At 42.6% G+C, this 144179-nt stretch overlaps 1 protein-coding gene across 1 annotated transcript; it reads right to left on the reverse strand.

Moving 5' to 3' along the window:
• Positions 1 to 7283: 7283 nt before the first annotated feature.
• LOC137536212 (protein NDNF-like) lies at positions 7284 to 68992 on the reverse strand. Its single transcript, XM_068258323.1, has 4 exons — positions 68556 to 68992; positions 49146 to 49326; positions 16203 to 16327; positions 7284 to 14058 (listed from the first exon to the last, which is right to left on the reverse strand). The coding sequence occupies exons 1-4, from the start codon at positions 68563 to 68565 to the stop codon at positions 12707 to 12709; spliced, it is 1668 nt and encodes a 555-aa protein (XP_068114424.1). The 5' UTR covers positions 68566 to 68992; the 3' UTR covers positions 7284 to 12706.
• Positions 68993 to 144179: the final 75187 nt, after the last annotated feature.

A 144179-nucleotide genomic window follows, 5' to 3' on the forward strand; every position in this document is an offset into this window, starting at 1 on the left:
CCGCCGGGCAATTATCAAAATAATTATCAAAATAAATCATATTTAGCATGACTAGTGATAAAATCCCCACCGCGCAGGGCATGGAAGGTACTCTTAAATATAATGCTCAAGTTAGGTGAAATGGACAAATTGGAAAGATGTCTACTTAAGGTAAAAAAAAACAGTCAATCAGAATGGAGGAGAATCTTGTAACCATGTCAAACTATGCTGCAGCCAGGGCCAGTTCTAGACTTACTGCTGCTGCTGCATAAAGCAAACTTTGGAGGATGCAAAGCCAGCCTGCAGATTATATGGAAGCTGTAGCTGCTTGCTAGCCTACCGTATTGTAAGGAAAGGTGAAGTGTCACACTGTACCATAATGCTGCTTACAGTTTAGAAGCCAACACATACCTGTATATCGTACAGTAATTCAATAGTTACCATTTTCTCTAGAATATTATGGGATTTTTGTTCCTATCACAGCTCCAGTATGTTATTGTCCTTGGGAAAAGAAGAACCAGCTGACACAGCGTTTCCTTGGAAACTGTCAAATATTCTCTGTTAGCATCTGACTACTCTAGTGGACTGAGGCTTTACTCCATTTAACATAATGCTATTTTAAATTACCCCTTACCTGGTTTCCCCCTCCCCTTAAACTTTTAATAGTATTTTACTATTAGTGCTGTGACTAAGTCACAGCACCATCCTTCCCTCTCCAGTACCCCTGTGGACCCCGTTCTGCTCAGCCATCCTCTTCGACTGAAGCAGAACGTCGATTATGAGTGGGGAAGAAGTGAACATTCTTTCTCCCCGCTGTGCGTCCTTAAAGAGAAACTCCAACCTAGAATTGAACTTTATCCCAATCAGTAGCTGATGCCCCCTTTTACATGAGAAATATAATGATTTTCACAAACAGACCATCAGGGGGCGCTGTATGACTGATTTTGTGCTGAAACCCCTCCCACAAGAAGCTCTGAATACCGCGGTACTCTGAGCAAACTGCCACAATGTAACAATGTTCACAGACAGGAAATAGCTGTTTACAGCTGTCTGTAACAGCCAGAACAGCTAGAAACAGCTACATAACCTCCGGATATGTTTTACTGCACACACCGCGCAGGGGAGCTGCGCTGTGTGCGGGCTTGTGGTAATTGAGGTCGGAATGATATCCGATCTCAATTACCACAAGCCCGCACACAGCGCAGCTCCCCTGCACGCTGTGTGCAGTAAAACATATACGGATCTAAACCGGCAGGTGAAGGGGGCAGAGTTAAGGACGCACAGTGAGGAGAAAGAACGGCACTTCCTCCCCGCTCATAATAGTTGCTAGAACTGGGCCACAGGGGGCGTTGGAGGGGGGATGAACATGCTGTGTGCTGTGACGAAGTCACAGCACCAGCAATAAAACGATTTTAAAAGACTTTAACCACTTGAGGACCACAGTCTTTTCGCCCCTTAAGGACCAGAGCCTTTTTCTCCATTCAGACCACTGCAGCTTTCACGGTTTATTGCTCGGTCATACAACGTACTCTAAATGAATTTTACCTCCTTTTCTTGTCACTAATACAGCTTTCTTTTGATGCTATTTGATTGCTGCTGCAAGTTTTAGTTTTTATTATATTCATCAAAAAAGACATGAATTTTGTCAAAAAAATGATTTTTTTTACTTTCTGTGCAGACATTTTTCAAATAAAGTAAACTTTCTATATACATTTTTGTCCAAATTTATTGTGCTACATGTCTTTGATAAAATAAAAAAAAATATTCAGTGTATATTTATTGGTTGGGTAAAAGTTATAGCGTTTACAAACTATGGTGCCAAAAGTTGAAGCATCTCTGACTTTTCTGAGCACCTGTAAGGTTTTATGAGGTGCTAGAATTCCAGGATAGTAAAATTCCAGGATAGTATAAATACCCCCCAAATGACCCTCATGGTTTAGGGCCCCTAAAATGCCAGAGCAGTATAGGAAGGAACCCCACAAGTGACCCCATTTTAGAAAGAAGACACCCCAAGGTATTCTGTTAGGAGTATGGTGAGTTCATAGAAAAAAAAAATTTTTGTCACAAGTTAGCGGAAATTGACACTTTGTGAAAAAAAAACCAATAAAAATCAATTTCCGCTAACTTGTGACAAAAAATAAAATCTTCTATGAACTCGTCATACACCTAACGGAATACCTTGGGGTGCCTTCTTTCTAAAATGGGGTCACTTGTGGGGTTCCTAAACTGCCCTGGCATTTTAGGAGCCCTAAACCATGAGGAGTAGTCTTGAACCCAAATGTCTCAAAATGACCTGTGAAATCCTAAAGGTACTCATTGGACTTTGGGACCCTTAGCGCAGTTAGGCTGCAAAAAAGTGCCACACATGTGGTACTGACGTACTCAGAAGAAGTAGTATAATATGTTTTGTGGTGTATTTTTACATATACCCATGCTGCGTGGGAGAAATATCTCTGTAAATGACAATTTTTTTTATTTTTTTTTACACACAATCGCCCATTTACAGAGAGATTTCTTCCACCCAGCATGGGTATGTGTAAAAATACACACCAAAACACATTATACTACTCTCCTGAGTACGGCGATACCACATGTGTGACACTTTTTTGCAGCCTAGGTGTGCTAAGGGGCCCAACGTCCTATTCACAGGTCATTTTGAGGCATTTGTTTTCTAGACTATTCCTCACGGTTTAGGGGCCCTAAAATGCCAGTGCAGTATAGGAACCCCACAAGTGACCTCATTTTAGAGAGAAGACACCCCAAGGTATTCCGTTAGGTGTATGGTGAGTTCATAGAAGATTTTATTTTTTGTCACAAGTTAGTGAAAAATGACACTTTGTGAAAAAAACAATAAAAATCAATTTCCGCTAACTATTGACAAAAAATAAAAACTTCTATGAACTCGTCATACACCCAACGGAATACCTTGGGGTGTCTTTTTTCTAAAATGGGGTCACTTGTGGGGTTCCTATACTGCCCTGGCATTTTACGGGCCCAAAACGGTGAGTAGTCTGGAAACCAAATGTCTTAAAATGACTGTTCAGGGGTATAAGCATCTTCAAATTTTGATGACAGGTGGTCTATGAGGGGGCGAATTTTGTGGAACCGGTCATAAGCAGGGTGGCCTCTTAGATGACAGGTTGAATTGGGCCTGATCTGATGGATAGGAGTGCTAGGGGGTGACAGGAGGTGATTGATGGGTGTCTCAGGGGGTGGTTAGAGGTGAAAATAGATGCAATAAATGCACTGGGGAGGTGATCGGAAGGGGGTCGGAGGGGGATCTGAGGGTTTGGCCGAGTGATCAGGAGCCCACACGGAGCAAATTAGGGCCTGATCTGATGGGTAGGTGTGCTAGGGGGTGACAGGTGGTGACAGGAGGTGATTGATTGGTGTCTCAAGGTGTGATTAGAAGGGGGAATATATGCAAGCAATGCACTGGCGAGGTGATCAGGGCTGGGGTCTGAGAGCATTCTGAGGGTGTGGGCAGGTGATTGGGTGCCCTAGGGGCAGATAGGGGTCTAATCTGATGGGTAGCAGTGACAGGTGGTGACAGGGGGTGATTGATGGGTGATCAGTGGGTGATTAGATGGCAGAACAGATGTAAACAATGCACTTTGGAGGTGATCTGAGGGTAGGTCTGCGGGCGATCTGATGGTGTGGGAGGGTGATCAGATGCCCGTAAGAGGCAGGTTAGGGTCTGATCTGATGGGAGGCAGTGACAGGTGATTGACGGGGTGATTGACAGGTGACTGACAGGTGATTACAGGGGAGAATAGATGTATACAGTACACAGGGGGGGGGGGGAGGTCTGGGGGGTCTGAGGTCGTTCTGAGGGTGTGGGTGGGTGATTGGGTGCCCTAGGGGCAGATAGGGGTCTGATCTGATTGGTAGCGGTGATAGGGAGGGGGTGATTGATGGGTGATTGATGAATGATCAGTGTGTGATTAGATGGCAGAACAGATGTAACCAATGCACTTTGGAGGTGATCTGAGGGTAGGTCTGCGGGCGATCTGATGGTGTGGGAGGGTGATCAGATGCCCGTAAGAGGCAGGTTAGGGTCTTATCTGATTGGAGGCAGTGACAGGTGGTGACGGGGTGATTGACGGGTGATTACAGGGGAGAATAGACGTGACGCGATTGGCGCATAACCACGCCCACCGCCGCCACCGATGGGCGTATTGCGGTCGTTTGGGCCCAGCCCTTGCTGCCGCCCATCAGCTGCGGGCGGTCGGCAAGTGGTTAACACCAGGTCAGAGGTACTTTAAGCAGCCATACTGCCAGCCATCTTAGCATTTCCTGAAGGAGTATCAGATGCTTTGTCACTGCACAGTAGATGGCCATTTAGCTCATGCTAGTACGCCATGGTAATAGTAGGTGTGATGAACACAGAGGAACTCCAGCAGCAGAAACATCTAACCTAGGGTCACTAAATTTCATTTCTTAAAGGCTATCTATTCCTTCCATCCCATCACATCAATCATCACTATTGTGCACACCTTTTCCTCTCAACACCCCCATTTTACTCCTTTAAATGAGTGAAATTCTAGCGATAACATCATACTGGAACCTTCATTGGGGGTCCCTTATCTACTGAAGAAGATTCCCACATCAGTACAGTGGCCTGGCCTCCTGATATCTCAGGTGGAAAGGTGAATAGTGCTTGCACCACTCATCCTCTTTCTTTGCTGCTGGCAGGAGGGAAGGTATGGCTTTTACAGCCAAATATCTCCATCCGCTATATTCAGCGTATGGTTTTGGTGAGGTGTCTGGTGAGGGCATGAGCATCTGGCAAAAATGTGGGGGTTCTTCAAATTTGTAACATAAAAAGTTATCTCTGCTATAAGAGGTTTTTATATTTCATATGGAGCTTAAAGCGGAATATAACCCTGCATTTCAACTTTGCTCTAAAACATTATTTACAGCATATTATATGCAACCAGCTTTTTTTTTTTTACTAGACCATTATTTACAGCATATTATATGCAACCAGCTTTTTTTTTTTTACTAGACCAGCATTAGAAGGGTTACACACAGAGCTTTAAAGTTCCATGGAGAGAACTGCTCCCCGCAGCCGAAGTTTAGATAGATACATTTAAGTAAACAGAATGTAACACGTGTGGAATGTGACTCACTGTCTCTGACTGTGCAGGAGCTGGAGGACAGCCAGAGAGTATGTAACATTTCTCACTTGTTACATTCTGTTTACTTAAATGTATCTATCTAAACTTCGGCTGCGGGGAGCAGTTCTCTCCACGGAACTTTAAAGCTCTGTGTGTAACCCTTCCAATGCTGGCCTAGTAAAAAAAAATGCTGGTTGCATATAATATGCTGTAAATAATGTTTTAGAGCACAGTTGAAATGCAGGGTTATATTCCGCTTTAAAGGGAACCTGAAGTAATAGGTAGGATACCATCTTCATTCTCTTATAAACAATTCCAAAGCATCTGATCTTCATGCTCATTCTGTGTGACAAAGTATTAGAGGTAGAGCATCAGCACAGAAGTTGGGCGACTGGTATTTTTTATAGGGGAATGAAGGTGGAAGCCCCATACACCTCTCAATTCAGGTTCCCTTTAAGACCACCAGTAAATTCCATTGCGTAATCGTTGATTAGAGGAGATACTCAATGTGTGATCGCTATTTCCAGTTATTATTAATGATGCATTTAAACCTGTTTGGAAGGTGTGTTAGTCTCCACAAGCGGTGGTGTGAAGTTGACGGCACATCAAGGTAGAACTACCCTGGAAATAACATGACGAGACTGTGATGCTTGAATTGATGATCTGTTCCTTTACATTTCATGCCAGCCATGGGTGGAGAGCAGCGTATAGCCCTTTTATAGAAGACTTTCTTTTAGTGGGGCGCAAGTTTATTTAGAGAAGAGAGGATAAAGAGCATTCTCCAATGGTGTAAACCAAATGTGTTGCTTCTCTAAAAAGGTTAACATTGTACTGTACTTTCAAAATAAAACCTTGTACCAAGTACATAGTAAAAAGAAGGAGAGATCAGCTGTGAAACCTCTGGCCGCTGCCTGTGCTTGGCCACAAATCTTGGTTAGATCTTGTACCGGGGCAAGCTGACACCAATAGGAAACAGAGCCTATCTCTTGTTGCCAGTCCGTCACTCATTATATGTTTCATCTGCACATCCGCCTTCATCAGATGACATTCAGGGTTCTGACAACCATATTTGTTTTTGGAGAACGACATCTAACAACAGCTTTACAGAGACTCTGTAACAAAATGTTCAGCCTTATTTCTTCTATCCTATAAGTTCCTATACATGTTCAAATGTGGTCTGGCTTACTGCAGCCTTTTCTAGTTGCACAGTGGCTGTGTTATCTCTCTTATATAATCTAATCTTCTCTCTTCTGTCGGCTCTGTCGGGCTCAGGCAGGAATGTGATGCCTGCTGTTATTGGCAGAAGCTATACACTCCCTCTCCACAGCCTATCACAAGCTGGTAACAGCCACGTCTTTTGTTTGTAAACACTGTCTAAAACTGGCAATTACAAGCCAGGATTGCAGCAGGGAGTGGTAGAAACAGCACAGAGGGGCCCAGGAGAACATAATGAAGAGAATGGTATGCTTTTTATCGTAAGAATTTTAGAGTACAGATTCTCTTTAGTAAATAGTAAAAGGCAGAAGAACAGATTGCAAAGTCAAAATAATCACTATGCCTTTTTGTGCTTTTTAATAAATAGTTCCCTGAGGATCAAAACTGAAAACAGATTTTGCATAGGAGTCTGGTACAGCCACTATGCTGTACCTCCAACCAGGAAATAAGAAGCATTTCGAGTGGCTGCTTGTGCTCGTGTGTGACCATATGTACAGATGTCTGCACTATTTGTGTGGGTAACCCTGCCAAACCAAATCCCAAAACCAAATACCAAATTAGCCTTTTACAAGATGGATTGAACCTGATATTTAACTGATTTCCCGGAGTTGCAGAATTTTGTGCATCCTGATTGCTCTTTACTCTTTACCAGGATAAATATCCTTCAGCGCTGCTATTTCAGTGTATATCGATTTCATATTACTTGTGCTGCAGGTTCTGAAATACTATCTTCCCAAGTGCTGTTCTGCAGACTGCTCTGAAACCAAATATTTATTTATGATTGCATAGAAACTCGCTACTTTCTGCATCGTTATAAAGTAATTGCACTCGTGATGGCCGTAACCGTGTGTAGCCCCAGTCAGTCTTCCCTCCAACAAATTAAAATAGTTCTCCTGTGATGTAAAGTCCCAAATGGAAGCTTGTCAGTTTGATCTCCGTACCAACAAAGTTTGTACTTCAACAGCCCACTCAATGGTGCTCACAATGGGATTATGAAATTTTAATACAAAACATTCACATTCGGAGACATACAGCATACAGCATTGTGGAGATATAGACAGACAAATCCCATAAAGAATGGCGACTCAGACATAAATATATTTTTATCCTATAAGATGCGGTGCAGAATATAACACAGAACACTACAGCAAAGCAGGAAATATTTAAATACACACATAAAAAAATGACAGATTTCTAACGCTTGCTACAACGGAAATTCTCCATTGGTAACAGTATAATACATACATCTTTAAATACCTTAGAAAATCTCTTAGGAACTATGCGACATGGCAATGTACTATGCAGCTACGATGCAGCTTACGTGACTATAGCAGCTACATGATTCATTTGACTTCAACATCTTTGGTAGAATGCTTTAGTGCTGGCTCTGTTGATGAGGAATTTCACATTATCACAAGAGAAAATTGTAGTGTCAGGTAAATGTGTCATTTCATTCTATTATGGTCATTTGTTAATGTAATGTTAAGCTTATGCCACTCAGGTGAGATGACAAGTAAAGCAAGTAAATGGTATTGAAAAAAAAAAGTGTTAAATTCACTGATATGTTGAACCTGGTAAATGAAGGTCTCTTTCACACGGATGGCTGAACTGCATGCTGGGCTCGGATATATGTGCTCCTTCTGGTTGCAATTTAATGCTGCAGCACTTGTAACCCCACACATGTCATTGTTGGACATGTGGTGCAGTCGAAGCAGTAAATTTGGCTGCAGGAGGCACTGAGTAAAATTGGGAGAGACAATAGACACCCATGTAGAAAGTTGGTAATAGCAACTACAACAGTAAATTTGGGTGATGCCATACATGCCAATGTAAAAAGCTAGTAATAGTTGCTAAAACAGTACATTTGGGCACCAAGAATTTCTATAGTGGTTGGTGCCAAATTTACAGTTATAGCTGCTATTACCAGCATTTTACATGGATGCTTATGCTAGTGCCCATTAGTGCTAGGTATTGATAGGGGAGTGTTAGTAGTAGGTGGGGTTTGGCAGTTAGTTTTAGGCATAGATGGGGTGGGTTAGTGTTAGGAGTAGGTGGGGAGAGGTTAGTGCTAGGCATAGGCAGGGGAGTGTTGCTGTTAGGAGTAGGTTAAGGTGGGATGTTAGTGCTAGGTATAGATAGGGACGGGTTATTGTTAGGAGTAGGTGGGGGTGGTGGTTTTAGAAATAGATACTGGAGGGTTAGTTGGTATGCGTTAGTGTGCGTTGGTACGTATTTTTTCCATAGCAATGCATTGTGAAAGAGATTTCAGTTAAAACACATTAGGTGTGAAATGTGCCATAGGAAAACATGGGCATTACTTTAAAATTCAGTTTTCTTTCAGTTATAACTGAGAGCAACTAATTAAGCGTAAAAGGGGGCTAGTGTTAGGTGTAGGTGGGGGGTTAGTTTTAGACATAGAAGGGGAGGGTTAGTGAATTAGCCAAGGTTTACCTTTTTGTTTGCTTTTTACTAGTTATTCTGGTTTTGTATAGCACAGAGAATAGTTTAAATCTGCCTCTTTGTCTACTCTGGGATGATGCTGTGTATTGTGGTGAAATTTGACACCAAGACAGAAAATTAGATGTTACATTTGTCATCAGAACAAGAATACTGGACTAGTCTAACCAGTAGGCCAAGCGAAGCCAGCAACAGTTGTCAAAGATAGATTTTCCTCTTCTTCTAGGACAGGGGTGTCAAACTCAAATACAAAGTGGGCCGACATTGAACACTGGGACCCAGCTGCGGCCCAACCTCAATGTCTACTGGCCACTTTATAAAGTTCCCTGGTGTCTAATTATTCCCCTCGAACTCTTATACAGTTCCCTTGTGTCTAGTAGTACTCCTCTCTCCCCTATACAGTTATCTGGTGTCTAGTGGTCCTCCCTCCCATACACAGATCCTTGGTGTCTAGTGGCTCCCACCCTCCCCTATACAGTTCCCTAGTGTTTAGTGCTTTCCTCCTACCTCCCCCATATGGCTTTCCTGGTGTTCTAGGGCTCCACCTCCAATATAGCTTCCCTGGTGGTCTACAGTGGGCCAAACAAATGCAAACTTGAAGGCCAAATTTAATGGCTCTGAGGGCCAGATTTTGCCCTCGGGCCGGAGTTTGACATGCATGTTTTAGGAGGATCTTCTCTAAAGTGCTGTTGTGTTTGGGAAACTAGAAGTGGTGTCTGTAGTCCGCTACATAAAGCTAATACTGTTACTTGGCTAAATCTGCGTTATAACCATTGTGGAATTATACAACAGTTAAACCCCGGTACCAACTGTCACCCCCAACGTAGCTTATCTGGAGTTCGGCTGTATAATAGCAAAGCCCTGTTGACAATTGTCACCCCCACCCGACAATAGATAGAGTTTGGCTATAAAATACCTAAACTCAGGTGGCGCTGGCATCCAATGAAACACTCAGTGTTCCATAGCTGCAAATGTACATTGCAGTCTATAGCGGTGCCTAATGAGCTAGTCGGGGGCCAACGCCCAGTTTACCTGCCTCGCTGGTAACTCCCTGTAATGCCAGCCCATTAATGACTAAACATCTAACAGTGCATAAAGGATCTTGTGACAGGATAGCTTAGCAAAGATTTAAGGTCGGTGGAATGATCCTTGACTGGAAAAAAAATCATTCTATTCCTACATTTACCACAGAGGTTAATTGGGTATAAGGATACATGTTTTTAAGCCGTTCGAGTTAACTTGAAACTGGTGTCTTGTTTTTGGGTGGGTTTTTTTGCTTATCATAACTATTTCCATATATTAGGTGAGATTCTCTTTTTTTGTATTAAACATACATAAGGAAACCTAAATGATAAACAACATTACATTATAGAAAACAATGACAGGAAGGTTTCGACAAAGATCTGGTCATTTCATTTTCCATGTAATGATTAATCATCATCAGCTTGATAAGATGAAAATAATTATATAGCATTAGCAAAAGAAGTCTCCCAACAGGCTGCAATTTTATACTGAATGGAAACCCATGGTTTTTGAAATTCTGCTTGCAAAGGATAGTCAATCAAGATGCTGAAATGAACATGTAATAGGCAAAACACAGTAAAAAGATGGCATTTTGAATCTGTGTAATAAAGAGTGGAAATGAAATATTGTGCAAAGTGGCAGGAATGCATATTTGTTTGCCTATGGTGCTCAGGTAAGGTCAGAGAGAAACTTAAAGAAAACCTGTACTGAAAATAAAAGTCAAAATAGGCATACACAAGGCATACTTACCTTCCATGTAGTCTACTCCTTAGTGTCTTTCTCCTGTCCCGCGTCCTGTTTGTTCACTGTGATCAAGGGAATTTTCCGTCCTCCATTTTGAAAATAGCCATTACCCATAACAGCTTTCTGGTCAGCACACAGTTAAACTGTAACATCGCCCACTTGAGCCATAGGGAAACATGGACATTGCCTGGTACATCCGTTTTCCTCTCAGCTATAACTGACAGCAACTGATATTTTACTGACAGCAACTGATATATTTTAGATCTGACAAAATATTGTCAGAACTGGATGGGATTATTGTCAGAAGAAAATGGTGAGCTTCTGAGTGGAACTAATGGCAAGGTAACTATGTAATTTTCATTTGAAGTTACCTCATGTGTTTATTTTAAATATTTTTACTCAGTACAGGTTCTCTTTAAAGAGATCTGACTTTTTTAACTGTTTGAATCCAACATGTCTGTCAGTCTAAAGACAAATCAAGTTTTGAATATTATACAGATTTCAAAAAATTCTGGACAAAATACAGCTAGTATGAAACCCAGTTTTGTTCGAAGTAGGTAATTTGGGTCCCGGGGGCACTGTCTCAAAATCGGCTCCCCATGGACAGAATGTGAAATGGGGCTATTCCAGCGCCCGATAAATACTGAGATTAGGCAGCTAGCGCCCAATACATTTATGAGTTGAAGAGGTACGTTTATCGGTGGAAATGTTATTGGGGGATCGGTTAGGGTTAGGCATCATTAGAGGGAGGCTTCGTGTGGGAGTAGAATAGGTGTAAATATTGCTGATTTTGGAGGTCGGGGAATTGGTTAGATTTAGATTGAAGAGCTCATGTGAGAACAGGGTTAGGCATAAATATCTGCAATTTTTGTGGCGGGGAGATCAGGGAGGGTTTGACATCAGTAGAGGGTTGGCTCATATGAGAGTAGGTTAGGCGTAAAGATTGGTGAATTTTGGGGTGTGGGGGATTGGATAGGGTTTGGCATCGGCAGACAAAGAGATCATGTGAGGATAGGTTTAGGTGTAAATATGTGTAATTTGTGTGGCAGGGAATCAGGTAGGGTTAGGCATCGGTAGAGGAGGGGCTCATGTGAGAGTAGGTTGGACATAAATATCAGCAATATTTGTGTCGGGGGGAGTAATTAGGGTTAGGCATCAGTAGAGGGAGTGCTCGTGTGAGAGTAGGCTAGGGTTAAGCATAAATATCAGCAAATTTTGTGGTGGGGGGTGTCAGTCAGGGTTAGGCATTGGTAGAAGGAAGGCTTGTGTGAGAATAGGTTAGGGTTAGGCATGAATATCAGCAAATTTTGCAGTGGTGGGATCGAATAGGTTTAGGTATTGGTAGAGGAGGGTTCATGTGAGAACAGGGTTAGGTTTGGTGTTAGTAAGATATCAGCAAGAATTAACAATATTTTACTATCAAAATTAAGCAGTGTAATATCTGTAGTTTTAACCATTTTCCACTAGCGGCTTTCTCAGGCACCCAAATTACTGTGGCACCCATTTGAATCTACACGTTCTGTCTCCATATCAGCATCGTGTAAACCTGTGCTCACACCCTAGGAAGGGGTATGAAGCACTGTGAACCAATTAGACTATTGTCTTGTGTTGCCACAGTGCCATGAAACAGCAAAAGAGCTTGTATCCTAGCTTATGGCCTGCACTGTCCAATCAGTACTGAGAGAATGACTTTACTCCTAGTCACTGCTCACCTGCAAAATAAATAAAGTTGATGGTAACTGAACTACTTTTACTTCCTCTTCTGTGTTGCTGTGCTGTAAGGACCGGTTGGACAGATTAAAAATGATTAAAAAAAACTGAGCATTTATATGTCTGCCTAATGGTGCCCATACATGGTACCATTTTTTTCATCCAATCTTACCATTTCTATGTAGTATAAGGGTAAATTAAGTGAATTTATTGAAAGGATAACTTAGGCAGTTCCCTTATATACATAGAAATGGTAAGATTGGATGAAAAAATTGTACCGTGTATGGCCACCATAAGGTTTAGCTTTCAATGCCTTTATTGTCTGACCTGAGTTTACTTTATTGATATGTACAGAACAAACCTCAATAGAAAGTAAAAGGGAACCTCCTATTTTGGGAAATTCTTATCTATCATTTTTTGTTATCGTATAGAAAACTAAGCAATTCAAATATCTATCTTCAACAGTTTTTCCTAGTCCTAACAGCTTTACTATGATATCTAACAAGAACTCCCGAAGAGCCAACAAGATACACATCAAACAGATATAATGCGCCCCTCTCTAGACCACCAATGGTTTCTGCAGTTACTGCCCTCTGTACATTGATATCATGGAAGTATTTGCAAAGAACTTTCTCAGATCTTGGCCGAGATTCAGGTCCCAAGCACTGGTCAGCACTGCCCATTTCTCTCCACATTTGATGCTCTTGTATCTTCTTCTTGTAGACACAATACATGTTCCTTTCCTGTGTGCCAAGCCAGGCAATTGTTATTGAGTCACAGGTTCTCAGTTTGTTGAAGGATTTAATTTTCAAGCTTGCTGGGAAAAATGGAAACAGGGACTTGTGGACATGAGATGAAGCCTGGATCATTGCAGAGGTATTTGAGGTTGCATCCGATGTTTTGAACGTTGCAAAGTATTTGTCCATTACTTTCCCTTTCAGAGTTATGTGTCTTAAACCTTGAATAGTTTCTGAGACAAGCAATTTGCCATTTCTTGAAATCTGTGCTCGGATTTGGCCTCTACATGTCTGAAATGTGAACTGCACCTTCTTATGCAAAGCCTGATACTGGAAGCTGTAAAGTTTTTGTTTTTTGCCATCAAAAGTAATCTGAACTATTTTACCATCTTTCATTGGCATAACTTTGGGTTTTGGCTCTACCCAAGTCTTGGCAAAAGTACCCGTGTAAGCAGCGCTAGCATTTGTTAAGAGATTAACAACAAACACATCAAAGTAATACTGAGTGTTAGCACTCAAGTTGGAAACAGTATATGTATTTTTGTTGCCGATACACATCTGTCTTACATCTACATTGTTGGATTTCTGAATAACACTTATATCACTGTTTGAAAGGAGAATAACCCGATGGTCATCCAGATACTGTGAAATGGGATAACTTGCTAACTTTGGCCACTTTCTGCTTGCAGATCGTATAGCAGTGTCAGCAGCACACAGGCTTTTGTAGTTATGCTTTTCATTGACAAGAACGCAATACTGAATGCTCTCCTTCTGCTTTGTGACAGATGGACTTGGTTTCCAGACCAAGGAAACAGAGTTGTGGCTGACTGAACTGATGTCAATGCGAGGGTCTCCTGGAAGCTCAGGAAATAGGTTACCACGAGCCAAATCGGTTGTAAGATACACTGAGATATGAGTGTCTCTTTCAGTTGAAAGAAATTCTAGGACGAAGAGTGAAGAATGCAAGGAAGTGCCAACGTAGTTCTCGACTGAGTTCCCTTTGTAATGAAAAAGTGTAGAAACGGTCTTGTAGTAAGACAGAGCCTTTAAATCGTCAAAGGGTCTGTATTTTTCTATGACAAAAGAACACAACATGTCATTAAGCCAATTTATTTTAGAACTGTCCAAAATTGTTGCAATTTTGCAATTTTAAAGTAAAGGTCAGAGATAGATAATGTACAATGTTTTGGTTTTTTTCAATTAAAACAAAAAATCTGTACTCACCATGTTAGACCTAAGTTCTGCTTGTGGTACTTCACTATGCCATATTGGTTTCAATATGGATATATGACCTTTATGCAATTTAAAGCCCAATAATAGGCACAAATATTTTCTTAGTAAAGTAGTGGGATGGAGGTGCATGATGTATAGAGGAATTATATATCTAATGATATTCAATATTATAAAGAGAAGCAATCACTTACCTCTCCAAAAGATAAGGACATCTGTTCAAATGGAAATTTTTGTTCAAAACACAATTAGACAACGCATTTCATGGGTCTTGGTCTGCTTCCTCGGGTCAATATACAGTGCCTTAAAAGCAACATGGGTAGAGTATAGGTGCCTTCAGAGGCGTCTGCTGCAGTGCTCCTATTCATACAAACTTAAGACCTCTCGAGATTATATACTGTTATTAGAGTTGAGGTCTTAAAATTGTCACATCTACTTCCTGTGACCTACAATGTGCAACCTCCTCATGTAGATACATGTAATATAGTGAATGTGATAATCCACCTTGCTTCTATTTTCTACTTATATTAATTTGTTATTCTGATTGCTTTTGCATTTAGTTGATCTTTAAAGAAGCATAGATCATATACCTGTATAACATCTTTGTTTGAATAATTCCATAAATCCTCCTTAAAGTGCTCAAAACCAATACATGATGGCGTCACCAAAGATGGCCACTCTCCTCTATATTGTAAACTCAAAAGGTTCCCCCAAGGACCATCACCACCTACGACATGTTTCTGAAACGCTGTCCTATCTTCACTCAGCTGCTTTTTCAAACTTTATATAAATCCACAAACCACAGCCTGTCAACTCTAACTAAAAAATATCTTCCATGTTCGCCTTATTTTTTACACAGGACACAACTAAAATGGTAGTGCATGCCCTTATTATATTCTATTTCATATAATATAATGCCCATCAGTGTGGACTACCTTGGAACCAACTGCAAAATTCCACTGATCCAGAAGGTGGGGTTTTGTAGTACAAGCACATTATTCCCCTCCTTACCATGTCTGCCAGACGGATTTATAGAGTGCCCCACTGTGGTCCCTCTTCCCCTCTCCATAGCAACAAAATGGGAAGCTTAGCTGTAGCTTAATGATGCATCTGTACAGCACTCAGGCTCTAAAATGTTCTCCAAGTAATTGAGTCTTAACCCCTATGGGTGAATGATATTATGCGTGAGTATGCACCTTAACTGATTAATTTCTAGTGGCTTTTATTTGTTTCATGAATTCCAATTTCTGAATGAGATTATCTTTCACTATCACTTTTAGATGGTATATACAGGACAATAACATTTTTGTGTGACATTAAATAACCTAAAGGAACACTATCAAACCAAGTGCTATAAAATGACAGTGTACAAAGAATGTCTAAGTAGCTGTGTAAACATTTCCCTACTTTTTATGTTAAAAATCAGAGGCAAAAGGTGTCATTCACTGTGTGTAGATTTTAGCTACATTTGGAATGTCTGATTTGCATAGGTTAATCTCTGCAAACTGACATGCTAAGAACAGTGTAATATTGAAGCAGAGTTGTATGAAATGCATCTGGTACCAGGTTTCACACACTATTACAAATGTTTATGTTGCACATAAGATACATTTCCCCTGCTTTCTGCAGACAGCTCAGCCAGAGACAGACAGCTGCCGAGAGCTTTCTCACACACACAGGATTAACAGATGCAGTGTGAGGGTTTCCCCCCCCCCCCCCCACCTTCATGATGTAGTCCATCAGATTTTGTCATCACTAAAGTGTGAAAGGATATTGATAGCAGTAAACAAAGAGATAAGCAGTCAAATGTATACACCCGTACTTAACAGCACTTCCCAAATAATTCCTATCTCAACTGAAAAAAATATGTTAATTGATAGTGTTCCTTTAACTTTATATGTATATATAACATGGACATGGACAGGATACAGGGACACATGTAAATTATTACATAGGATAGCTATCAGTTTGCCTCATGTAGTCATACCTGCGGCCCTTCCATGAAAGGCATGTGATACTCTGTACTGCAGAATACTCCATTCAATAGGTACATCACAAGGAGTCACGGTGATTGAGAAATGGGAACTCTTTTCTTCCAATGTAAAATGATATCTATTGAAGATATAACATTGATAACATTTTGTTAGCTTCAGGGTTTAATTTACAAATAAATTGCTGTGTCAAAAATGTTCCTTTAAAATCCCCTATGGATTTAGTAGTTTCAAAAAACCTGTCAAGGATTTGTATAGGAGCCCGTTTTCCCTAGAGCCCAAATCTGCAGAATGTCCCTGCAGGTGAGTTGGGTGGGCAAACGATGCCTTTTTCTTTTATGGCTTGCCAACCAAATTGCACTGCGGTGTGATTCTGGATGGCAATGGCCAGAATGTTTTATGTCTCCCGGGGCCCGTGCAGTTATACTTCACCTGTCGCGCCATCTGCGCTGAGCATCCGTGCCCTATTTCCGCATTCGGGGCCAAAGTGCACCAGGACCCTCAACGTGGACGGCGGCAGGAAGTATAGCTGCACTGGCACTGGGGGGAGGAAATAAAATATTAGCAGGACAGCGGTCAGGGGCGGCGAGGCGCCGTGGTAGCGTCACAAGGCTGATTCCCGCAAGATTTCATGTTGAAATCCATTGGGAATCAGCCTGCAGTTTATGGCGGCTAACAGATCTCTCTCTGATTAGATTTGATCAGAGAGAGATCTATCTCTTGGTCGATCGGCGGCCCAAATCGCTAGCTGTATGTGCACCTTTAATATTGCAGCTTGTCAGTCAGCCATCTTGAACTTCCACCCCTCAGCCAGTTGGCCGCAGACTACTGATTATAGCTGGATACGAGTTATTTACTGAGTGGTATAAAGACAGTTCTATTACAAAAGGCAGACATTACAGTAATCAGCACATAAATAAATATAGCCTGAATAGCTTGACTAATTAATTACCTTATAGTAACATAAAATGGGGATTGAAGAAACTGCAAAAAAATCCAAAGTAGTCTTGATAGCATACATTGCTTGCTTATAGATGTAGCACTAGGGAAAGTAGCTTAATTACACTGATAAGCTTACAGCATCTCAGACAGAATCAGTCCTTCTAATGTGATTGATACCCTGTATAGCAGACTTTCTTATATAAGCTCAAGTGTCGGGAAAGTTTATTGCTCAAAGCAAGACTGCAGACTTATTGGAGAGAAATTTACACGCGTAGATGTTTTCCAGAGGTGCAGATGGGCAAAGTGGAAACAGTGTTTGAGGGTAATCCTAGACCACAGTTTATGTGAACATGGCTGAAATCAAATCCCTTCAACACGCAGCTGAGTTCTGCTTTTATGGAAAGAAAAGAGAAAAATAATAGTGCAAATGGAAGGATAGATCTGAATTTCATTACACATTATTAACAGGTAATTGTAAGAAAGACATATGGCAATATTTATATGCAACTATAACTTCAGCTTCCATGGTGAAGTGGGATTTTACCTTGATGTCTACTATTAGAATATTTTTTGGTTTCCATTCTATATAATATAACATGGGTGTGACTATTTCTGTGAAATATGATGAATTACTGTATATTTTCATCATAATCTTACAGAAGAACATGCCCTTTACTTATGGATCAGAGCAACGCCTCATATCTCAGGCTTATTAAAACACGTAGCACTTTATAAAAGCCTTTGTTTACAGCATAACTTCTAGTGTGGCTCACCATGCCTACCCTTTGATGTGCATTACCAATACTGTGCGTAAGAGCCCTTCCTCATTTTACCACATGGGCCACTGTGCATTGCCATGCATCACTGAGCATTGCTCTGCAGTCCCCTTCACAGTGATGTAATACTGAGGGAACATGAAAACTCTCAAACACTGAGGGCAGGACTATTGGCAGGGAAACTGGTACAAAGAATACAGTAAAAGGCAGTGCATTTTATGCCACTGAGGCCTACACTGTGTTCTTTAAATATATGAACTAAGATCTTTGTTATATGATGTATTATTTCATAACATGTTATGCAATTTTATACATCTAAAGCTATAGATGTAAAATAATTTTGTTCACCAGAAGATTCTACTGCCCTGCCCATTAATAATGGCCTACGTATAATGTTTGGCTCAGGTCTTTCATTAATACCTTACTTCATCACTCTAACCATCTCTTTCATGCCCACTTAAGGGACAACTGAGGTGAGGGGGATATGAGGGCTGACATATTTATTTCCTGTTAAGCAATATCAGTTACCTGGCGATCCTGCTGATCCTCTGCCTATAATACTTTTAGCTATAGACCCTGAACAAGCATGCAACAGATCAGGTGTTTCTGACACTATTGTCAGATCTGAGGAGATTAGCTGCTTGCTTGTTTCTGGTGTGATTCAGACACTACTTCAGCTAATTAGATCAACAGGGCCGCCAGGCAACTGGTATTGTTTAGAAAGAAATAAATATGTCAGTCTCCATATTCTTCTCACTTCAAGTTGTCCTTTAAAAAACATTCCATATGTTCGTTCTTTCTTTACGCAAGGCATGTCTAAACTGTGTATTTCCTCATGCTTTCCCAACTCCTGCAATATTATGTATCTGCTTTTATATACAGATTCCATCTTACATGCAACATCTGCTCTGATAATGTTAATCTCCTCTCATCTAGTGACCCCTTCTCATTCTCACATACAGGACTTTCTTGAATTTCTTTCTCTCCTTTGCAACTCCTTTCCTCAACCTGTTTTGCTCTTAGCTACTGTTACCATCTTTAAGTGCATCCTAGAAACCAGTCCTCCAGGCAAGTATACATTCTTAAAGTGCATATACACATCCCGTTTTGGCTGTCTAAAGATTGGCCAATTTTACCAATTCCATGTAGTTTGAGGACCAACAGTTTTAATACTACAGGGAGGTAGTCAAATTTTGTCAGTCATCGTCCAATCAAAATTGGATGTGTGTATGGTATGCACCCTTACTTGGGAATCTCTAGGTTGTGGATATCAATTTCAACTTTCCGTGGCTCACGAGAGCTTCAAATATGCATGACTGTACGTACCAAAAGAAAGAAGTAAATGGAGATCAACAACCTGTGCTGTATACATGCTCACTGCAAACTGTAACTTACAATATAGTAGGACACCAAGTAATTGTCCAGTGGTGACTGGTGTTTCCATGGAGACGTCAGGTCATAGCATGTGCACATGATTTTTTGCCCTGTGCCTTTACGTGCATTCACTCTTCCCATCCACCATTGTGATTGCTCTCATACAGGTAGAGGACAGGTCTGCAATATGCATGCATACGTGGCATGCATTTAAAAGCACAGCTTAATTTCGCTTCCCTTCCATACTTCCAAAAGCTGCAAGCAAGCATTCATTTTATGTGAAACAGATGTGAGTTGTTGGGAGCTGATAACTATAGTACCCACTTTAGCATCTATACTATAAATGTAATTTCCCATTTGCTGTGAGCATCATCATGGCATAAAGTATACATCACAGATTGATGCTCCTCATCTTCTCTATTCTCTTGCTGAAGATGACAGTATGCTACATTCCCGTCCAGAAGACCACACCAGTGACATTGGCCTCAATTCACTAAGCTTCAGGCCCGGTTCACATTAGCGTTCCCTGTCCGGATTCGCCGGGCCGGATCCGGACCGTATACTGTACAAACGGAACGTACGTTCCGCATAGCAATGCAAAGGCTATGCGGACGTTCACACGTGTCCGTTCCGTACAGTACGGAGCCGGACCGGATCCGGACTCCGGACACTTTTCCAACATGCGCTATGTTTTGGGTCCGGATCTCCGGCCCACGCACCCGGACCGGAGCCGGACCTGAGCCTGACAGCACCATCCGGAACACAGAAACCAATGGGAAATGGAAGGCACAGAACACACTGCCTACAAACACCTGACGTTCTACCCCACTTCCTATGCGTATCCAAGTGGCCATTTCGGATGGGGACACATGGGCCAAGCATGTCTGGAGTGGAGCAGCAGTGACAGACGTGCTGGAGCTGTTTGGCAGAATGTCGGAGGTGGAGATGAGGCCTACAGCGGAGGAACCTGATTCTACAGGTGCACCTTCTGCTGACCCCAACATTTTTTTATTTAAATTTTGCTATTTTTTGCCCACGGATCCGGATGGCAGCCTGATGCATGCCTGATGCAAACGGACCGGATCCGGATCGGAACCGTACGGTTCCTATCCAGATTAGGTCCTGATCCGATCAGGATCCGATCAGGATCCGGTCCGTTTGCATGGCAAAACGCAAGTGTGAACGGGGCCTAACTCCTGTCTTTAATAACTCTTCTGAGATGTTTTACAGTTATCACCATGGTGATATAATTGTGATAACTGTAAAACAGCTCAGAAGAGTTATTAAAGACAGGAGTTAAGCTTAGTGAATTGAGGTCATTGTTTCTAGTTTAAACATTGTCACTCTTAGCATGCTCAATAAATGTAATATATTAATAAATAATTTAAATAGACTACGTTTTAGATTTTGCCCCCTTATGTGATTGAGTATGACACCCTGTTCTGGTCAATGATTGAATTTGCCACAGTATTACCCTTTACGCACCTCCTTTGCCTATTGTTTCTATACTGCAAATCCTTGTAAACATCTGTTTGTCATGGATGGGTCCCAAGTGCAATGGTCTGCTCCTTCTAGACCTGCTATAATTTTCTGTGCTCCTGCTATCTGTTTCAGAACTTTCTTATAGCAGCAGCTGACCCTGTGATATATCCAACTTTTTTCTCGTCCTGATGCTTACTTTCCTGCAGATTTTATCCTCAAGTTCTCAATAGAAGCAAGCCAGCACCACCTCCTGTTCAAAATAAGAAATACAGTCTGGAAACCTCCCCAATTGAACATATAATGTCTTGCATATAAGGAAGTGTTTGGGAACAGGAACCTTTCAAAACAAACCGGCTTTTGGCATTCCTGAACTTATGCTGTAATTTCAGCACATTGTGTGCCTTGCTGCATTATCTTACTTTTTTACCAGTCCCTGTTACCCGAACTCTTTACCTAACTTCTCTGGGTTATGATTTGGTCTTGTTAATAAAGATGGCCTGAACAGTTTGCCGGCGGACAGTTCCCGGTGAATTTCCACTTATGCCTATGACAGCCGATCGCTGTCATTGGCTAGCGGGAGGAGGGAGGGCGCGGTGAATATAGAATATGGTATATAAAAAATAGTAAAATGTATTTTAAAAAAATATAAATAAAAAATAAACAAACATCTCTGTTGGTGGGCAGAAAAGGGCAGATGACTTGTGTGCTGAGTTGTATAGCCTGCAGTGAGCCCTTAAAGCTGCAGTGGCCTAAATAGTAAAAAATAGCCTGGTCACTAGGGGGGGTGCAAGCCTATGGTCCTGAAGAGGTTAAATACCAACACATCTAAGTTATACAGGTTCTGGGGCTACTCACACATAATCAGTGCTTAAAGGGAACCTGAAGCGAGTAAAATTATTTAAAATAAACACATGACGTAGCTGCAAATGAAAATTACATACTAACCTCACCATCAGTTTCTCTCAGAAGCTCACCATTTTATCTTAAGGTGATCCTTTCCAGTTCTGACAATATTTTGTCAGAACTGAAATATAACAGTTGCTGTCAGTTGTATATCAGCAGCTGTCAGTTACAACTGAATGTGTAAGGTAATGTCCATGCTTCCCGATGGCTCAAGTGGGTGATATTACAGTTTAACAGTGAGCTGGCCAGGAAGCAGTTATGGGGTAATGGCCATTTTTAAAATGGAAGATGGAGAATTCCATTGATCACAGTGGACAAATGGGACGCAGGAGAGGAGAAAGAGATTGAGCAGTAGACTATATGGGAGGTAAGTATGACCTGTGTATGGTTATTTTGACTTTTATTTTCAGTTCAGGTTCTCTTTAAATTGCATATATCTAACTAGCCCCAAGGCATGTATAATTCATATGTGCTGGTATTTAAAGGGATGAGGTGACAACCTTGGTTCTAACACATTTAAACACTGTCCAAAATTAAAGCTCAATATTGCATACAATTAAGGTTTAATGTTTAAAATATAGTACATAAAATATATATTAAAAACACAATTGATGTTTTCAAACATACAGGTAGCCCAGTAATGTTAGAGTCATCTGAGATATTTTTGCCTGACACCTTTAACAATGTAAAACTACAACTTTCAACTTCTTCAGTGAGCAGATTATCAATGTATCATCCTACAGTTATCAGAATCTAACATTCCTTCAGACTTCAGACATTTAGTAGGCGGGATTTACTCAAGAAAGATTTGCAGTGAGAGGCAGTGAAATGAAGCTTTGCTTACATCGCACATCCAATCATGTACCGAAGATATGAAAAAACAATGTTACTGTATACAGTTAGGTCACTGCTCCTCACTTAGCAATTACTTTCATAGATTCTCAGAAATAAAAATGTCATTATGACCCTGACTCTGCATAGAGAGAATACATGTTGTAAAGAGACATACACCTGCCGAGAAATAAAACTGTTAATATTTTTGTCATTCTGATGTAATTTGCTCACAAGTTTTTGAGCCACTGGCTGTCACTCAAAACATATTTCCATCCTGACAAGCAGAGTACATTGGCCATCTCAATTTCTTAATTAAAGCAGACATAAGGAGGGCAGTAGAGGAAAGAAAAAGAACAAATGTAATTATAGAAACTATTACTTTCTACTACTAACGCGGTGGTTAATGTGCCCTTTTATTCATGTTCTTGTCTTAAATGTATAGCACATACCATTCCACCACTCCCATTCCATAGAAAACCATTGTATATCTTCCACTTAAACACCTGCATTTTTGCACTTTGCATTGTGTTTTTAAAAGTTCTATGCTGCTTTTTATTACAAAAAGTGATGTGTTTTAATAATAGGGGGCAGGGAAAAAAACTAACGCACACAGAGGTGAACCAATGGTGTAGAGAAAATGCACTCCGCTTCTGCAAATGAGAATATGGATTGCAAGTGTGGAGGAGTCAGTGTCCAATGAATACTTTCAACATCAGTTACAATCAGATTATTCTGCTGGAGAAAATTGTGGTTACAGATGTGGTGCTTTGAGTTGTACTTTACAAAGTAGATAGGTTCAGGTTTGCCTGATGGCCATTTCGCTCATGTAAGCTTCTTCTGAAGACAGGGTGGAACTTGCCTTTGCAGAAGCTCTTATGCGCGAAACGGCTGTCAGCCAGGCATACCACCAGTGCCCTGCACCCACTACTTCACCATCCAACGGGTTTGTGGACCCTTGCTCACTGTTATATGTACAAAGCCGAGGTGTCAGCACCAAAACAAATTGAAAGCCACAGCAGTGCCAGACATTCGTCTTCTTGGTTCGCAAATTGTCCAGAGCCTCCCACTTTATAATTGAGCTGTACTTTAGATGTTTTTTTTTTTTAAACAATTGTGTACATTTTAAGAAAATACAACTGCATTAATTCATGAGAGGTAATTAAGGGTAAATGACAACTTAAGTACCCAAATGTAGCTCATCATATTATCTTTTAGTTCATTGTTACCATTTGGTATTCAATTTAATAAAGTATATCTCTCTCAGGGTCATAAATACATATTGACCCCCCCCCCCCAGCAAAACTTTGAGGCACCCCAACATTCACATGTCATCTCTGTAATGGTGAACCTCACTGCACGGGTTCATATAAGAAGTGTGGCCATCATGATCTCTCCTCATACATGACACAACAGCATCTGTTATGGAGGGAAGGGCCTGTATTGGAGGATGAACGATGGAGGATGGACAATTGCCAACCCTGACCCTTCACAGCACTGGTCTTCATTGCAGATGCAGAGGCTTCTCCCCAAGTTATGTAATGTTATATTTTTTTCAACTTGTTCATGAAAAAGGAAATGTGGGTGCCCAATATCGACTTGTAGAATATCGTTAAAATTTACCGATATTCTACATTTCTAAAGTGTAAATTATTGAAGTAAAATATATTGGAAAATTCCAATATCTTACTATAACCTAACCTAACAATGCTCTGACACAGAATTCTCCTTACTGATGCCCAACCTAAACCTCCCCCACGCCTAACCTTATCCATCCCCCCACGCCTAAACCTTAAAAACACCCCTCATGCCTAGCCCTTAACACCCCCACACCTAACCTTAACTGCCCCACCCCACACGCCTAACCCTTAAAAATACCCCCCTCTATGCCTCACCTTAACCAACCCCTGCCGCCAATCTGCCGCTATTACGATAATGTTGGGTTGCCACCATAAATAGCAGCTGTAGTATGAAATTTGTTATTTATTGTGTTCCATTAGTGTGAAATTTGCTATTTTTTGGGGGCAGCCAAATTCCAGCTGCTATTTATAATGGCATCTATGGCTGCGCCCAAGTTTCTTATCATAGCGGGCACCCAAATTTCCCGCTTTGCACGACAACATCTCTTATAGAGGAGAGGGTCTATCATGAAAGGAAGATGGGACACCATTGTGGCTGCAGAGTCTTCTCCCCTAGCAATGTGATTTGTCTTTAGATATACTGTATGTGTTTATCACATCAAGCTTGATAAAGTTATATTTTAGGCGGTTTTATTTATTAAAGTTTTTAATTTGGGTTATTATCGTCATTTTCTTTGGATTTTATAAAAATTATTAAATAAAATATATTGGCCCATATGCAATTAACTTTTTCACCTGAGTTATCACCTAGGAGATAATTTTCATCTTTATTTTGCAATTGAAAGCGTACCCAAAAGTTTGGGAAAAGTCCTTTAGCGCTTATTTTGAGTATTGTCTTGCTTGCTAGTGGCATGACAAATTGTGAAAATTTCACCTAGGAGTAAACTCAGGAGAAAATGTGAGTTGCGTATGGGCTATTTTGCTTTAGCTATACAATATGTACTTATTAGTGCAACATAAAATATATCTTTGCAACAAACTCTGTATAGCCCAGATACAGCCGTTCCCTTACTTACAAACAGGTTACATTCTGGGAGGTTGTTTGTAAGTCTAATGAGTTTGTATATTGAGTTACGTATTACACTTATTGTTGTGATTTTCTTTCACTCTGGATTTAGACAGAATACAATGGTTTTTGATTGTTTTCAATTGGCTTTGATGCAATTTCGACAATTTACAACTACTATAACAAATTATACAGTACAGTACACTTTGTACATGAGAACAACTTAATGTGTACATATGAGACACTTGTAATTCAAGTGTATGTAAGTAGGGGGCTATCTTTAGTTGCAGAAGATCTTGGCGCAGAACATTTAACTCTGTAAATCACAGCAACAGTGAATAGCACCAACTAACACCAATATATAATGAATTTCATACCCTCTAAGCCGCCGCAAAGGAGATCTCAGCCCCTGGTGGGGCGATTTGCCTCATTTAAAGTGCTGTACGTGCAGCTAGCACTTTGCTAGCCGCGCGTCCAGCTTGATCGCCGCCGCTCTGCGGCAATCGTCCGCACGCGGCGGCGGAAGAGGGCCCCCCACCAGAGCCCTGCGCTGCCTGGACCAATGACTTCCAGGCAGCGCTATGGGCTGAATCAGGACGTCGGCTGACGTCCATGACCTCATTCCGATCGTCGCCATGGCGACAGGAAAAGCCAAACAGGGGAACGCGTTATATACGCATTCCCCTGTTTGCTATTGATGCCGGTGACGATTGCACTAGAGGGACACATGCGCCCTCTAGTGTTGTTTCATGTAGCTACCACTCTGGTAGCTTTACATGAAACAAAAATTTTTTTTTTTAAATGTATTTCTGCCTATTTGGCAGAATTAAAGAACCGCCAAGAGGGTTAAAAAGACAATACTGTAAGTATCTTTTTGATACTGATGTTGCAGCTTACTATCACATGATCTTCATATGTGAGGCATCAAACTGTAATGAGGAATCCTCTGATTGATCGGGAAAGAAAACACTTACTTGGCTGCATATACAGCAGGGAATATTTTCTTAGCTGATCATGCTCATGTTGTACACACAGACAAGCTTGCCATATGAGATTCATCATGTGGGAGAATGCTGACAATCTTATTTTGACACAGGTTAAGAATGTGAAAGGTTTAATTAGATAATTTGAAAAGTCTGTATCATAGGAGATCCCTTGATGAAGAGCCATGGACAGCATCATCCAATACTTGTTTGGATACCCAGTGGGTTACATTTTAATATATTATATAGCTTGTATGAATTGGTTCCATATTTACTGGATGGCTTTGTTCTTTCACCGCAGTGTGACTTGTCAATATAATGCTTTTTAAGCCACCAGGAAGCAAGAACATACTCAAAATAATATTGATAGTATTTTTTCACTTACTTTTTGGTACTTTTTTTGTTGAAAATTGCTGAAAAGTTATTTTAAATCAAAGATGAAAAATTATCTCCTAGGAGAAAACTCAGGTGAAAAAGTGAATTGCATATGGCCCATAATGCATTATATCACATTGTGGTATGCTACCGTGCCACTCCAACTATGAAAATCACCCTGTCTGTCACAGGTGGGTGCGGTGCGATTGTCCTACCTCGGGCTCTCATGCCGCAGAACAATCACATTGCACCATGGGTCGATTAATGATCACTAACACGCTGACACAGTGCGAGTAATCTCCTATTACACGTGCTAGTAAATTAGCACGACTTAATGATCCCCCGGCGCGTTACGAGCGCTAGTGGCAGCATAGTGTGTGTTCCTAAGCAACAGACGATACTTTCAATAGCCGCATGGTAGCGATATATCTCACTACTGTATCACTATATCACTACTGTGCGGCTATTGAAAGTATCAGCCATTGCTTAGGAATTCACGCTACGCTGCCATGTGAGCGTGTAGCATGCCGGGGAATCATTAAGCTGCACTAATTTATTAGTACGCAGAGGAGGAGATCGCTCACGCGTTACTAATCATGAATCGACCCTCATATGTGAAACTAGCATAAATAAGTGTATTCAAAATCAGGTAATTTAATACAAAACAGGCGTAACCCTTGTAGACAGATTTCTATCCTTCTCGGAATTCCATTTAGTACAGTGTGGATGACCAGGAATGAATCATGGAGTGAGTGTAGTGTTAGGAGCTATTCCTACCTGTGTTTTGCCCTCTTAAAGAGAACCAGAGACGAAGCACCCTCATGTATGTTACCATATATATCAATGGGAACATGACAGTAAACACCTACCCTGATCTCTGTTTCATTCTTCTCTGCTAAATCTGCCTGTTATTTAGTACAGTGTGGATGACCAGGAATGAACCATGGAGTGAGTGTAGTGTTAGGAGCTATTCCTACCTGTGTTTTGCCCTCTTAAAGAGAACCAGAGACGAAGCACCCTCATGTATGTTACCATATATATCAATGGGAACATGACAGTAAACACCTACCCTGATCTCTGTTTCATTCTTCTCTGCTAAATCTGCCTGTTATCAGCCCTGATAGGAATCCCCGACTGAGCATTCAGTCTAGTACTAGTAATACATTTCAGAATGTAAATAAAGGAGAGGAAATATTTTACTTTGGGCAACCACTGACTAATCTAAGTGAATACTCAATCTATAATCTATAAGTGAATACTCAAAGTGGCTCAAAGATATTGGAGGTCAGGAGGAAACTGTGATGGTTGGCCACTCCAGCACCTTCATTGTTTCTGCTGTAGGTACTGAACAACTTGGTCTGGTGCTTTGGGTCATTGTCATGGTTGAAGATCCAAATGCTTTGAGAAAGGAAGGCGGACCTTCTAAAAACGCGTCAGGGATTGGCTAACCCATAGAGACGTCACACACCAATGGGGAAGGAGGCGTGGACCTGCAGCGCTATGCCGCTACACAGATGATAGGGATAGCCTCTACAACCATCTCGCTGGAGCCAGGCAGGTCTGCCCGACGCTGCTGTGACCATCCAGCAGTAAGTCAAGTCTCTCCTGCGTAGCTGCCGTCTGGAGCTAACAGGATTGAGCGGCTCCAGCAATTCGCCGTTATATCCTCCTTAGGAACTGTGAGTATTGGCCAATCAATATTACAGACAACAGTTTATCTACAAGTTTGCCGCTTATTGGTCGCATCATCTTACAAGCATATCATCTATTGGAAAGACTTAGTTCATCAGATGACAGCTTGATCTGCATTCTCGCTGGATCAGTAGCCTCTATGTCCAGTAGTAGAACCTACTTTAGCTTTTCTGTATGCTTATTATGAAGTATGGCAGAGAAATGAAAAAGCGGAGGGAACCGGCACTGCAAAATAGCTGATGGTTTATTTCTCAGACGTGGATAAAACACATACAAAAAGTACAAAACGTTGCTGGCTGGCACAATGGATGAATTCAAACAAAGGTGGGGTACCTGGTGGTGCGGTGGGTGCTGGTGGTTTAAGCCTGACGGCCGTTTCGCGCACGTCTGCGCATCTACGGAGGCTGCATGGCGGGGGGCTCAGGCTGCTGGCATTTGTAGCCTGTTACGTGCGGCGGAAGTATTCCGTCTGCCTGTTCCGCCCCTCTGCGAACTTCCTCACTGTAACAGACGGCTGACACGCATAGCGTGTCAGCTACGTCTGACGTCATGGCGGCACAACGCGCTGATCCCATTGGTCAGCGTAGCGTAACATACGCTTTTGTGCACACTAGTTCCTCAGATTGGGCCGGATTAGCGCCATCTTGTGTTACGTTAGGAGAAAGCATCCTCAGATTAGCATCAGGGAAGAAAAGTGATGAAAAAATATAGTACAAAGTGAAAGGGAGTGTGAAAGTGAAAATGAGTAGAGGAAAAAAGGACAGGGGAAGTTAGGATGAAGATAAAGTACTAAAGTGCCTGTTGCAAATCTGTGAAATGCTGTCTCTGCAGCAAAAATCACTGAGGACGAAAACTCACAGTGAACATCACTATGTGGGTAAATAAATTATACACTAGTGGTGAGTAGGGAAGTGTAGCATAATAAAATCAACATATGCTCGGTCATCTCATAGGCCGACCTCCGTGGGGTAAATAACCGCACACGGGGTCGGTCAAGCGGAGCGACCAAGCCTACTAGTCGGGCCTAAGCGAGTAAGGAGGGCAAAATGGACTAAAAAGATATCGTGCATTACAAATAACGTTATTCATAAACCACAGATGAACTGCGTTGGGAAGGAGAGTTAAGGAGGATCAAACATAGTCTATATACTTATTGCAACACGCAAGATTCCAAATTAAGGATCTAGGAAACAGGAGAGATCAGTATAGTCATTGAGACCCAAAGGACCCATGGCATTGGTCCTTAGGATCAGTAGGACCTCTTCTCGCTTCAATTTCTTTTCTCGGTCCCCTCCTCTGGTGGGAGGCAGGATCTGAAGTATACCAGCAAAGGTGAGTTTCTTGGGGTCCCCCCTATGGTTACTCCTCATGTGTTCAATGACTCTGGGGGAGCCCTTTCCAGAACCTATAGAGTTATAGTGTTCCCTGAATCTTTCTCCCAATGTTCTGGTGGTCTCACCAATATAGAATCTACCGCACGGGCACCACAGGGCATACACCACAAACCTGGTCTTGCAAGTAATGAACGCGGATACATTTCGTCGGACCGGGCCAATTTGAATACTGGAACCCACGGCCATTTGCCTGCATGACTTGCATCGACCACATCTGTGGTTGCCCTGTGGTTGGTAACCCCGCAGCCAATTACTTCCTTCAGGGGAGCGAAATTCGCTCCTACTCACGGAAGACCCTATAGTTGGAGATCTCTTAAATGAGAATAGTGGTCCTTCTTCCACTAAAGGTTTCAAACTTGCATCCTTCGTTAAGATGTCCCAATGTCTGGTTATAGATCTTTTAATGGCATCTGACATTATGTTAAATTCAAACGTGAAAGGGGTTCTTCCATAGTTAGTGTTCTTAGTATTTTTAGTTGTCTTCCTTTGGAGGAGAGTTTTTCTATCCTGGGAGAGAGCCTTCTTAAAGGCTTCTTGAATAAGCTGCTTCTCGTAGCCTCTTGCAACCAGCCTACACCCCAGCTCCTCAGACTGACGGCGAAATTCCGTGTCGCTAGCGTTGTTTCTGCGAAGTCTGAGGAACTGGCCATAGGGCAGCGCCTTGGCCACATGCTCGGGGTGAAAACTCTGCTTATGGAGTAGGGAATTTGATGCTGTAGATTTCCTATATCCCTTGGATATCAATTTGTTGTTTCTAATTTCCAATTCCAAGTCTAGGAAAGCAACCTTGTCATCGCTAGATATGGCTGTAAAGGCCATATTGCAGTTGTTTTGGTTGATGTACTCCAAAAATAAGCTAAAAGATCCACAAGTTCCGGACCAGAAGACAAGGATGTCGTCCACATACCTGGACCACATCCTCAGTTGTCCCCTAAAGGGATTACTGGTGGAGTGAACATACAATTCTTCCCACCACGCCAAGAAGAGATTAGCGTAAGTACAGGACACAGCAGTGCCCATGGCAGTTCCAGATACTTGCCAGTACCATTTTTTGTCAAAAACAAAGGCATTGTGTGTGAGCACAAACATAAGACACTCACAGATAAAGGACTTGTAAATTTCACTCCTGTCTGTCCTGTCCAAAAAGAGTTTGACGGCCTGCACCCCCAAATCATGGGGTATGCGGCTGTACAGACTCTCGACGTCAATCGTCGCCAGGAGGTCACCTCCATGCCATTCCAGGTCCTCAAGACCCCTCAATACATCCACTGTATCAGCAAGATGTGAAGGGATTCCCTCCAAAAGAGGTCTAAGGATGTGGTCCAAGTACCTGGACAACCGCTCCGTTGTCGACCCAATGCCAGAGACAATGGGCCGACCCGGAGGGCTGGTCCGGGACTTGTGGATCTTTGGGATGTGGTACCATATTGGTTTGGTTGGACATGTGGGCAACAGTCCACTGGCCATTGTGGGAGTCAACACTCCCTCTTCCACTCCCTTTTTCAAGAGAGATCTTAGTAAATTTTGATAGCGAATGGTGGGGTCTCCTGTTAGGGGTTGGTAAATGTCCCTATCTTGTAACTGCCTAAGGGCCTCATTTTTATATTGTTCCATTATTATTTTGGACAGCCACCACCTTGCAGCAATACAAGGAGGATAAATTGTTCCATTATTATTTTGGACAGCCACCACCTTGCAGCAATACAAGGAGGATAAATTGGTGGCGCGTGGCTTTAGACGATATGTTGAGCCAACCGAATATCAAGACGACGAGAAATTCGTCATGAAATGGAAAAATGCATATCTACTACATGCCGCCAACTTACAAGATATCATTTTGGAACGAACGAAGGAGGAACACGTTAAAGCTTTAAAGGAAATTGATATTATTAAGGATCAATACCAGAACATGGTGGAAAAGAAGCAATATTCTAAAACCCTTAAAAAGATCGACCAAAAACTTACAGCTGTGCAAGACGCAATTAAGGAAAGGAAATTGAAAAAATTCCAGAGAGATAAGGAAGACTACCTCTTAAAAAGATACTTCTCTTGGCAAAGGGGAGGGAAAGCTAAACCTCAAAGAAAAAAGAAAGGCTACTGGACCACAGATAGTGAATCCAGTGAGGACGAGGCACAAGGGGATGTGAAAAATCCGGCCCCACAAGGACAGCAGAGTGGCAGTAATCCCAAAACCCCAGCACGCCCTTTAGGAGGAGCACACGGAGGGGGAGAGGAAAAAGCAAAACAAAAAAAGAAAAACAAGCGACTGTCATGGGAGGACAAGAAGGACTACAAGCGGAGGAGGAATTGACCCTTGAGGGAGAAACACCTCAACCCCTGGAGATTCTTAATTTGTCGGACCAGGATCTACCAGAGGGAACTGAATCACTACACCAAAAGGGTCTGAATTTTTCCCTGACCACGGACTTTGACTACGCTAAATTCAAAATAGAGATGTACAAGAACATTAGACGTTTGAACATTAGATGGCACTTTTCCAAAAAAGAAGGATATATGGAGAAACCTAACGAAATATGGGGAAATGCAAGGGTAGGCCCTCTAGGCTTCAGCCCTAGCATACACTGGAATGACCAGGATCTTATCAATCTGGATCTTCTCAGAGAATTAGATGCTGTAGAGAGCAACACCCAGCATGGCCCGGAATGTGCAGCAGTACTAAAGTGTGGTAAAACTTCCACCTTTAGACCATGTAAATCTACTTCCCCATTCCCTGTTCAACCAGGAACATGCCTAGACGTATTCCAGAAAATGGTCGAGAGAGACCTAAAGGCTGAAGTTTATCCACAGGCCATAAAAAATCTATCCAATAAGGAAGAGCGAGCGTTGAAGTGGCTACGCAAAAGACCTGACCTGTTAATTAAAAGAGCAGATAAGGGAGGGACAATCGTAGTCATGTCCGCGGAACAATATAAAAATGAGGCCCTTAGGCAGTTACAAGATAGGGACATTTACCAACCCCTAACAGGAGACCCCACCATTCGCTATCAAAATTTACTAAGATCTCTCTTGAAAAAGGGAGTGGAAGAGGGAGTGTTGACTCCCACAATGGCCAGTGGACTGTTGCCCACATGTCCAACCAAACCAATATGGTACCACATCCCAAAGATCCACAAGTCCCGGACCAGCCCTCCGGGTCGGCCCATTGTCTCTGGCATTGGGTCGACAACGGAGCGGTTGTCCAGGTACTTGGACCACATCCTTAGACCTCTTTTGGAGGGAATCCCTTCACATCTTGCTGATACAGTGGATGTATTGAGGGGTCTTGAGGACCTGGAATGGCATGGAGGTGACCTCCTGGCGACGATTGACGTCGAGAGTCTGTACAGCCGCATACCCCATGATTTGGGGGTGCAGGCCGTCAAACTCTTTTTGGACAGGACAGACAGGAGTGAAATTTACAAGTCCTTTATCTGTGAGTGTCTTATGTTTGTGCTCACACACAATGCCTTTGTTTTTGACAAAAAATGGTACTGGCAAGTATCTGGAACTGCCATGGGCACTGCTGTGTCCTGTACTTACGCTAATCTCTTCTTGGCGTGGTGGGAAGAATTGTATGTTCACTCCACCAGTAATCCCTTTAGGGGACAACTGAGGATGTGGTCCAGGTATGTGGACGACATCCTTGTCTTCTGGTCCGGAACTTGTGGATCTTTTAGCTTATTTTTGGAGTACATCAACCAAAACAACTGCAATATGGCCTTTACAGCCATATCTAGCGATGACAAGGTTGCTTTCCTAGACTTGGAATTGGAAATTAGAAACAACAAATTGATATCCAAGGGATATAGGAAATCTACAGCATCAAATTCCCTACTCCATAAGCAGAGTTTTCACCCCGAGCATGTGGCCAAGGCGCTGCCCTATGGCCAGTTCCTCAGACTTCGCAGAAACAACGCTAGCGACACGGAATTTCGCCGTCAGTCTGAGGAGCTGGGGTGTAGGCTGGTTGCAAGAGGCTACGAGAAGCAGCTTATTCAAGAAGCCTTTAAGAAGGCTCTCTCCCAGGATAGAAAAACTCTCCTCCAAAGGAAGACAACTAAAAATACTAAGAACACTAACTATGGAAGAACCCCTTTCACGTTTGAATTTAACATAATGTCAGATGCCATTAAAAGATCTATAACCAGACATTGGGACATCTTAACGAAGGATGCAAGTTTGAAACCTTTAGTGGAAGAAGGACCACTATTCTCATTTAAGAGATCTCCAACTATAGGGTCTTCCGTGAGTAGGAGCGAATTTCGCTCCCCTGAAGGAAGTAATTGGCTGCGGGGTTACCAACCACAGGGCAACCACAGATGTGGTCGATGCAAGTCATGCAGGCAAATGGCCGTGGGTTCCAGTATTCAAATTGGCCCGGTCCGACGAAATGTATCCGCGTTCATTACTTGCAAGACCAGGTTTGTGGTGTATGCCCTGTGGTGCCCGTGCGGTAGATTCTATATTGGTGAGACCACCAGAACATTGGGAGAAAGATTCAGGGAACACTATAACTCTATAGGTTCTGGAAAGGGCTCCCCCAGAGTCATTGAACACATGAGGAGTAACCATAGGGGGGACCCCAAGAAACTCACCTTTGCTGGTATACGTCAGATCCCGCCTCCCACCAGAGGAGGGGACCGAGAAAAGAAATTGAAGCGAGAAGAGGTCCTACTGATCCTGAGGACCAATGCCATGGGTCCTTTGGGTCTCAATGACTATACTGATCTCTCCTGTTTCCTAGATCCTTAATTTGGAATCTTGCGTGTTGCAATAAGTATATAGACTATGTTTGATCCTCCTTAACTCTCCTTCCCAACGCAGTTCATCTGTGGTTTATGAATAACGTTATTTGTAATGCACGATATCTTTTTAGTCCATTTTGCCCTCCTTACTCGCTTAGGCCCGACTAGTAGGCTTGGTCGCTCCGCTTGACCGACCCCGTGTGCGGTTATTTACCCCACGGAGGTCGGCCTATGAGATGACCGAGCATATGTTGATTTTATTATGCTACACTTCCCTACTCACCACTAGTGTATAATTTATTTACCCACATAGTGATGTTCACTGTGAGTTTTCGTCCTCAGTGATTTTTGCTGCAGAGACAGCATTTCACAGATTTGCAACAGGCACTTTAGTACTTTATCTTCATCCTAACTTCCCCTGTCCTTTTTTCCTCTACTCATTTTCACTTTCACACTCCCTTTCACTTTGTACTATATTTTTTCATCACTTTTCTTCCCTGATGCTAATCTGAGGATGCTTTCTCCTAACGTAACACAAGATGGCGCTAATCCGGCCCAATCTGAGGAACTAGCGTGCACAAAAGCGTATGTTACGCTACGCTGACCAATGGGATCAGCGCGTTGTGCCGCCATGACGTCAGACGTAGCTGACACGCTATGCGTGTCAGCCGTCTGTTACAGTGAGGAAGTTCGCAGAGGGGCGGAACAGGCAGACGGAATACTTCCGCCGCACGTAACAGGCTACAAATGCCAGCAGCCTGAGCCCCCCGCCATGCAGCCTCCGTAGATGCGCAGACGTGCGCGAAACGGCCGTCAGGCTTAAACCACCAGCACCCACCGCACCACCAGGTACCCCACCTTTGTTTGAATTCATCCATTGTGCCAGCCAGCAACGTTTTGTACTTTTTGTATGTGTTTTATACACGTCTGAGAAATAAACCATCAGCTATTTTGCAGTGCCGGTTCCCTCCGCTTTTTCATTTCTCTGCCACTCTGCCAAACCTGTGTATACCAGAGCACGCATCTTTAAGCTGACATAGGGGCACCTGTATGACTACCTAAGCACTCTTGCTATCTCCATAGTGCCAACCCGCTTTTCCTCCATCTCCTTTATTATGAAGTATATTAATACAATTTTTGAATTTTTGTGCACATTTTTATCCTAACTTTTATTTTCATTTTTTACCTACTGCAGTAGGAAGGTGGATGTAACAGGTGCGTGTGTGTGATTGCATTATTATGCTCTAGACACTACTGATCACACTGTAGTATACAGTATTATAGAATTATTCTGAGCAATTCAACTTATATACTGATATTGTTGCAATTTTTTATACTGAATAAATTAGACTTTAATTATCTACTGAGCACTGCCAGAATAATTATTGAAGATCCAAATGTGTTCTATGCGCTGCTTTTAGACTGATTAATGTAGGTTTTCCTCCAATATCTTCTGGTAACATAATGCATTCATCTTGCCATTAAAGAGAACCCGAGGTGGTTTTGAAGAATATTATCTGCATACAGAGGCTGGATCTGCCTATACAGCCCAGCCTCTGTTGCTATCCCAAACCCCCCTAAGGTCCCCCTGCACTCTGCAATCCCTCATAAATCACAGCCACGCTGCTGACAAACAGCTTGTCAGAGCTGGCTGTGTTTATCTCTATAGTGTCAGTCTGCTGCTCACCCCGCCTCCTGCAGAACTCCGGTCCCCGCCTGCATCCCTTCCCTCCCTGCTGATTGGAGGGAAGGGACGGGGCAGGAACCGGAGCTATGCAGGAGGCAGGGGAGCAGCTGAGACTGACACTACAGATGTAAACACAGCCTCACAGCATGGCTGTGATTTATGAGGGATTGCAGAGTGCAGGGGGACCTTAGTGGGGTTTGGGATAGCAACAGAGGCTGGGCTGTATAGGCAGATCCAGCCTCTGTATGCAGATAACATTTTTTAAACACACCTTGGGTTCTCTTTAAGTCCTACTGAGTTACCACTGTAGCTCACACACCACTGAGACATCAGGCATCCACCCCCATGCTTTATAGTGCAGATGTTATATTTTTGTTTTGGGCCTTGCTGCATCCTCTAGAAACAAATAATTTATGGTTGTGACCATAGGGTTCAATTTTGGGCTCATCACTCCAATGGAGTTTGTTTAAAAAATGTTGAGCCTTGTCTGAGTACTGTTTGACATTTTGTAAACAGAGTGTTTGATGGTGTTGGCTTAGTAAAGGCTTCTTAAAGTGAACCTCTGGACTAAAAATCTACTCAGCAGAAATGAAAAGGCTTGGTGTTTCTTTAACAGTTTCACAGCATCAGAACTTTGTTTTTCTTACCAAAGAATCATTTTAGCTGTATTTTTAGCTAAGCTCCACTCATCAAAGAAAACTGCCTGGGCTTTTTTTTCCCTGATGCTGTGCAAAGCATGATGGGATTTCCTATGTTGTTATTCAGGTTGCCTAGCAACTGGGAGGGGTGATCAGCACACAGGACAGTTGGAATTGTGTCTCATGCTCCCTGTCACCTCCTTTCAACCAAAAAGATGGCTGCCCTCATGAAATGAAACATTTGCCTGTTCTTTTAAAACAGGGTGGGTAAGAGATTATATTACCTATCTATTTTAATTAACATAATTAATGTAACTTAATGACAGTATGTTTGTTTAGGCTGAAGTTCCCTTTTTGACTGCATCTTAGCCATGCATCCCATGTTTGTTCTTTGTGCATGTTGAAACAGCAACATCATTTTTAAACACAGAAGCCTGCTAGTGAAGTGGTTTGTACATTTATCCAAGCATTGGAGTTGTAGCTGAAATCTTGATTGATTAACTGACCATGGCTGGGTATCATATATTATTATGATTGATTTATAAAGCCCTAGTGTATTCCATGGCACTCTACAAAGTAAGAAACAAACATGGGGTACAAAATAATACAGACAATGGTATACACCAATATATGTAATGCAGAGTTGGTCCAAAATACAAAATCAGTAAAAAAATACAGCCTTGGTAATTACAGTGTATGAATACATGTGTAACGCATTCCAAGACACAAAAGGTTGAGAGAGCCCTGCCCCTGTGAGTTACCAACAGAACCCCTTAGGCCCGGTTCACACTTGCGGTGGCCCTCCGGAATCGCCGTGCCGGAGCCGCACCGCCTGCAGAACGGACGGAACGGACGCACGGCATAGCAATTAAAGCCTATGCGTCCGTTCACATGGGTCCGTTCTGCAGAACCGGAGCCGGACCGGATCCGGGCCGGATCCGGACTCCGGCCTCCGTTCCAACATGCGCCATTTTTTCATCCGGCCCCTCCGGCAGCCGTATCCGGGGCGGAGCCGGACTGCACCATCCGGCCAATACAAACAAATGGGAACCGGAGGCCGCACAACACACTGGCTGAGAAATCCGGATGTTCTACCCCACTTCCTATGCGGATTGTTGCGGCGATATTGGCTGGGGACACATGGGCAAGCATTTCGGAGTGGAGCAGCACAGCTGGATCCGGATCCGGAGATGTTGGCAGCATGTCGGAGGTGGAGGTGAGTGCTAAACAGCAGAGGGCCTGATTCCACAGGTCCCCCTTCTGCTGACCTCCCAGACCCCAACTTTTTTTTTGTTTTTAACGAACTTTTGCCAAACGGATCCGGATCGCATCCTGATGGACACCTGATGCAACCTGACCGGATCCGGATCGGATCCGGATCAGAACCGTATGGTTCCGATCCGGATCCGGTCCGGATCCGGTCAGGTCATCCGGTCCGTTTGGCAAACAACCGCTAATGTGAACCGGGCCTAAGGGTCTGTTTCTGCTAGACCCATAGATGCAATTTCTGAAGTGCTTGTGTTTTGCTGATCACAAGAACACTTTTTTTGTAAATCCTGGGGCTACTAATGCAATGCAATTCTTGTGGAATTGCAAATGCACTACACATGAATTTTTGGTGCAATTGTGTTTGTCTCATTCAACACAACTGAATGGGATTGAAATTGCACAGCCATTTGCCTTAGCATGTTGTGAATTTTTTATATCCTTGTCCTGAGTTAAATGATTCAACAACCTTTTCTCAAAGGTCCTTTGACAGTTTATTGTGTTTTCCTGATAGCTCATTATAACTCAATAAGTCAATGCAGCTCTGAATAAATTTAAACTCACTATTCACACACAGAGATTGCAGTTATAGAAATTACAGTTGTGAGCCATTAATTTGCACCTATGGGTGTTCACTTGTGCATATATTGCCAACTCCAACAGTCAAGGGTATATAAACTTTTGATGAAGCCCAATTGGGCAATTTCAGCTATCAATATGATTTAAATAAGGGAGTAGAACACACACAACTATGTAATAATTAGATGCTTCAACTGAGCACACTGTCTAATTAAAAAAAAAGCTTTTTGTCAATATTTCACAAATCCGGCCAGGGATTGAACACGTATGTGCATAACGGTACAAACTCTACACTTACAGTATATTTAATATTCATGGTTAAAAGGAAATTCCATTCTTGTTAACAAAGAATGTTTGTAGTTCAGCTCTATTTACAGCATAGCAAGGATAAATGGGTAACATTGTTATTTTGGATACTTTGTTTCTGTGTGTATATAAAACAGCACTCCCACTATAGTGCTTCTACCCGATACTGGCAGGTAGGAATGTTGAAGTTTATTGCCATTCAATAGAGGAGTTTGGAAGCTGAAAGAAGTAACAACGTCCCTGCACTATTCACATCATTACTCCTGAAGCACAGTGAGAGATTCAGTCTCATGGTAGCAGTACTCCAGAGTACACAGAGTACGGTTACTGATGATGAGTTCAAAGTGCAATTTGAGCATACTGTCAGTTTTTGTGATTATTAACTTGCTACAAAATTGAATGGAAAGGGAATTTTTAATAGCATCAAATTACAAAAAGATGTGTACATTACGTATTGATATGTGTTGCAGTTTTTCAACAAAAGTGAAATTAACCCTCAAATCTTTGCTTTAAAATTAATTTTATTGATTTTTTTGTTTAAAAAAACATCCAAACCAACGTACCATATTTATTTAAAAAAGTGATAAAATTTCCACCATAGCCAATAGATAATTATTGGGAAAAAAATGACATTTAATTTTTTCCATACAGCCAATCTTTGTTTTATATATAAAAAAATACTGAGAAATTCAAATGGTTTGGTGGAATAGTGTATGGCTGCTTTTGCCGTTGGTTGAGAGACTACTGCTTATTGCAAAACTATTAAGTGCCTCATGTCTAGTCTCAGACCACCCCTTGCATGCTTCAGGAGCTAAGCAGATGTGTTGAGGTCCATATTGACCCCCTTCCAGATTCATGGTGCAATTAAATTCCTTATTCAAATTAATTATTGGGAAAAAATGTTCAAACTGGATTGTTACTATGTTTGACAATCTTCAGTTATATTTCAAGGAAGGATATTAACATCTGATGCTTCAAGCATTTAATTTTCATATGTTGTATATAAATGCTATCTACACAATTAAGTGGCATCATTACTCTTTCGAATTACCATTCTGTTTAGTATCTGCTTTTAATTAAACAGACCTGTAATGAGGTATGATATACTCGAGGGATCACAAGGTTGCAAGCTAGAGTATTTAAATCACGTCATTGTAAATTTCACCTGATATCTACCAACCAGGTTTTATCACCACAAAGTGCCGTAGATTTTATGTGAAGCATAAGTGTAAACCTTTTACCTTTTTTTTTATAGGGTGTGAGCTCAATGTAGAAAGCTCAGTGCAATCTCTGACAGGCTGACCTGCACAACAGAGATATGTACTAAGCATTCCCATAAATTGGTGTGTACAGACAAAACACCAATAGGTTAGGTTATTGTGCAATAACAAGGCAGACCATATTGATTTCAACTGGCTACCTGTTGTTAGTAAACAATATACTGTAGTTTGCATTTTTCTACTTGTAATATATATGCTGAAAAGACTCGTACTAGAAATCTTGCAATTCTGCTATTAGCTGGAGAGGCTAAAGCACCCAGATAATTTCCAGCCGGTGAGGGCCACCTCTGCCGAGTACATAGCATGTGTATGGTAAACCCTCCCTGATTGCTTAGTTAAGGATATTGTTCTCCTCCTTACCTTTATTAGTTACCATATTTTCCAGCGTGTAAGACGACAGGGCGTATAAGACGACCTCCCAACTTTTCCAGTTAAAATATAGGGTTTTTACATAGTTACATAGTTACATAGTTATTTTGGTTGAAAAAAAGACATACGTCCATCAAGTTCAACCAGTACAAAGTACAACTCCAGCCTGCTCCCTCACATATCCCTGTTGATCCAGAGGAAGGCGAAAAAACCCTTACAAGGCATGGTCCAATTGGCCCCAAAAGGGAAAAATTCCTTACCGACTCCAGATGGCAATCAGATAAAATCCCTGAATCAACATCATTAGGCCTTACCTAGTAATTGTAGCCATGGATGTCATTCAACCCAAGGAAAGCATCTAAGCGCCCTTTAAATGCAGGTATAGAGTTTGCCATAACGACTTCCTGTGGCAATGCATTCCACATCTTAATCACTCTTACTGTAAAGAACCCTTTCCTAAATAAGTGGCTAAAACGTTTTTCCACCATGCACAGATCCTGTCCTCTAGTCCTTTGAGAAGGCCTAGGGACAAAAAGCTCATCCACCAAGCTATTATATTGCCCTCTGATGTATTTATACATGTTAATTAGATCTCCTCTAAGGCGTCTTTTCTCTAGACTAAATAAACCCAGTTTATCTAACCTTTCTTGGTAAGTGAGACCTTCCATCCCACGTATCAATTTTGTTGCTCGTCTCTGCACCTGCTCTAAAACTGCAATATCTTTTTTGTAATGTGGTGCCCAGAACTGAATTCCATATTCCAGATGTGGCCTTACTAGAGAGTTAAACAGGGGCAATATTATGCTCGCATCTCGAGTTTTTATTTCCCTTTTAATGCATCCCAAAATTTTGTTAGGGTTTTGGGATATACTCGTCGTATAAGACTACCCCTCTTCCAATGCACACCAAATAAAAATGTAAAAAACATCATATACTGGTGCTATGCTTGAACAGATACTAGTGCTGTATTGTATGGTACCCAGTATATGACAGTATACAGGTGATTGACTGGTCGGATTGGCCAACTCTCTCTCTCTCTCCCTAAGCCGATTGGTCAGCTCTCCCTGTCTCCCTGTTTATCAGAGCAGTATGGAAGAATAGATTGTGCTGTGCCCATGAAACGCAACACTTTCACCCATCTGGCCTGCCCTTGTGTCCTATTTACCACCTTCTCTGCCTCTCAGATCTCGCACATGCGGTAGCAAGATAGGGCGGGCCAGACGGGTGGAAGAGGCGTGTTTTATGGGCACAGCGCAATCTCTTTCTTCCATACCCTGGGTGTCCCAGACCTTGCAGCATGAGCAATTAGCTCCCCCCCGCATATGTGGCGACCACCGAATCTCCAGCACCTGGTAATTAAACATCAGCTTGTTGCGTACACGCATCGGGTATCAGCATCGTTTATCACCTGGCAACAATGACACCCGGCGTATAAGATGACCCCCAACTTTTCAGAAGATTTTCAAGGGTTAAAAAGTAGTCTTTTACGCCAGAATACACAGAACATAATTAGTTGGGTTAAAAAAAGACATACATTCATAGAGTTACACCAGAAAATATGGTACAACACTAGCCTGCACCCTCAAATAACTCAGTTGATCCAGAGGAAGGCGAAAAACAAGATTTGGACCAAATAGGCCTAAAAGGAAAATAAAAATCTGACTCCAGATGGCAATCAGATGAAATCCCTGGATCAACACTATCGGTAATTACCTAGTAATTATTGTCATGGAGGTCTAACAATACAAGGAAAGCATCCAAGCCCCTTTAAATGCAGATATAGAATTTGCCATAACTACTTCCTGCGCTATTAGAGTCCACATTTGAATCACTCGTACTGTAAAAAAACGTTTTCCTAATAGGTGGCAAAAACATTTTACTCCATGTGTGGATTCTAGTCCATTGCACAATCCTAAAGAAAAAAAGCCCATCTGCCAAGCTTTTATATTGTCTTATGATGTATTTATACATGTTGATTAGATCTCCTCTAAGGAGTCTTTTCTCCTAGAAAATAAGCCCAGTTTATCCAACCTTTCCTGGTAAGTGAGACCTTCCATCCCTCAGATCTATTTTGCTTCTTGTCTCTGCTGTAATGCGATGTACAGAAATGTATTCCAAATGTATCACATGTCATCCTAGGTGTAATCCTTCCATCACGCTCTATGGCAACAGTAGGCCTTGCTAGCTAATAGGCTATGAATATGTCTGTACAGCCCTCAGACATGAAGTGTTTACCAAGGGAGTGAGTCCCGAGACTTGCTTGCAAAAGTACTCATGTGTACAGACCTTACGTTGTTGCTGTAAAATATTTGTGCATAGTTATGAGTTCCCAAGGGCTGTTCAATAAAATACAAAAATCACTAACAACTACTTAATGAACCATTTATGCCGCGCGGACGTGAGCCTCATGTCCGCAGCGGCAGTTGCTACAGCCGCAGGAACGCGGCTGTTTGGGGGGGGTTTACACGCGATCGTGTGGGCAAATGCCCGCAATCGCTATGTTGCTGGTAGCAGGAGGGATTGGCTGTAGGAGACAAAAGTCCTCTGTGCCAATCCATACATGTCCACCGAGAATAAACACTGTTTTTGTTCAAAAACAGTGTTCATTCTTAAATAAAGCTGCCGCGCTTCCGTCCGCCGCCGGTTGCCGCCGCTTTCCATCGCCATTCGTTAGATTTATGAATGCAATTCATTTATCTCCTCGCAGGCCACCCGTGATGCAGGCTTCCATTGAAGCCTGCGTCACTTCCCTAGTTACAATGTAGCAATACATTGTTTTCTATGTAGCGTACTTGTAGGGTAGGGATTTGCTCAGCGGGGACATCTTGTGACCACATAGTAAAATTACACCTACTGACATTAGGGATTAAAAAAAATGAATATGTATGTCAAGAGGGCACATCATTATACATTTATGGGCTAAACATTAGTGATGGATGTAAAACTTAAAAAATGTACCTTTATTTCCAAATAAAATATTGTCACCATTCATTATACTAGGGATATCATTTTAATGTTGCAATAACCGGGACAAATGGGCAAATACAATGTGTGGATTTTAATTACGGTAGCATGTGGTATTTTAAAACAATGATGGCCGAAAACGGCAAAATAATGATTTTTTTTTCAATTTTTTTATGAATTATTCCCATTAAAATGCATTTAGAATACAATAATTCTTAACATAATGTACCACTCAAAGAAAGTCTAATTGGTGGCATAAAAAACAAGGTATAGATCATTTATCTGTGTTAAGTACTGATAAAGTTATTGGGGAATGAAAGGGAGGAGCACTGAAATGGGAAAATTCCTCTCATCCATAGGGTGAAACATACCTGCGGGCTGAAATGGTTAACATACCCAGTGGAACCAATGATAAGCACAGTTACTTAAAGTACAGCCGTGTAAAAAAGTACAGCAAGTACCACCATGGATATTTTTTATTTGCAATATCTTTCCGCATACAGATATTTGAGCCTCATTCTTCAGCATGAATAACAACTATGCACCATTTACATTTTGTAGCCCATTGTGTGATTTAAATAAACATATAGGTAGATGTCAGATAGTAGCTACACCCCTACATCCATCAATGCCTTAAACACCCTTATTAGAGTAAGACCTTTGAAGAAGAGGATTTTTGAGGAACCTCTCATTTAATCCTCAGCCTTTTTTTTTCATATTTGCTTGTTTTCACCATAGTAGTGTTTTGTGTCACCATGGCTAACCCGAAAGAGCTTGCTGAGACCTTCAGAAAAACAGGTTGTAGATTCCTATGAGTCTGGGAAGTAATTTAAAAATGTTGCCAAGCATTTCCACTCTTGAGAAGATTATCTGCAAGTGGAGAAAATATAAAACTGCCAAATTGCTCAGACAACAGCTGCCCCAGCCAGTTCTGCTTGGAATACTGCACAAGATGCTAAGAGGACATTCTTGGAACTTCAGAGCCCTTATAATTTAAGGGGACCCCCAACATTCCTGTCCCCTTCCAGATAAATATGTTAGGTAAAGGGGGAAATTTCTTATTTCCTACCTAGTTTTTAGTTGAAATAAAAAGCAATAGAACATTTGACTAAATATATGGTGTTTGGCAATATCCAAGCAAGCAGAGACGAGCAGAAGGAAAGCAAAATATAACAACCTGAAAAGTAGAAGGACATATCAAGGAAGAAGGAAGCAGTAGAAAGATAAAAATGGTGGGGGAAAAAAGAAGTATAAAGGAGATAAATATATTATTATAATTCTTAATTTTAAAAATTAAAGTTTCAAAAATGAGCCTCTTTACCTGAAGGATATCTGGGGTCTCTATATTATTAAAGAGACCTAAAATCTACCATACGCTGCCCCATTTTTGCAGATTTACCCCCAGTTTAATGCACAATTGGTGATGGACAGTGATGTATAGGGCAATTCAGATGAGCTATGTACTGCTGTGGTAGCAACCAGCCACGGCTACAAACATGCAAAGACTGTCTGCTGCCACTTGCCTGATGTTAAGTCCAGTGTGGCAGCACTAAGGCAGGGGATAGCAATATGCAGTCCCTTGCCTTAGTAAATGAGCTCCTTTGCTTGTTTGTGACTGCAGGAACTGAAAATCTGGGGCAGGAGGCCTACTACGGTCATACATGAGGTTCAAAGAATGAACAGTTGTAGAAAAAGTAGTTTATTTACAGTATCTGTTCAGCCAGTGAGTAAATGTACAACTGCAGAGAAATAGGATACAATGTAAATTAAGTTGTCTACTTTAAGTGCTTGGTGAGAATCCCCTTCTATTAACTAGTTACAATTTGTACATCAGTACCCATAACTACTCCACTTTCAAGTCATTCACGGTTTTCCCTCAGGAATCACAAGCTCTGAAACAGCCAAAGGTCAAGAACCATTGGGACCTTTTTTGCTGAGGTTCACCAGCTGGTTTGTTAGAAAGAAAGATTCTAGTGACAGCTACTTGTTTTCTGGAAAAGGAATCTTACTGTTTTGCTGTCAGATTGAGGTCTACATTAGTACAATTATTTATGTAACACAACCAGTCTAATAAATACCTTATAGTTTATGTGTTTCTATATTAACTCAGACATACATATATGACACAAAGTCAAAAGGAATATTTCCGAAACAGGTATGATAAACTGGTGTGTTAATGTAACGATTGTAGAATTCTCTCCGTGGTCAGTGCACAGGACGCGCGCTGACACTGCGGAAATCCTCCACAAGCGTACAATTTGAGAGAACCCAGCAAAAGGTGCACGCACCTGTAGAGGGAAATTCCTGTCGGCAGATGGAGCTGTGGAGTGCAGATGAACAGCTCCTCTGCCCTGCCACAGACGCCAGACAGGAATTGTACGAAGGGAAGAACGCAGGGCAAGATAGCCCTTAAAGAGAGAGAGTAAAGCGACAGAGTGTATGTGTGTCCACCAATCTAGTCGCCATCCAGCGACGATGAACACACAACCATGAAGATCAGGTGAGAAGGCAATCGCAAGGGATGGCGATTGCTAACAGCGACACAAGACCGAATAAGCACAGAGGAGGAATGTATGTATGTCCACCAATCTAGTCGCCAACCTGCGACGGTGGACACACAACAGAGGAAACCAAGTGAGAACGCAATCGCAAGAGAAGCGATTGCGAATGAGAACGAGCACAGGGACAGAATGTATGTGTGTGCACCAATCTAGTCGCCAACCCGCGACGGTGCACACACAACAGCAGAAACGAAGTAGGAATGCAATCGCGAGAGAGGCGATTGCCAGAGGTGACACAAGGCTAAAGCAAGACAGGGCACGAGAGTAGCAAAGGCACAGCAAAACATACAATGAGAAGATAAGGAAAATAACAAACTCTAACTAAACGCGAACACCGCACTCATTCGCAACAGCGAACGCGTTTACAGCGCGATCTCCGCACGTTAAGCGCAACAGAAACAAGCACGCCTAACTAACCCCCGCCAACCAAACATGAAACAGGGAACGCGAGCGCTTGCTTAACGGTTACCTCACCGAGCCTACAGCAAGCGTTTGCATCAGACAAGACAGACAGACGGACGGGAAACAGGATAGGAAAGATCCACTGCTCTTTCTACCAGAGCGAGTGCGATCCGGGTACAGGGACAGAATCACAGATCAGAAGGATCCACAGCCACTACCGCTAGGGGCTAGTGCGATCCAAGCAAGACAGGCAGATGAGATAGCCGATGGCAACCGCTGCTCCAGCTATACTCCAAGAAAGCAGATCAGAAGGATCCACAGCCGCTACCGCTAGAGGCTGATGCGATCCAAGTAAGGGCCTTTTTCCACTAGCCTGCGATTTGCGATTTGCTTCTGATCGCAAATCGCAAGGTACATTAAACTAATGGAAACTGCAGCAGCAATTTCCATTAGTGCGATCCGATTGCGATGCGATTTTGGTCAAAGCACAATCGTCGTCCTGCCGCGTTTTGTATGCGATTGAGCTAGACTATAATGAGTATAGTAGCTCAATCGCAATCGCATGGTGGAAATTGAAACGCGATTGTGATCGCGATCGGAATCGTGATCGCAATCGCGATCGCATTTCATAGTGGTAAAGAGCCCTAAGACAGATGAAACAGAAGGGGCTACCAGTAGCAACCGCTGCACTGGTTAGCACCCACAGACAGACAGGGCGATTTCCTATCGACCACCGTTGGCGACAGGACAATCACAGCAGAGAGGCAACATAGACAAAACAGATAAACAGGCTAACTGCAATAGAGAAGCTGCCTAGTGCAGTTCCCAGGATTACTGTAAGATAACTATAACAATCCAACAGGGAAGGCTGACACTCCAGGAGTGTGTTAACAAACCATCATGACCAGCAAAGCCTTCTGGTCAGCAGAAGGCTTTTATACTGCCAGCCCTCAAACGAGACAGCTGGGCAATTTGCATGTATGCAAATCCCTCAGCAAAGCAACTCTGAAAGTTGCAAGATGAAGCCAGGTCTCTTTTCCAGAGACCTGCCTCTCTCAGACATAAGGAATGGTCAAACAGCTGTCTGCCTGAGCAGCCAGCTTAGCGGATCATTACAGTTAATAGATGCAATTAGTGGTAAGTAGCGGTCATTTGGCCATTGGGGCCACCCGCTAAGCAAACTGTGCCTACAAATAGTGGGTGCTATTTGTAGCCATAGTTTGAATAGGGGACATTCCAGTGCCTGCTATTTTATTGTGTGCCCCTGGTGCCAAAATTAGCGATAATAGCTGCTAATCACAGCTATTAACATAGCCGCCAATGGCGGTGCCCAAAATATCGGCGGATAAGGTTAGCCGGGGATTGTCTTTAGGGTTAGGCATTGCCAGGGGTCTTTAGTGTTAGGTACCAGCGGAGGGTCCTTAGGGTTAGGCATTTTTATTGGGGTCTCACAGTTAGGCATCGCCAGGAGGTCTTAAGGTTGGGTTCCTCAGGGTTAGGCATTGCTAGGGGGATTGGTTAAGGTTAGGCATCGAGAAGGAGGGCTCCTGTGAGGGTAAGGTTAGGTCACAGTAAAATATCAGTTAAAATTATCGATATTTTTACTGTTGGAATTAACTAGTAGAATACTGGTAATTTTACTAATATTCAACTAACGGCACCCTTTTTACCATGGCGGCCTTTGTACATGTATGCCTTAAAATGCTTTAAAGAGGAACTCCAGTGAAAATAATGTAGTAAAAAAAGTGCTTAATTTTTACAATAATTATGTATAAATGATTTAGTCAGTGTTTGCTAATTGTAAAATCTTTCCTCTCCTTGATTTACATTCTGATATTTATCACATGGTGACATTTTTACTGCTGGTAGGTGATGTCAGTGGAAGGAGATGCTGCTTGCTTTTTTGGCAGTTGGAAACAGCTGTTATTTCCCACAATGCAATAAGGCTCACACAGTGTGATGTCAGAACCATGGTCCTTACATCACACTGTGGGAGGGGTTTCCCCACAATATCAGCCATACAGAGCCCCCTGATGAACGGTTAGTGAAAAAGAAAAGAGTTCTCAAGGTAAAAGGGGTATCAGCTACTGATTGGGATGAAGTTCAATTTTTGGTTACGGTTTCTCTTTAAGAGACAAAATAAGCAAACAAAAAAACTATAGTAAAAAATTGTAATAATTGAAATACAAACATATAATGTATGTTTGTCTTAGAGTAAAATGCACTATAAATTCCCTTTTTTAATTTGACAGATCTATCAGGTCTTGGACAAGTCCATATCCTCAAGTGGGATTCTCAGGGTTTGTAGGATAGCTGAAGTAAAACTGCCTATACAACAGCCTTAATAATCATTCATTTTTGTAAATATCTGTTGTAGCAACTCAGTAGAAAAAAAAAATATATATATATATATATATACTGTATATATATGTCTATCCCTTGGTACAAGAAAAATTCAGTGATGTGATTTAATTTCAAAACAAACTCCGTAACTAACGTGTGACTGTCTAGCTTATGAAAGTTTATAAACTGAATCTATATTTTGAAATTCATTTTCCAAAAGGTAAAAATTCAAATTCTAAACTGCAGAGAAACGTCATCTGAGGACAGAAAGGTTGAATCCCCGCAGCTGCTGTGTTTATTTCTTTATTTCTTTATTAACAAAGAGACTTTAATCAATGAAGAGCAGTGTTTTTATAGCTTACACTTATTTATTTTTTTATTTGGGTATGAATTCCTCTTACCTTTTAGCAATATCCTTGAGTAAATAGACTGTGGTTTCCCTGCCATCTGGTAGAATAAGTGACTGATATGGGCTGAAAAAGTCTCTCCGATAGTTGTCAGATGTTCGAATATTGGAATGACACGTGCACCCAGCCAGTAAAGTGAGGAAAACACTCCAATGAATTCCATGTGTTTTTATACCTATTTAAAAATATAAAAGAAAAATGAAGTGAGTTCTGGCAATGATGGTCCTGTTGCAATGTGGAAACATTGATGGTGATTTATAAAAAATGAAGAAAAGTATTATTGGTCTGAGTAGCAAACATTTACAGTATGTTTAAGATATAAAGCTTATCTGCAAGTTACACAGAGTACATTCAACAACATTCTTAATTGCCACTACTTTTTAATAATTCCTTTTTTTTTTTTAAAGATTTTGCTGCCTTCACTTTATTTTAAATTCAAGAAGAATTAACAAGCACGATTGCATGTTAATTTAACACCTAATTATGTGCATGAATGAACGTGCACAGCAGGCATTTATTGCTAACTAGTGACCATAGCCTGTTTAAAAATGGGCTTTAGCTCTGTCACTGGTGCATGCGCCTGCTGTGTGCACGCCCGTTGTGCACGCACACGTCCACCTCGTGCACACACGGTCACCACGAGCGTGTGCTGGCCCGCCCCTCACGCGCACACACCTGCCGCATGCGCACACACGCCCGCTCCTCCTGGCCCCGTCCGCGCGTCATTCCCCCAGCTCAGTGTCTCTGCATTCCTGCACATGCGCACAAAAAAAAAAACACACACACACAGGGACATGGGATGCAGAGACACTTGCCTATTGTTAGGTAGGATACTCTGTGAAGCTGTGATTTTGTTGTTTTTTTAATGTAAAATAAACCTCTCCACAGCTTCGACCTGTGCATTTTTTTTTCTTTACTACGAAATAAAATAACCTAAAAACATGTAAAACAGTGTGGAGTCCTCTGAAATCCAGCCTTGCTTTTCAGCTATAGAACCTAGTAATGAGCAGATGGAAACCTCCGAATCTTCGGGGATCTCACCAATTAGTATACCAGCTTGCTGTAGCTGCCAGCAATGGGAGGTGTGGCCCTGAAATGCAGGGATGATATAGCTGCCCCTTCCATTTTAGAGCCCCGTGCACATTTCTGGTGGTTATATGAGTTCTTCAGGCAAACCCCATACCATGCTAAAAGCAGTGAAATTTTATGGCTGTATTTAAATACCCCGATAATAAGTGCACAAGTGTCCTGAGATCCCATACATATTGACACAAATTGTGTATACAGTAATTTATAATAAATGAAAATGTGATTTGCAGTAGTATTTTATTTCAAGAGGTCTTTGAGGTTCTTCACCAGATCCTCATCTTTATCAGCAGATTTGACTGCAGTCTGGCTCCTTTCTTGTTGATAGAAAGTTCATGCTTGTGATACTTACAGTGTTCTATATTGCTTGAACAACTTCTGGAGATGGTCCCTCCTCTTTCAGCTCTTACAGTCAACTAATTTCCTACTACTGACTTGCCTCTCTTTATTGATTTGCTCAGGGCTTGTGACAGGTAAAGAGGGCCAAGAAGAAGCCTTCAATCAACAAGAAAGGAGCCAGACTGTAATCAACATGAGGAGAAGTATTCTTCATACAAGTAAGGAACCAGGGTACAATCAAAGCTGCTGATGAAGATGGGGGTTCTGGAGAAGATTATAAAAGACTCAAAGTAAGATACTACCTCCTCCTCCTCATTTGTTTAGTCAACTCTGACTCTTCGTGACCATATGTACTTCTGTACACCAGATGTGTCTGTCAATCACAGTGTCTTTCAGTTGTTGCATAGGCATGTTCATAGCTTCACATATACTGTCTATACATCTTAGCATCACCGTCCTCTTCTTCTTTTGCCCTCAATTTTTCCAAGCATCAAGGAAATCAAAATGCTACCACAAACTATTGTTTTATTGACTCTAATGTTTACACACATTGTACCAATGTATAAAGGGCCTCAGGAGACCCCTATACTTGTTAGTTGGAGCAGGGTTGATCCCTTTGATTTTGGAAGGGAACGGCAATACACACAGGTATCAGTAGGTACGGTTCTGATGCATGTAGGTAGAGAGGTAGAGGTTATGATGCCCCTCCATGTCAGAACAAAATAATAATAAAAAAAATAATGTTTTAAAAAAAGTGATTCATTTTTACAATAATTATGTATAAATGATTTAGTCAGTGTTTGCCCATTGTAAAATATTTCCAATCCCTGATTTACATTCTGACATTTATTACATGCAGGCATTTTACTGTTGGCAGGTGATGTAACTGCTGCATGCTTTTTTTGGCAGTTGGAAACAGCTGTAAACAGCTATTTCCCACAATGCAACAAGGTTCACAGACGGGAAACTGCCAAGAGAACGTACTTTTCTTGTTTCTTGTGGGAGGGGTTTCACCACAATATCAGCCATACAGTGCCCCCGAATGGTCTGTTTGTGAAAAGGAATAGATTTCTCATGTAAAAGGGGGTATTAGCTACTGATTGGGATAAAGTTAAATTCTTGGTCTGAGTTTATCTTTAAGTCAGAATGCACCAGATTGCAAGCAAGGTAAACCTCATTCTGTGTGTTCTTATGTGGCATGCAGCAAACTTTGGTACTCACTGGTAATATAGGTACAGTGTACTACAGCAATCCAGGATGAGAAAACATATTTCAGTGCTATGAGCAAGTTTTGATTCCTCTATATTTTGTCGTAGGAATAACAATAATAACGTTTCACATACATTATTTGTATATTTATTATTTATTATGTATTTAGTGTATAAGAAATACATTAAATAACATTTCTATAGTTCCATTTGAATTTGGCTGGTAAAGTTTGGTAAGAAGAAAATTGTTACAACTGTATCACTCAACAAATCTCTAACATTACAAACGTGAAGTATCTTGACTTGATGAGTGATGTGGTTTCCTATTGAGCTGCCTTACTTTATTGTACAGCAGAAAACCAAGACCCTTAAAGGGAACCAGAGAGGATGAACTATACATACCTGGGGCTTCCTCCAGCCCCATACGCACGGATCGCTCCCACACCGCCGTCCTCCGCTGCCTGGATCCGCCGCCACCGGGTCCCGTCATTGCCGCGAGTCGGCAAGTCGGCCGGCGGACGCGCCCAATTCTCCGCATCACAGGGTGCTCTCCCCATACAGATACGCATGTGGCTGTTTACTGCGCAGCCGCATGCGTACATGTATGGAGGGAGCCCCTGTGATGCGGACAATTGGCCGCGTCCGCCGGAAGTGACGGGCCCGGTACCGGCGAATCCAGGAAGCTGAGGACGGCGGCGTGGGAGCGATTCAGGCTTATGGGGCTGGAAGAAGCCCCAGGTATGTATAAAAGCTTTGCCTTTTTTCACCCCTCGTTCCTCTCTGGTTCCCTTTAACAAACCAGAAGGCGAAGTTCCCAAAAATGTGCAATAATTATAGTTAATGGATAAACTATTCAAAAACTGTTGTTAGTATGACTACCTCATAAAAGAAAATTATTTATAAAATAAATAGTGATTTATTGATTATTTACATTTTTTTAAATCAAATCAGTTCCGTGTTCAGTTGTGTCACTGAATAGAGCTGGGAAAGGCTTGAAAATATGGCAGTTTTCTATTACTGTGTCACTGACCTGAACTGGTAGTTACTGGGGCAGGACAACAAAACCAATGTAAGACTGTCAGAGGTTTGATTTCATTTCCACTACAACAAAAATAAATGTAATTTATGACATTGTGGGAGCAGATGACTCCAACAATCATTGGTGGCATATCTGATCCAATGATGTCATGTTTCATATCCCTATAGTTACAAAAGGGGCAATAAGTTTAAATCATTTTCAGCTTCATAAGGTCTCTCTTCCATGGGCAGCTGAAGGCAATGAATTCACTGAAGGCAATTAAATCAGCTACTCCATTAAACAGTAGGGCACTTGCAGGCACCACAAGCCCACCATCCCACCCCACCTTGGAGTTGCATCTTAGCCTGGAGGACTCTGTCCTCCATGTCCACGTGATGAGAAATGTATTTTTCTGCCAAGTAATGCCACTACATTTCAAACAATGTTACTAAATGCTGCAGTTCTGCTACATGTACTTGCAGCCAAATAGTATTTGATGCCAGCAGTCGGGAAGCTAAGCTGCCTGTCAAATGAGTGGTTAAGCCACCTGTGGAAAAGAAGCTTTATAGGTATCACCACATAACTTTGATTAACATACCAACAAAGCAAATTAACCCAGGACAATGGTGTAGGCCTAGGAAGTTAATAGTTGACCGCCTAGCTGAAAAAATGTCACCAGATTTCTGACAGGCTGTTGCAAGCTCCACCCACTTTCTTGAATATTATTCCCAGTCACCCAGTGACCAACTGCACCAAGTTTGAGAACCCTTCGATTAATAGTCTAAAGGTTGCCACACACCATACAAATAAAAGATCCAATTTTTCAAAAATTTTATAATTTTGATCAGTTGTCCTGAAAAATCGAAAGCTTTTCTTCGATTTTGATCGATAAATCTGATCAAATTTCCCGTTTTTTTTCCATTTTTGGAGATTGGACATGTTGGAAATTTCAGACCAACTTTATTAAGAATTGTATGGTGTGTGATGGATTGTCAATTACTTGATGTACAGTTCCAATCAATTTTTTCTGAGCTTTCAATTAATTTATTTATGATCATTGGGGAAACATTGAACATAGTTGTGTGGTACATTAGCCAGAATTCTGAATTGTTACAATTAGTCAGAAAGATGGATTGCTATTTTTGAATTGAACAGATATTTAAAAAAATTGTATGGTGTGTGGCCACCTTAAGAATGGCTGCAGCTTACATTTTCTATTAAAATGAATGTCTGAAATTTCACTGCATGTTTTATGCTCCACCCACTTTCCATGAATTTGGTCACCAAGTGACCAGCTGTGCCAAGTTTGGGGACTCTGGCTTTATTAGATGTAAGAATGGCAGCCTTTTACAAATTCCCATTGACGTGAATGGCTGAAAATTGATTGGCTGTTTGTGGTTAAGCGCAGGTGTGCAGGGGGGATGCGAGACCCCCAGAACATATCTTCCAAGGTGGTAAGGGATCTGTATACCAAGTTTTGTTGAAATCAATGATAGACATTTTTGAATGATACTTAGAATTGTATGTGCTGTATGTATGGTAACAAATTAATATTCCATGTATCACTTATAATTTGCTCTATAAATGACTTCTCATTTCAGTTGTAATAATTTCTAGCAGAATTTAATTGTGAATGGGATACCTAACAAATCAGTAATGACCAAAATACTCCAAACATATCTTTTTTTTTTTTTTTTTTAATGGTGATTGGTGGAGAGATAATTAATTACAGCACCTCGTCCACTGCATATTTAGTGCACAGACCATGCTGTTTGATATTTGTTGGTGTATTTTGCCTGTAGTTTAAACATAATTTGTCACTAGTGTTTGCTAGAAGTTGTTAGAACTAAGTAAAGCATCACACATTGCTGATTAACAAAGATGAATTAGTGGTCTTTTAAGTATGTTACAATCTTGTTTGGCAAATTAAAATGTGAAGGGATGATGAATGAGATGAAATGCTTGAGGAAGACACGTCCATCAATCTGTCAGTTTCTATCATACAACGCTTACACTGCAAAGCACTTATTGTAGATGGAAAGCCGGGCATTGATCATTAGGCTGTAGGTACTAAATATACTATACATTTGTTGGGACTGAGAACATAATCTGATTGCTGCTCTAGATTAGTATTGAATATGTGACCACCAGTAGTAGTAATATGAAATTTTAATCAAGGTTTCAATTTAATCAGGATTAGTTAGGGTTATTTAAAATACATTGAAATGTGTTCCAGTATAATTGAGTAAGATTCTTAAGTGTTCACGTATTAATGATGTCTGAAGCCACAGGGGGTGAGCTCTCATTTCCACCATTCCCTGTTTACTACTGCAGCAAGTGGCAGGAAGCCAATACTTTGTTATAGTCTTTAATTTCCCCTAGAAAATGCAAGATAACAAATCGCCTGAGAAGAAAGGGAGAAAAAAAAAACTTGAATAATGCTCTTTTATTCCTTAACTTCCCCAGTGTTTAACCACTTCAGCCTGTGGAGAAGCAATTTTCTCCTGTAGTGCTCCTCCCATTCATTCGCAATAACTTTATCACTATTCATCACACCGAAATGATCTATATCTTGTTTTTTTTCGCCATGACTTAGGCTTTTTGGAGGTGATACTTGATTTTAGTAATTACTTTACTTTCTATGCATTTTAAAGGGAAAGACAAAGAAAGAATGAAAAAATCACTATTTCTCCACTTCCATCCCCTAGAGTTTTAAGATGAACAATGTTACTGCAAATAAGCCACACATTTTATTTGCACATTAGTCCCAGCTATCACAACATTTAAATTATGTTCATAGTACAATCTATGACGTCAATATATTATTTGGAAATAATGTTGCATTTTTTCTGTTTCTACCCTATCAATAATCACAAGCCCCTTATTACTAAACTAATAGTAATACTGTATACCCTCATTATGTACATATAAAAAATGTTCAGACCCTAAGGTAACTATTTAGGTTTTTTTTTTAAAACTGTCATTTTTTTTAACTGTAACTTTTTTTGTAGCTACAATGTATTTATTTTAAATGTTTTTTACTTTAATTGTACTTTTTGGCCACTAGGTGGTAGTTACCAGGAAGTGTGTAAAGCTGGCTGTGATGCAGGATATGAAGTATACACTGAATATACGATAATCAAGGTCAGATCGTCAACTGAGGTCATACACGAAGTCAGAGATATGCGGTACACAGGGACTGTGGCAGAGCAAGGTCAATAACAGACTAGGATCATACACTGGTAATCAGATGGCTAAAGTACAGTAGGCTAAGACAGGTGCGAAAACGTTATACAGGCCGAAGTCATACACATAGGTCAGATGTCAGTCGCATTGGAAGGATCAAACAGGAGCGAAGTCAGGGACAGGCCAAGTCATACACAGATATCAGATGGCAGTAATACAGAGGGGCTAGGCAGATTCGAGGTCAAGAGTCAGGCAAAGGTTGATACACAGAACAATATGCAATATTACAATAATACAATACTGACTGACTAGAGTACATATATATCGCGCTGATGCGCAATATATGAAATGTAGCTCTTCGGAACTTTAACTAGACTAAGTAGTAAAGCAAAGTCCAGCGCTCAGCGAACTGAAAGCTATAACGGACAGCGAGTAACTGAATGCCCAGGGTTTATATAGCAGGAATAGAGCACAGACCAAGCCCCCAGAAAAATCAGACCAATCAGCAACATTCCTGCAGGAAGTGTCAGCTGACCGCAGGAATCAGCTGACACACTTCAGACACACCTCCTTAACCAATAAAGGCAGGTCTGAGCTGTGCGCGTCCTCCTAGAGAGACTGCCAGAAACAACACGTTGACCCACATCTACAGGGGAGCCGGGGATGCAAACATGCTGACTCATTTCTACAGGGGAGCCGGGGATGCGACCAACCAAAGAGGAAGAGGAATACACATCCAGATAGACTTCAGTGGCTCCTATCTAGATGACTATAGTCATCCAGATAGAATGAACTGGTTAACTGACACATGATTTTTGTAACAAAAGAGGTACAATTTTTTTAAGTCTGTCTTTATATATTAAACATGTTTGCAGGCTGCTTGCAACTTGCGGTTTTGCAAGCTGTCCGCAAGCATGCAATATAAAGAAAGCACTTTTTTAATTACACTTAGAATTTTTCATATTGGATCCAATACAGATGTTTATAGTGCATCCTGTACAAAAAAAATTGTTGCGTTATGTCATGATGCTGCGTATGTCTAACACCACGCGGCATCGTCATCACATGGACACGCCGGGGGAAATATGATAGCTGAGGGACAGGAAGTGAAAAAGGAGGAAGAATGGGGATCGCCGCCGGGGATCGCAGCGATGACGGGAATGCGCTTACAGAGAGGCCGTGAGAAATCCCACAGGCCTGCGATGCCATAGGTGAGTAAAGGTAATTGCTGGGCAAGCCTGACTCGTCCATACCGTTTCTAGCTAGTTTTTTTTATGGACAAGTCAGGCTCGTTTAATGCTATGGAGGTTAATTAGGCAATGTGAACTAAATTTGTTACAAGACTTGTATTATTCTAATATTCTGATGTTATCTTGAATAAGTTGTTTAGAAGATTTTATGTAAGTTGTCCAGCACATTTATCTACAGCGCCTTTTATTAAAAGCTATTTTAATGTATTAAAAAAGATTTGCACTCAGAAAAAAAACTGTTTTTATTTAGTTTTATAGTTAGCATTGCACTGAAATGATTCATTTTAAGTTATTTCTCATAAGCGCTACCTCTCCTGGAATTTCTCCGATCTGTGGAGGCACTCTGCCCTGATGCAGTTATATTGTGATACTTCTATTTTGACCTGAAGAAGCATATTTATCCCAAATAAACCCAATGTTATTAGGAATGACAAGTAGGCTAAATGTTCAAAGTAAAATGTGTGGCAAATCTGGCTGATTCGCTTAAAGAGTAACTGTTGGGCATAAAATCTAAATTAAATTATTTATTTTTATCTGGTAAACAAGTAATAAGGATGCTAACCAGGCAATCCAAACGTTAAAAATCACTATTATTTTTCTTTTCTTTTTTTAAACACATTTTATTTGCAGGTTTTTTGTTTTCACCACAACATGGAACAATATTTTCAAACAGCAAGTAAGGACAGTAATTATAGCCAGCAGGCTACAGATACAAGTTTGATTAACATTGATCCAATAATTCTACCCTCCCTCTTCCCTGCCCTCCCATACCCTCCCCCCAAAATGAACAAAACCCAATCTCTCAGCAAACATTCTCTGCATATAAGGCAACCAGATATTATAGATCATTTAAAAAAAATGTTCTGTGTGTGTCAATTTCCTTCGTTCGGGGGATGTTATTTGAGTGCCCCTAGTGAGCCACTTATATCCTCAAGACAGTACCAGGTAGTCAGTACAAAGTCTCCCATAAATTTGTTGATTTCAGACGGAGTGAAGGTATCCAGGATGTAGTTCTTCCAAACTTTGAAGAATTTTGCAGATCTTTTTTCTAGGCTCTCAGAAATCTGTAATTTCTCAACAGTGAAAAGGGAGAGCAATTCTTTGCGAATCATTTTCAATGTGAGAGCATCTTGTACTATTATTTTTCCTCTCCATAAAACATAATCCCCCATTTTCCCTGGCTCTTATTTGGTACATCTGCCGCACAAAGGAAGTTGCAGAGCATGCTGGGCTTTCTTCTTTATTTTCCCCTCAGACTTAACTAATGCAGCCTTATTGGCTGAAGCCTCTTTCCCTCCTGTTTTCCCCTCCTACACCTCTGTTCCTCTCTGATTGGCCAATATTTCTCAATGCACGTTCTACAGCAGAGCTGGATGGGAGTGTCTAAAGACTGCGGGCAATGATACACAGACAGAGTAAGGGAGGAAATTATGTCAGGATTGACTTCAAGATAGACACAGACAAAATAGTACAAAATAGTAAATCCCAAGAAGGATTTTCTCTTACTACAGAAAAATCACTGAAATCAAAATGTGGACAGTGTGATACATATGTTAATTAGAGATGGCGTGAACAGTTCCCAGCGAACGTCCGTGGTTCGCGTTCGCGGAGAACCGCAAACTTTTCCGGAAGTTCAATTCGCCCCCATAGTGCATCATTTGGGTCAACTTTGACCCTCTACATGACAGTCAGCAGGCACATTGTAGCCAATCAGGCTACACTCCCTCCTGAAACAACTCCACCCCTTAAAAAGGCAGGCAGCGTCAGGCATTGGACTCACTCGAGTGGACTCACTCGTGTGCCTGCAGTAATTAGAGAAGGGCGAGCTGCTGTGCAGAGACCTTTAGGGAAAGCTTAGTTAGGCTCTTGTAAGCTTCTTAGCTTGCTCCTTGCTGTTTGTTATTGCTAGAAAAGCACCCCTCAACAGCTCTTTTGAGAGCTAATCTTGTTCTTGTGATCTTTTTTTTGTGTGTGGGTGTGTGTCACAGATACTTGTGTTGCATAGACAGCCTTGCTAATTCTACTGTGTGTGCCACTGCCAGGCCCAGCACATTCAGTGACTACCTGTGTGTGTGACAGGTGCACATTGTAATACCCATCACTGCATATACCTACCTGTTGTTCACAGTGCACCCATCTACCTACATGAGCGCACGCAGTGTCACTGTGCCAGTCCGGTACCTGTCTGTGTGTGACAGGTGCACATTGTAAAACCCATCACTGCATATACCTACCTGTTGTTCACTTCAGTGCACCCACCTACCTACGTGAGCGCACGCAGTGTGATATTCAGTACCACCAGTCACTGTACCTGTTCACGGTACGTGTGTGTGACAGGTGCACATTTGTAATACCCATCACTGCATATACCTACCTGTTGTGTTCAGTGCACCCACCTACGTACGTGAGTGCACGCAGTGTGATATACCACTCCGTGCATACCTGTTAACTGCACCTGTGTGACTGCACATTGTATTAGTCAAGTCAGTGCGTACCTTTCACTTCATCCCCCCCAATATGGACAAAACAAAAGGCAGAGGCAGGCCACCTGGCAGGTCTGTTCGAGGTTGCGCTGTTTCGTGCGGCCCTCGACTAAAGTTCAGTGTTCAGAAGAAGGCACGTGCCATCAACTCCCAATATTGTCAGGATGTAGTTGACTGTTTAACACAGAACACCTCATCTTTCTCAGCTTCTGCACGGAAGCTTGACATATCTTCCTCCTCCTGCTCTGATTCTGGCACCCCACTTAACACTCAGTCGGCCGCCACCACCAAAGTGCCCCCAGGGCTGTGGAAATTTTTTTGTGTGTCTGCCTCAGATGAGAGCAATGCCATCTGTACTTTTTGCCACCAAAAATTGAGCCGTGGAAAGACCAAGACCTGCGAAGGGACAACTACCTTACAAAGGCACATGATTACAAAGCACAAACTGCAATGGGATGACCACCTGAGGAAAAGCAGCACACAAAAGAAAAGCCACACACCACAGTGGAAGATACCAGGCCGCAATTTTTTCTCAAAAAAGCGATCCCTAAACCGTACCATGATGTTGAAAGGCAAGTGGTGACATCTCTGGCACACAGCGTTGGGTCAAGGGTCCATCTGACCACGGATGCCTGGTCTGCAAAGCACGCTCAGGCCTACCCGTAGACTAAGTCAGTCCCCACACACAGCATCTCTGCCTGCCCCAAGACTAAGTCGCTCCCCACACAGCATCTCTGCCTGCAGGCCGGTTGACTGCCCTCTCTGCCACCACCAACACTGTCCAGGACAGCAGGTGGATTCCTGAATTTTTAAGGCCGCGTGAGTGAGTTTGGTGTGTCAGTGTGAAGCAGTACTTACACTCCCTGATTAATGTATACACATACAAGATGTTTTAAAGCACTTTAGGCCTGCAATTTAGCATTCAATGTGATTTCTGCCCTTAAAACGCTGCTTTGCGTCAAATCCAGATTTTTCCCCGGGACTTTTGGCGTGTATCCCACTCATCCATGCAAAAACTCAGATGTTAGACCCCTTGAAACACCTTTTCCATCACTTTTCTGGCCAGTATAAGTGTTTCTAGTTTGCAAAGTTCGCCTCCCCAATGAAGTCTATTGCGGTTCGCGGAAGTTTGCGCGAACCGAACTTTTGTGGAAGTTCGCAAACCAAAATCGGAGGTTCGGGCCATCTCTAATGTTAATTAAGTAGAGCAAGTATTTATCTACTTATATATTAGTTTGTTTTGTTTTTTTCTGAGATAGTATGGCTGACAGCTCCACTTTAATGTCACTTCTTTTGCAAATCTAAGTTCAAAGTATATCATAATGCAATTTTGCATTGAAGTCTATGGTGCCAACTTTAGCGGTTCATTGCAAAGCCCTCATACCATCCCAGCTGATCCTACTATAGGGAGGGAGAATCTCTTAGGGATCAGGATTAATTCCTTGCACATATCCCTTTGGATGAAATTGAAATACCATCATTCAGTATATATTTGAGTGCTAATGACCAGTGCTCCTACACACATGGGGATACACTTTGGGTGTGCTCTTTTCCCCCCTTTCTCCACTATACTGGACCCTTTTTATTGAAGCAGCTGATGCTGTTATTACTGCAAGTATTGCTGTTTAAAATTCAAGCCCCCTACACCCATAGTTCAACTGGGTATATCTACTAATAAACTCGATCGGGGGCTGAATACTCTTCCTGAGGAAGTGATCATACTTAAGAAACTTGTCAAGCCAGGTGCTGGCCCTATCTATTGAGTGGATTTCTGTCTTATATTATGTAAGAAGTTGCTGAATAGAACAGCGCCGCTGTCAGACAGGGTACCATCTGCATGAAGTTTATATGTTCTCCCCATGTCTGCATGGGGTTTCTCTGGGCACTCTGGCTTCCTCCCTCATCTCAAAAACATACAGATAAGTAATTTGGCTTCCCCCTGAATTGGCCCTAGACTAAGATGGACATATGAATATGGTAGGGGTTATATTGTGAGCTACTCTGAGGAACAGTTAGCGACAAAACAACATATGTTGTAAAGGACTGTGGAAGAATTTGGCTCTATATAAATACTTAGTAATAATATTTACAAAACGCATGAATAATTTGAGGTTCAAATGCTGCTATTTTTGTAAAAAAAAAAAAAAAATTAGCAAAAGTGAAACTTGCTTTTTATGCTGAAGTTCGGCCTTCAAAGGTTAACAACACCTTAGACGTCCGCCGCATAGCAGCAAGCATGCCAATTGGCTAAAACTACTGTTCAATCAAGACTTCATGCACAACAAAGTGGAGCAATCTGAGTATTATTTGTCTCTGTAAGCTCATCTCCAGCATGAAAATAAGCACTTACAGTATTAGCCATCAGGCTACAAACAACAGTGTGATAATTTTGACTGTAGCATTTCCATTATTGAACCAGATGTGTTAGGGACCTCATTACTGATATATTTTTAGGCCCCAACTTTTTTGTTTCAGTTATAAAAAAAAGGTCAACTACTCTTAAAGTGACAGTAGACATAGAAATCAAATGTGTATTTATGAAGCATCGAAGTTGGTTTTACATTCCCACTTGCTTCTGTTAAAAATATAATTTTCTCCCAACCCCCAAGAATTTCAATAATTGCTAATTTCATGAAAATCTAAGTCTTGTTCTTGCAAAATGTTTCCTGTTTGTTTTTCGCCTATTGCTAATCAATGTGACAGCCATCAAAGCAGATCTGACTTCCCGATCACTGCCTCTAACATAATGTGTAACCTGAGAGACTTTATGTTTCTATGGTTATTTACAGACATAAGACAGCGCTCCTGGGAACCATGACTTATTCCTGCAATAAATAATCTTTTCATAAACTCTGGCAGGTACAGGAAATGCATGTGTGTACTGGATGATTGTTTGATTAAAGTAGAACCTTGGGCAGCAGTTATAAATAAACTGTGTAGGAAGTATGATAACCTTTCATAAATTAAGTTTAGTTTTTTTAAAAGATTACATATCTGTCTACATGATAAATGGAAACTTATATGGCACTCTGCCTGTAAATGTTAAACTATCTGGAAACGTGTGTCTGTCTGTATTAGTTATGAAAATTTCAAATATACCACCTGAGGGCAGAAGGAGGAGCCCGAATTAACCCAAATTGAAAATTTGCAATAGTTTGCTGATTACCTGATCTGTATGTCAGTTGACTTTTCCCATCACTACCCTGTTAGACAGGAGTTTCCAAGCATGTAATTATGAAAGGGGGATGGTCTATTTAAGGGCAGCTCTGACTGCAAGATTATGTTGCAACGTCCACTGGCAGCTCAGAGCATGCCCGTGCCTCTACTTCTTACACAGATTCCTAGATATCTACCTGATGTGACTCAGCTTGACTTCACTATCTCAGCTGCCTACCTAGACCTCAACCTGACTCATTTCTGATTGAACTTTACCTGCCCTGACCCCCACCTGACCTTCACCTATGCTTTCTTCCTACCTGTCCTGAGTTTGGCCAGTCTGACTTTGTCTCTGGATGAGAATCTGTTCTCGCTGCCAGTGAACCACATAGTAGTACTCCCTGTTATCCTTGTTAGTGGCAGACTATTTATGTTCTCTGCAAATCTGCTTAAACCTGTCCAATTGAAATTTTTATCAGCTCATTGCCTTTTCCCCCTTTGAAGTAGACTATCAGTGAAATAAAAAACATATCCCTAAACACCTTAATTTTTTAGCCACTCTTTGTAGCTCCCCAAAATGAAGGGTTCCATATCCTTGGCAAACAGGAGACCTGCAAAATCCATATGCTTTTCCTTCATTGACCCCAGCACCACTCTTTATTGACTCCTATGGGAGGAAGGGGGAAAGGTGGGTGAGAGGAAGGCTGGTCACGCCTTCTTTCTGTCTACTGATTGGAGGTTTGATAAGCAGCAGCTGAGCCACATTGCCCTCTCACAAGGCAGTGCGGCACAGAGGAACCAAGAAAGACGATTTACACCAGTGGAGGAGAGTATTTCAAAAGCTCTGAGAACAACTCGAGTCGTAGCTAATTTAGGATCAGTATAAGCAGAGGGTATTGAATTGAATAGAATACTATAGAATAGAATAGAATTCACTATTTAAACCAAGCTGCATGCTATTATTTTATAAGTAAGTAAAAGCAACAATGCAAACAATGAAGCTCACAGGTAGCGTCATGCTAAGTCCTTGGCCAGCATTTGCACCCTGTCCCCAGATTCATTTGCACGAGCAAATACCTGCACATATCACAGCTCCGTTCCAAAGGTCACAGAGACATGTTTACCCAAACCAGTTCAAGGAAAATGTTAAACAGTGTAAAATTGAAACCTAATGCAAAGCATTTGCAAATGTGGAGTAGTTGCTCATAGTTTCCAATTAGAATCCCCCCAAGAATTTCAATCATTGCTAATTTCATGAAAATCTAAGTCTTGTTCTTGCAAAATGTTCCCTGTTTGTGTTTCGCCTATCGCTAATCAGTATAACTTACAGCCATCAAAGCATATCTGACTTCCCGATCACTGCCTCTAACATAATGTGTAACCTGAGAGACTTTATGTTTCTATGGTTATTTACAGACATAAGACAGCGCTCCTGGGAACCATGACTTATTCCTGCAATAAATAATCTTTTCATAAACTCTGGCAGGTACAGGAAATGCATGTGTGTACTGGATGATTGTTTGATTAAAGTAGAACCTTGGGCAGCAGTTATAAATAAACTGTGGGTAGGAAGTATAATAACCTTTCATAAATTAAGTTTAGTTTTTAAAAGATTACATATCTGTCCACATGATAAATGGAAACTTATATGGCACTCTGCATGTAAATGTTAAAGTATCTGGAAACGTGTGTCTGTATTAGTTATGAAAATTTCAAATATACCACCTGAGGGCAGAAGGAGGAGCCCGAATTAACCCAAATTGAAAATTTGCAATAGTTTGCTGATTACCTGATCTGTATGTCATTTGACTTCTCCCTTCACTACCCTGTTAGACATGAGTTTCCAAGCATGTGATTATGAAAGGGGGATGGTCTATTTAAGGGCAGCTCTGACTGCAAGATTATGTTGCAACGTCCACAGGCAGCTCAGAGCATGCCCGTGCCTCTACTTCTTACACAGATTCCTAGATATCTACCTGCTGTGACTCAGCTTGACTTCACTATCTCAGCTGCCTACCTAGACCTCAACCTGACTCATTTCTGATTGAACTTTACCTGCCCTGACCCCCACCTGACCTTCACCTATGCTTTCTTGCTACCTGTCCTGAGTTTGGCCAGTCTGACTTTGTCTCTGGATGAGAATCTGTTCTCGCTGCCAGTGAACCACATAGTAGTACTCCCTGTTATTCTTGTTAGTGGTGGACTATTTATGTTCTCTGCAAATCTGTTTAAACTTTTCCAATTGAAATTTTCATTAGCTCATTGCCTTTACCCCCTTTGAAGTAGACTATCAGTGAAACTAAAAACATATCCCTAAACACCTTAATTTTTTAGCCACTCATTGTAGTTCCCCAAAATGAAGGGTTCCATGTTATTGGCAAACAGGAGACCTGCAAAATCCATATGCTTTTCCTTCATTGACCCCAGCACCACTCTTTATTGACTCCTATGGAAGGAAGGGGGAAAGGAGGGTGAGAGGAAGGCTGGTCACGCCTTCTTTCTGTCTACTGATTGGAGGTTTGATAAGCAGCAGCTGAGCCACATTGCCCTCTCACAAGGCAGTGCGGCACAGAGGAACCAAGAAAGACGATTTACACCAGTGGAGGAGAGTATTTCAAAAGCTCTGAGAACAACTCGAGTCGTAGCTAATTTAGGATCAGTATAAGCAGAGGGTATTGAATTTCACTATTTAAACCAAGCTGCGTGCTATTATTTTATAAGGAAGTAAAAGCAACAATGAAAACAATGAAGCTCGCAGGTAGGTCATGCTAAGTCCTTGGCCAGCATCTGCACCATCCCCAGATTCATTTGCACGAGCAAATACCTGCACATATCACAGCTCCGTTCCAAAGGTCACAGAGACAAGTTTAACCCAACCAGTTCAAGAAAAATTGTAAACATTGTAAAATTGAAAACTAATGCAAAGCATTAGCAAATGTGGAGTAGTTACTCATAGTTTCCAATTAGAATCCCTAATCACTTGCACCAGTTTTGATCCCAAAAATGTGTAATTGTTCTGATATCTCTGCTCCACAGAATTTTAATTGAATTCATCCCTCCCACAGCTTCTGTTGCTGTTCAGTATTCTGGATAACACAGTATTATGTCAAGGAGCATTTAGTGGCATGACTATGTACTCAGTAGAGCTTGGTTGATTATGTTATATAAATACATACCGTACATATTATGTTAAATAAATACATCACCCTGTTGAAAGTATGGGAAGCAAGGATAGATTTCCTATTAGTCAGAGAAGATTCATACTGTCCATAGAGGCACCGCTATTAGGGGGCACATGCTGTGGTGAGTATTTTTATACTTTTAAAAAGCTTTAGCTTAAAAGAAAGTTACAAAGTGACATATACAAAATTCAATAGCTCATTACAGTACAACAATAAGTGAAAATAAAATAACCAGATTGCACAAACACTTAAGGTCACAATAGTTAATGCCCAAAAAATATAACATTTGAGAACATGTGTTTCTAATGAAAAGTATTTTTTGGACTATAAGACTCACTTTTTCTCCCCCAAAAGTGGTGTAAAAAGTCACTGCATCTTACAGTCCAAATGCAGGGAGTTCCTGACTTGTGAACGCCTGCCAATACGAGCCTTCAACCCGCCGCAATGTCGGCGACTCCCTGTATTGTGCCCATGCAGAGGAGGACACAGGGGGCTAAACGGAGGATACAGAGGGACAATAAAGGGCATAGAGGAGGACACAAAGGGGCATAGAAAAGGACACAAATAGGACAAAGGCGGATACATGGGGACACAGGAGGACACAAGAGGGACAGACGAGGACACAGGAGACACAAGAGGTACAAGGGGGCATGAGGTACAAAGGGGGCATAATGCACAAGATGCCCCTTCACCATAGATGCACCAGGTTTAGTATATATATTTTTTCCACTGGTTTTGTCCTCTAAACCTAGGTGTGTCTGATGGTCAGGAGCATCTTATAGTCCGAAAAATACTAATTTTAATTTTTTTTCCAGTGTAGTTACTGATGTGCACCATTCCCAGTTGTTTATATATGTACAGATAAACCACAAAATCTTACTGAGTCATACTGCAATTTAATACAATCCAGTTTTCTAGCTTCATAACAGGGGTGTGTCTTGGGAGCGGGGTGTGTATTGATGGGTGGAGTTTAAGGTGCTGGATTTTTTTTTTAATATCCATATGCTCCTAAGATGTAAATCTGCTCATATTGGGAAATAATACATAAAGCTGGAGGTTTCTTTTCTGCATTCGCTAAAATGTCAGTTTTGAAATGTACACAATTTATTTTCATTGGCTTCTATAATGGTTTATTAGATCTGTGTCTGTGCAGTGTGCAAATCACCTTAAAATAATTAACATTACTGGCAAAAGTCCACTTTAATCCGGAAGTAAAAATAAAAAATAGAGCTTTCCAGCAACACAGATATTAAGCAGACATCCAATGGGAGTGGTAAAATTTTAGGCATGATTCACCTGGGTGTGAAAGTAGAAACTGTTAAAGTATAAAGTCAAGGCAAGGGCTATAGATGGGCATTGCATACTAAGGTATTAAGGTTAATGTTAGGTGCAGGAGATGGGTGATTGAGTGTTCTGGAAACACCTGAGGTTGAGGATAGTGTTAGGATAAGTTAGGGGTTTGGATCACATGGACTGAGGTAATGCCCTGGAGAATTATCCATACAATAAATATTCACATCTGCAATTTTCTCAGACAGTAGCTGTTTCATTATATTGCGCATAGTAATGAGACTCCCCAATAAAAAATAAAAATTAAATAAAAATAAAACCACTGCCCCTAGTCCTAGTGCAAAAACCAATGGATCAAAATATGGTAGATTTTTTAAACGGCAAGAATACCACTTTTTAACAAAAATTCTGTAATATAAACAATACTACTCCTGTTCAGTCTGCTGCTGATCAGTGCTTTATCAGCCTGTTTGTTATTTAATGTCATTCAAAATAATTTTTCTTATTAAATTTGCAACCAACTAAGAAGTTCCATAACCAACACTAAAATGACGCTTCTTTGTAACCTTGGCAACAGTACTGTGTGTACATTGTTTGGAGCATTGCAGCCATGGGACTGTGCAGAAAGTTTCACCTTTCTGCAGGAGTGATTAGCTGTACCAGCTGAGCCAGTTGTCAGCAAAGTTTGACAACACTCCTTTCCAAGTTTCTATAAAAGTCCATTTTTTAAATGTATAAAGAGCAAAGTATTCGAAGATAAGTAATTTTCATGTTAACCCTTGAAATATATAGCGTCAGCCTGAAAGCACTGAGTGTTTCTTAAGAAAAGTGGAATTTTCCTTTAAATCATATCAGCATTGCTTCATTATAACACTATGATTTATAATACCAACACATACACAGAAAAAGTATCAGTTACAATCAACTCCTTGTCTGCAGAGCATACAATTCATTATCCATGCCCAGATGTTAGCTGATGTATGGGAGCTTCTGTTTCTGGCACTTTTCAACTTGGAAGATGCTACACTAAAGTACAAAAACATGAAGGTGTTATACACAACAACAAGCAGGATATTTGCATAAAATGGTCCATGCACTATGCGTGACAACCTATGCATCCTTCATTAGTAACTTGCGCAAATAAACTGCTTAGTATTCATGTTGCCCTTAAACACACACAATGTACACTGGAGAAACTTTACTTACTTCCCATCATTGATGTGACAGCTCTCAGACTCTAGCTATTTCTTCAGCGGACTGAGTGCTCTTTATCCTTCTAGGAGTAGGTCACATGAAACGCTCTCCAAGACTGACTGGACTTTTTCATGATGAGAAAACTATAAGACTCCTTCTGCTTGAAAGATGTCTCTTCTCAGATATGAAGCCCTTTCCTATTGTGGCAGGAATGGCCTCTGAGATTCCCCTGTGGTATAAGTAAGGCTCAGTATCCCCTGCTAGTTTGTGACTAGGCAGCTCTTCTCCTCACTGTAGTGAAGAATTACTTGTTGGCAGATCTGCAGATGGATAAGGGTTTGAATGAGAGACAGAAGGAGAGAGAGGGACACCCACTTAACTCTTGTAGAGCCCTGTGCAATACAGATGAAGGGTACCTGGCCTCATCATATCAATAATCCGGTATTAGCGTGAGTGCAGTTAGACATTGTAGATCAAGTTTAATACCCTAGAGTGCTGGGATAGAGCCCCCTCCTCTCTGCAATCTCATTAAAACATGTGATATCTAAAAAGGAATGTGCTGGACGAATGCATTCAAGCAAGTTGGAGCTGTCAGAAAAGAGGAGTTCAGACTATATTTACATTAAATGGAAGACATTCGCAATGAAGTGTCATTACAATTTACGTTTCTGGAAGCTTGCAGATGACCTTAGATAATTCATGACAGGCAACATAAAAGATTGTGATTTAGCTTCAAACCTGCAGCAACTAAAACATTACCCTAGCCCATAGTTACTGATACAGTTACATATTTATGATGTCATCTAGCATTGCCCTATTTTATAACATGCGCCATTGTGTTTATAATGAATTTTGACCATAAAGACACTATTAAGTTTTTAGCCCACTCTGGACAATGACATACTTATTGATTTTATGTAATGTTTTGTAGGTCGTGATAGCTTTTAGTAGACTAACATTTGAGTCTAAAAAAAAACACAAACTGCAGTTTTTATAAAATGACCTTCAAATCCACTCTAGCCCTAATCAGCTTGGATTACCATCTGCTTGATGTAAATGATAGTAAGGTATAAGTTGATACTGTAATGCCCGATCGATGTAAAGACAGAAGAAAAGTAAGAAAGGTGGGCCCCGATTCCTTTGCTGTACTAAAGACACTGAAAAGCATGACTTAAAGTGAACCTTACGAGAAAATAAACTGATGAGGTAAGCAATTTATTCTCCTACTCCTAAAAATGACATTTTTTTTAGATATCCCACAGTTTTATGTTACGCATAAAAAGTGGATTTATTGTTTTAACTCTGCTTAATAACACAGTGTTTCTGTATCTCAGAGAGAAAAAAATGAACTGTTGACCTTTTTATATATCCCCTGCTCTCAGAAGCTCTCTGCCAAGAAAGTGTTTTATAACTGTAATGCTTTATCAATGAGGGTTACCTATAGTCTCACTTGGTCCTGGCTGGAGAGCTGCATAGCTGAATGTTAAAGGGAACCCGAGGTGAGAGGGAGATGGAGGCTGCCTTATGTATTTCCTTTTACACAATACCAATAGGGATGATCACAGATATGTAAATTGTTCCAAGTTGATGCAAATTTTTATGCAAATGTATGCAGCTTGAAAATGGACCAAGATCCATTTTTAAACTGCATACATTTGCATACAATTTGCATAGTTTCAGAAGAATTTGCATCTCATTGATCATCCCTAAATACCAGTTGCCTGGCAGTCCTCCTGATCCTGTGTCTCTAATACTTTTAGCCATAGCCCCTGAACAAGCATATGCAGATAAGGTACTCTGACTCAGCTGACTCAGGTTTAACTGGATTAGCAAAATGCTAGGGTTTTGACTCAGACACTACTTATGCCAGAAGTTCAAAAGGGCTGCCAGGCAACTGGCATTGTTTACAAGTAAATAAATATGGCAGCCTCCATATCCCTCTCATCTCGAATTCCCTTTAACTCTTTCAGGTAGAAAAACAAGAACATGAATATAGCATAGTAATTATGCATGTTTGGGGTCAAACTGTAATAAATGTAACAATGTATACATGGAGAGTTATCCTTAACATTACACCTGTCACTTTTAGATCTTTGTATAAACAAACGGTACGACTAGTGAAGGATAATGGACCCTGCACATTCATTTTTACCTTGTGCTAACAGGGTATATATATATTAACAGCCAATATACATAAAGTTTGCATTGTGGAAATAACATGACTTGCGCTTTGAACACAATGTATATATTGCTGGTATGACATGTGTTAGGTCAGCCAATAACACGTTATACCAACAACATGTACACTGTGTGAATAATGTGAGGTACACTATTTGTGTAACGTGTCATGCACTTTGTGTAATGCTAGCTAATTGTTACATGTGCTGTCAGTGGACTGTAAATGAATAGTGAAGCAGTTTAATTTGCTTAACACATAGATTAAGATTATTTTTCAGGGATTAGGAGCTGGCTCATGCTGATTTTTTCTAGTGTGGGGCTCAGGTGTTGGGCCATTAACTATATCTTGCAATTACCTCTTTTGGAGATATATAGCACTGAATGCTGAGACTTTTCAGGGGTGCCAAATAGGTAGATCTACAGGTAGATCGCGGCCGCCTATTTGGTAGATCGCGACCGTCTATTTAGTAGATCGCGGCCAAGACCCATCACATTTTGCGGCCGGCAGCTGGCCCATCAAGTTCTGCTGCCGGCCGCTGGCCAATAGGAAGCGGGGAGGAGAGAGGAGGCGCAGCTGAAGAGGCAAGGGGCGGTTCTGCCATGACACGACGTCACGGCTGGGGGCGGTGCCAGGCACAACACATACACGCACACACGCACTCCTCATTCAATCACGCTGCCAGCCGGAGCGCTCCGGGAGGGGAGACCAGACATCGCCGCTGGAGGGAGGTAAGTGATTAAGCACCCGAGCACCCATCCCTACCTACCTATGCTAAAAGCACCCATCCCTACCTACCTATGCTGAAAGCACCCATCCCTAAGTACCTATGCTAAAAGCACCCATCCCTACCTACCTATGCTAAAGGGACCCATCCCCACCTACCTATGCTAAAGGCACCTATCCCTACCTACCTACCTATGCTAAAGGCACCTATCCCTACCTACCTATGCTAAAGGCACCTGTACCCAGCTACCATTGCTGAAGGGACCGATACTTAGCTTCTACCTGGGGGCTGTTCTTGACCGGGAGGGGGGGGGGGGTTGGGGGTTGGTAGATCCCCCTGGACTTGGCAAATTTTAAAGAAGCTCGCGAGCCAAAAAAGTGTGGGCACCCCTGCTATAATTATACTGCTTGGAAAAGAGACTGAGCAGTTTTGCACCCAGACATGTAGACATGGAGGCAACAAGCTTGCAATCAGTGACATTAAATCTAGGCTTCCTGTGTGCTTGTTAATGCCCAATTACACCCAACATTAAACAAGGCAAATTGTAGTAGCAATCAGGGCTGGCTTTTTGGAAAGACCCAGGACTTGGGCGGCTGCAGTTGATGAGGGCACCTGGATGTGAAATAGGGGTTGCTACATCTGAAGGAGAAGGCTGAAAATGAAAAGGGAAGCTGATGCCCAAGGGAGTTGTACATGAAAGAAAGAGGCTGAAGCTCTAAGAATGTTACACACGAAATGGGGCTGCTTGTGGAATCGGAGAGGCACTGCTGCATATGGACAGGGAGCTCCAACATACTTAGCCTAGGGGTGGAAAAAGTATAAATCCGGCCTTGATAGCAGGTTGCTGGATGAATGAGAACTGAATATAGAAGTGAAGTGATGGACAGAATCCCTGTCTCCTGAGTAAAATGAGCTTGGAACTGAAGACCAGGTGGAGTACAGTCTTGTCAGCCTTGTCTGGAATACAGCTGGTGGGTGGGTTAGTTAGGAATGATGATGTGACACTGGAAGCCAGGCTGCATTTTCAGCAATACTGTAGAAACATTTTTGACAAAGGATGGTGGCAGTGACAAGGGCAGAACATAATGATAGCACTTGCACATGTCCTGTTTCTCCTGTCTGTTACATGTTGCTGGTCGTTGCTGGATAGGTGAGCAGAGCTTGCATGTTCATCTCCAGGTAGCTTTGCAGTCTCAGAATGCAGTCTTCAGATGCAGTACCTGCACAAGAGATCCTGATCCATATTCAAGTTTAATGTACAAGAGATGAGCAGGATCTTATGTCACTCACTATGCTGGGACAGCCTGCTGTACATCCAGGTGTAGTTCACAGGAAGAAAGATTTTAGACTTCACTTTTTGGACAGGAAAGAGGCTAAGTGGGGAATCGAGTGTGTCTGAATAGGCTTAGAGCTGCAGCTAAATACAGTTATAGCATAGATATATACATTAAAATATGCACTGCTAAAGGTAATCCTTTTAAATTACACCAAACAACATGGCCCTGATTTAATGAAATATTCTTCTGAGTTTGAAACCTTATTAATAAAATGCTGTCTTTTGACCGCCAGCATGCATGAAAGTACTCAAACTTAAGTTCTATATTACTTTCCTTACCTACTCTTTATTACTTTTACGCTTGCTAGGTGATAAGAATATATTTTGTATAGAAGATTAAAATATATTTCATGGAAAAGTAACTTAGAAAAAAATTTAACTGAATTATGGTCTGTGTGTGCTTTCATAATTTAACTTCTTTAATTTTGGGTTTAGTTCCTTCGCATGTCCCCTCTTCATTTTCTTGCTGTAGACATCTTAGACAAGTGCATTTGGACCTGGCATGCACATGCCCAGTAGAACAAGGCTTTTGTTCTTCTATGCATGTACGCTTTGTTCTATTGGGTATATGTGGACCTCACTTGCACATGCCCAGTATGGATTGGCTTGGTATTGGCTATGTTCACGGCCAGACGAAACTTATTTGACTTGCATGAGTCAAAAAGGTATAGAGGGACCCTGCATGGAATGGTAGGCTGCAGGAGAATCTGGGAAACCTCTGGACTATGCAGAGGCTTCCCCTTACTAAGGTGAATATCTAACTGTTTTTTTATTCAATTCAGGTACTCTTTAACCCTCCTGGCGGTATAAAAATTCTGCCAGGAGGCAGCGCAGCAGTTTTTTTTTTTTATTATTATATCATGTAGCGAGCCCAGGGCTCGCTACATGATAGCCGCTGCTTAGCGGCATCCCCCCACCCGCTTCGATCGCCTTCGGCGATCTCCGATCAGGATATCCCGTTCAAAGAATGGGATTTCCTGGAGGGCTTCCCCCATCGCCATGGCGACGGGGCGGGATGACGTCACCGACGTCGGGACGTCATTGGGAGTCCCGAACCACCCCTCAGCGCTGCCTGGCACTGATTGGCCAGGCAGCGCACGGAGTATGGGGGGGGCGTGCGGCGCGACGGATAGCGGCGATCGAGCGCGGGGCGGCGGCGATCGGTGTGCTGACGCAGCTAGCAAAGTGCTAGCTGCGTGCAGCAAAAAAAAAAAATTAAACAAATCAGCCCAGCAGGGCCGGATAAAAAAACAAGAAAATGTCAAGTTTACGACAAAAAACGATTTATTTACATACTCAAATATTTTGCTAGAGTATGTAAATAAATCGTTTTTTGTCGTAAACTTGACATTTTCTTGTGTCTGCATCGGGGAGGTAAGTCCACCTATTACCTCCCTGCCTTTTTAAACATTTTATTTATTTTTATCCTTTTGGCGCCTCTGTAACATTGTTTACAATACCCCGAACGCCAAGGAGGTTAAAAAGAAGCCAAAGTGAACCTTGGGTGAAAAATCAAATACTTACCTAAGGAGAGGGAAACTTCTGGATCCTCCAGTGATTTGATTAGGAAATGTTCCTTCTTGTTTGTTTATTGTGGCAATTATCAGAAACTCAGAGCTATAGTCATGCTGATCAACCTTCCTCCGAGTTGTACACACGCTACCCGCGGTTGTGCAGCATAGCGTGCGCTGCTAACTTACTCGCACACCTTCTAAGTAATGGCTGCTCCACTGAACCTGCCCTGAGCCCTGATGGGCCCAGTGGCTTTAATGGACGCGCTCTCCGCACATTGATTGGCTTTAGCAGCGCAGCTTAATGAATCAACCTCCATGGCCTATGAGTAACTGATATTAGACAGACGCTACTCGTCTCCATTTGAAGCGGGGCTTGGCTTTAGGTGAAGATAGTGAAGCAGGTCATTTCCGTACGCGCTCTTTCCCGCACTGCCACTGACCTGGACGCCTCCATAGACATAATGTTATTATATCTATGGTCGCGCAGCAGTGTATTTTGGGTGCCAGCATTCGCCAGACCCCAAATTACTTCTCCTTCCGAGTTGCTATGACTCAGAGGGGGAATATTAATTAACGACCATCCATGTATGTGAAGATCGTGGTATAAAGACTGAAGGAGGTGAGAGATCTGCCAGGCTTTACATATTTACTTTTTTATTATTCATATGAAATTACAATCAGATTGTACTGTGTGTGTGTGTGATTGGCTAGATGTCAGTGAGAAGTGACTGTATGCTTAATGAAGAACAATTGATTGCCATTCAAATCATCCAAAGCCTGAAGAGAGAAGCTGTACATTAGATGTTCAGGATCTGCATCAGTGATCAGTGTAAGAGCTCAGGAAAGCCGATAACATTTTTTCTCAAATTGCATTTGGGGCCCTTAAAGTACAGTAGGGCTATTTTTGTAACTTTAAACAGAAGTTAAATGTATACTTCAGCCATTATACTGAAGAGACTTAATGAGCCATGGAGCCTCTAGAATATCTTCTGTTAACTTTAACTGAGAGCCAGATATTGTCACAGTGTATGCACATAGCTGTAAAACACAATTGGCACATATCAAGTATCTAATACGACCATTCATTACATTTTACAGATGTATATTACACTGATTAATATAACATATAATTAGATATTTGATATCTAGATGTACTATAAAATGTAACCCGAAGGGGATAGAATATCTGGCTTCCCAGTTCCATTGCTTGAAGCGTACTATCACTGGAGAAATCATTCCTGGCAGCTTCAGGCACAAGCATCATCGAGAAAAGACGTCATTTATAATAAAGGCAGGAGTTAATATCAAGCTTACCCTCAAGTATGAAAACAGTCACACACAATCTGACACAGGCTGTACAGAGATTGATAATAATGTATAGAAGGGTTTAAATCTAAAAAACTTAAAAAAAAAAAAAAAAGGAAGAAGAAGCCTTTATTGCAATAATGTGAGACTTTTTGGTGTGCAGAAATTAGATGTGAAAATATGTGTATAAATAGTTTTGACCTAATGAGGGACCTGGCACAGCATTTTCCCATTACAACTCACCTTGTCAGGCATGAGGGGATAAACATAGTCATTCAGGTGGATGCTCTCCAGTTACAAAAATATTATTATAGAAGAAAAATGACCACACATACATTTATCTCCCCAATTTGGATGGATGACAAGCTAACTGATTAGGATGGGGGTGATTGTTGGTGATTGAATTAGGGATCCTGCATTCAGAGACCGGAATTATATACCGGAGCACCGGACTTCAGCATCCAGAACAGTGGACAAGGTCACGGGGAGTTCACTCACTTGCGGTTCACGCGACTGATGCGTCCTCCTTCAGGCTTGAAGCGGCCGTGGACCGCAACCCTGTGACCCTGTCCACTAGCTTTGGTGCTGAAGTGCCGTGTTTGGCGTAATTCGGGTTTCCAAATGTAGGATCCTGAATTCAAATACGAACACTAATGTTGGTGCCCAAAAATATTAAAATATATTAAAAATTAAGTACGTTTATTGGCACCTAAGATAGCGCTCTTCTAGGGGCACTTCTCACTTCTTAAAGGGATACTGTAGGGGGGGTCGGGGGAAAATGAGTTGAAGTTACCCGGGGCTTCTAATGGTCCCCTGCAGGCATCCTGTGCCCGCGCAGCCACTCACTGATGCTCCGGCCCCGCCTCAGTTCACTTCTGGAATTTCAGACTTTAAAGTCTGAAAACCACTGCGCCTGCGTTGCCGTGTCCTCGCTTCCGCTGATGTCACCAGGAGCATACTGCGCAGGCACAGACCATACTGGGCTTGGGCAGTACGCTCCTGGTGCCATCAGCGGGAGTGAGGACACGGCAACGCAGGCGCAGTGGTTTTCAGACCTTAAAGTCTGAAATTCCAGAAGTGAACCGGGTGCGGGGCCGGATAATCGGTGAGTGGCTGCATGGGCACAGGATGTCTGCGGTGGACCATTAGACGCCCCGGGTAAGTTCAACTCCTTTTCCCCTGACCCCCCTACAGTATTCCTTTAAGGTAGTTAGTACAAGTCTGCTTGTTAGCATCAATCTAGTCAGGGATATATTAGCAGATCATATAGTCAGCATGACCTTGGTCAGCAGTGTATACATTTAAGGGTATACATTTAAAGGGTATGCAACTGTTTCATTTTCCTGGCTGTATGCTTAAATTCTAAATTCTGCATCAATCTGCTTTTATGGTATGCAACTGTTTCATTTTCCTGGCTGTATGCTTAAATTCTAAATTCTGCATCAATCTGCTTTTATGGTATGCAACTGTTTCATTTTCCTGGCTGTATGCTTAAATTCTAAATTCTGCATCAATCTGCTTTTATGGTATGCAACTGTTTCATTTTCCTGACTTTATGCTTAAATTCTAAATTCTGCATCACTCTGCTTAATTATAAGTGTTAATAATTGGGGCTTCTTCCTGTGTTACCATTTGCCTATTTCATTTCATTAGCCACAATTTGCATATCTTTAGACTGGCCCTGCCCCTGTGTGGCTAGAGTCTAGTGTCTAGTATATTCACAGCTGCAAGCAGTCTGCTTGTAGCATCAATCTAGTCAGGGATATATTAGCAGATCATATAGTCAGCATGACCTTGGTCAGCAGTGTATACATTTAAGGGTATAAATTTAAAGGGTAATAATTTTAAGGGTACTTTAGACAAACTGAATTATACCAGAATTGAGCCAGAAGGGAACAGAAGTGAACTAGCACAAAATTCTGGGCTGCTGATTTTCTACACCCTGCATTGAAAGACCTTCAATACCATATTGAACATACACCACCTAAACATACAGCCAGCTAAATTTAAGCACTGCTCTCCCGCTTACCAAACTACTGATGGTTTCACCGTGCCTCACCAACCACACTACTGCTGATCTTCACTGGCTGCTCCACTGCTGAACTCCCCATCAACTGATCCATCGCTGACCTCCAGACAAGCTACTTCATTACCATCCAGACACCCCATTTACCAATCACACACAGCTGGATTTTTTTTTTTTGCCATCATTGATGTTCTGCCAACTTCACTGCTGATCTCCTGTGGACTTCTCCTTACCAGCTTGATTACTGATGCAACTTTGCTGAACCCCTTCAGCCACATCATTGGTGACATTTACCTCATTTTGGTCTAACTGCTGTCCCCCTGTCTATGCTTCCACTCTCCACACCCCATCCTACCTTATCCCATCAGTACAAAATGTTCCCTCCTATTCACTCCCTTACCCCTCCACCATTTCCTAGCCATCTCCCTCCCCATCTCGCTCTCCCCCATCACCACATGCTCTACCTCCACCTCCTTCTACACCTTGTCCCCCTTCTGTTTCCCCGCATCCTCTCCCCTTTTGTCCTTAGACTCCCTTTTGGCCCTCAACCCCCATCCACCTCCCTTCCCTCCCCCCCAAACTCTACCCACACACCCCCTCGGCATAACCTTATTCCTATCCATCCTACCCCTAGGCATTCGCTCCGCGTTTCCTGTGGCCTCTGGAATGCCAGGTTCACCCGCAATTAGCTGCTCTCTGGAAATCGCTCCCTCCAGCCACCAGACTCGCCCCCACTTTTAATACCTTCACACAAGCTCTCAAGACTCACCCTTTCATGCTCACATACCCCCCTACACCAGCACCATAATATGTTCTGTTAGACACCCTCGCAACAGATACACCTATTGTCTCCACCCCCACCCTTTAGATTGTAAGCCTCTGGCAGGGCCCTCTCCCTTAGTGTTTCCAGCTTGATTATGCAATTTTACTGACAATCACCCCTCTTGTGGACTAGAACAGTCTCTATTTTGACCTATGACACTGTATTATCAAATCATTTGCATGATCTTGTTTTGTTGTGAGTTTCCTGTATGTCATACCTTGTATGTTAATCCTTTTATCTATTGTGCAGCGTTGCGTAATATGTTGGCGCTATATAAATACAATAAATAATAATAATAATAATAATAATAATACAAGCCAGGTTTCTGCTACTCATATGCATTACAGATACCAGGCTCAGGCTGATTGCCTGATGAAGTGTCTCTCATCCAAACACAAAATCCTCATCCTTAAGCATAAAGCCAGATGAAGACTTTTGAACACAAAATGATTGCTAAAGATTGTGTTGGGCAGCAGTCTTGGTACAAGTGCTGTACAGAAACTCTGTGCAAGCAGCATGTTCTGCTCTATGGAAGGGGAGGTAACAGAATGAGTGACAAGCATCTTGTGGTCATAACTTCAAAATATGAACAATACTTATTGGGAAAGAGCGATTCATCTTGCCAGATTGCTGGGCGGAGATCACTGATGTTGTGGAACATCGGTACACAGTTAATGTTTTCATCTACAGACTGAAAAAAGCTAAATCAAACTTTCATTTTGTGTGAAGGAAATCTAAAGTGTGTACGTAATCCTTCATGAAAGAGCTAAAGCTAATGTAACCTTTACCTAAAGTAGCCGAGGACCAGAATAGGTTGCAGTCTTATTGCTGTACAGGCATCCTCTGTCCATGACATGCTGTACTTAACAGCTGAGTTTATTTTTCCTCACAAAGTGGGTTTGTATTTTTTTTATCTCATTGCTACTATATACCAAAGCATTGGCGGCTGCCTCTCTTGTTCTCTTCTGCAGGGTAAAGCACATGCCACTCAAACAAGTTAAGCATATATGCATGTACAAGTATTCCACAGCCACTGCTCTCAGCCACCACGCTCTTCAGAACTATGAACATGTCTGGCCAACTGCTGTGGCATTTCCCACAGTGGGTGTGAACTGGATGACTTCTGTTCATCCTCCCCCTTCTCCATAGGACAGCACATGTCAAAGATCATATCAAGCATACATGGATCAGTGGCAAGCTGTCACCCAAAGTCATTCAGAAAGATCATTTCAGGCAGCAGAGAGCTGCTGTCTGCATGGAGACGTGGGGCTTCCTAATGACAATCTTCTATGATGGTTTGTTAAAAGAATTAGAGCAAGATAAGCGACCACTGTTTATTAAGTTGTGATATGAAATTAAGCAGAAATCATTTCCATGCTTGTCCTAAACACAAGAAATTGTAAATCCATCTGTCATCTTTTTTTTTATTTTAATTCTTCCTGAAAAGCTCCTTGGAAAAAATAAAACACCAGCATTATAACAACAGTAAGTAGATTGCTGGCCACATGTGGAGAGAAAACATTAGCAGATTGGAAATATAATCCCTTTTGCTGGAAAAGGTTGATGAGGCCATGTGCATTATAACATGCAGAAAAGTATCCTTTGTGAAGTATACTCTAGAAGTGGTGTTCTGCTCAGTGATGAAAATAAGCCAAGCCACTGCAGTTATATGTACAGTATGAAAATATCTCATGAATTATCTCTCCTTACTTATTTCTCACTTTATCTGTGAAATAACTATTTCCAGGCAAAAAAACCCGAAATCCGACTCACTTGATCACTAGCAATGCTGATGCACAACTGACCCCTGAGCACATTGTTCTACGCCTCACCCCACCTGCCAGTAGTGGGGTGGAAACCTATCATTTAAAGAAAGCCTAATATTTTCTTTTGTATTTATTTATTGTTTGCACTTTGAGCACTCTTAGAATAATTATCAGTATTATTTTCACTTTCAACTCCCAGTTCACTTTCAACGCCTAGCCCAACCTGACTTTTTGGCAGGTCATCCTTTGCCCTCTCAAGGGAAAAACTATAGCATAAACCTGAGTAAACACAAGGAGATTAATCCTCGTAAACATCTTTCCCAGGGAACATTCAGTGGTTGAAACTTATTAGTGACCAAAAAAGACAAAATAGGGTGTCTACAAAAGTATTCCGCTAACTTCCACTTTGCAATGAAGGTAACACACTAAGGGCCATATTCTATTGCTGAACTCGCCAGCGCTAAGCACTGGCAAGTTCTTAACTTAGGCGATGGGGGCATCGCCTAATCTAATTAAACTTTAGACCCCCCCAGGTGGAAAAGAACTCGCTTGGGCGATATATTCGCCCAGCGAGTTCTTACCACGGAATCCAATTACCCTTATCATGTCTCCGGGAGGCGATGCTTCACAGCAGACATGAGCGTTAGTTTAGACCTGCAAAAAGCAGGTCTAAAATAGCTAACGCACGTCGTCGCCGCAGCATCTGGGGGTCTCCTTTAATAAGGAGACCCCCAGAGCTCCCCGTCGGGTCGCCGCACAGTTTAGAAGTCCCCGCGCAGCTCTGCAAAGGCTCCCCTGTCATATGTACCTCCGCCGCCTCTCGCCGCAAAATCCGTCATGTAATTACAGTGTATCTAACACTGTAATTACTGTCCGCATAGAAGGAGCCCAGGCAAATCATCTTTGAATCTGCAGCCGGGGCTCCCCATTGGTCCGCTGTCTGAGCAAAAAAACAAAACAAAACCTAAATAGTTACCTAAGGGTCTGAACTTTTTAAATATGCATTTGAAGGGGGTATACTACTAACATTTTTTAAATGATAAGCTTGTAAATAGTGATGAACACTATGGAAAATGGAAAAAATGCACCTTTATTTCCAAATAAAATATTGGCACCATGCATTGCGATAGGGACAAAATTTAAATGGAGTTATAACCAAGACAAACGGGTAAATAAAATACATAGGTTTTAATTATGGTAGCGTGGATTATTTTAAAGCTAAAATGGACGACAACTGAGAAAATGCATTTTTTACATTTTTTCTTATTACTCCTGTTAAAATGCATTTATAAAAAAAGAATTCTTAGCAAATTGTACCACCTAAAGAAAGTCTAATTAGTGGCGGAAAAAACAAGATATAGATCAATAAACTGTGATAATTAGTGATAAAGGTATTGGCGAATGAATGGGAGGTGAAAATTGCTCTGATGCATAAGGTGAAAAATCCCAGCGGGCTGAAATGGTTAATATCAGCTTTCTGTGGAAGGAACGGCAAATATATTGCCATCAATAAAGGTCTTGTAGCTCAATTTTTTTTCAGTTCATTAGTTTAGCTTTTAACTAACTTCAATTGCACCAACAGTTCTTAATATAAGCCAGCAGAGGGGGTATGTTCACACATCTACAAAAATTGCCCAGAAAAAAAAACCATTGTAGTCATCAAAGAAACAAAAGCTCAGGATGTCTCCCACAGCAAGTATGTCGTAGAAGCTGGATCATTAAAGACACCAGTAATGTTTTAGCATTTTCTTAAGACCAAGAAAGACTGGAACACACACACATAGAAAACTAACTCTAAATAAACATCTATAAAGAAAGACCAAAACCGTCTTGTTGCAGTATTCTAACATGTACATGTCAAAAGCAACTTGGAAAAACATGTGATTCTGTGAAACGTTGTTGTAAGCTTCATAATACAATGAATAAAAGGGCACAATAGTGCAACAAGACAGTGCAAGACTTTCTTCTCAGAAGTCTGAACTGACGTCCTAGGACTAGGTGCTGCTGGACGGGATCTGGCATGTCAAAAAGCTAAAGTCATGGAGTGCATATCCTTCACCTTCACACCTCTACCTAAACTACATATTTAAAGGGATACTGTAGGGGGGTCGGGGGAAAATGAGTTGAACTTACCCGGGGCTTCTAATGGTCCCCCGCAGACATCCTGTGTTGGCGCAGCCACTCACCGATGCTCCGGCCCCGCCTCCAGTTCACTTCTGGAATTTCTGACTTTAAAGTCAGAAAACCACTGCGCCTGCGTTGCCGTGTCCTCGATCCCGCTGATGTCACCAAGAGCGCACAGCGCAGGCCCAGTATGGTCTGTGTCTGCGCAGTACACTCCTGGTGACATCAGCGGGAGTGAGGACATGGCAACGCAGGCGCAGTGGTTTTCTGACTTTTAAGTCAGAAATTCCAGAAGTGAACTGGAAGCGGGACCGGAGCATCGGTGAGTGGCTGCGCCAACACAGGATGTCTGCGGGGGACCATCAGAAGCCCCGGGTAAGTTCAACTCATTTTCCCCCGACCCCCCTACAGTATCCCTTTAAAGCAAATCTGAAGGGAAAAAACCCTATGATATAATGAATTATATGTGTAGTATGGATAATGAATATAACATCAGTAGCAAAGAAAAGAGTCTCATATTTTTATTTTCATTAAAAGTTTTTTTTATATATACAGTATATAACATTGCATCATACTGTCACAGTTGCAGTTTTAAAACCACACTCTATACTTTAAGCAATAAAACAGCGCAGAAATAATGCCCCTTTGAACTTTCCTGCAGTAAAACCTTATCATCAAACTGTCTCTCACTGTTTCTTGGATGTTTACGTGCTTCAGAAAATAGGACTGCATTCAAACCAATTTGGGTGGAATAGTTCAGAGAAGCTCTTTTGCATAGATGACAAGTGACATTTTTTTAACTCTTCCTGTTCTGGAAAACAGCATGAGACTCTTTTCTTTGTTACGAATGTTTTATTTCTTAGCTGTACTGCACATACTATTCATTATCTCATAAATTTATTTTCACTTCAGGTTTGCTTTAAAGAGACACTGAAGCGGAAAAAAAAATATGATATTATGATTTGTATGTGTAGCACAGCTAAGAAATAAAACATTAACCTCCTTGGCGGTAACCCCGTGTGTGACACGGGGTAAGCCGCCGGAGGGTGCCGCTCAGGCCCTGCTGGGCCGATTTACTTAATTTTTTTTTTGCTGGACGCAGCTAGCACTTTGCTAGCTGCGGCAGCACCCCGATCGCCGCCGCTGCGCGCCCGATCGCCGCTATCCGGTGCGGCGCGCGGCCATCCCCCCCCAGACCCCGAGCGCTGCCTGGCCAATCAGTGCCAGGCAGCGCCGAGGGGTGGATCGGGTCTCCCAATGACGTCGGGGGAAGCCCTCCAGGAAATCCCGTTCTTTGAACGGGATTTCCTGATCGGTGATCGCCGAAGGCGATCGAAGCGGGCGGGGGGATGCCGCTGAGCAGCGGCTATCATGTAGCGAGCCCTCGGCTCGCTACATGATTAAAATTTTTTTTTTTTTTAAAAACTGCTGCGCTTCCCCCTGGCGGTATTTTTCATACTGCCAAGGGGGTTAAGATCAGATACATCAGTCTAATTGTTTCCAGTACAGGAAGAGTTAAGAAACTCCAGTTGTTATTTCTATGCAAAAAAGCCATTAATCTCTACGACTTTCAAAGTCGTGGAGAGGACTGTCTTCTGACTTTTATTATCTCAACTGTAGGTGAACAGTTTTCTTTTTATCTGCCAGAGGAGAGGTCATTATCTCACAGACTGCTCTGAAAGAATCATTTTGAATGCTGAGTGTTGTGTAATCTGCACATATTATAGAATGATGCAATGTTAGAAAACACACTATATACCTGAAAATAAAAATATGAGAATATTTTCTTTGCTGCTAATCTTCTAGTAATTATTCATAGTACACAACCAATTCATTATATCATTTTTTTTTTCGCTTCAGTGTCTCTTTAAGCATGCATGTAAGAGAGTCCACCATTCAGCCTTGGCTCTATTTATAGTGCATGCCACAGCCTAACCTCATAAATAAACTGTAACATACTGCAGGGAAGCCATGCATAGACAATTATATTAAATTGTGAAACTACTAATGTGACTAATGCCTGTTGACTATAAAAAAGGGAAATGCAAAACAAACTACAAAAGTACAACATTATACGCTTTCTGCAAAACAACCCTACATCTTATCTGCCATCAACTTCCTCTTTCTATGATATCAACCAAATTCTACGGAAATTGCCCTAATCACTTCATTGTTGAAAGTAATGTGTGGTAATGCATTGAAAATTGCTTTCTCAAAAGATGCTTAGGATGAGCCAGACCCCTTCTTCTTTTGGGACTCTATATGAGAGCTAGATGGTGACTTTCATTGACTGTCTGATTATATTATTTGTTGTGTTTTTTACTCTTCATGTTTCTACTGGTATGCTAGTTTCACAACAGATGGATAGTTTGTCACTTCTCAAGATTTCACAGTATTTATAAACCGATTTATAAAATTGTATATATAACATACTGTATGTTAGAAGTTATATAAAAGGCCTGAATGTCTGCCTGGAAGGAAGAAACCCATGTCCATTATTTATTGTAGAATATTGATCCAAGGATTTGATCTGATTGCTGAATGGAGTCATGAAGGAATTTTCTTTTTCCTTCTCTAGGTTCAGTTTTAGTTTAGTGGTTTTTTTTTTTTGTTGTTTTTTTTTGGTTGAACTTGATGAACATGTTTTCATTTGAACTAATTATGAAACTTGGTAAAATGGTAGAATATCAGCCACTTCTTTTCTGGTTTTTTGTGTGTGTGTTTTTTCAATTTTTGGGGAGCTCTTCTTTAAGGTATTGGTGATGTAATAAATAATGATTTCAAGTAATGAACTGGCTGCCCCTCTGACAAATGGCATGCATGTGAGCATAAAACAAAAAATGGGGGGGGGAGGTTTTACAGAATTAATAGACAAATATTATAAACCATAGCTTTTAATTACAATATTAATAGATAAACAGGTATGACACAAATTAAAACTCAATCTCCCACGTAATAATATCATGAGGCCATTCATGATATTATTACGTAGCATACAGCAACCAAATGCAATGTTTAGAGTGCTCAGCTCCTTTATCAAGCTCTGTTGCATGATAACTAACACATATCACAACCATTTCCTTATTTATAGCCCAGTTCGGGCCGGCAGTAAAAAATGAGTTAATGTCATTTAAAATGACCAATCAACAAGGTCTGTATCTGTTGTATATGACTTTAAAAATCAATCAAAGCGCAAACAAAGTCGATCGTGCTGGTCTCACTTCTATGCATTGGCAAGGTCCTGTGTGCTTCTGGATCGATGAGGCACATCGCATTGGATGAATTAGTGGTGTGCTCTGCTATCTTTTGCAACTTTATTATTACGTGGCATATGGACTTTTACTTTGTCTTTGTGTATCATACGGGTTCATCTATTAAGATTATAATTAAAAGCTACATTTTATAATATTTGACTATTAATTATGGGCCTGTAAACCATCACCATGTTGTTTTTTTTATTCATCTTTATGCTATTGGTGATGTAATCAATCCCTGACATCAAAACTCCAAAATATGAAGAACTTCCCCATTAGCAGATCAGAAAGCTCATAGAAGGAAATCTAAACATTACACATTATAAGACAATGACTGACTATGGTAGGGTTTAGATTGGGAGTTCCTATGAGGGAGAGTTAGTGACAGGACTATACAATATACCATGTGTAAAGTCATTCAAAAGATATTGGCGCTATATAAATACGCATAATAATAATCTACATATTTATATGCTCACCTCTAGGGCTTTTCTAATTACATCTGGAAAAAAAGGAGCAGTCCTGGGAACTTCTGCCAGAGGAAGGTCTCTTGCTACCTGTAATTCTGACTCTGTTGAGGTTAGCATAATTTTCTGTATGGAAATTGAAGGGGTTGAGCTAAGGGTTCAAGTTGCTCCCAAAATACATTCAGGTGCAATTTTGGGGTACCATACTTCTCTCATTTCCACCAAGGTACCCATTCCATTCCAAAGTGGGGAAGTACTGTAAGCTATTTTGGGTTAAATTTGGAGTTACCTTCTAATGCAGTTTTCTCCAGCATTTCCATTAATTTATTTTAATCATTTTATGATTATGTTATTAATTTTCACCGCTTCACTTGAACTATTAGTGCAACGTTTCTGAAACTTGTCCTCGTGACTCCCCAATGGTGCATGTTTTGCAGGCAGCCTCACCTATGCACAGGTGGGGTAATTAGTGTCTCAGCTGCTGGATTCCTGGTAGCTGAGACACTAATTACCCCACCTGAGCATAGGTGAGGTTGCCTGCAAAATATGCACCATTGGGGAGTCACGAGGGTGTGAGAAACACTGTATTAGTGAATTAAAAAATACTTGCCTACACCGTTAGAAACTTAATGAAAAAGAATTTTAAAAAAGTGGTGAAATTTCAGCTTTAAAAATTGTTTCCATGTTCCATATTTTTAAGTCTCTGATAGGTTGACTGTAATCATATGTCAGAAGTTGACATTTTATTGGCGAAATTCAGTTCCAACTTGGAAAGTCATTAACATCATAACAGAACAGTGGAGGGCAACTTCCTCTCAGGGCTGGCTCACATTCATGCTTTTGGAGAGTGTTTCAGTGCATTGCTGATTGCTGTCAATTTTGGCATCAATTGTGCTTTGCAATTCCCATTCAAGAGAACGTGGATCGCATCACGAAAAAAAAAATGCGCAACAAGATCTAGGCTATTGTGTTTTGCGATCCGAGTGTGAGCCAGGTTTAACAGTCTTAGTAATAAACAGTATATACTTACATGCAGTAACATATACATGTATGATAATCATTTCCCAGCCGGCCGTTGTATGTCTATATGTCCTTCCATTCCATGTGCCCCTCCTTTCCTGACCTACTTTGATTAGCCGCAGCGCTGTTTCCATCTCCCCTGCATATGCCCGCTCCTGCCCCACCCTGCCGTGATTGGCAATGGCGCTCATTGGATGGTGTGCACATGCATGCAGCAGGACAGGGCACATGCATTGGCATGGCGTATTGATGGCGCATTTATGATGCACACAGCGTCCAGAGAGATGGTGCATGCACTCCTGCTCAGCATAGCCTGCGCAACCAGCTAGTATATGTATATACATATTTATAGATAGACAGACAGACAGACAGACAGACAGACAGACAGACAGACAGACAGATAGATAGATAGATAGATAGATAGATACATAGATACACACAGGGACACAGCGCTGAAACCATTTTCTTGGTCCTTTGCTTTAGTGAGGGTAAGTGCGTATATTGATAGTCAAGACAGAAAAATGTTCCTGTATTAAATTATGTATGGAAATTGTGATGATCAAAATTGCAGAAACCTATTGTACCAAGCATTATTGGCCTCAGCTAACGCTTAATGTTGCTTATATTAGATGCATTTATTTTTCATGAAATTGGTATAAGAACTTTGTCCTGAATCAATACTGGCTGACATTTAGATTCAAGAGGAAATTAGTTAACTTGGGTTTAATTCTCCAGCTATTAACAGTGGAGCCATTTAGCATGGCCCAAAATGTTTATATGTTTCAAAAGAAAGATGGATGCATTATACATCTATGGAATTTATATTACTGCTATTTGTAACAGTCTGTTTAGGAATTAAAGCAAAAAATAAAGAAAGAAAAAGTGAGAGAGAAATATTTTTATTTTGTTTTAATATTTTTTTACTTAAACTTTGTCCTACACTGAATACTTCAAATCTTGTCTCCTTTACAGCATGTAATAATACACCATTTGCAGCATGGGACTTTGCAGTATTCAAATTTCCTGCTTCAGCAACTGGCTGGCTGCATGGGCGTCAACACACAGGGGAAAAAATGGGGCGGGCGCTCCCCGGCTTTCAGCCACCCCCCTCTGGCTGTCCCCACAGCCTATCATGTAATAGGCAGAGTGCCAGCAGCCAGACTTCCGATCAGCCGGCGGCCAGTGAGCAGCAGGTGCTAGGACCTTGCAGACACTGTACTGATTTGTGGAAGTGACATCACATCCGCATTTGCAGTGTGGTGTCCACGGGGGTGCCATGCGCCCGCTTCCCACTGATCGCTGGCTGAACGGAGGTCTGACGCTGGCTGCTGTCATTCTGCCTATTAAATGATAGGCAGCGGAGACGGCTGGGGGGGGGGGGGGGTGACTGACGGTAAGTGGGAGTCCCTGTCACTACCTCAAACTGGGAGGCACCTGTCACTAAACATGAGGGGCACTTGTCACTACCTAAACTGGGGGGCACCTGTCACCACCTAAACTGAGAGGAGTGTCCCTGTCACTATACGTGGGAAGTCCCTGTCACTACCTAAAACTAGGGGGCACCTGTCACCATCTAAGCTAAGGGGGTCCCTGTCTTTAAACATGGGGAGTCCATCACTACCTAAAACTGGGGGGCACCTGTCATCACCTAAGCTAGGGGGGTCCCTGTCACTAAACATGGGGGGTCCCACACCCGCATCCTGGTCCATGGCCATGCACAATTTTCAGCGCAGTGCACTATGCGTGCCACACTCCCCCCCCCCCACATTGTTTGGCTTTGAAACCCCCCCCCCTCCTTTTTACCCCCCTGGAAAATGTTCTGCAGACTCCCATGACTGGCTGATTGCTACATGATCAGTTAGTAATCAGTTAGTAAAATTTCAGACATCCCTTCACTATCTTTAGGTTTACTTTAATGAGCATTTCATCCAGTGATCACAACTGAGGAAAGAGGTACCCAGGAAGTATAAAATACATTAAAATCCTTAAAATTAAAAATGGGAGATAGCTTACCCCAAACATGACATGGAAATAGTTTAAGAAAATACGTTTATTTGTACTAGGACAACACATTTCATGAGCATGTACAGCTCACTTCATCAGGCCAATTATCAGTGTCAGTCTACAAAAAAGCCTGGCATTGAGCAGGATCCACACGTATTCCTTCTATCCTTGTATTGAGCCCCCATTTCTGTACTTCCTGGCAGTCACCTCTCTTTCACCCCCCTCCTTTTAGCAGAGAACTACAGTGGTGGTGCTGGTATTACACTATTGTGCTCTTTTTTCTGTGGCTGGAGAGGAGGAGAGGAGGGACTTAATGGCTGCACTTGGAATGGAAACAGTGGGTTATTGTGGCTGCGCTAGCTGCGGTGTGGTAGATAATAGCCATATTGGTTATCGGAAAGCTATGTGGAATGAGGTTTTTTTAATGGCCTATCTTGCTATGGGGAAAGGGAGGCTGTGAACTAGCTTTATTATTCTGGTGGTCACCATGGGGGGAGGGGGGGAAGTAAAATAGGAAGGGAAGCCCCATAAATATATTTTGTATAAGACAGAAGAGTAGTGGAAGTGGCACATCTTACCCGTGGAGTGGGTGCATAGCTGAGCCCAAGCACCAAGTCACATAAGCCAATTGTAAGTCCAGGCTCACACACCATTCAAGTTGCATCATCACATACAACCGTTTGTCTGCACTGTCTGATGAAGGGGACCCGCTGCTGGCCCCGAAACAATTGTCACTTGTATGTGCTGATGTAGCAATAAAGAAGACTATTGCAACTTGAATGGTGTGCGAGCCTGGACTTACAATTGGCAAATATATTTTGTATAGTTATGCCTCTTCATGATGAAAGTCTTCATGATGAAACGCGTAGCGCGGAGCTACAGGTCGGCACACGGAGGAAGCATGCTGAGCATGTCCAGGATGCTGGAACATATATATGATACGCTGTTTAAATCTATTGAATATGTGAGTGCGATTCTTCAATTTTACTGTCATATTAAAGGTTTTATTGCCCTATAGAAGAGTTTGTTTCGTTTTTAAGGGCTTGTTGCTTATACAAAGTTTGAACTGAGAAGAGAGGAGTTATACAGAGTAAACGCTTTAGCACAGTGTGAGTCACGGTTTGCTGTGGTTGCACCACCGGGGAGGTGAAGGTGCAGTTCATCCTAAGACATTACACTTTTAATCCGTTCCCATTTACTTTGAGGAAAACCCGAGTCCAGTTGAGGCTTGAGGGATTGAAGCAGATGTCAGTTACCTGTGCATGATTATCATTTGCTGCTTTGTTTGTTTATGATTGAGCAGTCATACTGTCCGGTGAGTGCATTGTATATACATACCCACCTATTGGTTATGCGCTGCACGGGGAGGTGATGGTGCAATTTTCATTGAGGATACTACACTGTTTTGCACTTTCCTGTTTTGTTTTATTTCATTTTTTATATATCTCGTCTGAGATTTCTGACGACAAACCATCCTAGACAATTCTGACTGGTGCATGTATGTACTGGCACTGAGGTCGTACAGGATTTCTTTTGACTTTTATCGCAGGATACCGTATAGAGCGCTGACATCATTGAATATAAATTATTTGCACCTCATTGACCATCCTTAGGCAGCACAGGTATGTATAAAGAACCAAATCTCAGTGAATCTCTATAGAGTACTATATCTCAGTGAAGCACTGTACGTTTATGAGAGTCAATAACTTCCTACATGCTTTCTGCGGATTGCAGTCTCAGTTAAAGCGGAACTGAAAGAAACTTAAAAAATAAGAGTTTCACTTACCTGGGGCTTCTGCCAGCCCCCTGCAGCTGGCCTGTGCCCGCGCAGCTACTCACCCAAGCTCTCGTGCCCCGCTATGGCTTACTTTCATGTCGCACAGTTGGAGTGCACTGTGCACGGGTTCTTGTTCATGATCGCGTAGCTGGGAGTGTACTGCGCAGGCGCAGTAGACATTTTCTGTGCAGGGCGCTCCTGGCTACAGGAACACGTACGAGTATACACGGGGCCAGGGCGCAGTGGAGTCGGCTTCCACTGTGTGAAGAAAACTGAGTCACATCGGGGTATTGGAGGATCGGTCCAGGGCGGCGTGGGCACAGGTCGGCTGCAGGGGGCTGGCAGAAGCACCAGGTAAGTGAAACTCTTATTTTTTAAGTTTATTTCAGTTCCACTTTATGTCTAAACTACTTGCGTAATGGAAATAAATGGCTAAAATGGTTTATAGCGTTATTTCAAGTTTCTGAACTCCACTCACATGCAAAAGCACAAACTGATACCCAAAGTGTAGCATCTCCAGACACAATCAGCTTCACTTTTCTATGGCATTACACCTATAGAAGTTACTGAAGTTAACAAATAGCTTATATATTTGCTAAAATGGACAGAAATTCTCTGCAGAAAGAAAGAAAGGTTTAGAGTCCATTAAAGGGGAACTTCAGCCTAAACAAACATACTGTCATTAAAGAGACACTGAAGCCAGTTTAACCTATTTTAGTTCCTGGACGTAGAAACTACGTCCAGGAACCATGCGCGCTCCTGCGGCCGATCACGCGTGCTCCCGGACGCGGTTTGTTAGCCAGGCAATCAGTGAATCAGGCTATGGTGCCCGATCACTGATTCCTCTCCCGAGCTGAAAAACCGACAGCTTCTCTCGGAAGCTTCGCTTTTTCTGGCTGTAGCGTCCCCCATGCGTCTCCCTAAGCGTATGTTACGCTTAGAGTGACGTCATGTAAACAAACTCATGGCCGCCATCTTGTGGCCAAAAAGTAAAACTACAACTAAAAGTAAAAAAAATAAAACTCAAACACACATTTACATTATAAATATATTGTTTACATCCCACCCTCCCAAAATTACCCAAATAAAAAGTTTAATATAAAAACATAAAAAACATTACAATAAAAAAAAAACATGTAAATATTTACCTAAGGGTCTAAACTTTTTAAATATCAATGTAAAGATGAAATCTTTCTATATTTTTTTTTTATTTTAAACTTGTAAATAGTGATAGATGCAAAACGTAAAAAATGCACCTTTATTTCCAAATAAAATATTGTCGCCATACATTGTGATAGGGACATCATTTTAATGGTGTAATAACCGGGACATATGGGCAAATACAATACGTGGGTTTTAATTATGGAGGCATGTTTTTTTTTAAACTATAATGGCTGAAAACTGAGAAATAATTATTTTTTCCGTTTTTTTTCTTATTCTTCCTGTTAAAATGCATTTACAGTAAAGTGGCTCTTAGCAAAAAGCCTAATTGGTGGTGGAAAAAACAAGATATAGATCAGTTCATTGTGATAAGTAGTGATAAAGTTATAGGCTAATTAATGGGAGGTGAACATTGCTCAAGTGAAAACGACGGAACGCGAATGGGTTAAAAATGGCTTTTTACCCTTTATTTATGTGACGCATGTTTGCCCCTGCTAAAACGCCGCTATCCCGCGGCAGACCGAGGGGTCTTTACCCCCCAAATCCCCTGGGGCACACTGCGGGGAGCGATTCCGTGAGAGGCAGCGCTTTCAGCTGCAGCTCTGCCTCTACATGTGTCTATCAGTGCGTATCTCCGCCCGCGCCTCTCAGTCTTCCTTCACTGAGAGGGGCGGGGTAGAGGCGGAGATTCGCAGCTGATTGACGTGCATGGAGGCAGAGCTTCAGCAGCAAGCTCTGCCTCCATGAGCAGCAAAATCCATGACTAAGAAAGTTGTGGATTTTGCAAGGGGGATTTGGGGGGTAAAGACCCCTCGGTCTGCCGTGGGATAGCGGCGTTTTAGCAGGGGCAAACATGCCTCACATAAATAAAAGGTTTCTTTAAGTTACATTAGTTATGTTAATTAAAATAGATAGGTAATATAATCTCTTACCCAAGCTGTTTTAAAAGAACAGGGAAATGTTTGTGATTTCATGGGGGCAGCCATCTTTTTGGTTGAAAGGAGAGGACAGGGAGCATGAGACATTTTTTTTTTTTCAAATTTGTTTTTATTTGAGTTTAAATATAACAAGTACAGACAAGGGCCCTGAAAACCTGGGAGGAAGCAGTTGTACTACAACATTATATTCAGGCACATTATCCATAGTTATTACAAATATCATAGCGATATAGATTTAACAGGGTGATTAGGGCCGCATTAAACCAAGCGGACAAATGAGGGGGGGGGGAGGGGGGAGGGAGAGAACTAACATCAGGTGGGGTTCAATCCGGGCCAGTGGATTGGGATTCGCCATAGTATTTTAAGGTAAGAGAAGTGAGATGGGGGAGGTTCAGGGCCGAGAGGAGAGCCAAGTTTCCCAAGGGTCCCAAATCTTATCAAATAATGGGGTAGTTTCTCTAAGTGTGGAGGTTAGTTTTTCCATTATATAAATCGATTGGATTTTGTTAATTAGCTCAGATTTAGAAGGGGGAAGTGTCTTCCAACTTTGGCTAAGAGGGTTTTAGCTGCGTTGCATACTTGGCCCAGCCATTTGTTTTGGGGTTTGCTGAGTTGGGGAAGGGGTTTGTGGAAGAGGGCTGACCAGGGGTTTGGTTGGATTTCTAGGCCCAATACTTCGGATGCTAGGGAAAAGCTCATGTCCCAGAAGTTTGCCACACACGGGCCAGACCACCAACAATGGGTTTGGTCCGCCTCTGCCTGGCAACCCCTATAGCATAAGCTAGTGGGGATTAGTCCCCATTTAGCAAGCTGGGCAGGGGTACGAAACCAGTCATAGAAAATTCTGTAGCTGCGTTCTTTAGTGAGAGTATGTTTGGAGGAGCTGGCCATGGCGCTAAATATATGCTCCCAGTGCTTTTCGTCCCCAGGTCCATTAAGTCTCTCCAGCCATTTCACCATGGCCGTGGAGGGGGTTGAGTATTTAGTGTACCAGATGTCATAATATATAGTGGAGATAAGACCTTGTGGCAGGGGGTGGGAACAAGAAATAGACTCAATGGAGGAGCGCGTTAATTGTAATCCTGCAGTTTGACGAGACTGGATAAAATGGCAGACTTGTAAGTATCTAAATATTTCAGAATCTGGCCAATCCAATTTTTCCTTAAGTTGGGGCCAGGGGAGCAAGGTCCCATCTGACACCATGTCATTGACAGTGTGGACCCCACTAGTTCTCCAGTTCCCCCAGACCAAGCCACAAACTCCAGGGGGGAAATCTTCGTTATAAAGTAGAGATTTGAGGACAGAGGGATGGCCCTTTGGGGTCAAAAAGTTTTTCAGCGTCCTTTTGATCAATAGGGATTCGTTTATTGGAAAAAATAAGGAATTTGGACCCAGACAAGGTTTAGGGGTCCATAGAAGTGACTTTATTGGAAAGGGGTAGATGAGCTCCTGTTCTAGATCAACCCATCTCACCACGCCTCTGGGGGAGGACCACTGAAGGAGCTGTGAAAGTCTGGCTGCATAGTAATAATGTAGGAGATTGGGAGCACCCAGTCCCCCCTGTAGTTTGTGGCGGGCCAAATTTGTGTATTTGATGCGGGGTCTGCGTCCCTCCCATACAAAGTTAGTGATCCTGGATTGCAACCCCTCTATATCTCTTTTATTAATTCTTATGGGTAAGGCTCTAAAAAGATACAGAATTTTGGGGAGTAGTGTCATTTTAACTGCGTGTATGCGACCTTGCAAGGAAATGCGAAAGTGCTGCCAGTCATCCAGAAGTCTGTGAAGTTTTTTAAGCATAGGTACATAGTTAAGTTTATAGAGATCAGCATGAGACATTTTTAAGGCAGGATTTTTAGCTGTGAAAGCCTTACTTCACATAAAGAGGAAACATCTGGGAGGTCTGGTTACTAAACAGTTAAGGTAGCCATACATCAGGCAATGATGGGCAGATTCCAACAGCAGATAAATCTCTCTCTGATCAAATCTGATCGGAGAGAGATCTGTCAGCTGCCCATACAACAAAGGCTGATTCCCGATTTCAGCATAAAATCTCTCGGGTATTGGCCTAGTCTGCCGCTGTTCCCCTATTGTATAAATGTTCATGTTTGTGTGCATTTATACGTTACCTGTCCTGTGTCACGGTGTCCGTCTATCTTCCAAATCCGCCGCTCTACCATTAGCCCTATACATACCCACTATGCGCCGGCGGCATGTATAGGGCTAATGGAAAAGCACCGGATGCGGAAGACAGATAGGCACCGCAACACCGGACTGGTAATGTATAAATGCACACACACATGCACATTCATACACTGGGGAAACATCTTTGGGGGTTTTATTGCTAGTTCAGATATCTGATATCTCACCGTTACTGCCATGCCTCCAAACGACCACAATGACCCGAAATCTTGCAGCATGTCCAATTGAAATGCTCGGCCCGAAATCAATCACATTGTCGATCAGGCAAGCACTTGGTGGCACCAATTTTCATCCGATTTGATTATAATAATCAAATCAGATGATCGATCAGCCACCAAGTCGCCTGATGTATGGCCCTTTTAGATGATAGTTTTAGATCTGTGCCTTGGGATTGGCTTTAAACACTGATTTGTACACAATTTCTGTGGTCTAAAACCCGCACAAAACCTAGGAAAGTAGTCATTTTGCAAAGGAAGTCAGTAAGCAATGGTAACCTCTGTATTCCTCTACAGTTTAAAAATGTCCTCAGTGAAAACATGCATCTTGTTGCATAGCCTTTAACAGAACATAGGGTTAAACTTGTTGTCCAGGCCTGCCTATAGTTTTCAACAAGACCAATTAAGTGGAAATTTAGGGCCACTGGACTAGTCAGCTAATAGCTAAATTGCTAATTAATTTCCTTTCTCTTGACTTTTTCTCCTGTAGAGGAAAGACTAATGAAAACAAGAGAAGGAAGCAAGTAGTGAGAGCTAATGTGACAAGCACAGCTCGCATCAATCTCTTAGCACAAGGAATTAGGCTGAAAGGCTGCTCGATGCCATAGGCACCAAATGTTGCTGGTTACATATTAATGGGAAGAATGACCGGCTGCAGTGTTCCAGAGGAGACAGATGCTTATTGAACCAAGAGGAAATACACGGTCGTTTTAACTTCTTTAGAACTGTGCAGTTGCCGATCCCACCCAGCAGCAAACATTAAGTGGGCTATCTGGACTTCAAAGAAATTCCCAGAATTAAATTACTGCTAAAATATGAGGCTGGATTTTAATTAGTCGCTGAGTGCTACAGTAATTTGCCCATGTGGAAGAGCCTGTAGGAAATCTGATCGCTATTTGACATCTTTTTAAATCCCACTAGATGCAAGTCAGCTAGACGGAGAATGTTATGCGCTTTAGGTTTTACGTGTGATCTTATCCTTCATTCCCAGGATTTCTTCTTGTTTGTTCATTTCAGAAATTCACAGAGCATTTTATGAATTTGCCTGATTTTGGCCTAAAGCAAGCTTTTCTCTACTTTTCTTACAAGGAAAGAAATTTGTTTTTGAATTTGTATAAATGCTACTTACCTAGTAGTTATGTGGATCTTCTGCCTTTCTGAATGGCTGACCAGAATAAGAATGCAGGTCAGGTTTTATGACTGGGATATTCAGTGGATGCATGCCTGTTTCAGCTGTGTAGTTTTTGTTTACAGAAAAAAATAAAGATTCATTTACAGAGAGAAAATATTATACAGTTCTCTCTTAAAAGACCACTATTGTGAACATTCTGAAATACACATTTGTAACAAATACATTTCTCCCAGAGTAAAATGCTCTATAAATCCCTTTTCTCCTACCATATGTTGTTGCTTGCAGTAGGCAGTAAAATGCTGATAGACCTGACATTAGTCCAACTCCTAATGGGGGTTCTAAAGATTTCCTTTATTCTTTTCAAAAGCACTCCCTAGATAGGATCAATAAAAAGATGCAGGCCAGCCTCCTTACTTACTTGCACAGTATTTTGGCAGTTGGACTGAGCAACCGATATTCAGAAAATGAAAAACAGAGAATCCTCCATGAGGAGGTGCACTAATCCAAAACCTGTCAGATCTGTCAGACTTTTTCTGCCTACTGTAAGTGACACCAACATAAGAGAACATTAATTTATAATTCATTTTACTCTGGGCTAAATGTAAATTTATACATATGCATTTTACATTTTACAATTTTGTGCAATAGTGGTCCTTTAAAGTGACCCAGAGCCGAGCATTATTAAAAGATTTTTACTTACTCGGGGCCTCCTCCATCCCGGTATTCGGCTCAGTTGGGCCCAGTCTGACTCAGTGACATCAGCCGGGGTCTTCTGCGCTTGCGCAAAAGGTCCACGCATGCGCAAAAGCCCCCCGCTGATGTCACTGAGCCGAATACCGGAGCTGATTGACGCTTAATGGAGGCACTCAGGAGAATGGCGAGGGACGCATCTGTGCTTATGGAGGAAGCCCCGGGTAAGTAAAAAATCTTTAATAACACTTGTCTCTGGTACACTTTAAGGACTACAGTGGCTCTGGGCTTGCTATTTATGTATTTTGTGTATTGCGATTGAGTAGCAGTTCATGATACAGTAGCATCAAAGTGAATACTAATACCTTGCCATTTCAGTTTTGCAACATGTTTTGTCATTGTTTCTAGAGTTGGGCCGAACGGTTCGCCTGCGAACTTCAGTGGTTCGCGTTCGCGTCCCGCAGGCGAACCTTTGCGGAAGTTCGGTTCGCCACATAATGCACATGGAGGGTCAACTTTGACCCTCTACATCACAGTCAGCAGGCCCAGTGTAGCCAATTAGGCTACACTAGCCCCTGGAGCCCCACCCCCCCTTATATAAGGCAGGCAGCGGCGGCCATTACGGTCACTCGTGTGCTGCCTGCGTTAGTGAGAGTAGGGCGAGCTGCTGCAGACTGTCTCTCAGGGAAAGATTAGTTAGGCTTAACTTGTTCCTGTCTGGCTGCATACCTGTTCTGTGAACCCACCACTGCATACCTGTGCTGTGAACCCACCACTGCATACCTGTGCTGTGAACCCACCACTGCATACCTGTGCTGTAAACCCACCACTGCATACCTGTGCTGTGAACCCACCACTGCATACCTGTGCTGTGAACCCACCACTGCATACCTGTTCAGTGAACCTGCCACTGCATACCTGTTCTGTTCAGTGGACCCGCCACTGTATACCTGTTCATTGAACCCACCACTGCATACCTGTGCTGTGAACCCACCACTGCATACCTGTTCTGTGAACCCACCACTGCATACCTGTTCAGTGAACCCGCCACTGCATACCTGTTCTGTTCAGTGGACCCGCCACTGTATACCTGTTCAGTGAACCCGCCACTGCATACCTGTTCTGTTCAGTGGACCCGCCACTGTATACCTGTTCAGTGAACCCACCACTGCATACCTGTGCTGTGAACCCACCACTGCATACCTGTTCTGTGAACCCACCACTGCATACCTGTTCAGTGAACCCGCCACTGCATACCTGTTCTGTTCAGTGGACCCGCCACTGTATACCTGTTCAGTGAACCCGCCACTGCATACCTGTTCTGTTCAGTGGACCCGCCACTGTATACCTGTTCAGTGAACCCACCACTGCATACCTGTAGTGTGTACCCACCACTGCATACCTGTGCTGTGAACCCACCACTGCATACCTGTGCTGTGAACCCACCACTGCATACCTGTGCTGTGAACCCACCACTGCATACCTGTTCAGTGAACCTGCCACTGCATACCTGTTCTGTTCAGTGGACCTGCCACTGTATACCTGTTCATTGAACCCACCACTGCATACCTGTGCTGTGAACCCACCACTGCATACCTGTTCTGTGAACCCACCACTGCATACCTGTTCAGTGAACCCGCCACTGCATACCTGTTCTGTTCAGTGGACCCGCCACTGTATACCTGTTCAGTGAACCCGCCACTGCATACCTGTTCTGTTCAGTGGACCCGCCACTGTATACCTGTTCAGTGAACCCACCACTGCATACCTGTGCTGTGAACCCACCACTGCATACCTGTTCTGTGAACCCACCACTGCATACCTGTTCAGTGAACCCGCCACTGCATACCTGTTCTGTTCAGTGGACCCGCCACTGTATACCTGTTCAGTGAACCCGCCACTGCATACCTGTTCTGTTCAGTGGACCCGCCACTGTATACCTGTTCAGTGAACCCGCCACTGCATACCTGTTGTGTTCAGTGAACCTGCCACTGCATACCTGTTCTGTGAACCCGCCACTGTATACCTGTTCTGTTTAGTGAACCCGCCACTGTATACCTGTTCTGTTTAGTGAACCCGCCACTGCATACCTGTTCTGTTCAGTGGACCCGCCACTGTATACCTGTTCAGTGAACCCGCCACTGCATACCTGTTGTGTTCAGTGAACCTGCCACTGCATGCCTGTTCTGTGAACCCGCCACTGTATACCTGTTCTGTTTAGTGAACCCGCCACTGTATACCTGTTCTGTTTAGTGAACCCGCCACTGTATACCTGTTCTGTTTAGTGAACCCGCCACTGCATACCTGTTCTGTTCAGTGGACCCGCCACTGTATACCTGTTCAGTGAACCCGCCACTGCATACCTGTTGTGTTCAGTGAACCTGCCACTGCATACCTGTTCTGTGAACCCGCCACTGTATACCTGTTCTGTTTAGTGAACCCACCACTGTATACCTGTTCTGTTTAGTGAACCCGCCACTGTATACCTGTTCTGTTTAGTGAACCCGCCACTGCATACCTGTTCTGTTCAGTGGACCCGCCACTGTATACCTGTTCAGTGAACCCGCCACTGCATACCTGTTGTGTTCAGTGAACCTGCCACTGCATACCTGTTCTGTGAACCCGCCACTGTATACCTGTTCTGTTTAGTGAACCCGCCACTGTATACCTGTTCTGTTTAGTGAACCCGCCACTGCATACCTGTTCTGTTCAGTGGACCCGCCACTGTATACCTGTTCAGTGAACCCGCCACTGCATACCTGTTGTGTTCAGTGAACCTGCCACTGCATACCTGTTCTGTGAACCCGCCACTGTATACCTGTTCTGTTTAGTGAACCCGCCACTGTATACCTGTTCTGTTTAGTGAACCCGCCACTGCATACCTGTTCTGTTCAGTGGACCCACCACTGTATACCTGTTCAGTGAACCCACCACTGCATACCTGTTGTGTTCAGTGAACCTGCCACTGCATACCTGTTCTATGAACCCGCCACTGTATACCTGTTCTGTTTAGTGAACCCACCGCATCAGTGCACATACCTGTGCAGTTAAGTGAACCCACCTACCTACGTGAGTGCCCGCAGTGTGATATACCACTCCGTGCATACCCGATATGGACAAAACAGGTAGAGGAAGAGGTAGTGCCAGAGCCAGAGGAAGGCCACCCGGCAGGTCTGCGCGAGGTCGTGTAAATGTAATTTCGTGTGGACCTGGCCCACAGTACAGTGCTCGGAAGAAGGCACGTCCCATCACCTCCCAAGATTGTCAGGACGTGGTTGAGTATTTAGCGACACAGAACACCTCATCTTGCTCAGCCACCAGCGCTACTACTAGCACCACTTCCGCTGCATTTGACACTTCGCAAGAATTATTTAGTGTTGAAATCACTGATGCACAGCCATTGTTGTTACAGCCAGATGAATTTTCACCAGCTAATATGTCTGAGTTACGCGGCAACACTATGGATGTAACGTGTCAGGAGGATGAAGGACCTACTGATGGTGCAAGTTTGGATTGGTCTGAGGCAAGCGAAGCTGGGCAGGATGACTACGATGATGACGGTAATAGGGATCCTCTGTATGTTCCCAATAGAGGAGATGAAGAGGGGGACAGTTCAGAGGGGGAGTCAAAGAGTAGTAGGAGGAGAGAAGTTGCTGAAAGAAGCTGGGGCAGCTCTTCGTCAGAAACAGCTGGTGGCAGAGTCCGGCACCATGTATCGCCACCTATGTACAGCCAGCCAACTTGCCCTTCAGCATCAGCTGCTGAGGTCCCCATAGTGCCCACATCCCAGGGTGGCTCAGCGGTGTGGAAATTCTTTAATGTGTGTGCCTCAGATCGGAGCAAAGCCATCTGTTCGCTCTGCCAACAAAAATTGAGCCGTGGAAAGGCCAACACTCACGTAGGGACAAGTGCCTTACGAAGGCACCTGGAGAAAAGGCACAAACAGCAATGGGATGGCCACCTGAGCAAAAGCAGCAGCAGCACACAAAAGCAAAGCCACCCTCCTTCTCCTCTTCCTCCTCCATCAGGTGCATTATCTGCTTCTGCCGCTTTCTCCCTTCCACCTTCACAGGCACCCTCCTCCACTCCGCCTCTGCCCTTGAGCGGTTCCTGCTCCTCTGCCCACAGCAGCAGTCAGGTGTCCGTGAAGGAAATGTTTGAGCGGAAGAAGCCAATTTCGGCCAGTCACCCCCTTGCCCGGCGTCTGACAGCTGGCGTGGCGGAACTGTTAGCTCGGCAGCTGTTACCATACCGGCTGGTGGACTCTGAGGCCTTCCGTAAATTTGTGGCCATCGGAACACCGCAGTGGAAGATGCCAGGCCGCACTTTTTTCGAGAAAGGCCATACCCCAACTGCACCGTGAAGTTGAGAGGCAAGTGGTGTCATCTCTTGCGAAGAGCGTTGGGTCAAGGGTACACCTGACCACGGATGCCTGGTCTGCCAAGCACGGGCAGGGCCGCTACATTACCTACACAGCCCATGGGGTGAACCTGGTGGTGAACGATGGCAAGCAGGGCGCAGCGGACCAAATTGTGACACCTCCACGGCTTGCAGGCAGGCCTCCTGCCACCTCCTCTCCTCCTGCTACATGCTCTTCGCTGTCCTCCTCCTCCTTGGCTGAGTGGCAGTTCTCCTCTCCAGCTACACAGCCCCAGCTCCGCAGGGCCTATGCTGCATGCCAGGTACGACGCTGTCACGCCATCTTAGACATGTCTTGTCTCAAAGCGGAGAGTCACACTGGAGCAGCTCTCCTGGCTGCTCTTAAGAAACAGGTGGATGAGTGGCTGACCCCGCACCACCTTTAGATAGGCAACGTGGTGTGCGACAACGGCAGCAATCTGCTTGCCGCTTTGCATATGGGGAAGCTGACACACATACCCTGCATGGCACATGTCATGAATCTAGTGGTTCAAAGATTTGTGGCAAAGTACCCTGGCTTAGCGAATGTCCTGAAGCAGGCCAGGAAGTTCTGTGGGCATTTGAGGCGGTCTTACACAGCCATGGCACGCTTTGCGGAAATTTAGCGCAAAAACAACATGCCGGTGAGACGCCTCATTTGCGATAGCCCGACTCGCTGGAACTCGACCCTGCTCATGTTCTCCCGCCTGCTAGAACAGAAGAAAGCCGTGACCCACTACCTCTACAACTACAGTAGAATGAAACAGTCTGGGAAGATGGGGATGTTCTGGCCCGACAACTGGACACTGATGGAAAATGCATGCAGGCTCATGCGGCCGTTTGAGGAGGTGACCAACCTGGTGAGCCGCAGTGAGGGCACCATCAGCGACTTAATTCCCTACCCTTACTTCTTGGAGCGTGCTGTGCGTAGAGTGGCGGATGAAGCTGTGAATGAGCGTGACCAGGAACCGTTACGGCAGGAACAGGCATGGGACCAATTTTCATCAGACCCAGCTGTTTCCTCAACACCTGCGGCAGCACAGAGGGGGGAGGAGGAGGAAGAAGAGAAGTCGTGTGCAGAAGACGAGTCAGACTCAGAGGATGATGAGCAAGGTGTTTCTTTGGGGGAGGAGGAGGAGGAGGGGACAGCGGCAGGAGAACAACCTCAGCAGGCATCGCAAGGGGCTTGTGCTGCTCAACCTTCCCGTGGTATTGTTCGCGGCTGGGGGGAGGAGGTTGACTTACCTGACGTCACTGAGGAAGAGCAAGAGGAGATGGAGGGTACTGGATCCGACTTTGTGCAGATGTCGTCTTTTATGCTGTCCTGCCTGTTGAGGGACCCCCGTATAAAAAACCTCAAGGGGAATGAGCTGTACTGGGTGGCCACACTACTAGACCCTCGGTACAGGCACAAAGTGGCGGACCTGTTACCAACTCACCGGAAGGTGGAAAGGATGCAGCACATGCAGAATCAGCTGTCAACTATGCTTTACAATGCCTTTAAGGGTGATGTGACGGCACAACGCCAGCAAGGTACCACTGCCACTAATCCTCCTCCCGTGTCCACGCAGTCAAAGACAGGACGCTCCAGCGATCTCATGGTGATGTCGGACATGCGGACGTTCTTTAGTCCAACGCCTCGCCGTAGCCCTTCCGGATCCACCCTCCACCAACGCCTGGAACGGCAGGTAGCCGACTACCTGGCCTTAAGTGTGGATGTAGACACTGCTGTGAACAGCGATGAGGAACCCTTGAACTACTGGGTGCGCAGGCTTGACCTGTGGCCAGAACTGTCCCAATTTGCCATCCAACTTCTCTCCTGCCCTGCCGCAAGCGTCCTGTCAGAAAGGACCTTCAGCGCAGCTGGAGGCATTGTCACAGAGAAGAGAAGTCGCCTAAGTCACAAAAGTGTTAAGTACCTCACCTTTATCAAAATGAATGAGGCATGGATCCCGGAGGGCTGCTGCCCGCCCCAAGACTAAGTCAGTCCCCGCACACACAGCATCTCTGCCTGCACGCCGTGTGACTGGCTGCCTGGCCTGCCCCAAGAAGACTAAGTCGCTCCCAGTCCCTCCACACAGCATGTCTGCCTGCAGGCCGCTTGACTACCTTCTCCGCCACCACCAACAGGGTCCGGGACTCCAGGCGGATTGCTGAATTTTTTAGGCCGCTGCTAGCAGCGGCCGCTGTAATAATTTTTCTGGTGCGTGTACATGACTGCCTAATTTTTCTGGCTGCACTGCGGGCAGCTGCAACAACAAAAGAAAAGGCATGTACATGCGCCCATTCCCCTTCGTGATCATTACCTTGCCGTGGTGAAGGGGCTTGCGTATCACAATGAAGCAATGACCGGCGCCTAGATGAGTGTCTCGGGGGGCACACCCACGATAATAAGGTCGTTGCCTCATTGTGGTCAGACCAAATTTGATCAGCTGGACAGTCACTGTTCTGTCATTCAGCTACATCAGCCAGGCGACCATATGGGCTGTAAAGCCACCAAAACCTGCACTCTCGCCATGGTGCGCACCAGTCCAGCACGGCCGTCACTACACAAACAGCTGTTTGCGCTGCGTTACACGGTGAGTTTGGTGTGTCAGTGTGAAGCAGTACCTTAATTACACTACCTGATTGATGTATACACATGCAAGATGTTTGAAAGCACTGTAGGCCTGTCATTTAGCATTCAATGTGATTTCTGCCCTTAAAACGCTGCTTTGTGTCAAATCCAGATTTTTCCCGGGGACTTTTGGCATGTATCCCACTCCGCCATGCCCCCCTCCAGGTGTTAGACCCCTTGAAACATCTTTTCCATCACTTTTGTGGCCAGCATAATTATTTTTTTTTTTCAAAGTTCGCATCCCCATTGAAGTCTATTGCGGTTCGCGAACTTTAACGTGAACCGAACCTTCCGCGGAAGTTCGCGAACCAGGTTCGCGAACCTAAAATCGGAGGTTCGGCCCAACTCTAATTGTTTCAGATGGTACATCTTCCCTTCCAATTGTTTAAATATATCCAGTTCTGCTACTCCTTTTACCATTCACTAATGTACCATGCCTTTTGTTAACATTTTCCTGACACCTAACAACCATTGGTAACCCCTCCCCCTCCCTCGTACCCTTTCAGGTAACATTAATCCTCCTAGTCTTGGTGCCTACCCATAATGGATAACTCTAATAGCATTAACCTTACATAGTCCACTTTTGCTTCAGCTTTGTGAGGAGTTTTAGGGTTAGGTGTCAGGAAGGGGGGTTTAAGGTTAGGAGCCAGGAAGGGGGGTTTTAGGGTTAAGCGTCAGGAAGTGGGTTTTAAATTAACACTGAAGAGAAAAAAACATGATATAATGGGCTTGATTCACAAAAGCGTGATAACTCAGTTATCACGCTTAAAAACTCAGTCATCACGCCTAAAAGCTTTGCACATGCAAACTAGGGTGCTAAGTAGTTTGCACCCTTGTTTGCACCCTAGTTTGCATGTGTAAACTAGAGTGCAAACTACTTAGAACCCTAGTTTGCACGTGCAAAGCTTTTAGGCGTGATAACTCAATTATCACCCTTTTGTGAATCAAGCCCAATGAGTTGTATGTGTAGTACGGATAATTTATGGAGCAAAGAAAAGTCTCATATTTTTATTTTCAGTTATATAGCTGTTTTTCTATAACACTGCATCATTTTCTACTATTTGCAGTTTACAAATTGCACTTTGTATTTTAAATGATGAAACAGAGCAGAGCTAATGACTCTTTGAACCTCCTGGCAAAAAAACTTAAACAAAAAAGAAACAGTGAGAGACAGGTTGAGTTAAGTGCCTTAAGGGGCCCATACACCTAACGATTTTCCCGCCAATATACAGCACATACGATCACTGTGATCGGATCTGCTGTGAAATCGTTGCGCAAACACTGACAGAACAATCGATTTCCTTCCAAAATCAATTGTTCCCTTCGATCGGTCCATGCGGAAGATTTTGGTCGAGCGCCGGCGGGTCGGGAATGCGTCGATAGCGGCGTTCGAATGCCCGACGACCGACGCTAGCGGCAATACATTACCTGCTCCGCTGGCGCGTATCCCCTCTGTTCCCGCTGCTCCTTCTCCGCTGGGTTCCGGCTGGCTTCACTTACTTCCTGTCCCGACAGGAAGTTTAAACAGTAGAGCGCCCTCTACTGTTTTAACTTCCCCGGACAGAAAGAAGTGAAGCCAGCCAGAACCCGGAGCCCAGCAGGAGAAGGAGCAGCGGGGACAGAGGGGGACTCGTGCTGGCCAGAGCAGGTAATGTATAGCTGGCGGGCGGCGGCAGCTCCACAGATTGTGATCGGTTTTATGCTGAAATCGTTTCACAATCTGTTTGCACTGCAGTAAAGGCAGCCATACGATCCCTCTCTGATCATATTCGATCAGAGAGGGATCTATCTGTTGGTCGATCTGATGGCAAATCGACCAGTGTATGGCCACCTTTAGAAAATAGCATTACTCTCTAACTAAATTAGTTGGAAAGCTCAGAGAAGCTCGTTTGCATGAAGTTTCTTAACTCTTCCTGTACTGGAAACAATATGAGACTGATATCTGTGCTACTAATGTTCTATTTCTTAGCTGTACTACACATACAAATTTTTATCTCATAAGTTTATTTTCACTTTAGATTCCCTTTAAAGTTAGATGTCGGAGGGTGTAGAGTTCTGTGTGAGAATAGGGTTAGATTTAGTTGTAGCAACATATGATAACATTTACCAATGTTTTACTATCATTATAACCACTGTAAATATGTTTTCATTTGGCTCCCAATTCACATCAGTATTTATTGTTTAGGCTTCTATCGGCTTTACCCTGCTCCCATTTATTTATCATTTACACTTATATTGGCTTCACCCGGTGCCCATTTTTCCTTGCGCCTCTATTTCATGCACGCTTTATTACTACATAAAATTATCGTGGATCACAACACGTGAAGTTAGGAAAACGTTTTTATTATCCTTCTTGCTTTCTTGAATAGTTGAATTTACTTTTCTCTACCCTCTGTTTCCCTTTCTGTCTCCTTTATAACACCCTTCAGTAACCTCATTAGTCAATAATTTTCCTCTTTTTAAAATTATAAGGTTAGGAAGGGGGTTTTTAAGTTTAGGTGCCAGGAAGGGGGGTTCTAAGGCTTGGTGTCAGGGAGGAGGGTTTTAGGATTAGGCGTCAGTAAGTGGAGTTTTATAGTTAGGCATCAGGAAGGTGAGTTTTAGGGTTAGGAATCAGGAAGGAGGGTTTTAAAGTTAGGTGTCAGGAAGGGGGGTTTTAGGGGTAGGTGTCAGGAAGGGGCTTTTAAAGCAGTAGGATTAGCCATACTATTCCAGGGAAAAAAAACACATATATATAAGTAGATAAATACTTGATCTATTTACATAACACATGTATTGTACTGTCCACGTTTTGATTTCAGTGAATGTTATATAGTAAATGACGAGAATTCTGTTCCTGGTGGGGGCCATGTCTTTTGCCCACAGTTAAGGCTAACTTGTGATGTCATTTCTGCCCTTTACTTTTTTTCTTGTCTCCTCCAGTCGCTGAGTCACCTCAGCCTTGCTTGGAAACACAAGTGAGCAGGGGATCAGGTTTCAGATAAGCAGCAGGCATCGAAATAAAGGGAAGAGGAGGAATATATTATAGATAAAAAGAACCCCCAGCATGCAATTCTTTGGCACCGACTACTAAAGAGCCAGTGCTCCTAAGGTATATGATAACTCCAAATCATAACAGCAGAAAAAGTTTTGAATGCAGGATTAGCATCTTTATCACTTAATACACTCAGACCAGTTGCTGTTGAAATTTGATTTTTATGGTGATGATACCGCTTTAAGGTTAGGCATCGGGGGGGGGGGGGGGGAGGTTCTGTGTGAGAGCAGGGTTAGGTGTAGTTGTAGTAAAATATCAATAACATTTATATTTATGTAACGATTGGTGTAGCATAACAGGAGTCTAGTTATTGTGTGATCTGCAGTATCAACAATAATCCTGACACTATACCTGATTATATGGTGATCTGCAGAATCACCAATAATACAAGTATAGCAAACAAGGTAGTTGCAAAAGTGTATAGTGCTTGGTGCAACTGTAATACTGATCAGTTTGGTAAAACCTCACCAGAGGAGCTGGTGGGTACTATCAGTAATGAAGCTCACCAGTGACAAGGGCTCACTGGTGAGTGGAGAGGTCAGACAGATCGGATCGGCAACAGACAGGCAGATACAGTACAAAATCGGCAGGCAAGAGGATAGAGATATTCAGGCAGAGTCAGCAACAGAATCAGATGTACAGAATCGATAAGCGAAAGCGAAGTCAGAAGAGAGCCAGAGTCAAACACAGAATATCAAGCAATATAACAACAATGTTAGTAATAAATCCTAGTCTTGTGTGAGATCCCCAGTTTCCTCCCGGATCAAAGCACACCGGATCTATCTAAGGTCTGAGTGCTAACACGAAGCATTCACAACAGCAGACAGATTGCAAGTGACTCCAGAAGGCTTAAGAAGCAGGGGAGACCCCTCGGCCACGCCCATACCCATCAGCCAATCGGAAACGCCGAGAGTCTCCTCTGACGTCAGCCGACCGGCTGGTCAGCTGATGCGCCTCCTCCCCGCATAAAGGTCCTGTCTGTGCGCGCAAGCACGCGCATAACAAAGCCACCCTATGAGCCACTGACAATTCCATCCTCGGCGTGTTAGACGACGGAGGAACGGGAGAAACGCCCGACAGAGAAACCGAAGCAGTGTTTTACTATTGTCATTACCACTGTAAATATTTTTTTTTTCATTTGGCTCCCAATTCACAACGGTATTTATTGTTTAGACTCATATCGGCTTCACCCAGCACCCATTTATTTATCATTTACACTTATATCGGCTTTACCTGGTGCCCATTTTTCCTTGCGCCTCTATTTCATGCACGCTTTATTACTACATACATTTATTGTGGATTACAACACTTGAAATTAGGAAAACGTTTTTATTAACCTTCTTGCTTTCCTGAATAGTTGAATTTGCTTTCCTCTTTTCTCTACCCTCTGTTTCCCTTTCTCTCTCCTTTGTAACTCCCTTCAGTAACCTCACTAGTCGATAATTTACCTCTGAACTTGGTAATTTACCTAACTAGTGGCTAATTTTGGTTGCAGTAACAGCCTTTGTGAATTTACATTTCACAAAATGTTCAGTAAAATCAGCTGTTTTCTGTTTTTCTGCATGTGGTTGTGCTTTGTGAATTGAACCCTAGGGATTGTTGAGGGTCCTAAATGAGAGGTTACTATATTTACTCCCTTGTAGGTTAATATTTATATGGTACCTGGGGGTCCACTTTAAAATATTTCTGCAAATACAAAAGAGGTGGTAAAAATCACCTTCTCATCAATAATGCATCTATCTATACTGCATTATTCATTTTACTTTTGAAAATGGAAATGAAAATGCAGCAGCACCTTACATTGTTTACATAAATATTATGTACATTTGCACTACAGATTTGGACATGTCTAACATTATTACTTGCAGTTTTCTGTGACCAGTCATCTCCAGCTTTGGTTCTTTCCTAGTACAGTACAATCCATTGCTCCACCCTGACGCTAAAATCTTAACCAAGTGGTGGAGGAAAGAATTTCAGATTGGAAAGGTGGAATATATCCCACAAAAGTGAGTACACCTCTCACATTTTTGTAAATATTTTATTACATCTTTTCATGGCACAACACTGAAGATATGACACTTTGATTGTACAGCTTGTATACCAGTGTAAATGTGCTGTCCCATTAAAATAACAACTCACAGCCAATAAAGTCTAAACTGCTGCCAACAAGATTGAGGTTCCACTGTTTTCAGGCTTTCTTGTGCATCATCTTTACAAGAAGCTTACAAAGACAAAAGCCATGCAGACCAATTTGAGAATGGTGTGAGACAAGGCTTGCTTCATGCTTGCTACGTACATTGATGCAGCTTTGCAAAATGTGCAACAGTACAGCATTTGTATGCAGATAATAGGGTGACAGCAATCGTTATGTACCTAAGTGAAGGGGCTTCCATTCAACACAACATATGGAGCGATCAACCCATTCTGAGAAAAGTCCCTTTGTCATTTTTTGCTTCTCAGTTGCCCCTTTTTCAGTTCTTATGTATGAATAAATATATTACTAAACCAATACTGTGCGGAATCTGAAGCCCTGCCTAAATACACCATCTTCATGAACATGCAACTCTACTGTCCACACTGTTAGTATATGTGTAGTTCTTGCCCTGTGTGTGTGTTTTTCAAAGTTTTTATTAAAGGTTTTTAACAAGTATTTACAATAAAAGATGCTATGCAGGTGTCATAAATAGATATTAAACATACATTCATAAGTTGAAATTAACACCATTGACCTTATGACCCAGAGGACTGTGCCAACAATCTGGATCATGGTGAGATTTTGTTGACAAACCGTAGTACCTGGAAGGAGGGCCCAGGAGGTCAAGCTTGGACATTAGGGGTCATTAAGGATCCAACATGACAGATCCTTAACAACTCCCGGCAGGGAGCAGGATCGATCAGCAGCCACTGTACGCGCAGAACAATCCTCGGATGAAACGGTTGTTAGCCCCCGTTTCGGTTATCACATGTGTATGCATACATTGAGGGTGTGTACACACATCCAGTCAATCATTTGCCAATTTTACCACTTCCATGAAGTATGAGAGTTTACTTCACAATCTGCTAATAGTATTCAAAATCTGTTGACCCTCATATTACATGGAGTTGGTAAAATTGGCCAGTCCTTGGCCAAACAAAATTGGATGAAAATTGGATGTGTGTACCAGGCTTTAGATGCTGTTAAGCCATGCACATACCCCACCGGTGCTGTCATTTCAAAAGTGAACATGAAATCCTTTCCAGTAACAGCTGGCACTATTTTCAGGCAATAGACTTTAAAGTGTGCAAACACACATACACTCAACTTTAGAATGCACATACACTAAAGTTTACAGTGTGCAGCCACTAAACTTTACACTGCACAGACACTAAACTTTACAATGCATACACTAAACTTTACAGTGTGCAGGCACTAAACTTTACAGTGGGCAGACACTACATTTTACAGTGTGCAAACAATAAACTTGACAGTGCCCATACACTAAACTTTACACTGCGCAGACACTAAACTTAACAGTGTACAGACACTAAACTTTATAGTGTGCAGCAGGGCCGGGCCGAGGCATAGGCTGGAGAGGCTCCAGCCTCAGGGCGCAGTGTAGGAGGGGGCGCAGAATTCATTCAGCTGTCATTCCTAATTGTGTTTGAAGCAGAAAGAAATAAGAAAAGGGGATACATGGCAGTGACTGCAAGCCATATAACTAGATATTAAGGTGTTGGGGAGGTTGTGGGCCCTGTGGCGCCTCTTAGTCTAATAGCAATCAGTGTGTGATGGCTGGGGTGGCAGGGATGGAGGGGCGCACTTTGGTGTCTCAGCCTTGGGTGCTGGAGGACCTTGTCCCGGCTCTGGTGTGCAGACACTAAACTTAAAGAGAAACCGTAACCAAGAATTGAACTTCATCCCAATCAGTATTCCTTTTCTCAAACAGATAATCAACGGGCTCTGTATGGCTGATATTGTGGTGAAACCCCTTATAGCACTGAGGTACTGACATCACACTATGGGAGCCTTGTTGCATTGTGGGAAATAACAGCTGTTTCCAATTGCCAAAAAAGCAAGCAGCATCTCCTTCCAGTGACATCATCTACCAGCAGTAAAAATGTCACCATGTGATGTCAGAATGTAAATCAGGGAGAGGAAAGATTTTACAATGAGCAAACACTGACTAAATCATGTATACATAATTATTGTAAGAATTACGCACTTTTTTATTACATTTATTTTCACTGGAGTTCCTCTTTAACAGTGTGCAGCCACTAAATTTTACAGTGCACAAACAATTGTGTTTACTTCAGGGACCCAACATAAAACTAACAATGGGGCCCATAGCTCCTTAGCTACCTCAAAGTGGGGAGGCCACAGCACTTCAAAGGTTGTAAATATGAATGAAATGCTCCTAATTTCAATTCAGTTTGGTTAGCAAAGCAACAGCCAGACCCTATTTTATACATCGTCCTGCTCTGAAACCCACCTATCCTATATAAATGGTCATCCACCAATTCACATATGCACAAAGATAATCCTCCTTTTACAAAAATGGGTAACTGAATGGACATAAATCTGGATTTAGCAAAGCAGCACACAGTGAAATGGGGTTTAATCCCTAAATGACATGATGAGCGGTTGACAAATGTGGCAACATCACTCAGATTAATGAGGAAGAAGCATCATAATGGTAGTGTATGCATGCAAGGAATGATATAGCCAGATTTTCAGCTGCAAAACATTAGAAGCTTAGGCCTTAGTTTGCTTTAGGACGCTGTAATATCCCCTCATTTCTACAGATCTTTTCCAGGCTTTATAGTGCCTGAGATAATCTCCTTTGGAAAGCAAAGCCGTGCGGTTTGAACTGTCATTCAAATGTGATTAAAATGACAGACAAATGCTCAGCACTCTGACACATGATTTCTGTTCACCCTTAATGTTTCTGTAATGTGTAAATAAAGAAAAACTTCCTGAACAAAAAGTGGCATTCAACAAGCATTTTGAAAGCTGTAAAATTTTTTATTGTATAAGTGTTTAAGGTGATGCTCTGCCAAAAGCGGTTCCATGTTTGGTTTTATATGAATTCCTCGTGAACTGCATCACAGATCTCAGCCCCAATTCAGCTTGTGATCCACATTCTCAGTTTATTATAACGAATGGCTATGCGCCTCACAAAGTGCTTTTGTTTTAGAAAATCACTAGCTAGGAGTTTTGCTTGGCTGTTCCCAAATTATTATTTCCTCCCCCCCACTTATTAAATATAGTTGTTTTCCGGAGATAACCTGTACATTATTTAGCTGTGACTAACCTGTACTATAACAGAAATACACAGGCGAATCGGGAAGATTTGCGCAGTCAAAAGTGTTTGGCAGCGTTTGGGATCTGTGTTGTGCTGAACGTATCTCAGATAGCGCTATCAAATTAGCCCTGTCGAGAAATGAACTAATTTGTTGGTGTTGTAGCTGAATGCAATATATTATTTATATATACAGAGAGACTGTGTAGCCCAGTACCCCTCCCCAAAAGTTTTATTTTATTTGGCGTGAAAATGTCCAGGAATTACAAGAACATGTGCCAAGCAGATCTGGAAAATCTTTGTGAAGTGAGGGGCATTGACATCCTCCGCAAGACAAAACAGGAAATTATAAGAGACTTGTTTTAATGGGATACCCAGCAACTGCAGGAGCAGGATGTGTCCACTGAGGAGGACACCAGCCCATCTGACTCAAGTCGAGGGGAACCAGAGACTGAAGATCCTATAGGTAAAGAGGTTGAGCATCCTGAGGGCCCTGCTGCAACGGCTACGCAGGAGACCGACAGTATAGACCCCGGTCTCAGAGCTTTTCTGAGTACTCGCCTTGAACCGACCAGTACTGGACTGTCCATTTGTGCGGACCCGGTAATGCAGCAGGCATTACAAAAGCTGATGGACACTGACCTGGAAAAGTACCTGCAGTACATGGCGGAGCAAAAGCGGGAAGAACGCCAAGCCGCTGCTGCTGCAGAACGCCAAGCTGCTGCCACTGCTGCTGCAGAACGCCAAGCGGAGAGAGATGCCACCGAGCGAGAGCGCCAGCGTCAACATGAACTGAACCTGGCCAAAGTACAACAGGCCAGCCGGAGTTCATCGCCCAGCCTCCCTGCTGAAAGAGCCGCATTACCTGTAAGTGCAAAGTTTAAATTTGCTTCTTTTGAAAAAGACATTGATATTGACATGTTTTTGCGATCTTTCGAAAAAGCATGCTGTCAGTATCGTCTGTCCCAAGACCAGTGGGCCAGACATCTGACACCCTTGCTGCGCTACAAAGCGCTTGATGCTTTTGTGGAGTTACCTGTGAAAAAGGATAATGACTATAACGCTATAAAAGACGCTATTATTGCCAAATATCAGCTGACGCCAGAGGCCTAGCGTAAACAGTTCAGGTCCTGTCAGAAAAAGCCTACGGACTCTTAGCCGGATGTGGTCAGCACTTTACACACCACATGCCGTCAGTGGACTCTAGGCCTCACCAAAGGGTCTTTTGATGACCTAGAGGACTTGATAGTACTAGAGCAGTTTCTGAACATTTGCCCTGCTGATGTATGACAGTTTGTGCTGGAGTGGAAGGGACCGCGCTGAGACCTTTGTGACTACCCGGTTGCCTGACACACGCAGAATGGCACCATCTAGCTGGAGAGGAGGTCAGCCCCATACCCTGGCAGACCTTCCTGCCCTGTGAGCCGTCGGCCACAGAGGCCACCCAGTGCAGCTGCGGCGCCCAGGCCTGCAGCACCTGAGGGGGTCACCTATCACATGAAATTCGACTGTCCTGAGTGGAGGCAGACACCGCCAGCACCTGGATAACCTGTAGTACCTGTATCTCACCCACGGCAGATGCAACCAGCCAGTGAACCACAGCCTGGATCATCAGATCTTGTTTTGTTTGCCCGCGGAAAGGAAATCCGCGTCAGAACCGACCAGCATCAGCCTGTTAGAGTGAACGACAAGACTGTCACTGGATTCTGAGACACCGGAGCAGACATCACGTTAGTTCACTTACACCTTGTTCCAAAGGAGAGCATCAGCTCCAATCGATCCCTTGCCCTTACTGGAGTAAAGGGCACCCTTTTTAACATAGCCCAAGCTAGAGTGAAGCTCGACTGGGGGGTGGGGGTTCAAGAAGGGGTTGTTGGGTTTGAGGATGATCTCCCGGTCCCTGTGTTGTTGGGGACTGATTTGGACAAGCTTGTGTCCTATTATGAACCTGCCGCAACCGCCCCGATGCTCACGGAAGGAGACGGTCTCTCCGCCCACCACCAGGTACTTTACACATTGGGGGAAGCACCAGGGGGAGGTGGGTTGAAGGTGCCCAGTTCAAGGGTACCGGGTTCAATAGTACCTGAGGTACCTGTGTTTAAGGTACAAACTGTCTGTGATGAAAATGTTACTGTACCTGTCACTGTCATTAATGCATGTGTCAATGATGTGAAAAACGTCAATGATTGTAATGCTGTGCCTGTGCTGGCAGTCACCCAGAGAGCTGCAAGGGTTATGGGCTCAGTACCGAACTCCTCGTTCAGTGCTGACCCCAGAAGTGAGAACTTTCAGCCACTGACTTCATGTGACATGAGCCAGCTAGCTGAAACTGACAGTGCTGCAGCGCTATAAAGTGACCCAAGCCTGGAGGCGCTCAGGCAGCAAGCCTCTGAGCCCCTGGCAGACGAGGCCGCTTTCAAGGTATATTGGGAAGGTGGGAGACTGTACAGTGTGTCTGTGCAGCCCACTACAGATAAACTGCATCCCAATACCAAGTTGCTTGTGGTACCTAGTGCATTCAGGGGGCATGTGCTACACTCTGCACATGACAGCCCTCTGGTCAGGCACTTGGGGGTCCGGAAGACACTTGCCTGTATTCGAAAACAGTTTTATTGGCCCAGGATGAACATGGATGTAGAAAATTACTGCAAGACATGTGCCATCTGTCAGGGGCTGGGAAGATCCAGGAATTCCTGCAGGGTTCCTATAGGTCCACTGCCACTTACCAAGAAGCCGTTGCGTGGGTTGGCTGTTGACCTACTTGACCAACTGCCCGTTGTCGGCAGTCCTGACAGACCCCACATCCGAATGCGGTGGCTTAATTGCCCTGTCCAGAACGGTCCATGTTGGGTCAATCCTAAGGGTAAAGGACAGCGACCTGTCCAGATAAACCGAGCTGCAGGCTCCCATGAGTTGTCCCGCCGTACCGGCAGCTCGAGACCCGTCAGCCAGATTAGCGGCAACGTCACACATCTTGTGGATGTATGGCTATGTGCCTTCACCCCAGGGAGGGCTGTCACGGAACAGTCATGAGAAATGCAGGCGAATCGGGAAGATTTGCGCAGTCAATTTTCTGATCGCTTCCCGGTTAGATGTGCGCAGTCATTGCAGTGATCAGAATGACATTTCTTCTTTTAAAAGACAGCTTGTTTTCCTTTCAACAAATGGCAGGAAGACTTCAGCATGGAAGCGTCCTAGGCACCCAGCTGTGTTAAGCACCCATCCATCAGATGAAGTCAGATAGGAGCTTGACAGAACCAATTTAAAGGAGAGAAAGCGGGACTCCTCGACCCCGATCTCAGCAGGGAAGCTGACACTTAGCTCTGCTGTCTTAGCTTCAAAGACACCCAGCTGAGTCCTTCACCTAGAACTGACCTGCCGTAACTCTTAGATGTCTATAATAATCCATAAACTGCTATATTTGTCATATTTCCTGTGTTGCAAAGCTGCCAGGCCCTTCAAACTCGCAGAGTGTGTCGGACCTTGCCTGGCACTGGTACTGAGAATATTCCAGAACATTCTGAGTTATGGACTGTACATTAGGGAGTTACAAAATAACCTGGTGATACCACAGGGGTCCTACCCCTCGTGTTTGGTATCATTGTGCTGGATAAATCCGGACTGACCTGAAAATGTTATTAAATCTGCCCTGACCTGCACGGTTCTGTGAGATAGAGCCCATATATGGTTACAAATGATTTTGGTCCCCAGGAGAAGGTGGAGGGCTCATCTCATGTTCTAAGGGGGTGTGTTGTTCCCGCCCTCGCTTCCTATTACTGTGTCAGGGGTATAAAAATGGCAGAGGACCCAAAATCAATGTCCTCCACTTTGAAACATCATCCCAATTACATCCTTGCCAGCTTGAGGACATGCTGGCATCCGGCTTGTTTGGATTTTGGCGCTGAGTTGCCTGATTCTGAAACCAAGGACTTAGCATTTCTTTTCTAACCTGATCTTAAGTATGCGTTTATTCCTTCCCTTATTTTTATTTTCATACTGCGCTATTATTGTCTCTATAATTGTTGATTTCAATGATTTTCTGTATATATTAATTATTTATAGTGCATGCATAATAAAAGATTTCTAAAAGTCATTTATTTGTTCAGCTACCCCTGCTATTCAGCCGCACAAACCGAATTCTAGCTTCTTAAGACCGCTACTGAGAATTGTTATTAGTCATAACAGGGTGTGTTTTAACTGTTCTATTTGCAGGTATTAGTTAGGTTTTGGGGCTCCTCTTCCCGTCAAAAAGAGGTGGTGTCAGCCTAGTATTTTGTGTTTAATAGTTCGCACGCCTCCGTCTGGTCTGTCTGCTGCCAAAATGCCAGCGGTTTCAGCTCATCGATTCCGTCCACGAGATTGGATGGTTTGTGTGCTGAAACCGATTGGAAGGCATTGTGCGGTCCAGCCACTAGGGGGCGTGTGACACACAGTGTATCTTTTTGATTTTTTTAGACAAAGTAAGATATTGTAGTAATGATTTGGCTAGGCTTTAACTTAAAGCATAAGGCCACGTTCACAGGGGGTGTTTTATTGCATATCATGCAAAATCAGGATTCCAACGCTAAAGAGAGGAAAAGTTGCATCACAAATTATGTGTGCAGTATGATGCATACGGTGAAGCATACAGGGCTTACAAAGTATGCATGTTAAGGCATGTGATATGCAGTACTGCACTGCATGCACTGTGTTATGCCAATGAATTTTCCCGCACCGCACTGCTAAAGCATCAGTATGAACGTAGCATTAAAACATAACTGCATGCAATTATATTGTCCGACGCAACGCACTGCAAAGCCCTCCTCTGAATGTAGCCTAAGATTGAGTTTTGCTGCCCGGAGCAGGTACAGTATAAAACCCTGCTGGCTGCGCTGTATTACAGACAGGCAGAGCCACCCCGCCTATGATGCCAATTGAAGCTTTTGCGCCAGGTGGCATTGGCGCTGGAGCGTTATCTCGTACGCCCCCCATTCCCCCAGGCTGCTTCCTTTTTGATAGTCTCCAGCCCCCTTGTATGCCGCCGCTACACAGACCTCAGATCAGAGCGACCCGCTGCGCCGCTGTGACAGGAGAGCAGCTCCCATAGCAGCGCATAAACAGGAGGTAATTACTTCTTGTATTCGCGCTGCTACGGGAGCTGCACTCCTGTCACAGTGGCACAGCGGGTCGCTCTGATCTGAGGTCTGTGTAGCAGCGGCATGCAAGGGGGGGGAGGAGCAACTGGGCCAACTGATACTGGGGCAACTATGCTACCTATACTGGGACAACTATACTAGCTACCTATGTATACTGGGGCAACTATACTACCTATACTGGGGGAAACTATACAACCTATACTAGGGCAACTATACTACCTATACTGGGGCAACAATACTAGCTACCTATACTGGGGCAACTATACAAGCTACCTATATTGGGGCAACTATACTAGCTACCTATATTGGGGCAACTATACTACCTATACTAGGGGCAACTATACTAGCTACCTATATTGGGGCAACTATACTGGCTACTCATACAGGAGTAACAATATTGGCTACCTATACTGGGGGCAACTATACTAACTGTCTATACTGGGGCAACTATATTGCCTATACTGGGGTAACTATACTACCTACACTGGGGGCAAATATATGAGCTACATATACTGGGGCAACTATACTACCTATACTGGGGCAACTATACTAGCTACCTACCTATGCTGGGGCAACTATACTACCTATACTGGAGCAACTATGCTAGCTACCTACCTATACTGGGGTAACTATACTACCTATACTGGGGCAACTATACTGGCTACCTATACTGAGGCAACTATACTACCTATACCGGGGCAACTATGCTATCTATACTTGGGGCAACTATACTAGCTACCTATACTGAGGCAACTATACTGCCTATATTGGGGGCAACTATACTAACTGCCTATACTGGGGCAACTATACTACCTATACTGGGGCAACTATATTATCTATACTGGGGCAACCATACTACCTATACTGGGGAAACTATACTAGCTACCTAGACTGAGGCAGCTATACTACCTATACTGGGCGCAACTATACTAACTGCCTATACTGGGGCAACTATACTACCTATACTGGGGCAACTATGCTATCTATACTGGGGAAACTATACTACCTATACTGGGGGTAACTATGTTAGATACCTATACTGGGGTAACTATACTACCTATACTGGGACAACTATACTGTCTCTACTAGGGCAACTATACTAGCTAGCTACCTACCTATACTGGGGCAACTATACTACCTATACTGGGACAACTATACTACCAATACTGATGCAAATATACAACATATGCTGGGTCAACTACAGTACCTATACTGGGGCATCTTTACTTGCAACTTTACTGGGGCAACTATACTACCTATACTGGGGGAAACTATACTGGCTACCTATACAGGGGCAACAATATTGGCTACCTATACTGGGAGCAACTATACTAGCTACCTATACTGGGGCAAGTTTACTGGCTACCTATACTTGGCTTCCCCCTATACAGGGGGCACCTATACCTACCTACCTATACTGAGGATGAAAATTTTTGGTTGCTGTGCGATCACCCCAAACCAGGGGAAAAGGGGGCGGGGCGCATCCTTACAAGTTTGCCTCCGGCAGCAAAAAAAGTCTAGAAAAGGCCCTGCTTACAGGAGAAGGCCACCCCTGGGGATGGAGTTCAGATAAATACTTCTTGATGGGGGGTCAGTTGACAGATCATTGCAGGGGGCAGCTCTATGTAGTTACCCCCTGCAACATACTACAATGTATGTGCTGCATTGTCCAACTAGAAGCTTCCTGGTGGTCGCAGCAACAGTAAGTGCAGTGCATATTTGTATGAGCAGCACTACATACCGTAGTTCCCAACTGTCCCTCTTTCGGAGGAACAGTCCCTCTTTGGTAAGTAAATCGCTGTTTCTTCCTCATTTGTCCCTTTTAAGACTGATGTACAGTTTATGTAAATGTACATATTTTTCTATTGAAACATTTGTTTAATTGGCTCTACTTTATTCCCATCTTTTAAGGGGATATATTCCTTATTTTCCAGTGTTAATATGAAGGAAAACTAATTTGGTTTGAATTATAAAACATGTTTTTCTTGTGAAATCTTTATGGTAGGCATGACTGAAGGTCGCCACACTCCATACAATTAAGTGATCCTATTTTACACCAATTTGATAATTACGATTGGTTGTCCTGAAAAATTGGAAGCTTTTTTCATTCGTTCGAGAAATCTGATCGAATTTCCCGTTTTATTTAATAAAAGAAGATTGGGAGTGTTGGCTTTTTCTGATCAATTTTTATCAAAATTGAATTGAATGGTGTCATAATTGAGGAAAAATTTAACATGTGTGTGGTACATTGGTCAGATTTTTTAAATGTTACAGTCAGAAAAATTGATTGCAATTCTTGAATTGAAAAGATATTTAAAAAATTGTATGGTGTGTGGCCACCTTAAGGGTGTGCCGGGTCTGGTTACAGGTGTGGCAGGGGTGTGTCTTAAGTGTCCCTTTTTCTCATGTCAAAAAGTTGGGAGGTATGGCACTATGACATTTTTTGTTCAAGCAAGTAGATCTAACAATGGCTGTTTGAGAGACATGTTTGCTATACATATTTGCTTATACTTCCACTCACACTGCCAGGTGGTGATAGGTGGAGTTCTCATTTAATAGAAATATTAAACATCATTTCAGCATATGAAGTTTCCATTTACATCCCAATGGTTCGCCTTTATAGCCATATTTACTCAGGATTCTTGCACGCCACAGTTTGAATATCATTTTTAAGCTCAAGGTAAGATAACCGGTTTTCAGGTTTTTCCATATGTTTGTGTGATTTTAGAAATGCTTGGTATTTCTCATATATCCCAGGACAACCACAGCAGGTTGAGATGTCAACAGCAAACAGCTGGCTATAATGTATTCCCAGCTACAAGTATAAATGTGCATGATATCCATGCAATTTTACCCACAGACACTTGTGCCTGATAGGCTGACTAGTCAATTTATCTGAATTCAGCTCTTGTCTTTCTGGAGAGTTCATCCAAAAGTTTTGTGTTACAGTCTAACCCCTAAAATCATAAGCCAAGCTGCGCTCTGACATAAACATTTCAGTGCTGCAATCGTCCATGTTACTGATTAACCTCCTCATGGCAAAAGCTAATTCCCTAGCTTACCATTTCATTTCTTTGCATTCCTTCTCTAACCTGGGGTTATCCTAGTATATGTATATATGAACTGGTGCCTCAGTCTAAAGCTAGCAGTAACTCTTTTTTTCACTTACTGTGCTTAAAGCGGACCTGTAGTGAAAGCTTTTGTAACCTGCATATAATGACTTTATTCTAAAGAATAGTCATGTGACTACCATTGTGACTAATTTTGATTAGCCAATGGTTGACCAATTTTATCACTGTAGTATAAGAGCTTACCTCAAGGGGGGGCTGCAGGTGTTAGTGCAGTGTAGTGTAGTTGGTGGTGGCAGCAGGGGTTGGTGTAGTGTAGTGTAGTTGGTGGTGGCAGCAGGGGTTAGTGTAGTGTAGCTGGGGAGTGTAGCTTAGATAGAGTCAGTTTTGGGGGGAAAAGTCCAATAAGACGCCCCTGCACAATAGACACACCAGGTTTAGTATTTTTTTTAACCCTGATTTTTGCCCTCTAAACCTAGGTGTGTCTTATAGTGCAAAAAATATGGGTATTAATGTATACTTGTCCCATTTTCTAATTAGGTAAACTTATTTATAAATGTTGGGGTATATATGAGTAATTAGTATGCAATATTAATTCCCTTATATAAGAAAACACAGAATTAATCTTAATGTGACCTAAGTACTTTAGAAGTGTGATATATATATATATATATATATATATATATATATGCTCTAATTGCTCTCCGGAGACTAAAACTAATCATCAAAATTTGTTTCCTACTGACTTCAAAGGTATTCATTTTGTCCAGTTCAAGCAAGCAACCTTTGAACCCAACTGAAGAATATTTAAGTTACGCTAATTATGGCCCTTTGACTTTCATGGCAGACATTGGTAGGCGGTGTAGGAAAAAGCACTTGATAGTTGTATAAAATAACTGAAAGGGTAAATGTGAGGAAACGCTGAAAAGCCGCCGCTAAGACTCAGAGTGAGGCGGCTGACTCCGCGTTCAACAGAGCAGCTGGCGCACAGGTGGAGCGCGGAGAAACCGCTGCATGCTCTGACAACAGGGCGGCGGATTCCGCGTCCAATGCGGCAAGTTGCGCGCATAGCCCTGCTCCTTTCAGCAATGCGGAATGCGGAGGAAACGCCGCACGCACGGACAGTGGTGCGGCGGTTTCCGCATCCAACACCGCAGAAACATTACAACACATGACTGGTGTGGCTGGGACTGATAGTCCACATTGGTTTAGGAGGACGCGCGCGCGCAGAGAGGCAGGCCCTTTATGCAGTCAGAAGGGGGTCAGCTGACCAAGCCGGTCAGCTGACAAATACTGCAACTTTCATTGGTCCAGCACTTAGTGGAGGCGCTGGAGAGCGCTAGTGTATATATACTGGGTGCTGGTCATTCATCTGGTGTCTGTCGTTGCGATCACTACATGGTAGCACTCAGACCTTGTCAGTATCTGTGTTATTAGACAGTTTCGTAGGTGTTGATGATCACGGAGCTCACACCTTAGCCTAGGAATTCTGTTATTATTGTATTCTTATCTAGACCAGTTTCCAAGGTGTTGATTGCCAAGGAACTCACACCTTAGTCTAGGAATTCTGTACCATCTGTATTGTTGTTATTATCTAGCTCAGTCCCTGGAGTGTGAGAATCTTGGAGCTCACACTCAAGTCTAGGCATTGTTGATTATCTGTTTTGACCTTCTGCTTTCCTGACCATTCTTCTGATCTCTGATTCTGTACCTTGTCTTTCTGATACCTGGTTGCCAAACTCTGCTAGTCCCAGGATTCTGCATCTGTCTCCTGTCTCTGTACTGCATCTGTCCATGTGTTTACGACCTGGCCTGTCCGACCTCGAGAACTATCTCTCCTGTTGAGAGATAGTTCACAGATCCGTTGGTGACGCTGCTCCTTGGTGTCACTCACGTTCTGTCCTTCCCATTCTCTCAGTCTGGCTCCGCCCCTTGGGGAGCATCAGACCTGTGGAAGGAATCTGATCTAGAGCAGTATCTCTCACTGCCTAGCACTTATCTCTCAGGTGCTTTCCTCAAAGTATTACTGTTGCACCAAACACTCTCATCCCTCAGGTGTCCAGAGGTTAGAAGATAAATCTGATTATCGGTGATACTGCAGATCATCAATAATCGGGTATATATCTGCATTCTCTGTGATACTGCAGGATCACCGGTAATCAGACCCTCTCTGTGTTACACCGATCGTTACAGTAAAAAGGCTTACTTCCAATGGGAATGACTCTTCAACAGCATACCTTATCAAGATTTACGTCATCCCTGATATACAATAGGAGTTTAGCATGGGTATCTAATTTTTTTTAGGTTATTCATTATTGAATTCACCGCCTGTCAGGTACTCCCATTCGCCAGGCGCTTGCTAGTGTTTGGCACAGGTGGAGGATAGGCACTCCTCAATGAAGTTGCATCTGAGCACGGCGATTGCTGACTTCAGGCGTGACATGAGACCGTTTTTTGGCCTCTGGGTAAAGTTGCTATGTGTCAAATGTGACCTGCGCAGGGTTATTAACACTGCCATTTGGCTGCATGTAATTGCAGCCGAATGGTGCTTGTGGCTGGCAGCCAGGATACTGAACTGCCTGACAAGTATACAGTTCAACCTCCCATGGCAAAGTACACACTGGCTGCTTTGCACTGTGTTTTTAAAAAATGCTATTGCATCACACTGCGTTTGTGATTGCACTTGGTGATTTTCAATGTGCACAGGCCCTAAGTAGAAGGCAAGCAGCAATAATGCAAGGAAGAAGTAATCTATTGCTCTGGTCTGTGTACCTAGAGTTATGCTTGGCTGGACACAGATCTATTGAAATGAATAGGGAAACAGTGCAGGGTTCCTTATTCATTAATGGCCTTTGCAGTGCTCACATGTCAGGCCACCTCCTGTGGTGCAGCTGTGCAGTGCGATAGCCAGTAATCACAGTTTTTACATCAAATGCAGAGGTTGTAAAAAGTGTGCCTTAAGCTTCGTACACATGCTAGATGGTTCTTGGCCGAGAATGTAGAATGTGTACAGTGGCCCTCTGACCACCTTCGAGGCCCTGGTCAGTGATTTCCACGGTGCACGTGCGTGTTGCGGCGACAGGTCCCCCATGTGTATAACGCGCGCGCCACGAACTGTCGCTAGGCAGAGCGTGGCCAATCGCCGGCAGCTTCCGCCGCATCTTTGTCCCTCTGTGCGCCGTGTGTACGGCTGCTGTACAGAGGGACCTGTCGCCGAGCTGTTGCGCACATGTCCCTGGTGTGCTAGCGACAAGCTACAGCGGTACACCGTGTGTACCTAGCATTACAGCCCCCTGACCCTCTGCTTAGCAACTGAAAGTTATAAACATATAATAAAGCACACACCATCCATGATCAGCATACATTAGCTGATCTTCAGCTATTAGAATTACTGCCGAGTTTTGCTGCAGGCAGGAACAGATTTACCATAAGGCACTGTAGCTAAGAGCCTACAGGTGCCTGATGTTGGTCTGGTATGCTGGCTCTTCCGCCAGCGACAGATGCAAACTACAGACGGTCATCAGATTAGTGGAATGGAGCATCGGGATACCACTTCCCCCTCGGTACCTCTCCTACAACTTTAGACTGTGCTCCAGAGCACTCAGGATTGCTAACGATTCCTCTCACCCAGGTTACTGCTTCTTCAGTCAACTCCCTTTGGGCTGGAGGTATTGGTCAATCTCCACCAGGACCTCAACACATAGGAACAGCTTCTTCCCTGCAGCTGTCAACTCTAAGAACTCTGCTCACGCACTAACCTTCTCCCCCTCGCCCCCCTCAGAGCCCCACTTTAGGTTTATTCTCCTTGTTATGGTTAAATAGTGTCTCTAATGTATTCTGTGTCCTATCCTATGATCAAGCCCTGTATGTGCCAATTCCAAGTCATGCTTGGCGAAATACGAAAAATTGATTCTGATTCTAAAGGGTGGCTCGCTTCCCTCCCCGAGTGCCTCCCTCCCTACTTCCCTATACACAGGGCCAGTTCAACCACAATGGGGCCCCGGGGTAAAGGTAACCTGAGGCCCCCATCTCCTTCCCACCCCAAGTGGCTGCCTCCCCCTTGACATTTCTGTGCTTCCTGAGTTCACCACCGACCCCCTCCATCCTACTGCCATGCTAAGCAATCCTTTGCAAAGTCATCCTGTTGATGTGCCAAGTGATTGTGGATGTGGGTAAACATGCGCTATTTCTGTAAGTGTGGTTTCTGCCTTAGGGGAAAAAAGGTGTGTTTTTTTGTCTTGTTTTTAATAGTGTTTGCATTCCCCTTCCCAAAGCCTTATTAACCCCTTGCTCCCTATGCAGGGGCTAATTTGAATTTATTTACCAATGATTCTTACTGGCCCACCACACGAACAGACCAATAGAGTGCCCCTGTAGGAAATGTAAATATACCACAGATGGGGCTGAATGATTCAAGCAATTGAAAAGCAGTAGAAAGGTTTTCTGTATTGTGCAGCTCATGAAAAATTGGAAAGTTTCGGTAGCCTGTGTTCAGATGCCAAGCCTAAGAAGTACAATCTGAGTTTAGTACAGCCAGTCTGTGTATGTAGCTGGCTTCAAATCAATATGGAAAGGTTATTTTTGATAAAATTAGATTACAAAAAGTCTTGTTCCGCACTGAGTTATGTTTACAGCAATTTTTTACCAAAAGTTGCTTTTCACTTTAACTGTGCTCTAACCACTGAAAAGAAATGGATTTAGTTCAGCATGCGTCCAGGTTTATTGAGCGTTAACATCATCACTCATAAGGTTTTTCCATCCTGATCTGTAAAGCAATGCTTTGGCACTAACAATCGCGACAGTTTTGAATGAAAACGCCTGGATTTTGGAGACAGTATTGGAAACAAAAGAAAGCATGTCTCAGTAAATCCGTCATCACCTCATCCTTTAACAATACCTGGGAAAAATGAAATGCATAACTTCATAGCTCCACATTCTTACTTTGTTCTTTCATTCATAGAAATTTGTCGGCATCCAGCCTTAGTTTTATGTAGGTGTTTGAAAAGTGTAAGTGTGGTTACATCTGAAGCCGCATAAAACACCTTGTCCCAATAATAATCTCATTTATACCAAATCACTTCCTGGTTGTGTGTACAAGGTACCACTTGACATGATACTCATTCTATAAACAAGCCACCTCTGTTTCCAAGCTAAGTCTGACCTATTTTACCCTATCCATATAGCATGAGGGACAACAGATTTCGAATACTATGAATAGATTGCGTAGGTAAGCTCCCATACTCCATGGAAGTGGTAAAATTGGCCAGTCACTGGCCAATCAAAATTGGATGTGTGTGCCAGGCATTAGTTGGCTATGATGTACTAATGGAAATTCGTTTTTCAAATGGTACAGGAGATGAGAACTATGCAACAGCAATATTTCATAATATCCTCCATTAATATATCAGCAAGTTTATAAAATCATCTGTATTTGTGACTGACTCTTAAAAGTGCTCACCATCTAAGGTTTTCTACTACATGAACAAATTATGAGTAATTTAGCTGTACACCAGTTAAAACATCGCTTTCGGCAGTGGTAGTTGAAATCTATGTCCTGTTTGTGTCTGCCTGAGCCTGCCAGGGCGTAGATTTCAACTTCCGCATTCCGCAAGGATCCGCCGCTACCTGCGATCCCGCCGCTCTCCTATCACTGAAGCTCACTCACCCTGCTGTCGTTATGACAGCAGAGCTCTGTGAGCCGGTCAGGAGAGGATATCATTGGCTCCTGAACCCATGATCACTGTGAGCCAATCTCACAGGATATGAGGTTAAACATTACGTTTTGTGTAATATGAAGAAACACAGGTCCTGTCACTGCTTGATTGCAGGTAATTTATTTTTAACTAGCTGATTGCCCAGGTATGTATTTGGCTGGTGTTGGCTCCGCCCATTTTTCGAACCCTAACACACAATTACTCGATTACCCAGTTTGTGAGCTTTGCGGTCTATTTATATACTGTATGTATATATATATATATATATATATATATATATATATACATATTATATATATATATATATATATATATACATATTATATATATATATATATATATATACATATATACATATATATATATATATATATACATATATACATGATATATATATATATGTGTGTATATGTATATATGTATATATATATATATATATATATATATATATATAATATTTTTGCATAGGAAAACAGTGGAGAACCACACTCCAGTATTCTACCATATGTATAATATTAATAATAAAGTACAATTATCATCATTCTGTTGCCTTTGAGCTGATATGTTGGTATTCTTGTCTTATAATAACATGTTTCAATACGACTGTCCCAAAAACAGCAGGGTTTCTCTTTATATTACTACAGATTAGCCATTCGCTCAGCGTTCCCCCCGCAGGTTAATCTCCTTTTGTAGGCAGCAGTCCAGAAAATAAATTTGGTCCTGACTACACAAAGGATAAAAGAGTACATCAGAAACACAAACAAAAACCAGATTTTTTTGTAGTGTGCTCTGCAGATCAGTAGTATCACAGTTTTATTTGTAAAATATCAGCCTTGAACAGTGAACCATTGTTCCGTGTATGATAATGCATCTACTATAGAAAACGTCTGAGCTCCCAAATAGAGACCATATGACTGTGATATAGTGAGTGGTCCCTGTTTTTGTCAGCTAAAGCTGGTTTGAAGAGCTGTATGCCATTTCCAAGTAAACCTGTCATGTTGTGATGAGTAAAAAAAAACGCCCTAAGGGCGCATTCACACTAGAAGCGCTTTTCTGCGCGTTTTGCAACTGATTAGCATTTTTTAAAATCACTTCCATTCACTTTCATTAAAGTCGCTGTAAAAATCACGGAAAAATTGCAGCGATTTTTGTGTACGCGATCGTGAAATTTTTTTCCCACGATTTTTGCTGCGATTTTAATGAAAGTGAATGAGACAATTTTACAAAACACTAATCAATCGCAAAACACTCAGAAAAGCGCTTCTAGTGTGAATGGGCCCTAAGGCTAGGTTTACACTGCATTGTTGTGTTTCCTGTAAAAAAAACACAGGATTGAAACACAACAGAAGGGTAAAGTCGCATTGTGCGGTAGGTGTGCGATTAGATGCATACAGTGAAGCATACATGTAATGAAAGTATGCTTCACTACAACTGTAAATGTACACATTGTCTGATACTGCACTGCATGCCTCGCATTGTGTGGACGGGCAGATGTGAATGTACCATTACAATATAATTGCAATTATGTAAACAAGCGATAACACACATAGGGATACAAACAATGCCATTCCACTACATGAAATTGCACCTGGAAGGTGACTGTGGCCGGCAGCCAGGAGACTGAACTGAACTGACAAGCATGCAATTTAGACTCTCGTGTGAAAGTAGAGAGACTAGATGGGTTCAGCTAAAAAGCAGGACATGAACAGTCAAAAAGGAAGACAAACATTATCAAATATATTTTCCAACACCACGGCTACCATACGTGACAGTTTCTTTTTGCACTGCTTTAAAACTCAGATATTTTGTCTTGCGACAATCAGAACATTTGCAGCGTCCTGGATCAGCTACTGTAACTGCAGCACTTCTGTGTCCCCATGTGGGGTTCAGAACGCTATGCAGGGCCCAAATGCTGCCCAAGGTTGCCAAATGCTTTTCTGCTTATTAGTAGAAAAGCTTTTGACCGAGACGATGGGCTTCTGGTTCAGATGCCTGTCTGAACCAGCCCAAAAAATTGGTTTGGTCCTTAAAGTGAACCTGGGGTGAAAATAAACAAATGAGATCAACAATTGTATTTATCCTCCTACTCCTAAAAATGACTTTTTTAGATATCCCATGGTTTTGTTTTTTATTTAAACATTTCCAAAGTAGATTGAATGTGTTATTGTCTCTGCTCAGTGGCAGTCTATTAACCTTCCTGGCGGTAAGCCCGAACTGAGTTCGGGCTATGCCGCCGGAAGGCACCGCTCAGGCCCCGCTGGGCCGATTTGCATAATTTTTTTTTTGCTGCACGCAGCTAGCACTTTGCTAGCTGCGTGCAGTGCCCGATCGCCGCCGCTACCCGCCGATCCGCCGCAATTCCTCTCGCCGCGGCCGCCCCCCCCCCCCCCAGACCCCGTGCGCTGCCTGGCCAATCAGTGCCAGGCAGCGCTATGGGGCAGATCGGAGTCCCCTCTGACGTCACGACGTCGATGACGTCGGTGACGTCATCCCGCCCGTCGCCATGGCGACGGGGGAAGCCCTCCAGGAGATCCCGGCGGCGATCGGAGGGGCTGGGGGGATGCCGCTGAGCAGCGGCTATCATGTAGCGAGACTTTGTCTCGCTACATGAAAAAAAAAAAAAAAATTTAAAAAAAAAGATTTGCTGCCCCCTGGCGATTTTTTTGCAAACCGCCAGGAGGGTTAAGTGTCCTAGATTTATAATACATGAACTATAGACCTTTTTCTATCTCTCTCCTGCCCTCAGAAGTTGTATTCTGCCAGGAAAACTTTTATGGCTATAATTTGCTTATCAGTGAGGTTTACGACTGTATATTCCCAACAAGGTACCAACAAGACAGAAGCTGTCACTTGCATGCCTGAAAATTAATTCTTTCAGGCAGCAAGTTCAAAAAGTTAAACAGCCTGGTTAATATATTTTGTAGTACTTGGTGCACTTTAAGTGGTTAAAGAAAAATGCATGCATTTGCAGAAACACATGTACACACAAAAGTATTTGTTGTGTACAATCCCTAAAGGGATTAGTAATTTGCAAAACCAGTAATCTGTGGCAATATTCATACTATTAGAGCAGACTCAGTTTAGGGACACTGCACAGAGGAGGCTGCCCTCTTTTGAAATGCATTTAGCTCACAGATGTCAGCCTGTCTTTTCATGAGAGTATAGATCTGTTACCACATTGTAGGACTCACATTTTAGACTAATCATTTTAGGCAGCTCCTGTTTTGGTTTCTCTATCCAGAGGAGTGGATCGCATTTCTCAGAGACATATGTTTTAGAACGGGACTGTCCAACTGTTGATGAACAAGCCAGCTGTGAGTATCCAAGCTGTTATTAGTGGCCTCATCCTTCCATGACAAACTCCATAAAATTTACAGCGTGACCTCATTTATTTTCTAAATGTTTCACTGTGAAACTACATTATACGTTTTATTGCTAAATATCTGATCAACTTTTTGAAATTAACCACGAAAAAATGTTAAAAATGTAGAGTATAAACTGTACACAGCCCTCCCCATCTGCGTGGTGCTGATTATCCAATGACTCTGAAAAACACAGGTGGGTTGAGGTTGGAATAGCAAAATTGCAAATTGAGTGTAGTGACGGTAGGTTGAGCGGAAAGTAAAATGTTGAAGGAAGTTCCACTTTTTTAAGGAAAAAAAAATCTATGCTTTTCAGTTTGGCTTCATATACTGCAAGGCATTATTTTAGCTTGTTTTTATGCTCATAGTCATTCTACGGTGTTTTTAACAGAAATTGCTACATGGGAATATCAAAGTCTGCTTTAAAGAGGCACCATGATCACATAAACTAGTATGTAGTAAACTAATCCGGATACCCATTTTTTGTACATTAATTATCCTGGTTTCAGCATCAGAAACACTTGCCTGCTTTCCATAAACAGACATCTCCTCCCCCTTTGCAGGTTCTATTTACAACTGATCCCATGATTCATGAGCCACTGACCACAATTTCTGTAGCATACATAAGGAAAAAATACATGTCAAAAACCTTTATTTGTGACCCCAACTGTATGGTGTAGGCTTTAGAAGTGTTAAGCAAGGCTTTGTTTCCTTTGAAGGTGTCCTTCACCCTTCAGAGCTCTTGATTCCTCTGCCTCTTTCTATATCAGCCTGGTGGCATAGTGGTTAGCACTCTTGCCTTGCAGTGCTGGGTCCCTGGTTCAAATCCCAGCCAGGGCACTATCTGCACAGAGTTTTTATGTTCTCCCCGTATCACTCCAGATAAGATAATTGTCATCTCCCTAAATTAGCCCTAGACTATGATGCATACACTACACAATACATACATAGACATATGACTATGGTATTACATTGTGAGCCCCTCTGAGGGGTAGCTAAGTGACAAGACAATATAGTCTGTGGAAGATGTCATGCTATATAAATACTAAATAATAATATTATTGTTGCTATTATTATAGTAAACTTATGTAGCGCTGACATTTTCCTCAGTGCTTTACAGTCATGTCACTAACTGTCCCTTAAAGAAGTTCACAATATACCGTAATTCCCACCACAACTACAGTCTAATATCCTTATCATTACCAGTAGGCTTTTGGGATGTGGGAGGAAGTCAGAATGCCTGAAGGAAACCCAGACAAACACAGGGAGAACCTACAAACTCCATGCAGATGTTTTTCTGGCCCAGATTTTAATCTGGAGCCCTAGTAAGGTAAGGCAAAAAGTGCTCTCTATTATTTCTTTTAAATGGAGCCTAAAGAGAACAAAGGATGCAAGTTTATCTTACCTGGGGCTTCTTCCAGCCCCCTAAAGCACTTCTGGTCCCTTAGCGTCATTCCGCGCAGCTTTGTTCAGCAGCAGTGCCCTTCTGAAAGCTGGCCGGCTGGTCCAGTCACGGGCTACGATAGATGCGCGGCCTCGCACCTCCTCGATCGCTCCCCGAGACCAAGAGCACTGCTGCTTATTGGAGCAGCTCAGAATGACAGCGAGGGACCAGGGGAACTTCAGGGGGCTGGAAAAAGCCCCAAAGTTAAACTGTCATTTTTTATTTCACTTTAGGTTTCCTTTAACATAAACCCTTATTCAAAATCACCAGGCATCTTAGAGGGAGTCGGTGTGCCTTTTAACTAAGTATTTGTATATCAAAATTCCTAGTTGATAACAACATGCACACGAGATTAAACATTGAGAGATGAATGTAGCATCTGTTACCTTGACTTGCAGTACTGTAAGATTAGTCAGAGCAGAATCAGGGTCAGGCAGGATAGGATTCTATATCGATGCAGCAGTTTTTGAGCTACAACCACAGGAATTAGTGAAAATAATTTCTAATAAACACTAGTTGACTGAATTTCAGACTACTCACACTCAACAGTTTTATGACCTCATTTCTGAGACAGAAAAAATACTTAAGGTTTGAACAAGGGAGTAATACTTTAGATACACAGTCAAGTACTTTGTCATTGGTATTGTAGTGTTTTTATATAGCGCTGTGTATATTGTCATGTCACTAAGGGTGCACATACAGTACATTGGTCGAATCAGTGCTGCAACATGGCAATTGATTTCAGGCCAAAAATGGTTGAAAGGAGTAACCAGGCATTTTGGAAAATCTTGGTTGCAAGGGCTCATTTGGATGCCTGACCGTAATGGCATTCGATTTCCCGCTGGACCCCTGGATGATGTCCACTCAAGTGCCAAGGCTTATTGTATGACCTGTTTAAAGCGGATCCGAGATGAAAAACTAACTATAACAAGTAACTTGTCTATATTGGCACTCTGAAAACTGTGGGCGAGGCTTGTTTAGTTTATAGGGCAATTAAAGTACTAAAACAAAAACAAAAAAATATTTGACTTGAGGAATGCCCTATAAACTATAGGAAAGGGACGCAATTATGCAATGAGTAAAAGTTTATCTCGGATCCACTTTAACCCATTCGCGTTCCGTCGTTTTCACTTGAGAAATGTTCACCTCCCATTCATTAGCCTATAACTTTATCACTACTTATCACAATGAACTGATCTATATCTTGTTTTTTTCCGCCACCAATTAGGCTTTCTTTCGGGGTACATTTTGCTAAGAGCCACTTTACTGTAAATGCATTTTAACAGGAAGAATAAGAAAAAAACTGAAAAAAATCATTATTTCTCAGTTTTCAGCCATTATAGTTTTAAAATAATACATGCCTCCATAATTAAAACTCACGTATTGTATTTGCCCATATGTCCCGGTTATTACACCGTTAAAATTATGTCCCTATCACAATGTATAGCGACAATATTTTATTTGGAAATAAAGGTGCATTTTTACCTTTTTGCATCTATCACTATTTACAAGTTTAAAATAAAAAAAATATAGAAATATTTCATCTTTACATTGATATTTAAAAAGTTTAGACCCTTAGGTAAATATTTACATGTTTTTTGTTTTTTTATTGTAATGTTTTTTTTTATATTAAACATTTTACTTGGGTAGTTTTGGGAGGGTGGGATGTAAACAATAGGTTTATAATGTAAATGTGTGTTGATTTTTATTTTTTTTACTTTTAGTTGTAGTATTACTTTTTGGCCACAAGATGGCGGCCATGAGTTTGTTTACATGACGTCACTCTAAGCGTAACATACGCTTAGAGAGACGCATGGGGGAGGTAACAGCCAGAAAAGGCGCAGCTTCCGAGAGAAGCTGTCGCTTTTTCAGCGGGGGAGAGGAATCAGTGATTGGGCACCATAGCCCGATTCACTGATTGCCTGGCTAACGAACCGCAGACCGGGAGCGTGCGTGCATGCGTGCGATCGGCCGCAGGAGTGCGCGGTAGCGCGCATGGTTCCTGGACGTAGTTTCTACGTCCAGGAACTAAAATGGGTTAAAGAGGAACTCCAGTGAAAATAATGTAATAAAAAGAGTGCTTCATTTTTACAATAATTATGTATAAATGATTTAGTCATTGTTTGCCCATTGTAAAATCCCTGATTTATATTCTGACATTTATCACATGGTGACATTTTTATTGTTGGCAGGTGATGTAGCTGCTGCTTGCTGTTTTGGCAGTTGGAAACAGCTGTAAACAGCTATTTCCCACAATGCAACAGGGTTCACAGACAGGAAACTGCCAAGAGTACGTACTCAGAATTTCTTTGTGGGAGGGGTTTCACCACAATATCAGCCATACAGCGCCCCCTGATGGTCTGTTTGTGAAAAGGAATAGATTTCTCATGTAAAAGGGGGTATCAGCTACTGATTGGGATAAAGTTCAATTCTTGGTTGGAGTTTCTCTTTATTATTTGATGCCCTCTACTGGCCACACATTGCCATTGCAGTGTTGTGAATATGTTCTGTTTTAGGCTGTTGGAGGAAATCCGAGTAACCGGAGGAAACCCACTAAAATATAGGGAGAGCATGCAAAGTCTATACAGATTGCGTTCTAACCCATGTTTGAACCAGGAACAAACTTGTGCAGTAATTATGCTGTTACACTGCAGAAGGGCGTTCCAACTGTTACTGCTTTATGTTTAACATTCTTAAAGTGAACCTCCAGACTAAAAATCTACTCAGCAGAACTGAAAAGGCTTGGTGTTTCTTTAACAGTTTCACAGCATCAGAACTTAGTTTTTCTTACCAAAGCCTGGGCTTTTTTTTCCTGGTGCTGTGCAGAGCATGACGGGATTTCCTATGTTGTTATTCACGTTACCTAGCAACTGGGAGAGGTGCTCAGGACACAGGACAGTTGGAACTGTATCTCATGCTCCCTGTCACCTCCTTTCAACCAAAAAGATGGCTGCCATCATGAAATCAAACATTGGCCTGTTCTTTTAAAACAGGGTGGGTAAGAGATTACATTACCTATCTATTTTAATTAACATAACTAATGTAACGTAATGACAGTATGTTTGTTTAGGCTGGAGTTCCTCTTTAAACAATAGCATGAGTGATGCAATAAATGTAATACCCTGCATACTTACTACTGTGTATGTCAAGCAGAAAGTTATGGTAATTCTAATAATAAACGTAGTAATGCCTGGAAAATCTCTTGAACTGTGAAAGGGAACCAAGTGTGGCTTTCAACAACTTGTGGCACACACCCCACCAAGACACACACACACACACACACACACACGCGCACGCACGCACACACACACACACACACACACACACACACACACACACACACACACACACACACACACACACACACACACACACACACACACACACACACACACACACACACACACACACACACACACACACACACACACACACACACACACACACACACACACACACGACTCCTTAGGTATACAATTCCTATTGATGGCCAATGTAGCAATCAGCAGGTTCCTTGTAAATTTTGGGTTGAGGCTGTGATGCAGTTTGGATCTAAGTTGTGATTTTCTTTCCCTTTCCTACTCTGGCTGAACTTCACTGGAGAGATTACTATTTATCTCTGTGGACAATCGCCAAAAGAGCATTGGCTGCACAGCACGCAAATCTTTATCGCATAAGCATCCAAGAGAGTTCTGAAAGTGTGTGTTTCCAGGGAAGGAGGCTGCAGGCTGCATAAAGTGATTCTGACAATTTCTCACACATAATTAGGTAAATTCAGTTTATGAAGCAACACATTTTTCTTTAGTTTTCCTGCTTTAGAAAAAAAACACAACCCCCCCCCCCCCCCCCCCCCCACTGTGTACTTTCCGAGAGACAAGGGTTTAAAGTCTATTAGTTGCTGTACGTTCTGTAACCTTACCAGCTGATAATTAAAAGAACAAATATTATCTATTTTTTTCTTACTATTAAATCAATTCTGTTAGGGAAAAGGCAAATAGGTGTTTTTCAAAACAACTAGAAGAATTAAATCTACCCGAGGCGACATGTAACATGATGAGATAAATGTGTATGTACAGTGCAAAACATACCGTATTGATAACTAGGCCAGAGCTGGGCAAACGTCCGTGGCTCGGACCACAGGCTGCAGACCGCGAGGTACATTCCTCTCTTCTTTTCTTTCCTCCCTGCAGAGTTGCAAGTGGGCTTAAGCGAGAGGGTTATCTCACCTAATCACTGCTTCCAGCATTGGGTCTCCATGGCCAGAGCAGCGTCATGTGACATGCTGTCAGTATGTATCAAGGAGGAATGAAATCCGGCTGCCCAGCAGTGGGCCAGATACACATTGTATTGCTGAACTACGCTGTGTTCCTTTTTTTTTCTTTACTGCCTGAAAGAGTTAATCTTCAGGCATGCAAATGACAGTTTCTCTCTTTTCGGACAATTGTCGGATTATAGAGTAACCTTCACTGATATGGAATGAAGATAAGGAATTACAGCCATAAAATCTTTCCTGGCAGAAAACTGGTAGGTAAGAGGCACCCCAAGAAAAGATGGTAAAGAATTGCATTAATATTAGATTGGGAATAAAACTCAGCATTCCTGAGGTAGTAAACCACTGACCGTGTTAGGATTGAAATTTTTTTTCACTTTTTATGGGTCACAGCCCGCTCCATTAATTTGATACAGTGTCTGGAAAAAATGTATACAGAGGCTCACAGTAAGATCTTAGATAACAAAAGTCTAACACAATACATCTATATTGTTAATTATCTTCTGTAGAATAAAAGAAAAACATACCTTACAATTAAAATAAATAAATAAATAAATTAAAAATATATATATATATATATAATATATATATATATAAAACGTTTAGTATCTTCATCCATTTATACCTTAAATATACCCGAGGTGGTCAGCATAATATAAATTAAACACCATAAATAATCAATAAAATAAAGACTAGCTGAAATTAAGCATTTTATAGGTAGCTTGTATACAAAGTGTAGGAAGAAAGGAATATCTGAGAACATGTGTAGCTCAGGAAGAACTCTAGCTTGGCTGTATCAAGATAAATCTGTTGTATATGTTCGGCCACAGCTGCCTATGAATGATACAATCTTGATTGAACAATCCTACCACTTCTATGTAATATTACTAACTAAAGTAACTTTTCAAAAAGGAGGGTCCTCCAGAAATTAGCAGCACAGCCGTTAGCTTTCATCTACCATGCAAAGTATTATTTCTGTGTAATTTAATTTGCATCTGTCAAGTTAAAGAGGAACTCCAGTGAAAATAATGTAATAAAAAGTGCTTAATTTTTACAATTATTATGTATATATGATTTAGTCAGTGTTTGCTCATTGTCAAATATTTCCTCTCCCTGATTTACATTCTGACATTTATCACATGGTGACATTTTTACTGCTGGCAGGTGATGTCACTGGAAGGAGATGCTGCTTGCTTTTTTGTCAGTTGGAAACAGTTGTGAACAGCTGTTATTTCCTACAACTCAACAAGGCTCCAACAGTGTGATGTCAGGTCCTCAGTGCTGTAAGGCGCTGACATCACACTGTGGGAGGGGTTTTATTACAAAATCAGCCATACAGAGCCATCTGATGATCAATTTGAGAAAAGGAAAAGGTTTCTCATGTGAAAGGGGGTATCTGCTACTGATTGGGATGTTCAGTTCTGGGTTACGGCTTCTCTTTAATCTCTTCTCTCCCTGCACTGCTTGTCATGTGGCTGCAGAATGCCAGTAACTGTACAGCAGCATTCCTCCTCAATTCCTCCAACCCAGCCAGAGGTGAGGGGTGTGACACTACAACAAGGGGGTTGAAAAACTTGTAAAAAGATACCAGAAATGTTTAAACAAAGTAGGTGATTATGTGGAAGAATAATCAGAAGATACAGTGTGTCTACAATAAAATAAAGAAAATGTTTACTTGATTAGTGAAATGAAAATGGCTGCTGCTTTGAGAATGACACTCGTATGTTTATTCAATTTACCATTTACAACATAGATTTGGTAATCTTGTACAACCCAGATTGTATCATAAATGGGTACCTTTAGTATAATTAATTTTGTAACATTGTGAAAGTAAATGTGTGATGATTTAGGGACAGCACGGTGGCGTGGAGGTTAGCTCTCTCGCCTTGCAGCGCTGGGTCCCTGGTTCGAATCCCAGCCAGGGCACTATCTGCAAAGAGTTTGTATGTTCTCTCCGTGTCTGCGTGGGTTTCCTCCGGGCACTCCGGTTTCCTCCCACATTCCAAAAACATACGGATTAGTTAATTGGCTCCACCTAAAAATTGGGCCTAGACTACAGTACTTACACTACATAATATAGACATATGGCAATGGTAGGGATTAGATTGTGAGCTCCTTTGAGGGACAGTTAGTGACAAGATATATATATATATATATATATACACTGTACAGCGCTGCGTAATATGTCGGCGCTATATAAATACTAAATAATAATAATAATAATAGTTTACAAATAAATCACTGAGACTTTGCACAGGATGCTATAAATCCTAAGGCTGGGAACACTCCAACAACTTCATTGGCATTGCTAGAGATTCTGTGACTGTCACGCTGGCCTCCCCTCTCATGTACTAGGGAGCCAAGGGCTGAAGTGTACTGATTGTTGGTCTGGTTTAGAGGATCGTGATAATCAGTATTATGTAAATGTCAAAACAGCTATGATCCATCGGGTCATACGGCAGAGGCTGGCGGGTGGCAGCATTGTGTATTATACAGACACAGCAGGGTCTGGAAAGGACAGGCTGGAAAGTAGCAGGGAGTCGAACCCATAGCTCAGTGGCTAGTGTCAGCAGCTGTTCAGATCAGCATCAATGTATATATCAATGTCTGTATAATGACAGGAGCAGCAATGTATATATGATGTATGTATGATGACAGGTGTGCTGTCTTGGTGGAGAGAAGACAGCAGTAGTAATCAGAGAAGAAGGGGTAGGAAGTGGAACTCAACAAGCTGACTTGAGATTTATTTTTTTATATTGCTGAATAAGGATGAAGAAAAGATGTTCGGGGTATTTTAAAATCCACCGTCTGTAAAACATACTAATTTCCATGTAAACAAACTTTTAGTAGTTTGAGACTTCTGTCATGAGTCCTGATCAGAAGTGTTTTTTTAGTGCCACCTACTAGCCACACATGGTCACTGCAGTGTTATGAATATGTTCTGTGATTGCTCGCCAAGCCTATGTAACGATTGGTGTCAGCAACACAGAGTTTTTTCTGATTATTGGTGATCTGCAGTATCACCAATAATACAGATGCTATACCTGATTATGTGGTGACCTGCAGAATCACCAATAATACTAGTATAGCTAGACACAGGACACCCAATGTGATAATGTGTTTGGTGCAACAGTATACAGAGAAGTTCTCTCCCGAGGAGCGGGAGATACAGACACTACTGCAGCCAAGGATTCCCTGAAGAGCAGGGAATCAGACTGCACTGCAGCCAGTGGACCCCTGAGGGGCAGGTTACCACTGACTGTGCTGAAGGTGATCTCCTTATGTGGAGGAGATACAGACTGTGCTGCTGCCAAGGATTCCCTGATGGACTGGGAATCAGACTATACTGCAGCCAGTGGACTCCTGAGGGGTAGAGACCACTGCCTGAGCTGCAAGATGGTCTCCTGAGGAGCAGGTGACTCTCGCAGCTAATGAACACCTGAAGAGCAAGTGTCACGGACAGTACAGGAAGGCTGATCACCCAAGGAATGAGTGACAGCCAGAAAAGTCAGACAAGCCAGGTCGGCACACGCGGACAAATAAGGTATAGAGACGGAAGACTGATTCGGTATCCGGGTACAGTCAAATGTTGGCAACAGGTTATCAGATAGGCAAAGGTACCGAATCAGTAAGCAGGAGAGTGGTCAGGAAAGCCAGAGATCATAACAGGTAACAGTATATATGTCAATCCTAGTCTTAGGTGTGAGGTCCTTGGTCTCAACACCTGGGAACTAGTCTAACAGATAAACAGTAGCAATGTAGCAATCTCCTAGTCTTAGGTGTGAGGTCCTTGGTCTCAACACCTGGGAACTAGTCTAATAGAATGGTAAGCAAGTCTCACAATACAATAATACTTAAAAAGGCTATCCACGGAATCTTGAATTCCCAGCTCCGGCTGGTTCTAACACACTGTAAGATCTGACTGGGGTCTGAGCGCTCACACGTAAGCATTCGCAACAGCAGACAACTTGCAACTGCCAGGCAAGTCCTATATATACCCAGAGCGCTCCACAGCGCCGCCCCAGTCACTCAACCAATCCGGAGCATAGCTGGGGTCAGCTGATCAGCATTAATCTAGCATGTGTACAGCATCCCCCGATGCTCCCTGATGCCTTGGACAGCGATCAGCCTGGCGGATTGATTTGAGTCAGAGCATTGTTCTTCCCCCATGTTCCGTCACTCTGGCACTGTTCTGTTGCTCCTCTACCCCACCCCTCTAGCAACAGCCTGCAGGGGAGTGACCTGTCTGTACAGCCTTGGCCATGTAATGTCGGAATCGGGTCCCAGTTCCCGCCAGGTGACATGCCGCATACCTGTGTACGAGACTTAAGGCTGGTTCGCACTTAGCCGGTTTTCAGGAGTGTTTCAGTACTTTGATGATTGCCGCTGATCAGCAAAGCGCTGTAACAATTTATCCCTATGGCGCCATTCTCACTTTACAAACGTGCTGCATGCAGCATTCTGGGCACGACGCCGGTGCTATTCTCATTCCCCTGAAAGAGAATTGCAAAATGCAATCCCCGGGAAATCGCTGAAAATTTGTAATGCAAAATTGCATCGGTGTTTTGTGATCTGAGTGTGAACCAGCCCTAAGAGATTATCAGATTCCCAGTTTATCTCTAGTGATGCCCCAGAACTGCAGCCATGCATATGCAAGACTACGCCTATGTGCCAAATGACTGTCAACAACTTACACCAACTGCAAATCACTAATAACTGAAAATGTATTCATGGACGTCTTGGCTTCATGATCTCTCAAGATCTTCATAATCTCTCAACCCCCTTACAAATCACTGCTCTAGAAAACGTTAGAGCACATCTCTCAACATTACACATTTCTATGTGTTTCTCTTGCTAGTTATACATTGCACATATTTCAGATAGTGTATGTGTGTGTTATGTATAAATAGCAATGCAGATCACTGTGCAGCAGATGCTGAGTTATAGTGCATGATAAATCAAGGTTAGAAATTGTCCATTGTACAATATTGGAGCTAGGGGCTGCTTTATAATGTACTGCAAATATTATTTGGACCAGTAGATGGCACTATGGCAACACAAATCTCTACTTCTCAAAGCAAGTATTTTCAACCATCAAATGGAAGAAATCAGATGTAAACTATCTTTTCTTCAATTTTGTCATATTTCTTCATTCTGATTTGTGTCATTGAATTCCGATACTGTCCTTTAACAAGCAATGGGCATATACATTTTTTCAGAGTACCTCTAAAACTCTAGATTTTTTGCTTATTTCTTTAGTACCAGTAGCAAAAGATAAACACAGCCACATACACAACACCTTATAAAATGAATAAGTGCCTAGCAAAACAAGAAGATCCTTAAAGGGAACCTGAAGTGAGGAAAATGATTTAAAATAAACACATGACATAGCTGCAAATGAATATTACATACTAACCTCACTGTCAGTTACTCTCAGAGGCTCACCATTTTCTTCTTACAGTGATCCCTTCCAGTTCTGACAAGATTTTGTCAGAACTGAAATATACCAGTTGCTGTCAGTTATATATCAGCCGAATATCAACTGAATGTGCAAGGTAATGTCCATGTTTCCCTATGGCTCAAGTGGGTTATATTACAGTTTAACAGTGTGCCGACCAGCAAGCTGTTAGGGGGTAATGGCCATTTTTAAAATGGAGGACGGAGAATTCCATTTATCACAGTGGACAAATGGGACGCAGGAGAGGAGAAAGAGATTGAGTAGTAGACTACACAGGAGGTAAGTATGACCGGTGTATGGTTATTTTGACTTTTTATTTTCAGTTCAGGTTCTCTTTAAGACCCCTTTCACACTGGCGCATTGTGTTATGATGTTTTATGGGGCATTTCATACCCTGCTTGGAGCGATGCGATCCGTGGGAAGTGTACAAAAGCAACAGTGCGCTGGAGGGCAACATGCGCGGTGATGTGCGGCAAAATGGAAGTCTATGGCGATGCTGCAATTGAAATTTTTTGGGGTATTCGCAATGCAGCGTGCATTCACGGAAGTGTTTTTTTCCAATACACTTCCACGCAATTTGATTTTCGGACACAGGAAGTGAGTTGCTAGAGAGCCTCACTACCTTCTTGGCTTGCAGCCAGAAGGGGGATTACTGTGCATTGTCATGGTAATCTCCAAAGGCTATTTTTTAGCTGCGCGGTGCGATGCTGGTCCACACTGCTTTAACCCATTCGCGTTCCGTCGTTTTCACTTGAGCAATGTTCACCTCCCATTCATTAGCCTATAACTTTATCACTACTTATCACAATGAACTGATCTATATCTTGTTTTTTTCCGCCACCAATTAGGCTTTCTTTGGGGTGTACATTTTGCTAAGAGCCACTTTACTGTAAATGCATTTTAACAGGAAGAATAAGAAAAAAACGGAAAAAATCATTATTTCTCAGTTTAGAGCAATTATAGTTTTAAAATAATACATGTCTCCATAATGAAAACTCACGTATTGTATTTGCCCATATGTCCCGGTTATTACACCGTTAAAATTATGTCCCTATCACAATGTATGGCGACAATATTTTATTTGGAAATAAAGGTGCATTTTTTCCGTTTTGCATCTATCACTATTTACAAGTTTAAAATAAAAAAAATATAGAAATATTTCATCTTTACATTATTTAAAAAGTTTAGACCCTTAGGTAAATATTTACATTTTTTTATTGTAATGTTTTCTTTTTATATTAAACATCTCAGAGCGAGTGGCTATTGGTTGATCAGCGATGGGTGGCGCCGGGGAGCGCTGCTCTATATATAGTTATTGCTGGTCAGTCTCAAGTTGTCTGCCGTTGCGAACACTTACGTGAAAGCACTCAGACCATAGTCAGATCCCACAGTGTGTTAGAACCAGGAGGACCTGGGAATTCACACTGAGCCAGATTACTTCTGTGTTACTATTGTGTTATACTAATTCCAGGGTGTTGAGACCACGGACCTCACACCCAAGATGAGGGATACTGTGTTACTATTGTGTTATACTTCAGACTAGTTCCAGGGTGTTGAGACCACGGACCTCACTCCCAAGACTAGGGATACTGTGTTACCATTGTATTATACTTCAAACTAGTTCCAGGGTGTTGAGACCACGGACCTCACACCCAAGACTAGGCATTGTTTGATATCTGTTATGACCTATTGCATTCCTGACTATCCTTCTGCTTTCTGATTCGGTACCTACACATATCTGATTACTTGTTGCCAACCCTGCCTGTCCCTGTTTACCGAATCAGCCTTCTGTCTCTGTACCTTATCTGCCCGTGTGTTGCCGCCCTAGCCTGCCCGACCTTGCGAGCTATCCCTCTCCATTGAGAGAATAGTCTCCAGTCCTGCTTGTGATGCCCACCTTCCAGGTGTCACTTAGCCACAGGGCCTTCCTGCTATTCAGCCTGGGGCTCCACCCCTTAGGAAGTCTCAGGCTGTTGGAAGGTCTCTGCACTTCCCAGAGGGAGGTATTTCTCATACTGCCAAGAACAACCTGCTCCTCGGGTGGTCCCACTCAAAGTCATTACTGTTGTACCAAACACTCACACTATATAGGTGTCCAGAGGTTAGTTATACTTGGATTATCTGTGATTCTGCAGATCATCAATAATCGGGTATATATCTGTATTCTTGGTGATACTGCAGATCACCAATAATCAGATTCTCTCTGTGTGCTGACACCGATCGTTACAGAACGGCAGACCATAAAAACAAAATAGACGCACTTAACAGCCGTCTTGATGCACTCACCACCTCGGTGGAAAATTACATCCGAGTGCTGGACAGTCATCAGCCCCAGATCAACACTTTGTCTGGGTCTGTACAAGTCCTTCAGACGGCTGTGAATACAGTGCAATCTCCTCCAGGTACAGACTTACCTATGCCTGTGCCCAAAAGGTTTTCTAGTCACAGATCTGACTTTCAGAATTTTAGAAATCGAGTGTTTTCATACTTTGAGTTAAGGCCTAATTCATCAGGAACCGTGGCACAGAGAATTACTTTTATTAAGACTCTGTTGTCAGGGGATTCCCAGACCTGGGCATATAGTCTCCAGACAGGGCATGAGGCCCTAACTTCAGTTGAGGAATTTTTTAAAGCAATGGCTATAATTTATGATGATCTGGACATTGCTTGGTTGTGGCTGTGAAGCAGGTAACATCTCTCTGCTCTCTCTGCTCTTTCTCCCTTCTGGAGATCAGCATCATCTGCAGCACAAACCATCATCTGCAGCACAAGCACAAGAACCATCATCTGCAGCCCAGACCAAGTACGATGGCGGCGTGCACAGACGCAGCGGCTTCATGCTACCCACATTGGTGCTCTCTTCTATTAATTTTCTTCCTACTGACCTTCACCGCCTCACAAGCAAAGGCCAGCATCCACTACAAACGCCAGGAGCTTCTACAGATCGGATCAAGCAGCACAGGAGATTACTTTAACACGGAATCAATACCGCAGGAGATTCTTTGATCACCGGGTCTTTCATTAACCACTGCTATCCTCGGAAATAGACGGGGCAGAAAGCGAAGCAAGAGGAAACAAAAGAGAGGTAAGCGATCAGGACTGCTAACTAGACTGAGAGCTACTCCACATAAAACCCCTCTTCCTAGCGCACTGCTTGCAAATGTGAGATCCCTCGCAAATAAAATGGATGAGCTCCGACT

This window comes from Hyperolius riggenbachi, chromosome 10 (assembly GCF_040937935.1).
Source record: "Hyperolius riggenbachi isolate aHypRig1 chromosome 10, aHypRig1.pri, whole genome shotgun sequence".
NCBI lineage: Eukaryota > Metazoa > Chordata > Amphibia > Anura > Hyperoliidae > Hyperolius > Hyperolius riggenbachi.

What these genes read in the sequence shown, in the direction of transcription:
- LOC137536212 (XM_068258323.1), bottom strand. An exon ending in CTCAAGGATATTGCTAAAAG is followed by an intron (nt 16,328 to 49,145) that starts GTAAGAGGAATT and finishes TATCTTCAATAG; the next exon opens with ATATCATTTTACATTGGAAG. An exon ending in CTTTCATGGAAGGGCCGCAG is followed by an intron (nt 14,059 to 16,202) that starts GTATGACTACAT and finishes CTTTTGTCATAG; the next exon opens with AAAAATACAGACCCTTTGAC.